A 114,076-nucleotide genomic window follows, 5' to 3' on the forward strand; every position below is an offset into this window, starting at 1 on the left:
CTTGTAAGATGACACATGTTAAACTTTGAAATTGCAGATTTCCAAAATCACTGAAGAAGGTGTAACCATCTCTCAGCCCTACTCTTTGAAGACTTTCTGGGGTTTCTCTGCTTTCGAAAATCCAACATTGGGTGCTGAAGGATCATGGTAGAGTTCTTGTTTGTTCTACATGGTTATTGAACCTCCACAGTGCTTCTGTGGTAGGAGTGTTTTATAAGTTGAGCTAGGAGGGGATGGCTTTAATCAGTCTTAGTTTGACAATTGGAAAGTTTCTTTAGATTATAAAATATTTTTGGAGCCGTCAGATGTGAAATGTATGATCTAAATTCTTTGTGATGAGACGATTATATTTATGGTCTCTAGATGGAAGGCAAACTGTCGGAAGCTTGAAACACTTGACCAAAAATGTTCACGTCCTAGGTTATTGTTGCGAAGAAAATTAGCGTTTTACAAGAATAGATTATTGTGTCAACATCTTAACGCAAACAGTATCATTTTGATGGATTAATGTTTACTGATAAAACACTGTCTATTGAACATACATTGAAAGTTCATAAGCGTGGTAATGGAACATTGTCACATGGTATGACCAATTTATGTGCTATAATTAAGTGGGCGATGGAAGTTTTACTTTAGGGTATAGTATTATAACCGATTTGCGTGTTAAATATGGATGAATCTTGGCTAAAGCATACATAAAAGCAAAAACAAAACATTACCTGGATCTAGCTTTCTGGTATGCCTGACTGAGTTGAATCTTAGACCAACAAATTAACAATCAAAATGAATTTTAGGTAAAAACACTTTATTTCCAAGAGAGTACATGTAATGTTTACAATAATTTGGATGAGTTATCCACTACCAAGGAATATTTTATATGAGATGACACACATTCTTTATTGTTATGGAAACAAAAAACAAACAAATAAATAAAATAGAAACATCAGTAACCAAGTTTTATGCAGCTAGTGCTTGTAAGCTTGGAAGTGTGGGCTCATTCTTATGCTTTTCTTGGGGGAAAATATCATGCCATGAAAGTCTTAAGCTTGGCATTTTGCACCAGAGACATATATGAGCTGAAAATGCGGGCATTTTGCACCTGCAAAAACAAAGATTAAATAGCAAACTGTAAGGATGAGAACAAAATGAAAATAAATACTCTTTTGAAGTGTACAAAGTTTGCTGTGCTCCTAGTATTTTGCTAAGACAAAGAAAGTTGAACCCCATTTTCATCAAAACTAAAACTTCTGGTTGCTGTTTCTTGCCATGGTGTAGTCATTTTCGTGTGCATATGCAAGGTTTCCTATGCAGAAGAGATGACGCTGGCGTCCCAGCCCCCCCAACAGGGTCATGACCGACGACAGCGCCATCTCTCCTGTGTAGCGAACCTCTCAATGCTTTACTCTCCTTCCATCTATGATTTGGTTTTGCTCTACGAAAGAGGTATTTTGTAGTAACCCATCATGGCTTTGAATATTCTATGTGTACTTATCCAGACTGACTCCAGCCATACATATATATATATATATATTTTCATGAAGTAAAGACTCAGCCACAAGCATATATGTCAGCCCCAATAAACCAGTACACAAAATTTACATGTTACATATATAATTCCATTCAATTATGAGGTCATTTGTGGAACGTCAGCCGTACCATATATAAGACAGGAGCTAATAGGAGACCTATGCTAGCTATTGTCTGGGGTATCTTGTCTCAGCTCGGCAAAACTCTAAAATGTTAGAGTTTTGCTATTCAAGCTGGGTTTTGTGTAGAGGTCTGTTAGAGAGAAAAGAAGAAAGATGAAGAATGCGTTTATGAATAACTGCTCTGCTTGCTCACGAAATCAGTGAGCAAGACTTTTGTATATTCTCCATGTAAGAAAATGAGCTCACATAGTAAGTACTACAAACCGTTAGCTCTGAGCTGGATTCACACAAGCATCAGTGAATCTCAGCCATCCATCTGTCTTAATTCTAGCTCTTGGCTATTTCAGACTTTACATGTTTGTAGCCTTACACTTGTCATTCTCTAGGACTAAGTGAATACACAATTAACACTCTAGGCTTAAAAGAAATCAGACTCACAACTTACAATTCTACACTCCCCTTTAAGTTTTGAGCTGATTTCACACCAAGCTTGTCTCTGAGATAGCAGAGTCGATCTTTAGCCAATGACTTTGAGAAGATATTTGCCAGCTGCTCATTTGTAGGACAGTAAATCAAGTTAATGATTCCTTCTTGCAAGGCATCCTTGATGAAGTGATACCTTTGATCAATGTGCTTAGTTTTATGGTGAAACACAGGGTTCTTTGTGATAGCAATAGCAGATGTGTTGTCACAATGTAGTGGTGTAGCTTCAGCTTGAAATTCACCAAAGTCTTCCAAAACAAATCTGAGCCAAATTGCCTGTGTAGTTGCTTCAGAAGCACTGATGTATTCTGCCTCTGCCGTAGAAAGAGCAACACAATTCTGTTTGACTGATGCCCAAGCAAAAACACCACTGCCAAAAGAGAAAGCATACCCTGAAGAGCTCTTACTGTCATCCACTGAGCCACTCTAGTCACTGTCATAGTAGCCAATTAACATTGCATTCCTTCCTTTCACATACTCCAGCCCATAATCAAGTGTCCCCTGAATATACCTGAGAACTCTTTTAGCAGACCCATAGTGCTTATTAGTAGGACAATGCATAAATCTAGCAAGTAGACTAGATGCATACATTATATCGGGTCTTGTAGCTGTGAGGTATAGCAAGCTTCCCACAATCTTCCTATATTGCTCTTCATTTGCTGGACCACTTCCATCTTCTTTGCTTAACTTCTCAGTTGTAACCAAAGGTATAGAGACAGGTTTGCATTCATGTAGGCCAAACTTGCTCAACAAAGATGCTGCATATTTCTTTTGGTGAAGAAAAATGCTAGTGTGAGTTTGAATGACTCCCATTCCTAAGAAATGATACAAGAGTCCCAAGTCTATCATTTCATATTTCACCATCATGTCTTGCTTGAACTCCTCTAACATTGACTGAGAACTCCCTGTATAAACAATGTCATTTACATAAATGGACACTATTAGGATTTCTGCTTCTCCTCTGGTTTTGGTATAGAGAGTGGCCTCACTTTGACTCTTGGTAAATCCACATTGAGCAAAGTATGTGTCAATCTCACCGTACCAAGCTCTTGGTGCCTGTTTTAGGCCACAGAGAGCTTTATGAAGCTTGTACAGCTTATCTTCACTCCCCTTGACCACAAAACCATCCGGTTGATCTATATACACCTCCTCTTCCAAGACACCATTTAGAAAAGCAGATTTGACATCTAGCTGATACAATTTCCAATTCTTTTGTGCTGCCAATGCAACTAGTGTGCTGATTGTATCAAGTCTAGCCACTGGTGCAAAGGTCTCATTGTAGTCAACACTTGATTTTTTAGCATAACCTTTGGCAACCAGCCGTGCCTTGTTCTTATGTACTGATCTATCAAGGTTTAGCTTAGTTTTGAACACCCACTTAACTCCAATTATAGGTTTATCGGCTGGTCTGTCCACCAGCTCCCATGTTGAATTCTTCTCAATCATTGACAATTCATCCTTCATTGCTTTCAAAGACTCATCTTTAGCAGCTTCATCAAATTTTTCTGGTTCCATAATGCAAAGATTGCATTGGCTAGAACATCATCCAGATTTCTACATTTTAATGGAGTGTGATCATAAGCTTGAGTATTTCTCATGCTGCTGCTTATATCACTTGTTCTTGGGGATTGAAAGTGATCATAACTTCTAGAAGGTGTCACTTGTGATGAATCATTTGGCAGATCAGGTTGTTCTTTATGATTGATCACACTTCCTTGTTTATCAGACATTTGTTTCTAATCCCAAGCTGCATTCTCATCAAACACAACATCCCTTGAGAGTAGAATCTTCTTAGCAGCAGGATCATACACTCTATAACCTTTTTCACAGATTGCATATCCCACAAAAATACCCTTGGTGCTTTTTGCATCTAACTTCTGCCTTACTTCACTTGGTATGTGTACATAACACAAAAAACCAAATATTTTGAGATGAGCCAGACCTAGTTTTCTCCCACTATATGCCTCAAATGGTGTTTTATCTCCAAGTGCTCTAGTAGGGCACCTATTTAGCAAGTAGACAGCTGTATGTACAGCTTCTGCCTACAGATAGTAAGGCAATCCTTTCTCATGAAGCATTGCTTTTGCCATTTCCACCACAGTCCTATTTTTCCTCTCCACCACTCCATTTTGTTGTGGAGTATAGGACATAGAGAGTTGTCTTTGGATCCCTTCAACCACACATAGCTTGTTGAATTCACTAGATCGATGTGAACTCTCCTCCTCTATCACTTCTCAAACACTTCACCTTAAAGCCACTTTGCAGTTCTACCATTGACTTGAATTTTCGAAAGCAATTCAGTGCATCAGATTTGTATCTGAGAAAGTAAACCCAGACCATTCTTGAAAAATCATCTATAAGGAGCATGAAGTACCTGTTTCCAGCAATGGATTCATTTTGCATAGGTCCACACAAATCCACATGAACTAGCTCAAGAGGATTGCTTGCTCTCCATGCTTGGTTCTTTGGAAACCATTCTCGATGCTGCTTCCCAAATTGACATCCATCACAAACTCCATCAACCTTTTCCATGAATGGCAGTCCATGCACCATCTCCTTCTCTTTGAGTTGACTTAGTCCTTTTAGATGTAAATGGCCCAACCTTTTGTGCCATTTCCAAGTAGAATTAGATACACTTGCCTTTAGTGCGATATGATCATTAGGTAATAGTGCCAAGGGATAACACCTATTCCTTTTCATCTCCACTTTGATTACAAGACACTCTAGTGAAGGTCCTTCAAAGATGCTGCACACCATTCCTCCAAATACTAGATAGTAACCATGTTCATCCATTTGGCCCACACTTAGTAAATTTTCTTTCAGCTCGGGAAGATACATCACTTCCTTGATATACTTTCTGCCTTTGGTAGTATCAATTGCCAATGTGCCCATTCCAGCTACATTCACAAGCTCACCATTTGGCATTTGCACCTTGCCTACCACATTTGTTCTAATATCTGTCAGCAAACTCCCATTTCCAGTCATGTGGTTGCTACACCCACTATCTATATACCATTCTCCAGTAACATTTGTGGCAGCAATGGTACTGTTGGCATAGAATAGGTTTCCAGTCACTTCCATTTGATTTCAACAGTTTGCTTTCTGCACATTCTTGCTTGCAGTACACTCCTTAGCTAAATGTCCAAATTTATCACAATTGTAACACTTAGGCTTTCCTTTGTATCTGCATTCACCAAAGTGGAATTTAGAACACACTTTACACTGTGGTTTTGAACCTTCTTGACCCACTGTTGATGATGAGTTCTGTGCAAAATTGATGCGTTGAGACTTGGAGTTTGATTCCCATGGTTTGCCTTTTGGATTCCAATTCTTCTGAGACTTAGATTGACCATATTGATAACCTCCCTTGTTCTGGCTTTTGGAATTCATAGAAAAGGAGGCAAATGCCTTCTCAACAATATCGGTATTATGCAGCTCAAATCGCTGCTCTTGACTCTTTAGAATGGCAATGACTTCCTGCAAATCTACCGTTTCCAGATTCTTTGTATTCTCAATCACCAGACAAATAGGATCATAAACCTTATTTAAGCTAATTAGAACCTTCTGAACAAGCCTTTCATTAGATAGGGATTCACCATACGTTTTCATTTGATTCATTAGCTCATTCAAACGAGTAAGATATACAGATAGAGATTCATTTTCATGCATCCTAGTATACTCAAACTCACGTCTAAGGTTTTGAAGCTTTATCGACCTGATATGGTCACCACCATGATACTCTCCATATAGCAGATTCCATGCCATTTTAGTTGAATCAGCATTAGCAATGCGAGGGAAGATCTGATCAGAGACTGAGTTCTGAATAATCCCCAGAGCTTTTGCATCCTTCATAAGAATCGCAGCCATCTTCTCATCATCTTCCTCTGTAGATGTTTCCTCAGTTGCCTTCTTCTTCTTCGATTCTGGAATCGTAATTCCTTTCTCCACCAGAGCCCACAACCCATATGACTTGAAGATGGTTATCATCTTGATTCTCCAGAACTCATAGTTCTCACTGGAGAAGATCAGAGTTCTTACTTCTGAGCCTCCAGATCCAGACATTGCTAATCTCAGATAACCACAACCAACTTGTTTCAGATATCAAATGAGCTCCAATCGATTGCCACGAGCTTGAGTGAGCACCGATTAGTTTGATTTCACATATTTGAAAAACGCCCAGATTCAATTGATCGAACCTGGCTCTGATACCATGTTAGAGTTTTGCTATTCAAGCTGGGTTTTGTGTAGAGGTCTGTTAGAGAGAAGAAGAAAGATGAAGAGTGCGTTTATGAATAACTTCTCTGCTTGCTCACGAAATCAGTGAGCAAGACTTTTGTATATTCTCTATGTAAGAAAATGAGCTCACATGGTAAGTACTACAGACCGTTAGCTCTGAGCTGGATTTACACAAGCATCAGTGAATCTCAGCCATCCATCTGTCTTAATTCTAGCTCTTGGCTATTTCAGACTTTACATGTTTGTAGCCTTACACTTGTCATTCTCTAGGACTAAGTGAATACACAATTAACACTCTAGGCTGAAAAGAAATCAGACTCACAACTTACAATTCTACATAAAATGCATCATTATCCGCCGCAGCAAATGCTGGCCCCCACAATTTGTAGTCAAATGATACAGCTTAAAGAGAGAGCAACTTGAACCACAAACACAAAAAGCAGCTAAAGCAGCAATTGATGCATAGAGTTAAAAACTCTCTCTCAATCACTTCATGAGAGAAATGCTAAGCTGGTCCATCAAGTGGACTGATAAAAAATTACAAGGCATCAACAGTTATGTAATTGGAAGCGTCCGGCTTACCAAATTCCTATTCATTTAAGGAGTGTCACTTGTTTGTTATAAATATAGGAGAATCTAAAAGTGAAGGATGCTATGCGAGCATCGACATGTCTTCTAATGATTTAAATCGTCCTCGTTGTTTAGTCAGTTGATTACCAACAAAATAGGCGGCTACAAGCATTGAGTTGCACTATTGAGTGCTCACATTATGTAGAATCCAGTTCAATGGTTTAAGAAGGAAAAGGGCACAATCATGTCTCAGCCTCTCATGCACTCACTCTTCAAGGGTACCCTTTATTCAGTGAATGGCATATGCAGGTCTCATTCGTTCATTGAATCCTCCTCAGGATCCATCCACATTGTTATATACTTTTTTTAGGTTATATTGGGAGGAAAGACAACCCACCACCACTGTGGTGGAACCCATTGGCATATTGTTATATACTTCATTTTAGGTAGGTGACTTTGCTACCAATTGTGTACGGTTCCCTCCTTTTGGTAACTGACAGGAAGGGCAAGCCCCACCACACCCAAGATAGAGAGAGAAGGGGCTAGGGATAATGTTAAGGGTTTGACCCAAAAAAGAGGAGTATAGTTTGTTGAGGACTTTTCTAAACATTCAAACTCAATGATTGAAATTAAAGGTAAATATAGCACCTTTCCTCATGACTTCATTTTGCAAATATGTATACTTGCAACTACACCTCATTTTGCAAATCAATAACGAAGCCGGAATGAACAAGATTGAAGATCTTAAATTTTTACAATCAAAGATCGGAATCGTATTAGACAATCATTAGACCCAAAAACTTACTTTGTTACGGAGTTAACCAACAATGTTGATCGAGCTTAAAAAATCTCTTGTACTACAATTCATTCTACTTTGTGAACTTGTAGAATGTTGTAGCTGCTTGGCTTTTTTTGTTGTTGCTGACTTTTCATTGCAGATCACTCATCAACTTGTTTCATTTGATGCAGACCCATGAGAAGCTTTGGACCTCTCAGGTTTAAATATCTCATTATACAAGCAATAAATAATAGAGCATCCGTGACCACTCTTTGGCCATTCTTCTGGTGCTAGCCTCCCTTACTGGTTGGCCGCAAAAATATGTACGGCAGAAGACATTCCACTACTATAATTTGTACACACAAAACATATACATATTTATCAATGTGTATCTACACTACACCTGGCTGTATCTATCATGATCATGCTGCTACTCCTAATATGTATAATTCTTTATCAACGAGATAGGTTTTAAATCTGGAAATCCTTTCAACGTTGATAAGAAAGATATCACTAAATTAAGAGTAATGAAATTATAAAATGGAATTATTATAAACTTTCATACGAGGAATGAGATCATTGCTATTTCTTTGCACTCGTATCCCTCGTATTTATGTTTGGAAATCAAGAAATTAGTACAAACTGAAACCCCTTTGAATCTAATTCCAGTTTAAACCAATACAACCAGCTAGGCTTCAATTTGATTCACAAATTCGTAGACATCCGCTTTAGAAGTTTTTGAGAAAGAAGCTAACAAAGCTAATAAGAGTACTAGTCGAAAAGGGAAGAAATTTTGAATATAAGCGATAATCAAAGGAGAAGAAATTTTAATTTTTGTACTAGCCTTTTCGGCTAACGGCCTCTGTGCCTGATCTATGAATGCAATATATCGCTAATTTTTTTATAAAAAATAATAAAAAAAAGGGAACAAGAAAAAATAATAATTTCATTTCATTTAGCATTTCCAAAATAGGAGTCTTTCATTCTCATCCTCCAGGGACCAAGATTCATTCCGCAAACGAAATGGGGCCCTTAAGACTCCGTTTGGTTCATGGAACGGATTTGAAGGGAAATCACTTCCCATGTCATTTACCAAGGGATGGGAAATGGAGATTCATTTCCCATGTTTGGTAATCCTTGGAAAGTAATCAAAAAATACCACTTTATTTTCTTTCACATGTTTGGTTTGTGTAGGAATGTAAAAAAAGTTTGTTTAATTTTCCAATTATATCCATATAAAATCAAATAAACAAAGATGACTTATTTATGGATATGCCTCATGTGCTTTTAAAATAGTCTCATATTACCACTTTTTCTTTGAAATGTCTCAATATACCACCTATACTTTCAATAAATGTCTCACGTTAGCTATTCCGTCATATTTGAGAGAAGTTTCGTTAGCTGATGAGGCCCCCACTTCTTCTCAATCTCTTAACAAGGAAGATGAAGGGTTAGTCAGGTTGAGAAAAAGGGGAATTTGGGAAAAGAAGGTTAGGTTGAGGGAATTTCAGATACTATTCCTTCTTCTCCCAAATTTGAAATCCCCAAATCAAATTCCACATTTTCTCCCAAATGTGAAATTCCCAAATCAAATTCCCTCAACCTAACCTTTTTTTTTTTGGTTGAAATTGCAATTCATTGCAAACCCCCAAAGGGGTAGAGAACAGTACAAACAAAGCCGAGCAAAAGCATCGGCCAGTAAACAAACAGGAACAAATCTAGCTAAAACTAGTACAGTATAGCATGAAGATCATGTTCCCGAGCCAAAAACTACAACGCCAAAAGCCAACAAAAAGGCATTTAGCCCACATAAAGGCATATAGCCCACAAAGAGGCATTACGTCCACATTCAGCATAAAGCCCACATTAAACATAAAATACATAAAATAAAACACAGGAAACCTAGCTGCCACAACCAAAGAGAAACTCCAAGCCGCCACCACCAGCAAAGAGAAATTCCACGACTGTAGATGGACAAATCACCAATCACCACCATGAAGAACCAAACACCCGTAGGTCAGCAAACCAAGCCAAACATCCCTCAAAACATATCCCACCCGAGATTCACTAACAGATCCAGAATTAACACAACCATTACATCTAAAAGACAGCAGCCAACAAAAAGAGAATGAGAAAACCCATTCCACAGCCAGGAAGAAAAGAACCAAGAACCTGGAAGGAGGTGGTGCAAGCACCCAAGCTAGAGCTCTACACACCTTCCAATAAATACGCGCCAAAACGCGTTCAAAATTTGCAGCTACAAACCAAGGATGAGGCCAGATCAAAGGGGATGTGAAGGAATCCAGATGAGCCATGGATTTTGGGTCGATATGGAGCAGGATCTGCAGGGTAAAGATGATGGTCATAGGGGAAATCATGCCCATGGTCTCCATCCCACCATATTGGAAAAAGGAGGAGAAGGAGAGAAGTGTGTTTCAAGGAGGAAGAAGGAGGAAGAAGGAGGGGAGGGGAGGAGGGGCAGACCACCTCCTCCCCAAGATGTAGCGCTGAAGGGGTGGGGGGTTTTTGTTTCTCTACTAGGGTTAGAGAGAGATGCGGCTCCCTCAACCTAACCTTCTTCTCCCAAATTCCCCTTTTTCTCTCAAATTCCCCACTTTCTCAACCTGACTAATCCTTTATCTCCCTTGTTAAGAAATTGAAAAGAAGTGGGGGCCATATCAGCTAACAGAACTTCTCTCAAATCTGACAGAATAGCTAACGTGAGACACTTATTAGAAGTATATGTGGTATATTGAGACATTTTAAAGAACATATGGTAATCTGAGACTATTTTGAAAGCACAGGGGGCATATCCATAAATAAGCCAAAAAAGAATGCATTTAAAGCTATATTGTAATTCTAAGCCGGAAAAAACGGAAAAAATGCACTTATTAGAACCAAGCTGGAAAAAACGGAAAAAAAACCGTGTTGACCAAAATCGGATTGAGTTGACCAGAAAGCGAACCGAACCGATTCTAGTTCCGATTTGCTGTTTTAAAAAACCGGACCGGACCGATTATTTATTAAATATATTATTTTAAAAAATTATTTAAATATGCTATATTATGATTGGTTGGTGCACCGATTCTACATTCTTTGTATAGAAAGGGCTGCACATAACCTCACCCCATTTATCCTTTTATTTCTAACCCTAACTCAGCTCTCTCCCCATCTCTCCTCCCCTTCATAATTTTCTCAGCCGCCCCTTCTCTATTATCTCTTTCTCCTCATCCTCTCTCTCTCCGACGAAGAAGGTGAAGGAGGTGATGATGGCGAGGGACACATAGACGACAACGACAATGAGAGTGAGCCCATACCTTCATCGATGATGATGACGACAACGATGAGAGGGTGAGTTCTTTCTTTTCCCCTATTTTTTTTTTTGTGGTTTTTAGTAGATTCCAAAGATTTTTCTCAAATCTGTTTTTCTGAATTTCTATTAATCAATATTGGCCATGTTGGTTGTCCATACCTTCATGACTTTCTCAACGCAGCCCAGCAAGATAAACAGTGGTTGGTCTCCATAAGATGGCAGAGAACTGGACCAACTTGGCATCTCATACACATACCCAATTGCCAAAACTGGTATTGTTCCCTAAATTGGCTCCAATTCAAGCTGACATGGACGCCCTCCCATTGCAAGTAAACCCCAACTTCTTTTTATTTTTTGTTCTGTCAGTTTGAGAAAGGTTTTTTTTTTTTTTTTTTTTTTTCATTTTCTTTTTGTATTAATTTTATAAGCGTAGTAATTGATGGGTTGTGGGGTGGGGATTTTTAGGAGCTTGTTGAGTGGGAGCACAAGAGTAAGGTTGATGGTAAAATGCACGGTTGTGGTCATGATGCTCACACCACCATGCTTGTTGGCGCTGCTAAGTTGCTTAATCAACGGAAAGACAAACTTAAGGTCAGTTAAGTTTTATGTTGTGCAGTATGAGCACAAGTTTCAAATTTTCTGTGGATTCAACAAGGAAAAACGTCACTATATTCAAAGGATTTACATCTCATATTTCACCAAATGCAACTTTTGAATTATTCTTATAAACTGGTATTTTTAAACTTTTATTAATTTATTCTTTTGTGTTTTTGGTAGAAACAGAGATCATTGGAGCTTCTGAGATGCGGCAACAAAGAAAATGGAACTGTAATTTAAAAGTTGGTTGTAATTTAGTTTGCTTCATTATAAATTTGGTTGTAATTTTAAATTTAATGTTGGATTATTTTATTATTTTATTATTTTATTATTTTATTATTTTATTATTTTTGCTAAAGAATGATTGCTTGATTCAATATGTTAAGTGGGCCAATTGTGATTTTTAAGCCCAAAAAGTTTAAAAATTCGGTTGGGCTTGAAGCTGGAAATATCCACACAAAAAGCAAAAACAAAATTGGGCTTAAAGCTAGAAATGTAAAACAAAAAAAAACAAAAAAATCGATTGGGCTTTGGAGTCGGCCTAAACCGGGAAAATCGAAAATCGAACCGAATCTAACTGCTCCGGTTTGGTTCAGGTTTGTTATTAAAATGTCATAAAAATTGGACCGGACCGGATCGATGAACAGTATCGGTTTTGGTTTTAATTTTATATGAAAATCGTGCTGAACCGGACCGTGCCCAGTCCTAATTCTAAATTGTTCATGGGGGCAATTGATCGGTTCATAATTGTATATCATTTTGTACCCTTCTAGCTTATGATTTGGTTATGTTTTTGAGTTAAACTTGTGCTTTTAATCCTTTTTGTGTTTATCTTTCAGTTCATTGAGCTTTAGGTAATAATGATGGCTTTGGATAGTAAATGATGCAATCCATGCATGTTAGGGCCTAATTTGGATGAATGGATGAAGAGCGTAAAGACAAACTCAATTTTGGCTACAGTCCCCTGCCAGCCCAGTTTCGTAGGTCATATTGCAAGCTTTGTTTCAGCAACCTACATAGCTCGGATGAGGCCACATTCTTCATGAAAGTTGTTCCAATGGGTGTGTAATATAACATATCCAAAATTCAGCCCCATTGGATAAATATGGAGTCTGTTACCTAGCAAACACAGAGCCATGCTCAGGATGGATTTTATCAGCGCGCAAAATGAGTTAGCAATTTGTTTTGGCCTTAACTTCCTCCTCCGACCTTGGATTGGCCCAAATGATATATGGCTGGAAAGAAGACATTCTGAACTTCAAGTTTGAGTACTTAAAGTCTTAATTTGCTTAAGGGAAGCCCAATTCGTAAGCCCTTGAAGTTGCTGGTCATGCTGACCTCAGGATGAGCTATTATTTCTGGTTGGAAGCTTGGTCATGGTGACATGAAGATGAGCTAGGGCTGCTGGTGGGATTTATTAGTGAAGTGCATCAACCATTTCAGATTTTATAATGGAAGTGTTGTATGCATTAGTGAAGTGCATCAACCATTTCAGATTTTATAAAACAAGTGTTGTATGCATTAGCCATACTTAAATCAGATTTTCAGCTTCCTTAGGCCTATATATAGTGAGGTTTCCCAAGCTTGTAAACACACCCCAAGGGGGGGAGCTCTCAAACACTTCTCTAGAGCTCCCTTCCCTTCTCTCCCTCAAATTCTCTTAGTTTTCCTTTCTAGTTCTCAATTCTAGCTTTCTTTAATGTTTTCTTAGTTGTAATTTATTTTTCTTGTAATGTACATTCTTTCTTAAGTATTCAAGTTTAATTAGTTTCCAAGTTTCAATTATGGTTTTTGTTCTTATTCATTATGCTTATAAGTTAATATGCTAGTTTGAATGATTGATCACCATTTAGGCTTGCATGTTAGCTATCTTGGTTTGAATTAAGAGTAGACACCATGCTTTAATTCGAATTGAACTATGAATAGGAAGAGTATGTATGGACATTCGACAACAGGGATTAGATACATGCTTGGTTGTTTAAAATGTTCTTCTATGCTTAATGGGTTCCTAATGCTTAATTTTAGGTTAGACAACAAATGATCAAATTAGGGAATTAGGAACACAAGGTTATGACCACACACCATGGCTTAATCATACATTAGCTAGAATCAATCCGTTAATCTAATTGAACTTGGGAACTTATCTACTTGAGTTAGTTATTTTCTTTCTTCCTTGTTTTATTTATTTCCTTTCTTTTTCATTTCTGTTTTGTGTAGGGAAAATGAATTGAATCATTCAATCACCAATCCTCGTGGGATCGACCTCGCACTTACATACGCTATACTACCGAACGGCTCGTGCACTTGCGAGTATCACAAGTTGAGGATGCAACTGAATCCATTTTGGTGCAGCTGTATCTACACAACAAGTTTTTGGCGCCGTTGCCGGGGATCGGTAACATTGTTTGATTCTATTTGGCTTTCCTACTTTATTATTTTTTTTTTTCTTAACTAGACAATTTCAAGTTTTAAAGTTAATGACGTTAATGGACAAGTTGTGTTTGTAGTCCAACAGAAAAGGACAATTGCCCAACAAGCAAGAGAACTGGGTTTAAGTCCCAGCTTACACAACCCATTGGTGCTTGTTGCTTTGAAGCATGGAATTGGATGTGTGTTGATTTTCCTTTTCATTTTAGTTTTTATTTCCTAATCCTTTTAATTCCATTTCAAGTTTGTGTGTTTGTTTTAGCAATTTATGATAGCTTAATAAAAATGGAGAGAGATGGCAACCTCAATCATAAGAATGGGAAGTGTGGAGCAATGGGAGAAGTCGCGACCTCCAAGTGCATCACATTCGACCTAATCGCTTCAAGGGGGAGCATTTCAATCCTTTCTCTTCTTTGAATTCTGTTTATTTTCGTAGTTGTTTTTGCCTTTTGGTCCACGAGAGTTCTTTGTTTTTCTATGCTGAATCCAACCATATAAAGAACGTAAAATTTGGACTCACGGTTGGAAAGTTATAGCCTAAAAACTGAACACAGGTCGAAGCTGAAAAACAGAGAAACGAATCTGTCCAAATGGTGATAAACGGGTGATAGAAAGTGCTGTTTGTGTTTTTCTTTGGTTTATTGGTTTGTTTCTTTTAGTACAACAATTTATGTTGTTTGTTTGAATTTGTTTAGAGTACTTAGTTCATTTTCGTTTATGGTTTGTTGTTCCATTTTATCTTAATTTGTTTTTGTTTCTTATCTTAAAAATTTTAAAAAGATTTTTCATATGAGCTGACTTATGGTAACTCCAGTGAGCACTTCCGTCAATACAGTGTCTAGGAGTTCTATAGGCGACACCTTCGGTGTCTAAGAAGTTTGGGTTTTAAGCGGGACCATTGTGACCCCTCCAACCTTCCCGGATCCCCTGGCTGTGTTTTCTGAGGCCCTTAACTGGTCATCCGTGAGTTGCTTGTATATTCGTGTGTTTTTAAATTAAGTTTATTTTTATTTTCTTTGTTTTCTTTTCTGTTGAGTCTTTGTTTTTGATTTGTTTTTGTTTTTGTTTCGTTAAGTTAGTTTATGTTTTTATTTACGTGGTTTGGTTGGTTAGTTTATTTCTGAGTGTTAAAACACATTTTTTATTTCAAACATTGCATAAAAAAAAAAAAAAAAAACAACAAAACAACAAAAACAAAAAAAAAAAAACAAAAAACAAAAAAAAAAAACAAAAAACAAAAAAAAAAGAAATATTCTTCATCTTCTTCATCATCATGGCTTGCCTCTATTTTCTCGCACTTGTAGAATCTGCAGCAGCTCCACATGGTCCTCATTTTTTCTTTGCAGTGCTTCCACGTGCTGATTGGCACAGTAGAGCCGCTTCTGCAAGTCCGCCACCATAGCCTTCAAGGAAGCTATTTCCTCGCTCATCGCGGCACACTCCCTTGTCCTCGCTAGTAGGCGCATGCCCAAATTGGTAGCGGAGACCGCGTGGAGCACAGTTAAATTGTGGGACTCCTCTACCGCTGCCTTGTCAGACCTCTGTGCCACATGCAGATGATCTGTCGGAGTGAGCTTGCTGCTAATCATGCCTCCTAGCAGCACTGCTCTGTTCGGCAGTGCCTCAGAAAAGTTCGGTATTGCCTCAGCAAAGTTTGAGGCCGTGCCGTGATGATATGAAGAGTTTGGAAAAACAGTGTTTGGAGGAGCCCTTGTCTGGGCATTCGGTGGTGCAAGTGAGAGCTCAAGGTTGAGATCATCAAGGTGAGTGCATGAGGATGCCATTTTTTTTTTTTCTGTTTCTGGATTTTTTGATGTTTTTCCTTGAGTTGCAGGAAGAAATGCTGGGTATCATCCGCTTGCAGAGGTGTGGTTTAAATAGACATATGCTGATGAGAGAGAGCCAACACCATTTCGGATTTCCCGGGCATGCTCGACCTAATCGCTTCAAGGGGGAGCACCTTTACTCTACTTTTCTTTTTTTTTTCCTCCGTGTTTTCTGGTGTTTAATGTTTTTGCCCGTTACTTTCATTTTCTAGTGCTTTGTGTTTTTGCCTTTCCCTTTCGGCTATCATCTTTGTCTTATTTTAGTTAGGGAAATGTGTTTTCTTTTCCGTTTATCGTCTTTGTTTTATTTTAGTTGGGAAGTGTGTTTTCTTTTTCTTTTTCTTTTTCTTTCTGCAACCTTACTCTTTTATTGCCGAAACAAAATAACGAAAATACAAAAACAACAAAATAAAATAAAAACAACAATAATGCAGTAGGAAATCATTTCTTCTCAGTGCTTGGTGTCTCAACCATTGGAGCTTTGAGTTTGGCCCTCTGGCTGTCCTCTTCCGGGGCTTCACGCACAGCTTCTTGGGGCTCATCACTTGAGCTCCCAAAGATCGCAATCTTAGCTTGAGCGTAACTACTCTCGCGATCTGCTTGTTTGCGTTTACCCGGTCTGTCTAGGTCTTCCAGCTGTTTTCGCATGTCGCGAGAGTACAACTCTACCATCTTTGATAGGTTTCTATTCTCGTCCCGCAATACTTCTAGCTGGTGTCGATTCACCTCCACTATCCTTGACCTCTCCCTTTTCAAACTTTTTATAGCAGTCTGACACTCCTCAACCATACTTCGCTCCGCCGCCAACTGACCTTTCAGCACCTCTACCTCATGGGACTTCGCAAGTAGGCGATGACCCAAACTTGCGACTGTTGCTGTACTCTGCACGCTCAGTGCCAGGGCATCGCTCACGACCCGGTTGTCATCCCTTGTCCCCAGCACACGTATATCTTTAGGAGTCACTAAATTTCTAGCCACTCCAATGGCAACATCGTTGTCCAGGAGTATTGAGTCAGTTACTGTCACAGGCCCCCGTGCAGAAGCAAAGTAGGGCATCCATACTGGTGCCGCTGCTTGGCCTCGTGTCTGAGTCGGTGGAGCTAGGTTGAGATCCAACGAAAATGGGTAGTTAGAGGCCATTTGATTTCTCACTCTCTTTTCTTCTTTCTTTCTTTTCTCTTTTGTGTGTTTCTGAGTTTGCGTTTTTTTTCACCCTTTCTTATAGACTTAGTCTTTGACAAACCCTAGCCATTACAGCATCTGAGCATTTTCTGAATCTCCAGCATTCCTTGAGTCCCACAACCTTCTCGCCTTCCAACCATACCCAACTCATTTATCACGACGTGTCTTTTCTGAACGAACGCGTTCAGTAAAGTCTTCGCGCCTTTCCATGAGCCCGTAATTTTTGCTTGTGGAGTCTGCGGCGCCTCTATGCGTCGACACGTGTCTCGCCCTGTCTGTTGGTCCCTTACACTGAACCGAGACATCATGACCCATGTTAAAATCCCGCTCTTTGTGTTGCTGTCACGGTTCGATAGTTTGTTTTTACAAAACTAAATAATAATAAAAAGCCGGAAATGAAAACAAATTGTGGGTCGGGTTTCACTTTAGTTTGGGTTTCAAAGTGGGTTAAATTCACCGTGGTTTGTGTTTCGAAATTGTGGGCTTTGGGCTTCAAAATTTTTTTGGGTTTCAGAATTGTGTGATTAGGGTTTACTGTTTTATTTTTTGTTTGTTTGTTTGTGTTGTAATTTTTATTTTATAATTGTTTTGTTTTTGTTTTCTTTTGTGATTTTGTGATTTTTTTTATTTGCTTTAATACCTTTCATTTGTTGTTATGACATTGTTTGTGGCTAATTTTTAAACATTGAGGACAATGCTCATTTCTAGGTTTGGGGGTATTGGAGTTTAGCAAGTAAATTTGGTTTTTCTTAAAATTAAAAAAAAAATAATTGAAAAAAAAAAAATTTATTTATTTTTTTTGCTTGTTTTTATTTTAAGTATTGTTTTGTTTTGTTTTTGTTTTGAGTCACTTTCCGAACACTTATGATGAGATAGTGATAAATGTTTGCATGACTTAAATAAAAATTGGATTTCATTTTATTTTAGTGTTTTTTTTTCTTTATTAAAAAATAAAAAAAAATTTGGCATTGTTCTAGCATGATATGTTTGAAACCTTCTTTACACTTGCCATTTGTTTCATAATTTTCCAATTAAAGGATTTGCATGACCCAAAGAATTGTATCAAGCACAAATTAGACTTATATAACCATATAATGTGAGCTTTTGAGCCTTGTGCTTCATTTCATGAGTGTTATACACATACTCTTATTTTCTTGTCATCAAAGTTGTTGTTTGATCTCATTATTCATTGATTTGGTTGAACACTTAAAAGTCATTCATTCTTATGCAATTTGATTTCATGACATTTAAAGAAATGATATTAAGGCCTTCTTTGGATCGTTTGTGCCTTTCAAGCTAACCTTATGCATGCTTAAGCATGATTTTCCATTGTTAACCATTTTGAGCCTACATGTAAACCTTTTCTTTCATTTAACCAATTATATTTCCTCGCCTTAGCCTGAAAAACAAATATTTACCTTTCTAAAGAACTCATGAGCTTTAATTGGGATGTGTTTTTCATACTAAGTTTGGGAATTTCGAAGAAAAAAAAAATTCACACAATTGGTGAAAGAAAAGAGAAAAGTTGTGATTAAGTGGTGGTTGAATGAAATTTCATTTTTGGGCCTTCAAAATAAATTGGTGGTTGTTCAGGAAAGGAGTGAATCAATGTAAATGAAGGGTATAAGGAGTTTTGATCAGGTAAAAGAAAAAAATCTAATCGTGATGATTCGAAGTCTTGTAAACAATTATTTTATGCTCTTGCATTGCGAGTTCCTTGGACTTTGTATTATCCATATCCTTCATTTCTTACTCACCTTACACCCTTGGCCCCATTACAACCCATGTTAAAGACCTAAATTGATCTTAAATGTCATGTGGTTGAATTGCATTCATTTTTCTACTTTTAAGTGTTTGACATCCTTCTTGAGATCATATTAATGCAAGTTCTTCATATTTCTATTGCGAGTTAAGTCCCTTATGGTTTAACTCTATTCTCATGTTTATAACTGAGTGTGCATTATAGCCCTCTTCTGAGTGATTCATTTGTGAGAGGACAACTTTGGTGAGATTTGAAGTTGAACTTATGCTTTGTATGATTTTTGAAATTGTGTGAAAACTAAGATTGGGGAATTTGTTGCATTTGGCTATCACACTACTACACTTTGAGCATATTGTGTTTAGAACTTTGCCGCTTTGTAAATAATGTCTAAAAATTGAGCTTTTATTGTTAAAACGTTTAAGTCATGTGCATGAGTCATTTCTCTTCAGAAAATGTTCGGAAAAATTGTTTTAAGTTCTTTGTGTTTTTGTGTTTGTTTTTGTTTTTGGTTTTGCTTAAGGACTAACAATCTTTAAGTTTTCTAATTACTTTGTTTTACAGAGTCAGTAAAACGTTTGTGGGTATCGTATCTGTTAAACCCTCAGGAGACACAACTCCTCCTACTAGGGATGCCTAGAGGTTTAAAGGCTTGTTGCATATGCTAAATGCAATCGAGTTACCTACGAAAGTGGTCTAGTTAACTTCTTGTTTTGTTTTTAACTTTGTTTTGTGTTGTTTTGCTCGAGGACTAGCAAAATCTAGGTTTGGGGGTATTTGATCGGTTCATAATTGTATATCATTTTGTACCCTTCTAGCTTATGATTTGGTTATGTTTTTGAGTTAAACTTGTGCTTTTAATCCTTTTTGTGTTTATCTTTCAGTTCATTGAGCTTTAGGTAATAATGATGGCTTTGGATAGTAAATGATGCAATCCATGCATGTTAGGGCCTAATTTGGATAAATGGATGAAGAGCGTAAAGACAAACTCAATTTTGGCTACAGTCCCCTGCCAGCCCAGTTTCGTAGGTCATATTGCAAGCTTTGTTTCAGCAACCTACATAGCTCGGATGAGGCCACATTCTTCATGAAAGTTGTTCCAATGGGTGTGTAATATAACATATCCAAAATTCAGCCCCATTGGATAAATATGGAGTCTGTTACCTAGCAAACACAGAGCCATGCTCAGGATGGATTTTATCAGCGCGCAAAATGAGTTAGAAATTTGTTTTGGCCTTAACTTCCTCCTCCGACCTTGGATTGGCCCAAATGATATATGGCTGGAAAGAAGACATTCTGAACTTCAAGTTTGAGTACTTAAAGTCTTAATTTGCTTAAGGGAAGCCCAATTCGTAAGCCCTTGAAGTTGCTGGTCATGCTGACCTCAGGATGAGCTATTATTTCTGGTTGGAAGCTTGGTCATGGTGACATGAAGATGAGCTAGGGCTGCTGGTGGGATTTATTAGTGAAGTGCATCAACCATTTCAGATTTTATAATGGAAGTGTTGTATGCATTAGTGAAGTGCATCAACCATTTCAGATTTTATAAAACAAGTGTTGTATGCATTAGCCATACTTAAATCAGATTTTCAGCTTCCTTAGGCCTATATATAGTGAGGTTTCCCAAGCTTGTAAACACACCCCAAGGGGGGGAGCTCTCAAACACTTCTCTAGAGCTCCCTTCCCTTCTCTCCCTCAAATTCTCTTAGTTTTCCTTTCTAGTTCTCAATTCTAGCTTTCTTTAATGTTTTCTTAGTTGTAATTTATTTTTCTTGTAATGTACATTCTTTCTTAAGTATTCAAGTTTAATTAGTTTCCAAGTTTCAATTATGGTTTTTGTTCTTATTCATTATGCTTATAAGTTAATATGCTAGTTTGAATGATTGATCACCATTTAGGCTTGCATGTTAGCTATCTTGGTTTGAATTAAGAGTAGACACCATGCTTTAATTCGAATTGAACTATGAATAGGAAGAGTATGTATGGACATTCGACAACAGGGATTAGATACATGCTTGGTTGTTTAAAATGTTCTTCTATGCTTAATGGGTTCCTAATGCTTAATTTTAGGTTAGACAACAAATGATCAAATTAGGGAATTAGGAACACAAGGTTATGACCACACACCATGGCTTAATCATACATTAGCTAGAATCAATCCGTTAATCTAATTGAACTTGGGAACTTATCTACTTGAGTTAGTTATTTTCTTTCTTCCTTGTTTTATTTATTTCCTTTCTTTTTCATTTCTGTTTTGTGTAGGGAAAATGAATTGAATCATTCAATCACCAATCCTCGTGGGATCGACCTCGCACTTACATACGCTATACTACCGAACGGCTCGTGCACTTGCGAGTATCACAAGTTGAGGATGCAACTGAATCCATTTTGGTGCAGCTGTATCTACACAACAGCAATATGATCATGAAAAATGTGTATTTAATATTGGCTCATTTTCCCAATCTTTCCTATGAAGAGGAAAACAAAATCCAAGGGAGAGGAGGGCTTCACTTTCCCTCATACTTTCTCATGTGCAAGGCAACAATTTTCCATGCCTGGACTTACCAAATATGGAAAAGCAATTGATTTCCTATCCCTAAGCCTTCTTTGCCATGAACCAAACGGAGCCTAAAGAGGTTGCTAAACTCATGGGTCAGAAATTAGTTTTTTTTCTTTTTCCAATAGAAATTAGTTGACATCACCAAAACCTATGGGCTTTCCCGCCAAGTTCTCATTCTACCAGAACAGAACCCATCATTCTGAATCATGGGTCGTGCCTGATGGTGAGGCTGAATTTGAGCTCAAGCCCTTTGTTTTTCTTCACCTTCTTCATTGTCTTCAACACCAACCCAGATCAAGCAACCAGGGCACTTGGCCTCTATCTTGCTAAAAAACCCAACTAGTCGCTCAGCCACCCAACAAATCCACTCTCACATTCTCACCTCTGGCTTTCTCCTCCATCACTCCATTTCAACTACCCATCTTTTCCTCTTCAACACTTTGCTTCGTTGCTATTCCTTTGGCCCTTTCCCTCGTGAAGCTTTCACTTTCTACAAACACCTCCAACATTTTTCGCTTTCCTTCGACTCCTTCACCTACTCCTTTCTTCTCCATGCCTCCATTACCTTAAAATGCAACAACCCAGGTACCCAAATCCATGCCCTCACTCACAAACTTGGTTTCCATTTCCATGTTATGTTCAAACTGCCTTGCTTAATATGTATGTTGCTTGTGGCTCTTTGCTCCTTGCTCTCCACATGTTCTACGAAATGCCCGATTGGAATTCTGTGACTTGGAATGTGATGATAACTGGTTCGGCCAAATGGGGTGAGCTTAAATTGGCTCGGTCTCTCTACTGTTGTGTCATGTTGTTTCCTTCTTTTTGGCCAGGTAGGCTAATGGAAGGATTTTTTGGTCCTTCTTCTCTTGAGATGCGTAGGCGTGCCACCACCAAGCCACTTGATGGCTTGGATGGAAAAATCGTGTGAGTGTGTTTGCGCTTCTAACTTTTAATCAAACGATTGATTGGCCAAGCAAGGAACCTCCTCTTGGCCTAGGTTCTTTTTCTTCCTTGAGGTCAAGGATGTTTGAGCTTTATATGACTAGTTTTAGGATTTTTGTGATAAGTGCAATGAATGTAAATGCAGTAAACAAAATGACAAAAATCTAAGTGCGAGAAATGTAAATGCAGTAAACGAGATGACAGAAATGTAAATGCGATAAAATAGATTAAAGCGATAAAGACTTGAATTAAATTCGAATGTAAAGACAGTTGAAATTAAATTGCAAGAAAGTAAGCTTACACTAGGAAAACGAAGAACTTGGATAATCTGAAGAACTTGAAAGATAAAATCTTAGACTATGAATTGAAAAGTACAGGATAAAAAGATAGATTTTGTGTGTTCAGTCGGAGGTCCTCCTCTTTTCTTCTGACGACCTATTTATAGAGCTTCCTTCAGCTCACTGATCAGTTCATAATTGTATATCATTTTGTACCCCTCTAGCTTATGATTTGGTTATGTTATTGAGTTAAACTTGTGCTTTTAATCCCTTTTCTGTTTATCATTCAGTTCATTGGGCCTTAGGTAGCAATGGTGGTTTTGGATAGGAAAAGATGCAAAATGGTGCAAAAACAAGCAGACTGAGTTAGCAATTTGTTTCGGCCTTAACTTCCTCCTCCCAACTTGTATTGGCCCAATTAATATGTGGTTGGAAAGAGGAGATTCTGAACTGCAATATGGACTGCTCAAATATATCAATTGATGAAGCCAAGCCCAATCTGTGGGCCCATCAAAATGCACACCATGAGTCAATTCCAGTCTATTTTCGGCAGTCAACTTGCAAGGCCCAAAACGTACACTTGTACTGCTCGATGGGAATACATTCTTCATAAAAGTTGTTCCAATGGGTGTCTATTATGACATATCCAAATTTGAGCCCCATTGGATACATATTGAAACCTCAGGCCTTCCTACACCAAGTCTGGTGCAGAAGAATCTTTTTTTCCAGCAACCAAAAGAAAACCCACATGGGTTGGCAGTAAAAGGCAGCCACAATTGAACACTTTTGAAAACCCATGTGAAGAAAGCTTGAGGTGCAGCAGCAAAAGAAGTATGGGATGGAATTGATTCCAACCACACTAACATAGACAAGATGAAGTGGGAGTTATGGATTGTATTAAAAGAGGAATGGTGGTGTTGGAATTTATCATGATGTTCCTCCCTCTTAGCCCTATAAATAGAGAAGTCTTCAAGCTTCAAAAAACACCCCCAAGGGGGGGAGCTCTCAAACACTTCTCTAGAGCTCCCCTCCCTTCTCTCCCTCAAATTCTCTTAGTTTCTCTTTCTAGTTTTCAATTGTTGTAATGAAATCTTTGTGCTGAAATTCTCCTTAAGTTTTTCTTAGTTCCACTTTACTTTTCATTGTTATGTAAATTCTTTTCTTTAGTTTCAAGTTTGATTAGTTTCCAAGTTTCAATTATGGTTTTTGTTCTTATTCATTATGTTTATAAGTTAATATGCTAGTTTGAATGATTGATCACCATTTAGGCTTGCATGTTAGCTATCTTGGTTTGAATTAAGAGTAGACACCATGCTTTAATTCGAATTGAACTATGAATAGGAAGAGTATGTATGGACATTCGACAACAGGGATTAGATACATACTTGGTTGTTTAAAATGTTCTTCTATGCTTAATGGATTCATAATGCTTAGTTTAGGTTAGACAACAGATGATCAAATTAGGGAATTTGGAATACAAGGTTAGGACCAGACACCATGGCTTAATCATACTTTAGCTAGAATCAATCCGTTAATCTAATTGAACTTGGGAACTTATCTGCTTGAGTTATTTTCTTTTCTTTCTTTCTTGTTTTATTTATTTTCTTTCTTATTTTTCTGTTTTGTGTAGGAAAACTGAGTTGGATTATTCAATCACCAATCCTTGTGGAATCAACCTCGCACTTACATATGCTATACTACCGAACGACTCGTGCACTTGTGAGTATCACAAGTTGAGGATGCAGTTGAATCCATTTTGGTACAGCTGAATCGACGCAACACTCACAGGATTTGGCCATTAAATGGCCACAACTAATTCTGTCTTGAAAATCCTTCCAATATTAATGTCTTTCGGAGCTCTACGCATGAACTGCCCCAAATGTCATTGGGATTGTGAAAACTCACCCCTTGATATAAGGTGCAATGAATCTTGGTAGGTTGACACTTAATCCTTCCTTTCTTTAAACTCCACCACTTGCAGGGAAACTTTTGCTGGAGCTCCTAAGCATACTTCTTGAGTCGGGTTACTTTGGCATTCTTAAATTGAGGAACATTTCTTACAACCGAGGATTTTTTATGCAACCAGGGATCTCTGGCTCAACTAAGGATTTTTCCTTAACACATATATATACATATGATAGCCTTTGGTTGGCCAAAATAATTCAAACCGTGGGTGGGTCTAATCATGACATATATATATATATATATATATAAAGTGAATCTAATCATGCAAATACTAAAGCAAAGCTTTAGCCCATCTTCCCGTCACTTTTTCCCCATCATATGCACATATTATATCCTTAGTTTTATATTGAAAAGGTTTGATCAAGTTGCAACTTGCAACCCTTCACCTTGTTTAGCATCTTTTCTCTTCTTTTGCAGAGAATTCCCACGCCCCTTTCATCAATTGCATCTGCTCAACTCCAACTTTTGTGCATGAGCTCCTTCATCTAACCATAGCCAATTAATCCATCAACAGGTAACCCACTTTAACATGCCAAATTCTTTATCATATGAAAATTTAGACTGAACAGGCCAATTGATGGCCTTTGAATCATTTTCAGATCTTAAGGCATTTTTTCCTCTCACATATATAGCAATGGTCTGCATATATATATATATATATATATATATATATATATATATATATATATAGATATGAATGAATTCTGCCATGCCATGCAAACATTGTCCCTTCCATAAAAGTAAATTCAAAGTACTCATTCTATTCAAAGAGCAAATTCAATCAAGTGCAAGCAAATTAGTCTGTGTGTTTCCAAATGTTGTGTAAAACCACAGTGGTCAGAGCCTACTAACTTGTGCCTTTTGCATGCTGAGTGCCGCATGGATCAAATATTTGATTATGTTGTGGCTCAAAACCAATGACAATATTATATTGTTGAAAGCATTCTTATGGGTTGTAATTAATTGATGTGAATTTTCAACCACACTCAAACATTGCCCCCTTGATTTCTTAGCTTTTAGTTGACAAAAGGGAAAAGGAATCGAAAGTCAGGAATTAGATGTTGGTCTTCATGGATTTATGCCAATCTCGGGCATGTCTTTATCTTGAATTGAGTTAGATTCTAGGGAGGCACTACCCTTCAATCTTGAAAGAACTCTTTAGCTCCTAACTTTAGGAAACCCAAGGTATTATACATACTGGTTTGCCTTCAAACATTTAATTCCCATTCAAAACTTTCGAAAGCCCGAGTAATTCTAGTGTTCTTAGCAATTTTTGTGTTTGCCATTATATGTTTTCTGATCCAGGTATTCTTGATGTTTGTAGGAGGATTATGGCGCCAGACCCAATCACATCTCATTTGGCCCAATTGAAGAAAGCCATGGATGAAAGTCAAAACCAACCCGAGGAATCATTTGCCGTCCGACACCAGGAAAACCTATTTGTTCTGGGCCCTCTTTACTTACTTCAACCGCCGGATGACGTGGTGGTGATTTGGGCTGAACAACATGAAGACCAGCCACCCTACAAAATGAAATTTGAATGGTCGAAGACTTGGGAGAGCATTCGACCTATCAAAGGTTGGCCAAATGTGCCTATTCCCAATGCCGTCACCACAGTTGGAACAAAGTCCAAGGTAAAGAAAAATAATCCGGGCGGCGATCCCAAAAGAGATTGGTATGATTGGTTCAAAGCTCTAGAGCCAAAGCTGAAAACCTTCTGGCATAAGATCGGGATTTATGACGCCTTAGTTCTATGCGCCACAGGGACTTTTCCTTGTGATCGCTCCCTCCTCATAGCAAGTTTATGCTTTTGGTCATGCTTCACCAACTGCATGAGGCTCCAGTTAGGTATGATGACTCCTACTTTACTTGATTTAGCTGCGATTGCCGGCCTTCGACCACATGGAAAGGACTATTCAGCAGTTGACCTTCCAAAATCTATTTCGAAGCTATCCTATAGTAGGACCAACAAATATTTCAACAACTGGGTCGAAACTTATTTTCGCTTTGCCAAGTCCTCATCCGGAGCTCCGAGTAATGGGGTATCTTATGAGGAACATGTGGCCTTTCTATAGATGTGGTTGTGCAAGTTCTTGACTTGTTCGAAATTTGGCCAAATTACCCAAGAAGTTCAATCTTTGGCCGAAGTTCTTGCAAATGGCGAAATAGTGGCCTTGGGTCCCATCTTCCTGGCCTATCTCTATAGAGGCCTTCACCAAATAGTGTCACCTAAACCCATGTCATGCAATGTTTCGGGCCCAATATGGCTTTTTCAATTATGGCTCCATATTTATTTTCCGGAATTGGGACCATCTGAGGTCACATTCCAGAGTGACACACTTCTAGACTTGCCAATAGCTCAACTTCCTTTACAGAAGCATCACGTCGAGGATTGCTTCGACTTCTTCTATGGATGTTCAGAAAGGTCACCTAATGATTTTTCCATCTATCTTGATTGTCGTTACCCAAGCTATTTGGCCATGGATCTTGCCACCCCAGCTACTTTGGAGAACAGAAAAGAACGGCAAGAGATCAACCGAGACCTTCCTTATGGTCTTGTGGTAGGCAAAGGAAACCAATATCATTGCGGTTGTGAGATCTATTACCCTGCCGTTGTTGGCCGCCAATTAGGTTTTATCCAGGGTGTTCCAGCTCCCCTGATTGACTCTCTCAACCATTTCTCCTTGTGGAGAGTATCTTTCAAGAAAAAGGGTGAGGTGATTTCCTTGGTGAATGATAATCGCGAGTTAGCCGCACCTTTTGTCTTTCCAACTAGGGACCCTCAATTCGGTTTTACTAATATCTTCAAGTCCTGGTGGGAGAGGATGTCATCCACCTGGTTCTCGCAACCCTTTAAAGCTGATACCGCGAGGATCTTCCGAGGTTGTCCTTGTTCATCCTCCTACAACCAGTGGAAGAAAGGTAAACTTTTAATCTTCGCTCCTTTTTTTTTTTTTTTTTTATATTGACTATAAGTCTTATCGATACTTTGTATCTTTTGCAGCTAGAGCCAGAGAGATGGGGTCGATAGCTCTTGCCGACTCCAGTTCCAATCAAGGCGAGAAGAGGGCACTATCTTCTCACAGTGGTAAGCCGATTTTTGTTGAACTTTAGCCCTTTTATTATTATTATTATTTTTTTATACCTCCTATATCTTTCAGGGGTAGCGGAAGATGGGCACCTCTCCACCCATGATATTGAGTTTCCACCAACCAACAATTGTTTGTGCCCAATAAATCACGGCCATGAACTGGTCGAAGGAGCCCCTTTCTCGGCCCTAGCACTTGCTCGTAAAACTGAAACGCAGCGTTTCGCCAAGGTGATTAGCCTTCCTGAAAACAAAGGAAAAATGCCAAGGCATGATCATCTCGGCCTTGGTTATAGGCCGAGGCCGAGGCCGAGCAAAATCACGGCCAAGGGGATTAAAGTCAAATCATCACATGATAATGGGGTCCCATGCTTCATTTAATGAAGTAGTGCCTGTTTATTGCAGCAAACCCACTGGCCACAAATAAGCATTTAATGCATGAGAGAAGGTGGGAAGCGACTGAAGTCAGGTTTTGGCGACAGAAAACAAAGTGATTAGATGTAGACATTCTCACAAGAATCCTTGCAGCTTGAGAGAATAGGTCACCAACTATCAAAGCAGTAAATGTGTCTCCACGGCCAAAAGCTCAGAACCCACGATCAGGGCGGCGGCCGAGATTCACCAGGATTTATGGGGTCACAACACCATGCTTCACGATCCCAAATGTCGATTAGACTACCCACTTGCTCTAATCAGGCTCCACCATGCAGGTTTTCAGCCTCGAGTACTCCTCCAAAAAACTCTTCCTATAAATACAAGGCTCAAGCTACATTCGAAGGGTTCAAACACCAAACCAAAGCCACCCACGGAGCAATTTATATTTTTCTTGTAATGCACTTTTTACTTGCTTTCCTAGGAGTAGTGTTAGTTTGTAAGGAAAATTCATTCACCAATATATCATACGACCCTTGATTTTCAAGGCGCCGATGCACCATCCTTGTTGTTCGCTCACTCATCCCATATATCATACGACCGTCGCTCCCTGAGCAGCACGCCGGAGCACCGCCCAAAACCCACCACCAACACCACCACTCAACGGCCTTGTAGTTCAGGCCGTGAACCTAACAGCCGAGATTAGTTCCTCTCTCGGCTACAATCGTTTGATTAGAAGACGAGTTCAAACAGGCGCACCACTTAACCATTCTATCCAAACCAACATCTCGACGCACGGTAGACCGTGCTGGCACGCCCGCGCACAACCGCACCGCACCCAAAAGCAGGAAGCCGCGTGTCAACGCATATCCCCTCGGCCCGGAACTCCAGGCCGTGAGATTTGCGCAGCAGACAACAATATTTCACTCGCTCGGCCGCGAAAAATCAGAAAGACCCGCATCCTACAGGCTTGGATGTTGAAGACTCAATAAGGTTGGTGGAACTACCCAACCAATTTCGTTCGACTACAATTGCTCAATCGGCTGTTTCCTCTTCAATTGCTCCAATGAGTTCATCCCTTACCTCGTGTTTCCTATTTAATTTTTTAGCAAGTTTCTTAACTTGTAGTTTAATATAGGATTCTCGCGCTTCCACGCTTGAGCTTGATCTCGGTGGGCTGACTACGACTTCTAGTCATGGAGTTGTGGTAAGTCTCCTTTTATTAGTTGGGCTTTTTATACTTTGCCTTATTCTTACATTCCGTGGTATTTTCAGAATGAGGTAGCTGTTGACGACATGGAAGGTGTATGCGGGGCCGCCCTAACATTTGGACACTGCACTACTGAGGCCTATCATGAGGCCACTTAGGTAACCTTGAATTTGTAATAATTTTTCTTTTTTCGATTCTTTTACAATTTCTCCTGAACCTTTCACCAAAATCCTCGGTCATTCAGGGTACAGGGCTTGGATTTGGCAACGCCCCAGCCGCTCAACCGGCTATTGAGATAGAACTTCCAGCTTCTTTGAATTCCATCTCAACCCCACAAAGAGACCCAGCTGATTATTTCATGGAGACGGGGACAAAAGGTCGACCTCCTCAAGTTAGTCTCGTCACCACTCTACTTGTCCTCGGATGATTTTGCATTCTTATGAACCACCTTTATATATATATATATTTGTTTTGCAGGCCGTCGAGGATATCTTTGCCTATTTGGATCAATGGGCTGCCTCAACTTCCAAAAATGATGTTTCAACCCGACTAGCTACCTCATCCTTAACTTTTGGGATGTTACGAGATCCTGGAGCTGAAGCTTTAGTTCGGGCCTACCTAGATCAAGATTATACTTCTTTTGCTGACGAGACTGAGCGAGCTAGACTCAAAACTTCTCTTGATAATTTGGCTGCTTCTGGCTTTTTTCCTGGTCGAATCACAACTAAAGCAATCACTCATCTCTTTGAGAAGGCAGAAAAGAAAATTGTCTGCTATTCTATCGCCCAAGCGGAACTAGAGGCAGGTCGAGCCCTGAAGCATAAGGTTTCTTCGGCCAGCGCCGTTATTATGCGGAGGGTCGAGTTGGGCCGAAAGAAGCAGCAAGAAGTTCTGAGTATTGATGGAGAGGTGGAACGATCTCGTGACAAAATTAAGCAACTCCAGGATCAAGTTGAGCAAATCCAAAAGCACATTGAGCAACTTGAGGAGACAAAGGACACTATCATTACTCAGGTTTCCGAGGATGTTCGGAATCATAGATCGCTTCAGGCTCAACTCAAACAAGATTCAGAAGTTGCTAGGTGGTTCGGGGAAGACGAGACGAGCTTGCTAGCCATCATAGCAGACGGGAACCGAGCGTGGGAGAACTTCACGGGCTCCCTCCGTGACTTTTTCCCTAATGTTTAGATTTACGTTAGGCCACTAGCTGGACCGTTTTATGCTTAGATAGACTTGTATTTATTGTCATGCCTTATTTCGCTGGTTTATGTAATTTGATGAACTCTTTGACCGTTGTTCGGCCTATCGTGTGATGACTCTATTTTGTAATGAATGTATATGATGTTTCTTGGAAAATCTTTTCATTTGTCATACACATTTTCTCGTCCTTAACATGACCATGATGGATCATGTCCCCATCATCTCCCAAGAAGTAGGGTAATATTTTTTCAAAAAACGGCCATTGATGGGTGAATCATGGAGACGACCATTCTCATAACTCAACCTATATGCTCCTTTTCCTAAAACTTGGTTGATGAGGAAAGGTCCTTCCCAGGTTGGAGACCATTTACCAAAACTACGATCTTTCGTTCCTAATGGGAGAATAGTTTTCCATATTAAATCTCCAACTCTGAAACTCTTGGCCTTAGTCTTCTTATCATACGCCCTGGCCACCTTTTCTTTTTGGGCCTTTAATTTATCCAAAGCCTCAAGTCGGACTTCGTCGAGATCATCTAGCTCTTGAGCCATCGCCTGATTATACTCATCCTTACTCCATTCAGCGTGGTGAGCCACCCTTAAAGATTTTACCGAAATCTCGAGAGGTAAGACGGCGTCATGACCGTATGTGAGTGCAAATGGCTTCGTCCTCGTGCCAAACCTTTTAGAGGTCCTGTACGCCCAAAGGGTATTGGAGAGGAGAGAAAGCCATTCTTTAGGATTTTTCTCAATCATTTTTTCCAAAATTCCTTTTATTACTTTGTTGCTGGCCTCAACTTGACCATTTGATTGAGGATTGTATGGGGTGGACTGAACCATCCTAACTCCCCAATTTTTTGCGGCTACTTTGATAGCCTCTCCCACGAAAGCCGTTTCTCAGTCAGTCATGATAAACTCTGGTAATCCGAATCGATGGATGATAGATTTCTCAATAAACTCTATCACCTCAGCTTGGGTAACTTGCTTGAGTGGTACGGCCTCTACCCATTTTGTAAAGAAGTCGGTAGCCACTAAAATGAACTTGTGACCCTTGGATGATTTTGGGTGGATCTGGCCAATCACATCCATCGCCCAACCCTTGAAAGGCCAAGCCTTCACAATAGGATTCATGGGCCTGGCCGGAACATGCTGAACTGGGCCATGCCTTTGACAAACTTGGCATCCTTTGGCGTAATCAATGCAATCCTTCAGGATGGTCGGCCAATAATACCCATGCCTCCTTAGCAACCATCTCATCTTGATGCCTGCTTGATGAGCTCCGCATATTCCTTCATGAACCTCAGTCATAACCACCATCTGATCAATCTTTCCCAGACATTTCATGAGTAAGTCGTTAGAGCCAATACGAAAAAGATCTTCATCCCTCAGCACATAGCTTATGGCCCTTTGCCGAACCTGACGGCAATGCAGACCATTTGGACATTTCAGATACTCCACGATGTCATGTCTCCAGTCGTCTGGAGTTACAGTCAATGTCGTCGCCTCCATTGGTATTCCTCTTTCAAAAATTGAGGGCAACGATCGTTTTTCAACTTTGAATAACTCCTCAGAAAGCCCTTCAGAGATCTTAATTCTAGAGGCCAATTGGGCCATTGCATTGGCCTGTTGTTTGTGCCTAGAAATCAGGCTGGGCCCCTATCACCTTCTGCGAGGAAGAGGAACATGGTGTTATTCTCCCTCATGATGACCCACTTATTATCCGCGCAGACATTTCTAACTTTGACGTTGGGCGTATCTTGGTGGACACTGGTAGCTCGGTCAGTGTGATGTTTGCTAATGCTTTCAACGAGCTCCAGGTCCCTGCTCACTTGCTCGACCAAAGCATCACACCCCTTGTGAGCTTCTCTGGTGATGTGGTCCAGCCCATTGGAGGCATCCATCTCCCTATATCTATTGGTTCAGCACCCCATTGGGCAACGATCACCACTCCCTTCCTCATCGTCGATTGCCCTACAGCTTACAACGTCATCCTTGGGCGCCCTGCCTTGGCCCACATGAAGGTTTTCATTTCCACACATATGCTGCTGCTGAAGTTCCCTACACCCCATGGCACGGGCACGGTGCGTGGAGACCAACTTGGCGCTCGAACCTTCTACGCCTCAGCAGTGAAGTCCACCAATCGCCAACATAGGGGGAGGCCCTAGCAGTAACCAAGGCCCCAGCCCCTCCTTGAGCTGGCACTGAACGACCTAAAAACCCAAGGGAGGAATTTGTCACCCAGCTGGCCGAACCGATGGAAGACCTTGAGCTAGTTACTCTCCATGACAACATCCCAGATCGGCAAGTCCGCATCGGCACCTCCGTCTCACAAGAGCTTCGCTCTGACCTTGTTGCCTTCCTCCGCCTCAACTCTGAGGTCTTCGCCTGGTCTTACAACGACATGCCTGGCATATCGCCTGACGTCATTTCTCATCGGCTAAGCATTAATCCTGCCGTCCGACCCGTTCAACAAAAGCGCCGGGCCTACGACCCGGAGAGATACGAGGCCATGAAGACGGAGGTGGACAAGTTGAGCAACATCGGCTTTATCAAAGAGGTAGACTATCCCACGTGGCTCGCCAACGTGGTCATGGTTAGGAAGCCACAGAAAGGCTAGCGCATGTGTGTAGACTACACTAACCTCAATCGAGCTTGTCCGAAGGATAGCTTCCCTCTACCTAGAATCGACCAACTCGTGGACGCCACAGCAGGCCATGCCCTTCTTAGCTTCATGGACGCCTACTCTGGGTACAACCAGATCTTCATGCACCCTGATGACCAGGCTCACACCTCCTCCATTACAGATCGTGGCCTCTGTTGTTATAAGGTAATGCCCTTCGGCCTCAAAAATGCTGGAGCCACTTATCAGCGCCTTGTGAACAGCCTCTTTTCCCCACTGATTGGCAACACCATGGAGGTTTATGTCGATGACATGCTAGTCAAAAGCCGCACTACTGACTAGCACATCCCTAACCTATCTGCCATGTTCGCCATCCTGCCATGTTCGCCAGCGGGGTATTGAAGCTAACCCTGAAAAGATTCAGGCCATTTTAGACATGATGATACCAAAGACGGTCAAGGACATCCAGAGCCTAACCGGGCGCGTCGCAACCCTCACCAAGTTTATCTCCAAGGCTACTGATCGCTGCGCCCCCTTCTTCAAAGCTCTCAAGGGCACTAAGCGTAACATCACCTGGACCCTAGAGTGTGACAAAGCTTTCAGCGAGCTCAAGGAATACATGAGCCGGCCCCTTTTGTTGTCGACCCCTGAGCCTGGAGACATCCTCACGATTTACCTATCCATCTCAGCTACATCGGTTAGCTCAGTGCTCATCATACCACAGGAAGGTGCTGAGCATCCGGTGCATTATGTTAGCAAGGCATTACAGGATGCTGAGGTTCGGTACCCAGACATCAAGAAGCTGGCTTTTGCTTTAGTAGTATCCGCCAGACGCCTGAGACCTTATTTCCAGGCACATACCATTCATGTCCTAACCAACCAACCGCTCAGACAAGTATTGCAGAAGACAGAGACTTCTGGTAGGCTGGTCAAGTGGGCCATCGAACTTGGTGAATTTGATATCCACTACAAGCCTCGCCCAGCTACCAAGGGTCAGGCGGTCACAGACTTCATCTCTGAGTTCACAGAACCCCAAGCTTTGGCCACCCCCCAGGTCATACCTGTTAAGCCCACTCGTCCCTCGAACCTAGTCCACATCGCCAGCAATGGCACCCTCGACCTTACCCAGCCCTTGTGGACATTGTACGTGGATGGCTCTTGCAATGCCCAGGGATGTGGGGCTGGCCTTGTTCTTATCTCCCCAGATAAGGTTGTCCTTGAGTACGCCCTCTGCTTTCAATTCCATGCCTCAAACAATGCGGCTGAGTATAAAGCACTCCTAGCTGGCCTTCGGCTAGCCAAGGAGATAGGCGCTAAACAAATCCAGATATTGAGTGACTCCAAGCTCGTTGTTCATCAAGTCAACCAAGACTTCACTGCCAAAGACATATCTATGACAGCATACCTTCAACATAGCCGCCACATGTTGACTACTTTTGATGCTTATCTCATCAGCCAGGTACCACGTTCAGAGAACAGCCATGCCGATGCTTTGGCCAGGCTAGCCTCGGCCTTGGACCAGGGCAGCGGCCGAAACATCCACATCGAATTCCTGGATCGCCCTAGCACACAAACCCCACTCATCTGTACCATTAATCACAGCCCTACTCGGATGGACCCTATCCTTCAATTCTTGCAAAAACAAACACTATCTACTGATCCTGCTGAAGCATGGTGTGTTCGTTATCACTCCGCTCTATACCTGATCATTAATGGCTCTCTATATAGGCGTAGCTTCAGCCTTCCCTACCTTCGGTGTCTTACTCCAGAAGAAGGTAATTATGTTCTTCGGGAGATCCATGACGGCATCTGTGGCAATCATTCAGGCGCTCGCTCGCTAGCACATAAAACCATTAGGCACGGATACTTCTGGCCCTCACTTCGCACCGATGCCCAGGCCTTCACCCAGAAGTGCGATAAGTGTCAGTGATTTGCCAACATCCCACAACTTCTAGCTGAACCATTGACAGCCAGGGTCAGCCCTTTGCCATTTGCCCAATGGGGACTTGACCTCATCGGACCTATGCCTGAGGGAAAGGGCCAGGTTAAGCTCGCATCCAAACATTCGTTTGGCAGAATATCGTATGTCACTTCAGCATCCCCCATACCATCGTCACAGACAATGGCCGGCAATTTGACAATGCAAAGTTCAAGCAATTTTGTTCCAACCTTAAGATACGTCTTTGCTTCGCCTCCCCAGCCCATCCTCAGTCCAATGGCCAGGTCGAAGCTGTGAACAAGATCATCAAGAAGACCCTGAAGACCAAGCTTGACAAAGCCAAGGGTTGCTGGCCAGAGCTACTCTCATAGGTGCTCTGGTCCTACCGCACCACCTTCCGTACCTCCACAGGAGAAACACCATTCTCTCTTTCCTTTGGTACCGAAGCCGTGGCCCTAGTGGAGATAGGCCAGCCCACATATCGAACCTCCACTTATGATGCCGAAGCCAATGACGAGCAGCTAGCGCTGAACCTCGACTTCATTGACGAGCTTCGTGACCAATCCAACATGCACAACGTCGCGTACAAATAGCGTATCGCCAAGTACTATGACTCCCGAGTCAAACCCCGTGCTTTCAAGACTGGGGACTGGGTCATGCGCAAGGTTTCCTTGGCCACCAAAAACTCTACTGAAGGTACCTTGGGCCCAACATGGGGAGGCCCCTATGATATTACCGGAGACTGCCGCCCCGGCACTTATCAGCTTCGTGATCCCAAGGGCAAGACTTTGCCTCATCCTTGGAACGCTGATCACCTCAAGTACTACTATAAGTAAACACACCTAGACCCTAGGACAGTATGTGTTCTTAGACTTTGGTCTTGAGCCTTGACTCGACCATCTTTTGTACTTTTTGCCTTTCGGCACTTATCTAATGAAATGCCCGACTCTGGCTAATTCTTATCAATCACATGATTATCATTTTGCTAGCACAACTGATATCAAATGACAACAAGTCTAATATCATAGCAAATCAACATAAACTTGCCCAAAGCAAGGCAAAATGTTCATACAAAGCAGAAACAAACATCAAAAGTTCCAAAAAATAACTAAGGTACATAGGAAAGGCAACGCCTTCAAGAATAGGTAGACGCAGCATCCGCGGTGGCCGGCTCTGACTCTGGCTCGGCAGCAGTGGCATCAATAGTCGGGCTAGGAGAAGGAGGCTCGCCACTCGTATCAAAGTTGATCTCAACTGAAGGGTTGAACCTCGCCAGCCTCTCCTCCCAACGAAGTTGCTCATCTACCAAACGGTCCATGATGTAACTCCTCAGCTCCTCTGAAGCTCGAAATGACTCGACCGCTTCGACTCAGGCAGCAGCTACCTCCTCGGCCTTCGACTGTTTCAGCTCATCCACCTCCTTGGCCAGCGCCGCCTTTTGCAACAGCAGGGTGTTCATCTCTCTGATGGGCTCCTGCACCTCCGCCATCTTACCCTTGGTCACCTCATCGAGGTCACTCTTCACCCCTTCCAGGAAGACGTTCACCAAGGGAACTTCCTATCGATGCATGGCCAAGTCCACCTCCTTCTTCTGCCGACGCAACTTGGAGAAGTCCACCTTCTCCACCCCCTCAGCAAACACATCCTCAATACCGAAGGGTAGCTTCGGCGGTGCCTGCAGATCAAAAAGAGGAAGCCTCAGCCCCGTACCCATCACACTCTGCCGAGCTTCCTCCAATGCTTTCCCAGCACGTTGGCAACTCGCACCGTCATCTCTCGAGCGCTTCTTAGCCGCCTGCGGGACGCCCCCCTTCTCCGCCTTCTTGGCTCGAGCGCTTCTCATCAATATCCACAACCACTTTCGTGCTTCCTTTTATAATACCTGCCACTGCACAATCAAAAGTCAAGTTAGTCACAACTACAAAAAGAATCAGAAGACAAACAATAAAGGTGACCTAAGTATTTACTTCCTTGCAGAAGTCCGGACTCACACAGATTCTTCTGGGTGACTAAGTTTCGGCACTCACGCTCGGTCTCTGACAACAGTGACCTCACCCTCTCAACTTCGTCTTCTTGCTCCTTGGAGATTGACCCCCACTTCACCGAACCTGTAGCAAAGGTTACATACTACTTAGCTATTTACATTTGCACAAACAAAAATGGAGAACCAAGAGTAAAACACAACAAAACAACACTTAGTCTTAAAGGATGGGGCCAAGGACCTATAGACTGGAAGTGGGTAGGAATGTGTTTGGCAACGGTCTTCCCTGGTGGACACTCCCAGTCACCATAAGTCAAGCACCACCTGTTCCTCCAAGACTTCTGAGTAGTAGGCATGTGACTGCTAAAATAACCCCTCTCTTTTGCCTTTCGACAATTGGCTTGCACCCAGCCAAAACTTCCCTATTGTTTTGAAATTGAGTACAAATACATGAATTGCTCGAATGTTGGCTCCCCCAACCCAACCAACCACCAAGCAATGTAAACCCCATGAAGAAGAATCCAAAAGTTGGGATTATATTGCCCTGGCGCATACCCCAGCTTGGCCAACATCATCTGCACCCAAGGATGAAACGGTAGTCTGAAGCCATGCTAGTACATATCCGTAAAAATCAACACGGAGCCCTCCGGGGGATATCTAACCACATCCGCTGCCGTAGGTAACCTCAAGCCTACATAGGGTGGAACACAATACTCTGTCCGAAGCTCAGCCAATTTTATTTCTGTAAGAGAATTCCGCCTCGCCAAAGGGACACCAACCCGTATGTCCACTCCCTCTAAAGCCGAAGCCACGACTACACCAACGGACCCCGATGGTGATGCCTGATTACTCGAGCCCACCTCTGGTGTATGAGGCAAGGCTAGTGCATCTCCCTATATGCAGCTGACCCAGAGTCTATGGATGGCTCACCCCTCTCACCCTCATTTACTACCATCCTACTCTCTATAAAGCCTTCTACAACACCCTCTGTCTGGGAACTCTCATCCTCATAACACACATAAAGGCTTGGCTTTGACTGGGCATTATCACTTTCGGTATCATTCCCACCAAAGGCAGGGGGGCCATGACTTTCTCTACCAGAGCTCTCAGACATCTACAACATGCAGAAACAAGGAAAAGGAACTAATGCACATGCAAGAAGGATCGAAACATACATTCAACAAGTTCATATCAAATATTCAAGGTGTTCATCAAGTTCATGCTCATATTTAAGGTGTTCTCCCTAATCTTCAACATGTTCATGCCAAAAAAGACATTTCAATTCGAAAATTCAAGGGAAAGGAGGTCTGACCTTGTTTGCCCCACCACGGAGAGCTCGCCGGAAATCTTTCTGACCACCACTCCACCACCAAGTATCTCGCCAAAAATCTCCTTTTCTCCTCCTCACTTTATAGAAATTTTTCTCAGAGGCTCAAGTATGTTCTCCTTCGCCACCCCAAGTTCCTATTTATAAAGCCTTAAGGGTACCCACGCCTTGGTTCACAAGAAAACCCTAGCACCCTTTCAACTTCCCTCTCAAATTCTTTGTACCTGCACCACAATTTGAATTTCAAATTTCAAATCGAAAAAAATATATATATGGAAAAACAAAGTGAAATTCAAATAGGCCTTGCCGAACGGCAAGGCCCGTGCAGAAACAAATGGAGGGCTCACGACCACCTCACCAAGGTCGGAGCGTGATCTCATAGACCCAGCTCCACTTCCCACAAGGAAAAGCCCAGCCCAAGGCTTCTGGATCCAACGTCACAACCCTGGCCAAATATCTGACGGCCCAGCCCATGCGCACAAGGCTGAACCTGGTCACGCCAAAACCTGCCAAAAGTTATAGAACATCTCACCATGTATTCAATAGTTTAATTCCAAAAGGGCCCTGCCGAACGGTGGGCCCTGTGGAGAAGCAAACAATGGCTCACAACAGACTCTTTATAAGGGTCAAGCAATTCGGAATGGCCTTGCCGAACGGCAAGGCCCGTGCAGAAGGGAAAGGAAGCTCTCAAAAATACCTACCCCAGCTCTTAGCCCACGAACACCCTGTGCTCACCAAGCCCTTCTTGCCGACGTTCCAAGTTCCTCAACACCGACTTCCCACCTGCCAAAGGTCTAAACGACCACACAAAAACAAATTCAAATTCCCTTCCAAACACTAAGAAACCTTGTCGAACGGCATGGTGCGTGTAGAACCAATGACGGCTCACGGAGGCATTCCTACCACTTGACAGTATGGACTCAATATGTTGCTCCACTTACACAATCTACCCTTGGCTCCGACACGTGCTCGGCCCCAGCCCACTTGCCAAACGGCACGGCCCGTGTAAAAGAGATGGAGAAGTCCAAAAATATTTCTAGCCCACTTGAGCTGATGCACCAAGGTGCCTAGGGAAACACTTGCCTAAACCCCGGTTTTGATCCTAGCCCAACAAAACTTGCCTAAACCTCTTTGCTTAGGTCTGGCCCACTCCAGCATCCTGAAATTTATCTCAGCCTCCTACCGAAGGCCTAGATGCCCAGCCCCCTAATTACTTTTCCCCTTTCTTCAAAACATTTTTATGGAGAAGAAAATTTGAAAGGACCTTGCCAAACGGCAAGGCCCATGTAGAAACAATAGAGGGGTCACAAAACATTCTCACCTTGCCTAGGCCACCTGCCGAATTTCACTAGCCCAGCTTCAAGCCGCTCCCTTGTCTAAGTCTTTCTACACGTCAAGCCCAGCTCAGAACAGTTCAGCCCCACAAGCCACGTAAGCCTCACAAATTTTCCAATGACCCAGCTTGGTTGTGCCGCTTAGTTGTGCAGAAGCCAACGGCTCTCACTTCCCACCTACACCGATATCTCCAGACTCACGGACTCACAAACCCACAAATTTGTCTCAATCCACCCTTGCCGAACAACAAGCATTGGGCAGAGGACAAAGGGCTCAAGAAATTACCCACTTCAGCCTTGCCGAAGTTCTAGTTCCAGACCCACTCGAACTGAAGCATCAGGGGGACTCGACACCCATGGCGCAAACTTATCCAAGAACTCAGATCCAGGCCAAACCACCGATTGGTATAGGCTCCCTGAAGAACAAGAAGGGCCCAGCTCTTAGCCCCAAAACGAAGGCTCCAAAAAGTTTCTTCCCAAAGGTCCAGGAGACCCAGCCCCGGATTCGATGCCAAACTCGCAACACCCCCAGGTGCCCCTCGACACCGGAACGAAGACGTGCCGAAGCTGTGAGGGTGCTGAACGGTAAGCACCGTGCTGAACCGTGAGCCTCCTCCCCGGAAAACCTCCCAACAAATCCTTCTTGGTCGAACCTTTAAGGGACCTAGACCCTCCACGAACTCTCGCACAACAAAATCACTCCCCAAACTCGAAACCTGCCGAAGGTACACTTAACCTCACAGATTTTACTTCTGCATAACCCCTGCTGAGCGGCACTCCGAATATAAAGAAGGACTGGCCCCCCTTCAAACCCTAGCCCCTACAAGTACCGAAGCCCAACCCCTTTTCTGACTTGCAGAAGCCCAAAACCAATTCCTACGAGGGGCCCCTTGCCGAAAGCCCAACCCACGAGGCCAGCTCAAAAAAAAAAAGGGGAACCTGCCAAACGGCAAGCACCATGCAGAAGGTATAAGGGGCCAAGAATTCTAGGGGTCTAAAAAAAAAATAATAATAAATTTTGACCTTGCCAAACAGCAAGATCAAGGACCTACTGAAGCTTCCAGGCCCAGCTCCCAGGAACTCTCCACAAGCCTTCAAGGCTCAGGCTAGGATCTTGCCAGAGCTTTAAAGGCCCAGCCCCAAAGCACATGCCGAAAGGGTTAGCCCACACCCAACCTTCATAAATTATCCCAGCTCCATGCCACATGGCAAGGCCTGTACTACAGCCTCAGCCACTATACGACCCTTGCTCAGCCTAGCACCTAGGCCATACTCTTGAAGCTTGACGCAACTTCTAGATTGCCAAAGTGGGGGACTAGGGAATACCCTACGGCTCCTACTAAGTTGAGAATGCTCTGTCACAATTATGCAAAATCTTACAAGTTTCCAACCCAGAAGTTACTTCTTGACCGCGAACTTGAGGGACTACTGTTTACACCATAATCAACCGAGCATATCTAGCATCAAAACGACTAACACCAAGGCAGACACGCCTTCTTCCCTGCCGAAGGAAGACACTCTTCCAAAGTGGCAGACACCTGCCGAAGTTCCTAAATGCCGAACCTAATCTCCAAGACACGTGTCGACACCACAACAACTTGCACAAAGTCCCACATCGAAACTTTGTGCAAACCTCCCATTTTCACCTCCCTATAAATAGGGAACAGTACCCAAGGTAAAAGGGTAACTAATTTCTCACTTTTACCGTTACTCTGCCAAAGTTACCACTTTTAGCTGACTTAGGCATCGGAGAGCCTTCGGCCGGCACCACACCGGTGTCCGAAGCTTAACGACTGCTTCTTCCTCTTTGTCTTCTGCAGGTCTCCCAATTACCGAAGGTCCTCACCTTCTTCCCTGCTGAAGACCTAAGTCTTTTCTATCTAAGTTGACCTCCCAAAAAGAGCATCAACAGCCAATTAATCCATCAACAAGTAACCCACTTTAACATGCCAAATTCTTTATCATATGAAAATTTAGACTGAACAGGCCAATTGATGGCCTTTGAATCATTTTCAGATCTTAAGGCATTTTTTTTCTCTCACATATATAGCAATGGTCTGCATATATATATATATATGAATGAATTCTGCCATGCCATGCAAACATTGTCCCTTCCAGAAAAGTAAATTCAAAGTACTCATTCTATTCATAGAGCAAATTCAATCAAGTGCAAGCAAATTAGTCTGTGTGTTTCCAAATGTTGTGTAAAACCACAGTGGTCAGAGCCTACTAACTTGTGCCTTTTGCATGCTGAGTGCCGCATGGATCAAATATTTGATTATGTTGTGGCTCAAAACCAATGACAATATTATATTGTTGAAAGCATTCTTATGGGTTGTAATTAATTGATGTGAATTTTCAACCACACTCAAACACCTGTACTGCTATTATTGATGCCTACTCCCGAAAGAATCAGCCCCGTGAAGCTGTTGCTTTGTTTCGAAGAATGGTTGTTGAAGATTGCGTTGAGCCTACTAAGGTTACACTTCTGGCCGTATTTCCAGCTGTTTAGGTTCTTAGGGCTCTTAAGATTTGCCAATCACTTCATGCTTACGGTTAGGGGTGGGCATCTAAAACCGAAATACCGAAACCGTACCCTAACCGAACCGTACCATACCGATTTCATACCGTTTCATTCGGTACCGATCAATATTCGGTACCGTACCGTACCGTACCAATAGAGTATGGTATGGTAGCGGTATCAAGTATTTGGTACCGATCAATACCGTACCGTACCGAATACTATTCATATATATAATTTTCTATTGAATATGTTGATGGATATTGCATATGTTGATTAGGATTTGGTTGATTTGGATATTGAATATGTTGATGGATATTGAATATGTTATATTCAATGGATATTGAATATGTTGATTAGGATTTGGTTTATTTGGATATTGAATATGTTGATGGATATTGAATATGTTGATTAGGATTTGGATATTGATAATTGAATATGTTGAATCTTTGAATTTGTAACTTAGGCATCACTTATTTTGGTAAATGAATATGTTGAATATTGAATTGGTTCATTTTTAAGTTGTGTCATTTTTGTACCGAAATGGTACCGATACCGTACCGATACCGACACGGTATGGTATGGTACGGTACCAATTTTGACAAACGATAATCCCATACCGTACCATACCGATTTAAATTTCCGGTATCGGTAGCGGTACGGGCTCAATACCGTACCATACCGTACCGTGCCCACCCCTACTTACGGTGAGAAGAGAGGATTTAATGCATCTGACATACGTGTCACCAATTCCCTTTTGGATTCTTATGCAAAATGTGGCTGCATAGAGAGTGCATTGAGATTATATGAGGAGATATCTGTTGAGAGGAAGAATTTGGTGTCATGGACATCTATAATCTCTGGGTTTGCAATGCGTAGGATGGGGAAAGAAAACGTTGAGTATTTTAATAGTATTGAGCAAGTTGGTCTCAAACCAAATCGAGTGACACTCTTGAGTATTTTCAATGCCTGTAGTCATGGAGGATTAATTGATGAGGGGCTGAACTTCTTTGGGAAGATGGTCGACAAGTATGAAATTGCACTAGATATCAAGCACTATGGGTGCTTAATAGATATGCTAGGGAGGGTGATCGGTTCATAATTGTATATCATTTTGTACCCTTCTAGCTTATGATTTGGTTATGTTTTTGAGTTAAACTTGTGCTTTTAATCCTTTTTGTGTTTATCTTTCAGTTCATTGAGCTTTAGGTAATAATGATGGCTTTAGAGAGCATAATTCATTTAATTCAAGCATGTTAAGGCCTAATTTGGATGAATGGATGAAGAGCTTAAAGACAAACTCATTTTGGCTACAGCCCCCTGCCAGTCCAGTTCCGTAGGTCATATTGCAAGCTTTGTTTCAACAACCTACATAGCTCGAATGAGGCCACATTCTTCATGAAAGTTGTTCCAATTGGTGTGTACTATAACATATCCAAAATGCAGCCCCATTGGATAAATCTGGAGTCCGTTACCTAGCAAACACAGAACCATGCTCAGGATGGATCTTATCAGCGCGGAAAATGAGTTAGCAATTTGTTTCGGCCTTAACTTCTTCCTCCGACCTTGGATTGGCCCAAATAACATATGGCTGGAAAGAAGACATTCTGAACTTCAATTGAGAGTGCTTAAAGTCCTAATTTGATTAAGAGAAGCCCAAGTTGTAAGCCCTTGAAGTTGCTGGTCATGCTGACCTCAGCATGTGCTGGTTGGATGCTTGGTCATGGTGAGCTAGGTATGAGCTATCATTTCTGGTTGGAAGCTTGGTCATGGTGACATGAAGATGAGCTAGGGCTGCTGGTGGGATCTATTGGTGAAGTGCATCACCCAATTTAGATTTTCTAATACAAGTGCATCAACCATTTCAGATTTTATAAAACAAGTGTTGTATGCATTAGCCATATTGAATTCAGATTTTCACTTCCCCTAGGCCTATAAATAGGGAAGTTGTTCGGTTCATTTTTACACATGATTTTTCATGTTATTCACCCACTATTTTGAGTTAGTTCTTGACATTTTATAGCTTTTTACTTCTTTTTTGTGTTTTAATAGGTTTTACCTTGGTTTGTATGAAAATGAGCTAAAAGTGCATTATTTGATATAAATTCTGTTTTTGTTCATTTTCGTAGGTCAATTTCGTGGCCTTGGATCAGCATGTTCCGGTCCTTGGATGAGGTGATGATCTTCATAAGACTTGTTCCAATGGATGTTAACTACAACATATCCAAATTTGAGCTCCATTGGGCAAGTGTAGCCTATCCAGCTGATCGGACAATTGACGCTGGCTCTGGATGTTTGTTTTGGCCCAGTTTTCACCCCCACTTAATAGCATTTTATTTCTACTTGTTACCACACCTTTTGGTAACAATGGATTGCATTTGAGTGGCATTTCCTGAGTCAATTGGAGCCTTGGATTATACCTTAAAACAAGGTTTCATCATTTGCAAGGGGACAATGGGCAATAGCTTTAGAGAAAGAATAAGTTTTATACTAAAAGAAAAGCTGGAAAGGAGGAGAGAGAGAAGTCAAAAGGGATTGCAATCAGATTTGGGGGAGTTTTTGCAACGGGAGAGAGGGTATTCCACCATTCTACACAATTGAGAGCAGATTTTGGAGCTTGGAGCTAGGAGAAAGCCAAGGTGCAGTCAAGAAAAGTGGAGAAGAAGACTTCCACCATTGATGATCTTGAAGCTTTCATCATTTTCTGAAAATCTGTAAACTCTTTCTAATTTCATTTTGAATTTGTGTTTGAAATGATTATGAGGAACTAAACGCCATAGCTAGGGCTTAGGTTGAAGCCCTAAACATGATTACCTTTTTGTTTTGATGCTTGAGTGTATGAATTTCTAGATATTGTTGATGAATTCCAATTCACCAAATTAATCTATCCTTGATGTATGTTCTTCTTTGATTGATCACCTTTGAAAGCATGCTTCTTGAGATTGTTGGGATTATGTGTATCCTCATGTTATCCTAAGCAATAAATGGATGAAGTAAGAATCATCCATGTGAATTGGTTTCTTGAATACCTAATGTAAACACCATGCTATTAGGATTCTTGTGATGTTCATATTCTCTTTGAACTTAATGGGTTCTCCTTGTAATTGAATCGAAGTACGAACCATACCTAGGTTCGGTTATGAGGAGGGCACAAGTATTGTAGCACGAACCATGCACTTTACGTATATTAGAGAGAATCAATGCGTCTTGAGCCACGACCCATGGTCTTGATTGTGAACATCTTCATCAACATGTTTAGAGTTCATTACTTGAGTATTCATGAACTTGGGTAGAATTGTTTAGGGTGGATTCCGAAACCCTAGTGTTTGTTACATTTTGATTTCACATCTTGATAATTCATCTCCGCCATTCTCATTTAATTTCAAAGTCCATTTACTTTCATGCAATAGAAATAGGTTACTTCAAACAAATCAAAACCCCCCCCCCCCCCCCCCAATGTGTGTGTGAGTTGCGTGTTTGGCACGTTACGTGTCTTTGTTACTAAATTCTATCTGTTTCCGTAATTGTTTTGGACTTTTGGTCCGCGTTGTGTTCTTCCATTTTCTGTGCTGAATCCAACCGTATAAAGAACGTGAATTTTGGACGTACGGTTGGAAAGTTATAGGCAAAACACTGGATAGAGGTCGAAACTGGAAAAACAGAGAAAACGACTCTGCCCAAGAACGACCGGTCGCTAGTGTCTCACGACCGGTCGCTCAGCACACAATTCTGAAGTTTCGACTCTGTACTAAAACGACCGGTCGCTTTTACCTCACGACCGGTCGCCAGACAAAAAACGACCGGTCGCTCTTAACAAACGACCGGTCGCTGGTCACTGTTCACAGCACAATTCTTTTTTGTTTTGTTTTGTTTGTTTCTTTTATATTCCTTTTTAGTTTCAAATTTTCATTTGTGCATTGTGGTGTGTTAGTTAAGTGTTCTTTTTGTACTCGAATTAGAACTTATAGACAACCGACAAGTTCTTCGTGGGATCGACCCCGTACTTATACAATCTATACTTCGATAGATTCGTGCACTTGCGGGTATTTTTAATTGGTTGTTTGCACATTAAATTGTGTCCTTTTAGGAATGCAACAGAAGTTCTCTAAGCTTGTAAACACACCCCAAGGGGGGGAGCTCTCAAACACTTCTCTAGAGCTTCATTCCCTTCTCTCCCTCAAATTCTCTTAGTTTCATTTTCTAGTTTTCAATTGTTATAATGAGATCTTTGTGCTAAAATTCTCCTTAAGTTTTTCCAAGTTCTACTTAATTTTCATTGTTATGTAAATTCTTTTCTTTAGTTTCAAGTTTGATTAGTTTCCAAGTTTCAATTATGATTTTTGTTCTTATTCATTATGCTTATAAGTTAATATGCTAGTTTGAATGATTGATCACCATTTAGGCTTGCATGTTAGCTATCTTGGTTTGAATTAAGAGTAGACACCATGCTTTAATTCGAATTGAACTATGAATAGGAAGAGTATGTATGGACATTCGACAACAGGGATTAGATACATACTTGGTTGTTTAAAATGTTCTTCTATGCTTAATGGGTTCCTAATGCTTAATTTTAGGTTAGACAACAAATGATCAAATTAGGGAATTAGGAACACAAGGTTATGACCAAACACCATGGCTTAATCATACTTTAGCTAGAATCAATCCATTAATCTAATTGAACTTGGGAACTTATCTGCTTGAGTTAGTTATTTCTTTCTTCCTTGTTTTATTTATTTCCTTTCTTTTTCATTTCTGTTTTGTGTAGGGAAACTAAATTGGATCATTCAATCACCAATCCCTGTGGAATCGACCTCGCACTTACATACGCTATACTACCAAACGGCTCGTGCACTTGCGAGTATCACAAGTTGAGGATGCAATTGAATCCATTTTGGTGCAGCTGTATCGACGCAACATGTTTTTGGCGCCGTTGCCGGGGATCGGTAACATTGTTTGATTCTATTTGGCTTTCCTACTTTATTTTTTTTTCTTAACTAGACAATTTCAAGTTTTAAAGTTAATGACGTTAATGGACAAGTTGTGTTTGTAGTCCAACAGAAAAGGACAATTGCCCAACAAGCAAGAGAACTGGGTTTAAGTCCCAGCTTACACAACCCATTGGTGCTTGTTGCTTTGAAGCATGGAATTGGACTTGTGTTGAGTTTTCCCTTTCATTTTTAGTTATTTTTTATATTTCGTAATCCTTTAATTCCGTTTCAAGTTTTTGTATGTGTTTGTTTTAGCAATGTAAATAGCTCAATAAAAATGGAGAGAGATGGCAACTTCAAAGAATGGGAAGTGTGGAGCAGTGGGAGAAGTCGCGACCTCCAAGTGCATCCATGCTCGACCTAATCGCTTCAAGGGGGAGCATTTCAATCCTTTCTTTTCTTTGAATTCTGTTTATTTTCGTAGTTGTTTTTGCCTTTTGGTCTGCTTTGAGTTCTTTGTTTTTCTATGCTGAATCCAACCATATAAAGAACGTAAAATTTGGACTTACGGTTGGAAAGTTATAGCCTAAAAACTGAACAGAGGTCGAAGCTGAAAAACATAGAAACGAATCTGTCCAAATGGTGATAAACGGGTGATAGAAAGTGCTGTTTGTTTTTTTTTTTTCTTTGGTTTCTTGGTTTGTTTCTTTTAGTACAACAATTTATGTTGTTTGTTTGAATTTTTTTACAGTACTTAGTTCATTTTTGTTTATGGTTTGTTGTTTCATTTTATCTTAATTTGTTTTTATTTCTTATCTTAAAAATTTAAATAAATAAAAAAAAAAGATTTTTCATATGAGCCGACTTATGGTAACCCCAGTGAGCACTTCCGTTAATACAGTGTCTAGGAGTTCTTTAGGCGACACCTTCGGTGTCTAAGAAGTTTGGGTTTTAAGCGGGACCATTGTGACCCCTCCAACCTTCCCGGATCCCCTGGCTGTGTTTTCTGAGGCCCTTAACTGGTCATCCGTGAGTTGCTTGTATATTTGTGTGTTTTAAAAACAATAATAATAAATATATATAAAAAAATTGAAATTTGAAATTTGGGTTTTTATTTTTCCTTGTAAATTGCAATTTGGAACTTCTTTGTTGTTTTTTTTTCTTTGTGTGGTCAGTTAGTTGTAAATAATAATAACAAAAAAAAACAAAAATTTTAAAAAATTCAATTTGGAACTTCTTGGTTTTCTTTTATGTTTTTTTTGTTTTATTAGGTTAGTTTATTTATTTACGTGGTGTGGTTAGTTAGTTTATTTCTGAGTGTTAAAAACACATTTTTATTCAAACATTGCATTCAAAAAGATAAAAAGTTTAAAACAAAAAAAAAAAAAAAAACATTCAAGTAAATTAAAAATAAAAACAACTTCTTCATCTTCATCTTCATCTTCATGGCATGCCTCTGTTTTCTCTTACTTGCAGAATCTGCAGCAGCTCCACATGGTCCTCATTTTTTCTCTGCAGTGCTTCCACGTGCTGATTGGCACAATAGAGCCGCTTCTGCAAGTCCGCCACCATAGCCTTCAAGGAAGCTATTTCCTCGCTCATCGCGGCACACTCCCGTGTTCTCGCCAGCAATCGCATGCCCAAATTGGTAGCCGAGACTGCGTGGAGTACAGTTAAATTGTGGGACTCCTCCACCGCTGCCTTGTCAGACCTCTGTGCCACATGCAGATGATCTGTCGGTGTGAGCTTGTTACCAATCATGCCTCCCAGCAGCGCTGCTCTGTTCGGCATTGCCTCAGAAAAGTTCGGTATTATCTCAGCAAAGTTTGAGGCCGTACCGTGATGATATGTGGAGTTTGGGAAGACATGGTTTGGAGGAACCCTTATCTGCGCATTCGGTGGCGCAAGGGACAATTCAAGGTTAAGATCATCAAGGTGAGTGCATGAGGATGCCATTGTTTTGTTTTTGGATTTTTTGATGTTTTTCTCTGAATTTGCAGGAAGAAATGCGGGGTGCTCTTCTACTTCACCGAGATGAGTTTAAATAGACTTATACAGACGAGGGAGCCGAAAGCACTTCGGATCTCGAGGGTGCTATCCTGTGCTCTTTTCTCTCGGATCCCTTCATTTCCGGCGCAAATTGCGAGCACGTTTTTTTTTAAAAGGGAGCATGCTTACACTTTCACTTACTTTTGCCTCCCTGTTTTCTGATGTTTGTGTTTTTGCTTTTTTCAGTTGTTATTTTATTATTTTATTTTTTTTTTCAATTGTTTTCTTCTTGTTTGTCAGGTTTCTCAAGAATTTAGTTGGAAGAAGAGACAAAATTAAAGATGCGTCTTGGACACCTGGTGCAAGAATCCCATCTCTTCTTTTAAATTCTTGTTTGAATTGCGTGTTTATTTCAGTTTTTATTTATTTATTTATTTATTTTGTTTTTATTAGGTTTTATAATTTAAAACTCATAGGATATTCTTTGAATGAGCTAAATTTTTGGTAACTCCAGTGAGCAACCGCAGTCTATACAGTGTCTAGGAGTTCTTTAGGCGGCACCTTCGGTGTCTAAGAAGTTCGGGTTTTAAGCGGGACCATTGTGACCCCTCCAACCTTCCCGGAACCCCTGGCTGTGTTTTCTGAGGCCCTTAACTGGTCATCCTTAAGTTTTTCTCTTAAAAGAAGAAGCAGCTATTTGTGTGTTTACTTAACTAATAAAAATTTCATGTTTGGGTTTTCGTGTTTTTATTTGATTGTCATTCTTTAAATTTAGGGTCAATCGTCTCTTTGAGATAGCATAACATTTTTATATATATAAAAAAAAAAAAAAAAAACTTTAAAAATAAATAAATAAATAAAAACTGAAATCATTTCTTCTTGGCGCTCGGTGTCTCGACCATAGGAGCTTTTAGTTTGGCCGTCTGGATGTCCACTTCTGGGTCTTCACGCACAGCCTCTTGGGGCTCATCACTTGAGCTCCCAAAGATCGCAATCTTAGCTTGCGCGTAACTACTCTCGTGATCTGCTTTCTTGCGTTTACCCGGTCGGTCTAGGTCCTCCAGCTGCTTTCGCATGTCGCGAGAATACAACTCTACCATCTTTGATAGGTTTTTATTCTCGTCCCGCAATACTTCTAGCTGGTGTCGATTCACCTCCACTATCCTTGACCTTTCCCTTTTCAAGCTTTTTATAGCACTCTGACAATCTTCAACCATACTTCGCTCCGCCGCCAACTGAGCTTTGAGCACCTCCACCTCATGGGACTTCGCAAGTAGGCGATGACCCAAACTTGCGACACATGCTGTACTCTGCACGCTCAGTGCCAGGGCATCACTCGTGACCCGGTTGTCATCCCTTGTCCCGAACACACGTATATCTTTGGGAGTCACTAAATTTCTGCCAACTCCAATAGCAACATCGTTGTCTAGGAGTATTGAGTCATTGACAGACACAGGCCCCCGGGAGGAGCCAAAGTAGGGCATCCATACTGGTGCCGCTGCTTGGCCCAATGTCTGAGTCGGTGGAGCTAGGTTGAGATCCAACGAAAATGGGTAGGAAGAGGCCATTTGATTTCTGATTTTTTTTTTTTTCTTCTTTTCTCTTTTGTGTTTCTGAGTTTGTGGTTTTGTTTTTATCCCCATCTTTTTCCTTCTTATATACATAGTCTTTGACAAACCCTAGCCATTGCAGCGTCTAAGCATTTCTGAATCTCCAGCATTCCTCGAGTCCCACAACCTTCTCGCTTTCCAACCATACCCAACTCATTTATCACGACATGTCTTTTCTGAACGGACGCGTTCAGTAAAGCCTTCGCGCCTTTCCATGAGCCCGTAATTTCTGCTTGTGAAATCTGCGGCGCTTCTATCTGTCAACACGTGTCTCGCTCAGTCTGCCCATGACTATCCATGAGACGACATCAGGGACCACATTCCCTCTTTTTAGAAATCCCGCTTTGCGCTCATAATTCACGTTTTATCTTTTTAAGAAAAAATTAAAATTAAAACGTGTGGCCTTTGAATTTCATTGTGGGTCGGGTTTTCACCATTGTTTTGGTTTCAAAGTGAGTTAACTTTCTTTGGGGTTGGGCTTTCAAACGTTTGGGTTTTAGTTTGCGTAAGACTGTCTGTTTAGGGCTTACTGTTTTGAGTGTTTTACTGTTTCGTTATTTATTTATTTGTTTGTTTGTTTGTTTTGTAATTTTTATTTTTATTTATTTTATTTTATTTTATTTGTGTATTTTAATTCAAGTGTGTTTTGTGATTTATATTTACTTTAGTACCTTTCATTTCTTGTTATGACATTGTTTGTGGCTAATTTTTAAACATTGAGGACAATGTTCATTTCTAGGTTTGGGGGTATTGGAGTTTAGCAAGTAAACTTGGTTTTTCTTAAAATTTTAAAAAAAAATTAAATTAAATTAAATTTCTTTCTTGTTTTGAATCTTGTTTTGTTTAGTCACTTTCCGAACACATTTGATGAGATTGTGATAAATGTTGCATGACTTAAATAAAAAATTGAATTTTATTTATTATTTATTTTTTTCCTTGTAAATTTTTATAATTAATTAATTAATTAATTTGGCATCATTCTAGCATGATATGCTTGAAACCTTCTTTACACTTGCCATTTGTTTCATAATTTTCCAATTAAAGGATTTGCATGATCTAAAGAATTGTATGAAGCATAAATTAGACTTATATAACCAACCATATAAAGTGAGCTTTTGAGCCTTGTGCTTCATTTCATGAGTGTTATACACATACTCTTAATTTCTTGTCATCTAAGTTGTTGTTTGATCTCATTATTCATTGATTTGGTTGAACACTTAAAAGTCATTCATTCTTATGCAATTTGACTTCACGACATTTAAGAAGTGATATTAAGGCCCTCTTTGGATCGTTTCTGCCTTTCAAGCTAACCTTATGCATGCTTAAGCATGATTTTCCATTGTTTACCATTTTGAGCCTACATGTAAACCTTTTCTTTCATTTTACCAATTATATTTCCTCGCCTTAGCCCGAAAAACAAATATTTACCTTTCTAAGGAATTCATGAGCTCTAATTCGGATGTGTTTTTCAAGCTAAGTTTGGGAAGGGATATTACATCCAAAAAAAAAATAATTAAAAAAAAAAAAAAAATTCACACAATTGGTGAAAGAAAAGAGAAAGTTGTGATTAAGTGCCGGTTGTTTGAAAATTCATTTTTGGGCCTTCAAAATAAATTGGTGGTTGTTCAGGAAAGGAGTGAATCAATGTAAATAAAGGTATAAGGAGTTTTGATCATGTAAAAGAAAAATAAATTCTCATTGTGATGATTCGAAGTCTTGTAAACAATTGTTTTATGCTCTTATATTTTGAGTTCCTTGGACTTTGTTTTATCCATACCTTTCATTTCTTACTCACCTTACACCCTTGGCCCCATTACAACCTATGTTAAAGACCTAAATTGATCTTAAATGTCATGTGGTTGAATTGCATTCATTTTTCTACTTTTAAGTGTTTGGCATCCTTCTTGAGATCATATTAATGCAAGTTCTTCATCTTTCTATTTCGAGTTAAGTCTTTATGGTTTAACTCTAATCTCATGTTTATAACTGAGTGTTGCATTATAGCCCTCTTCCGAGTGATTCATTTGTGAGAGGACAACTTTGGTGAGATTTGAAGTTGAACTTGTGCTTTGTATGATTTTTGAAATTGTGTGAAAACTAAGATTGGGGAATTTGTTGCATTTGGCTATCACACTACCACACTTTGAGCATATTATGTTTTTAACTTTGCCGCTTTGTGAATAATGTTTAAAAATTGAGCTTTTATTGTTAAAACTTTTGAGTCATGTGCATGAGTCATTTCTCTTCAGAAAATGTTCGGAAAGATTGTTTTGAGTTCTTTTTATTTTTGTAATTTTGTTTTGTTTTGTTTTGTTTTTTTTGTTTTGTTTTTGTTATTGTAATTATTTTTTTTTGTTTTTGTTTTTTATTTTGCTTAAGGACTAACAATCTTTTAAGTTTTCTAATTACCTTGTTTTACAGAGTCAGTAAAACGTTTGTGGGTATCGTATCTGTTAAACCCTCAGGAGACACAACTCCTCCTACTAGGGATGCCTAGAGGTTTAAAGGCTTGTTGCATATGCTCAATGCAATCGAGTTACCTACGAAAGTGGTCTAGTTAACTTCTTGTTTGTTTTTATCTTCGTTTTCCTTTTGTTTTGCTTGAGGACTAGCAAAATCTAGGTTTGGGGGTATTTGATCGGTTCATAATTGTATATCATTTTGTACCCTTCTAGCTTATGATTTGGTTATGTTTTTGAGTTAAACTTGTGCTTTTAATCCTTTTTGTGTTTATCTTTCAGTTCATTGAGCTTTAGGTAATAATGATGGCTTTAGAGAGCATAATTCATGCAATTCAAGCATGTTAAGGCCTAATTTGGATGAATGGATGAAGAGCTTAAAGACAAACTCATTTTGGCTACAGCCCCCTGCCAGTCCAGTTCCGTAGGTCATATTGCAAGCTTTGTTTCAACAACCTACATAGCTCTAATGAGGCCACATTCTTCATGAAAGTTGTTCCAATTGGTGTGTACTATAACATATCCAAAATGCAGCCCCTAGGGCTGTGCAGGATCCAAACCAATCCACTAAAACCGACCAATCCAATCCAATCCAATCCAATTTTCATTGGTTTCGACAACATTAATGGATTGGATTGGATTAGAAAAATAGAAATCCAATTGGATTGGATCGGATGGCGGATCAAGAATTGAAAATCCAACCTAAACCGAACCAATCCAATATACACATTAATATACTTTCATATTGTATAATATTTACATTTCATCTTGTTTCTCACTAATATATTAATCTTACTTTCGAAAAAATCAAAACGTTAACATATTAAATATAATATTATATTAATTTATATTAAAAATTAATATATTAATGTCATATCTTTCATCATATTGAATTTTGAATTGAATTTTGAATTAAATGTTATGAAAGATTATGAAGTTTTTTTTATCATAATTATTTTTTCATACAAACCGATCATCCAATCCAATCCAATCCAATGTACATTGGATCGGATTGGATTGGATCCTGACATCCAAACACATTGGATTGGATTGTAAAATTTATAATCCAATAGAAGATTGGATTGGATTGGATTGGTAAAAAACCATTGGTTTCGAACCGATGCTCACCCCTAGCAGCCCCATTGGATAAATCTGGAGTCCGTTACCTAGCAAACACAGAACCATGCTCAGGATGGATCTTATCAGCGCGGAAAATGAGTTAGCAATTTGTTTCGGCCTTAACTTCTTCCTCCGACCTTGGATTGGCCCAAATAACATATGGCTGGAAAGAAGACATTCTGAACTTCAATTGAGAGTGCTTAAAGTCCTAATTTGATTAAGAGAAGCCCAAGTTGTAAGCCCTTGAAGTTGCTGGTCATGCTGACCTCAGCATGTGCTGGTTGGATGCTTGGTCATGGTGAGCTAGGTATGAGCTATCATTTCTGGTTGGAAGCTTGGTCATGGTGACATGAAGATGAGCTAGGGCTGCTGGTGGGATCTATTGGTGAAGTGCATCACCCAATTTAGATTTTCTAATACAAGTGCATCAACCATTTCAGATTTTATAAAACAAGTGTTGTATGCATTAGCCATATTGAATTCAGATTTTCACTTCCCCTAGGCCTATAAATAGGGAAGTTCTCTAAGCTTGTAAACACACCCCAAGGGGGGGAGCTCTCAAACACTTCTCTAGAGCTTCATTCCCTTCTCTCCCTCAAATTCTCTTAGTTTCATTTTCTAGTTTTCAATTGTTATAATGAGATCTTTGTGCTAAAATTCTCCTTAAGTTTTTCCAAGTTCTACTTAATTTTCATTGTTATGTAAATTCTTTTCTTTAGTTTCAAGTTTGATTAGTTTCCAAGTTTCAATTATGATTTTTGTTCTTATTCATTATGCTTATAAGTTAATATGCTAGTTTGAATGATTGATCACCATTTAGGCTTGCATGTTAGCTATCTTGGTTTGAATTAAGAGTAGACACCATGCTTTAATTCGAATTGAACTATGAATAGGAAGAGTATGTATGGACATTCGACAACAGGGATTAGATACATACTTGGTTGTTTAAAATGTTCTTCTATGCTTAATGGGTTCCTAATGCTTAATTTTAGGTTAGACAACAAATGATCAAATTAGGGAATTAGGAACACAAGGTTATGACCAAACACCATGGCTTAATCATACTTTAGCTAGAATCAATCCATTAATTTAATTGAACTTGGGAACTTATCTGCTTGAGTTAGTTATTTCTTTCTTCCTTGTTTTATTTATTTCCTTTCTTTTTCATTTCTGTTTTGTGTAGGGAAACTAAATTGGATCATTCAATCACCAATCCCTGTGGAATCGACCTCGCACTTACATACGCTATACTACCGAACGGCTCGTGCACTTGCGAATATCACAAGTTGAGGATGCAATTGAATCCATTTTGGTGCAGCTGTATCGACGCAACAGAGGGCAGGGAGATTAGAAGAAGTAGAAAATATGGCTTTGGAGATTCCTTCCAATATCGTTAATGTTGTGATCTGGAGGACCCTGTTGGGTGCTTGTAGCTTTCATGGTAATGTGGAAATGGGTGAGAGGGTGACAAAGAAGATATTGGAGATGGAGAGAGGATATGGAGGGGACTACATGCTTATGTCCAACATCTTTGCTGGGGTTGGAAGGTTGATGTAGTACAGCCTGTAGGTGCTAGATTAAGCACTCAAACAATAGAACATAGAAGAATATAAGAGATTGATGAGACGAAAATATAGATCGAAAAGACGAAAGAAAGGGCAAAACAATAGAACAAGAAGAATATCGGAGGTTGAGGAGACGAAAATATAGATCGAAGGGACGACAGAAAGGACTGAAATCAGAGAACCGAGAAGGAAGAACAGAAATCACATAGTTTTAAGCAGTGGCGGATCCAGGATTTTCAGTCCAAGGGGTCACAGTGTAAAAGTGTCGAAATTTTTTTTATTAAAAAAAAACACTAATAAGCATAAAGATTGTACATTTATTCAATTCTCTAAAAATTAGGATATGAGTACTACGAAAATTAAAATAATATATTTATTAATTTTTATAAATTATTATTGTAGTAATATAGTAGTTAAATATAGCACTGGGTATAGACTAAAAGGTTAAAAATGTTTTATTAATAAACATTTGGGCCAGACTTTTCAAAAGACCTACAAGTTATTAACAAAAATTTGGGCCAGACTTATACATGGCCCAGACCTTTTTAAAAAACCTACAACTAGTGAAACGGTGAGTTTCAACTAAAATGAGGCATAAGCTAGGGCAAATCACCAACACCATTTTCACGACTTCATCTTCTTCGCTGCCTCTGCAACCTAAAAAAAATTCAAGTTGTGGTGCTGCTAGAGCAGAGCATATGCGTCTGGAAGAAGTTTAGAGAGCAGCGCAAGACAAGCTGATAGGATGCCAAGGGTGTTTTAGTCTTTTGTAATCAAGCTAACCTACTATATTAGGAGGTTAAGGTCGAACGGGGTCTAACATTGGTATCAGCCAGTGGTCCTACGCTTCCCTTCTCTTGTACGTTTTCTCGAGCCGCCATGGACACCGATACGTTAACTCCGGCCATGGAGGCCTCCTTCGATAGAATTGATGCAATCCTGGCTCAAATCTTGAACCGTTTTCAGGAGACCATCGATGCTTTAGATCACCGGATTTCTTTGAGTCTCACGACCCGTTCATTGTGGCCACCAGTTCTCGATCGCGGTGATTCTTTCTTGCCTGGTGATGATCGCAAGTTTTCTTGGGATCTCAAGCCCCATTCGTTGTGCTCAGAGGTTCTTGATCCCTGTGACTCTTTGACTCTTTGTTGCCAAGCACCGACGTTGCTGACTTTCCCGATGGTCCCAAGTTCCAGACTTTTCCAATGGCCATCGTTGGGTCAACGAATGTTGTCTCGGTGTTCCAGAGTACCAACCCGCCTCAAGTCCATGCCTTTTCATCTCTGGTAAGCGAACAAGTTGAAGATTCGCTGGTCAGGGCAGTGGGTCTTGCTAGGACTCCACAGTCTGCTATTGGCGTGAGTTGTTCCGACTATCCCATGTTCCATGCTTGCAATTTGGTTTCTGCGTCTCATGTTTCCGATAATGATTTAGTGCACACTGCGACTTCCAAGGCCCAGTTTGTTGAGACAAAGAAGGTTGTTTCAGATTTCGTCCCCAAGAATGGTGACCCCTCTGTGTTCTATGAAGTGGGTCTTGTTGGGATTCAACCGTTCTTGCAAGAGCCGACGCCCATTCATGCCAGGGACTTTTGTTCTGCTGCAAAAACACCGCTGAAGTCCATTCCTGATGTGGATCTCTTTTCTAATGCATCAAAGGAAGATCCACCTGTTAGCAAAATTTGCAATTTGGTTTCTCTTTCAAGAAAGACCAAATCTTGTGAGTTGGTTTCTGGATTTATTGTTTCTGATGATGATGCCATGACAAGTGAGACTTCAATTCACTGAAGGAAGTTGAACACATTGCTCTGCAGTGTGGTATGGTAGCCTCTGAAAGTGGGGAGTTGCATTTCTTGAAGGACCTTGCATCAATTGTTGGTGTTCGTGCTCCATATGTGACACAAGATTTCAGTGGCAGACATGCACTCCACCTGTTTGATGTAATGCACAACTCACATGGGCTTTGCAATGGTGGCAATATTGTTGCTCTTGCGTTGGGCTACCACATGGCAATTCGTGACAAAGGCGGAGGCCGCAGAATTTTTGAAGTTGCCAATGAATTTGCGGGTTTTGATCTTGGGGAAAAGTTGGTGGGTAACCCAACCATGTACTTGGGTGAAATTCTGAATTTCCAAGTCATGATAATGCATCACTCAAGTGGGTTGTGCAATGGTGGTAGTGCCATTGATCTTGAGCTGGCTTATCATATGAGAATTCGAGACAAGGGTGGAGGTTCCATAAGGCAAACACAAAAGTGGATATTTCTCATGCCAACCAGCTACATGCATTGGTGCACTTCTGAATTTCCAAGTAATGCCAAAGAAGTTGTTCACTTGGCAGTTTCCATTCCCAATTCTTCAAAGGGTGCAGCTTCTAACTCACATAATATGGATGAATATGGCAGTATATCGTCGCATACTTTTGAACTTGACAGCATATCTTGGCATTAGGTGGCAATTGTTTGAGTATTTTTGTCCCATGCTAAGGGGTTTTTATTTTGGCGGTCATTGTGGTTTTTGCCTCTTCTTAGTTCAAGGCCACATGTACTACAACCAACATCAGCAAGAGTTTTTGCCTCTTCTTAGTTCAAGGCCACATGTACTACAACCAACATCAGCAAGTTCTTTGGCCAACCATTTTGCAGCAGCTGCTCTTGCACATGATTTTTTCATTTCCATCCTTGAGGACAAGGATTGTTTTTGTGGGGAGGGTAATGATAGGATGCCAAGGGTGTTTTAGTCTTTTGTAATCAAGCTAACCTACTATATTAGCAGGTTAGTTAGCATTAGTTGGGATGTTGAATTGTATTGTGTTTTGAGTAATAGAAATAGTATATTCTCTTTGTACATTTGGGTTAAGGTCGAACGGGGTCTAACACAAGCCCACAGGGGACTTTCATCGAGCACCTTGCACACAAAGGGTCGCTCAGATAACGGCCAAGGGGTCGCCGGTGGAGTCCATGGCCAGATTTCCGGCATCCCAAGGGGTCGTGTGACCCCTCTTGTCCCAACGTGCGTCCGCCACTGGTTTTAAGAGAAGGTTTACTCAATATCCAAATCTGAATTTTAAAGAATTACATGGGGGTATTTATAGCAAACTAAAACCTGGACATAATAGGATAAAAATCTCTTGCTTAAACATAAATCATAACCCAAATAAAATAGGAAACTTAAAACTAGAAATCTGGAAAAGTACAAATCCTACTAGAATTTGGAAAACTAGAGAATCTAAGGAACTAGCAAATACATTAGAAAACTAATAAATTTAGGTCCTATGCGTCCTGCATCAAAGGTGCAGTGATGCCGAGAGAATGAGAAGCTTGCTGGATGAGAGGAATGCCTTCAAACTTCCAGGGCATAGTTTGGTCTAACTGGTGCTGAAGATGGGCAACTATGGTTGAGAGAGATTATGAATGTTGCCGGTGATTGCTAGATAATCTCAAGTTTGAGAAAACAAGGCCAATATCTGAAAAACAAGTTATTAATGCATTTGAGCGTTTGGGAATTTATCATCAAGTTGAGAAGTGGTGTGACAGCCTCAGATAATCGTTTTCTTCGGTTTTGTTTATTCCCCTACTTTACAAGATTGAAACCAGTCATATTCAGGTTTGTCTTCACCACTTCCACCTCCTAAGTCATCTTCTTGTCTTCTTATGTTTAACAGGAGCTACGGTTGGTAAGAGAGTGTTATGTTTCAACTGCAGAACAAAAAATCCGACGATGAATAGTAGTAGGGCATGTTTCTGTATATAGTGCATTCCATCAATACTAAATCAGTATAAAAATCTTAAATTTATTGGTAATCCAAGCACCTGCCAAGCTTGGGATGAAAATAACAATTGGAAGTGATTTACCAAGTACTAGAACTGCTACAGTGTCTTCAATTATAGGACTAAGGAATGGCAGCCAACATCAACTCTTGATGAAGATGGACTTATGCATCAATTACGAGCTACTCTCATCCTTCAGCCTGTAAGTTGCTCTTCACTTATGAACATATTTCATTTAAAACTCTTCTTGATGGTTTCGGAAATATCAGTAGTCCAAAAACACGGAAATTTCTATGAATTTATAGGGAAATTATCGATATCGATAATATGGGTGAGACCAGTTTATACTGAAAATATAATATTAATGAAATATACACATATTATAACATAGGTGAATTAGTAATACAATGTGATGGTGTTCCCGTCATCTAAAGACCTCAAAACAAGTTGCTTTCTTATCTCTTAAAGAAAAAAAATCTTTTATTTCGATCCATCCAAGCAGTCTCGGGTCTGTTTGGCCCCAGACTGTTAAATTGAGTTGTTTTTTCTTATTCTACAGTTAGGAATATTTTGTTAAAAAAAAGTTATGATTCAATGAGAATTGAGAACCAATATGAAATATATTGACTTTTTTATATATTATCCATAGGTTTGTTAAAGGATTACATGATTATGTGTAGAATCAAATGATTGTCCAAAAAGTACAGAAACATTCATTATCTGGATTCTTGTTTTGTCATAATGGTATAAAAGTAATGCAGGAAACACCAATACAAACCCAAATTTTTTTAGAACCCATCATTTCTAGACCACTTTATATATACCACAGTATTTACATCGGTGAAATTTGAACTGCCACAGGCACAACTGAGGAACTTGATTGAAACCAAGAAGAATAACTGTAATTCAATCAATCCTCTTTTTATTTTTCTTTCTGTAGGAATGATTACTTAATTACTGTTGATTTTGTATGCATAAGTACATGCTCAAGATGATGAACATCATTTATAGGTATTATGTCATTTGCTGATCTGATAATGAGAATGCCTTGGCCACCAATGCTTCTCAAAGTTTAGGAACAATAATTTGTAGGAAACCATCCCTGCACCAGTAAAACCTATCAGAATCAGTTTCTTGTGCATAAAGTCAAAAAAAAAAAACATTAGAATAACTACTATATGAATTTACAGTCAGTTGAAGACACCATGATCTGCATGCTAAAATCATGCCAATATACAAGAAAGCTTCTCGAGGCCATTGATTTGGAAAACATAAAATGCAACAAAAATGTATTGCAGATCCTCAAATGTATTGAACATTTGAAATCATATAAATCTGGAGGGGGGAGTTTAGATGCATGAGTGGGGGCAGTGTTTGATTGTCATATGTAATATCCGAATCTAATGGTCGTGTTTTCTCTTGAGAGCCGTTAAAACACCTAAAACGCCTGTATATTCCAAAATCCATGACTAGTGTATGAAGTACTAATCCCTTAAAAGCCAGAAAAAACATACGTAGCAATTTAGATGAATGTGGTCACAACATGGAAATATAAGCATAATATTTCGACATTTGATATCTATCGACAGAAGACATACCGAAAGTAAGTTCTTAAAGGCTCCCCAAGGCAGAGAGTTCAATTAGAACTTTCCATATTGAACTACTGGTTGACATATCACTAGCATGTAAGAGGAGGTGCCTCTTGGAGTATGAAATATTGCTGATGCAATACAAAAGTCTACTTGTCTCGAACAGCATTTTATGATTTTTCGAGTAAGCCTAAACTTGTTGTTACAAATCTAATTTAATAGACCAGACTACAGAAAAAGTGTTCCGTTGAGGGATAACCAGTGCAGCGCATCGGGAAGCAGAAGCATAAAATAAAGAAGGAAATCAAGGAATATTGTTGAATGAAATTCTGACTTACAAAAAATCAGCAGAGACACTGTCCTTGTTCACATTAGGAGGAAGCGGCCACACAACCTCATAAGGCCCTTGTGAAATCTCTCTTTTATGGTATGTAGGAACAGAATCATTTGAACAACCAGCCACTTTCCAGAACCAGGTGGAGCGTTTACCTTTTACAGTCAACCTGCCACAAATTGGCACTGAGATCAGGTACAATATTCAATTCAAACTTCTAGTGATATTATTGTTCATGGAGGATATTAATAATTAAAGGCATATCTTACTTTTGATCATCGATCTCCACTCTAATATCTTTGATATTGACACCTGGAATTTCAACTGTTATAACATAGTTGCATTCTGATTCTGCAATATCCATTCTCGGGGACCACTCAATTCCTGCGCCAAAATCACGAACAAAAAGTTCAAAAAGGCTTCTCTAATTCTTGCTTCTTTTGAAGATATAACTCTCCCCACTCCCCTAAAATTCACACCAAAGATATTGCAAGACTGGTTCTTTACAAGCCTTCATACACTGATAAGTGCAAAAATATCTAATGCTTTAAAAAAGATTCTTCCTAGTCTTAGAATCATATTCAATATCAAGACTTGTTCTTTGATATTTGCATGTTGTTACAGGGTTGTATTAGTGAATTGATCAGTACATCACAAGTTCATTTATTCGGACATCAAACTACTAACCATTTGGTTCCGAAGAGTGTACTTTCTTCTTGGAATATAGATGTTTCTCTCCACTTACTGTTCTGCTTGGTCTGGCAAACTTAGGCTCGGGAGCAGTTAATATGCTACCTGGAGCCAGGTTTTGGATCATTTCTGTAGTTGGTAAGTTTGGTGCTATCTTCGTAGGTTGAGAGAACAATGGAGCTTCAGAAGTATTGTAAAAGCTCTCATTTGCAGTAACCTGCCAAAATGTTTTAAAATCAAAGACTGCAACACTGAATCATTGCGCATATGTAATCGAGTGTAGCAAAATACAAGCACCTCTTTAATCGAAGCCTGCCTCATGAACCTAGCTTGAGAAGCAGATGCATGCCGCGCAAAATACATTTTATTGTCCCGCCTAGCCACAGAGTTTAAACTACTGCTGCAGTTCTGAGACAAAGAAGACAAGTGGACTGATTATTCAAGCCAACTGAAATTTGCGGGAGAAAACAAAAGGAAATGAACTTGTCAGGAAAAAAAAAAAAACATTGTTCTAGTAAGGGAAACCGAAAAGGAACATGACACACATAATAAAATGTTACCAAATGGTGGCTACATACATACTTGAGCATTTGGAAATCCAGATTGATTCTAAACTCTAGGTCTTCCTTCCAAACACAATTCCCTTACACCCTCCTTTTGCCTAGTTGTCCACTAGGTACTGTGAGTACTTATGAAAATCAGCTTTGTGATAAAACCACACATTTCTTATATATGATGTTTGATTTCAAATGGTAAATAGAATTTTTGTAATGTTTCTCTTGCTTAATTATGAAATTCATGTTCATCTGAATTTACCCATTGATTTGCTTTACTTTAGAATTTAGATTGAGAATAAAATACTATACATAAAAAAGAATACTATTCAAACAGTAAGTGTCATAACTAATTTATAAATTTCCCACCAAAAAGGGAACTAACTTCTAAATTTATATACGTACAACGGTACAAGAAACGAGAAATGCCCATAAACCCAAATCATGAAAAGGCAATTGGTGGAATTAGTTCCTACCGTTTTCTTAGAATTTCCCAGGAACCAAACAGAGGGTTGGCAAAGAAAAGTGGATAACTTACCATGGGGAGTACGTGAGTTGCAGATACATCATCAATGGGTGCAAAGTGGGCAGCAATCGTGCTGATTCTGCGCCTTGCAGTTTGAGCCTCCATTTTTGTAGCCTCCACTCTTGAACTTTGCTAAACTTTGTGGTGAATAAATTTGGCCGAGTAGATTAATGAATATCAAGTGACTGAGTGAGTTGAAGTGAGATATTCTTGGAGGAAGGGATAATAGGTGGGGTCCTTTAACAAAGATTCATAAGATGCCACGTGGCTGAAGATGCAAAAAAATATCATATTCTCAGAATTTTTTATTATTATTATTATTATTTTTTATGCATGATCAGAAACAAACTAGAAGAGATTTGTCATTTCATAGGACAAAGGAGGAATTTGATATGACTCCTTCCCGGTATGTGCTAGGGTTTTCATTTTTATCTTTCCCGGTATGTGCTAGGGTTTTCATTTTTATCTTTGTAATTTCGATGTGATCACTAATATTATGTAATTTCGATTTCACAAAAATAATTTATTTTCTAAGGATTTTACATACTGAAAAGTTTTTTTAAAAAAGATATACGAAAACTTGGTCTAGTTATGTACAACGTAGTGAGGCACTCCTTCGACACTTGGGTCAGGGGCTGAGGCGATGATTGCTGAATGGCAAGGTTGTCCTTCTTGAGGCTTTGGGTCAATCTTTTCTTATCATGATATTATTGTTCAAATTGAAATTAAAGGGACTAAATTTGTGTCATTTGAGCGTATTTCATTTAAAATTTAGGGTAATGATTTTCCCACTCCCATTTTGATCACTTACACTCCTTTTTCAGTTATAAAATGGAGTGTAAGTATACAAAATTGGAGTGGGGAAATCACCACTCAAAATTTAAAATACATAAGATTGAAACAAATGTCATTTGAGCTCCAATTAGTCAAACAATATATGTAGAATATTTTCATATTATATTTCAATTTCCGAAAGGAGGTATTTATAATACAATGTTACAAACCCTAGTACGGTTATACTAGGAAATAAGATAAAGTCCTAATTACATAATATCTATACAAAAGGAAATAAATAGAATCCTAATAGACTATGAAGTAAATCTCCTAATTACACTAGGATCTTGCTAACACTCCCTCTCAAGTTGGAGCAAAGACGTCACGCATGCCCAACTTGTCAAGCAAGTTGAGGAAGATATTGGTAGAAACGGAACATTGGCTGACTAATACTCAGAACTTATGAACGGGAAGGAAACAATCTCCGCATCCAACTTCTCTTTAATGAAATTTCGATCAACCTCCATATGCTTTGTATGGTAATGTTGCATAGGGTTATGGGCAATCGCAATTGCAGCCTTATTGTCACAATATAAATCCATGGGTTTCTGTGGCCCAAAACCAAGATCTCGCAACAATATCCTCAACCATAGTAACTCACACATGCTTTGAGCCATCCCACAATACTCGGCCTCAGCACTAGATCGAGACAACACATTTTGTTTCTTACTTCTCCAAGTAACAATATTACCAGCAACAAACGTGAAATACCCAAACGTAGAACACCTATTAGTGACTGAACCAGCCCAATTAGCATCTATATACCCTTCCACATATGTATGACCATACTTGGAAAATATTAACCCCTTGCTAGGAGTTACTTTCAAATATCTTAAAATACACGTCACAAACCCCATATGATCTTCACTAGGCTAATGCATAAACTGACTCACTATACTCACTACATATGCAATGTTAGGACTTGTATAATCTAAATAAATCAATTTCCCCACAAGCCATTGATAACACTTTTTATCAATAGGGACTTAATTAGGATATAACCCCATCTTATGATTTTGCTCACTAGGGGTATCAATTGGTTTACAATCCAACATTCCAGTTTCTGCAAGTAAAACCAAAAAATATTTCCTTTGGGACAGAAAGATACCATGCTTAGATCTGGAAACTTCAATCCCAAGAATGTATTTCAAATCACCTAATGATTTCATCTCAAACTTGAATGCTAGATACTTCTGAAGATTTTGCATTTCTACCTTATCATCTCCAGTCAAAATCATATCATCAACATAAGTGATTAAAGCTGTCAATTTACCTTTATGACGCTTCAGAAACAAAGTATGATCCGAGTTACTCTGTACATACCCAAACTTCCTCATAGATGCTGCAAACCACCCAAACCATGCTTTTGGAGACTGCTTTAATCCATACAAAGATTTCTGTAGTTTACACACAACACCCTTCTTGGAGGTCACAAGGATACTAGGAGGAGGATTAATGTATATTTCTTCCTTGAGGTCACCATGTAGGAATGCATTCTTGACATCAAACTGCAACAGGGGCCAGTCATGATTAGTAGCTAAGGACAAAAGTACGTGCACAATATTGAACTTTGTTACTGGAACAAAGGTCTCCATGTAATCCACTCCATAGGTCTGAGTATAGCCCTTTACTACCAATCTTGTCTTGTAACGATCAATGGAACCGTCAGCCTTATGCTTCAAAGTAAACACTCATCTGCACCCAACAGCTTTTTTTTTCCTTCCAGTAAAGGAACTAACTCCCAAGTGGCATTCTTGTCCAAGGCTTCCATCTCAACATTCATTACATCTACCCATTTCGGATCAGATAAGGCATGCTGCAGCTTAGTTTGCACACAGACACTAAATAATTGACACAAATATGATGCATATAACTTAGATAAACAATGAGTTGACACATAATGGCTGATAGGATATTTGGACTTTGGATGTATATCAGGAGAATATTGTACTTTAGGCTTCCCGTGAGTAGTTTGTGGGGGTAATTGATAAGTAGACACATCATCAGAAAGTACCTCACTATTATCATGAGTTGATTGGGGCAATGGCAGGGCAGATGGGGGTCTTGCATCGATCTCATCTACACAAGAGTCATAAGAATCATTGTCATGTTCTTCAAAAGTAGCAATGTTTCCGTCGAAAATATCAAGCGGCGACCGATCGTTTCCAAGTAGTGGGTATCATCTTCAGTTACAGGCTAGGCAACCAATCGTGACCATCTTGGCGACCAGTCATTTCTAAGCCGTGGGTATCATCATCTTCTCCAGACCTGGGTGACCGGTCGCTAGTAGATGTGCGACCGATCGTTTTCCGCCCGTGAGTAATTCCTTCACATACATCCTCAAGTCCAAGATCTTCCACTCCAAGACTCTTCAATTCACTCCTTCTCTCCCCCCCCTGAATTGGAGAGGAGAGAGAAACATACTACGATACTTCTTCATGAAAAGTTGTGTCCAAAGTAACATGCACCTTTTGGGTAGGAGGGTGATAGCATTTATAACCCTTTTGAGCAATAGAATAGCCAAGGAAGACACAGCGTAGGGCACATGGATCAAGTTTACTGCGTTGATGGGAGTTTACATGAACATAGGCAACACATCCAAACACCTTCAGGGTCAACTTAGAGACAGAGACTGGAGAAGTATGAACACACAATGATAGAGACCGGAGACTTGAAATCAAGAACTTGACTAGGAGTACGGTTAATCAAATAAGCCGCAGCCAAAACAGCATGATTCAAAAGATGATGAGGAACAGACATATCCAACATAAGAGAGTGGGCAACTTCCAGTAACTGACGATTCTTGCATTCAGAAACACCATTTTGCTGAGGAGTGAATGGAGTAGTAGTTTGGTGAATAATACCTTGATCATGGAAGAAACAGGTCAAGGTATTATTCACATATTCACCTCCATTATCAGTTCAAAACATTTTGACTGAAGCATGAAACTAAGTAGATACCATGGCATAAAAAGTAGGAAGAATAGAAGCAACATCATGTTTATTCTTTATCAAATACATCCATGTTAAGCGAGTGCAGTCATCAATAAACGTAACAAACCAACGGAAACCATTAGAAGTCACACGAGCAAGGCCCCATATATCCGAATGTACTAACTCATAAGGCAATGCAACTTTATTATTACTTAAGGGAAAAACAGTACGGTGACTCTTGGCCATTACACAAGTCTCACATTTGAAGCTAGACTCATCACACGAATTAAATAATGAAGGAAACAAATGTTTAAGATAACCAAATGACGATGCCATAGCCAAAGTTGTTTGTCTTTGACATGCCACTCTGAACTTTATTAGCGACACAATCACGAAATGCTGCAGCCGGTAATGCTAAGTAATACAACCCCCATATCCATTTACCATGCCCAATCTTCTCGTGAGTCTTGAGATCCTAGAAAAAAAACAATGGGTAGAATAGAAAGTAGCAAACGAGTTAAGTGTATCAAGTAAACGACCAACGGATAATAAGTTGCAATGAATATTTTGAACCAAGAGTGCATGGGACAAGGGTAAAGAAGGGGTGAGGTGAATGGTACCTTCATCGGTAACGGAGGAAGGTAAACCATTAGCACTAGTAATATAGAAGTCACGAGGGTAACGAGACAACTTATCAAACAGATTAATATCAAAAGTCATATAATCAGAAGCACCAGTGTCAATTATCCAAGTATTAGAACTCATACCTAGCATGGTATCAGAAGCACACAGATTTGCAGATGGGGCCGGAGGATTGTCCTCGTCTTGGGTCATAGTGTAAGCGGCCTTGGGGCCATACATATAAGCTTTGTAGTTGGTAAACCAATTAGGGTAACCATGCTCTTTAAAATACTTCTCAGAAGAATGATCACCATAGTAATGACGACACTTACGAGGGCCTTCAAGAGAACTAGGAGTATATGTTGTGTAGATACAGCTCCACCAAAATGGATTTAGCTGCATCCTCAACTTGTGATACTCGCAAGTGCACGAACCGTTGGTAGTATAGCATATGTAAGTGCGAGGTCGATTCCACAGGGATTGGTGATTGAATGATCCAATTTAGTTTCCCTACACAAAATAGAAACAAAAACAAAGAACATAAAACAAGGAAGAAAGAAATAAGTAACTCAAGCAAATAAGTTCCCAAGTTCAATTTAGATTAATGGATTGATTCTAGCTAAAGTATGATTAAGCCATGGTGTGTGGTCATAACCTTGTGTTCCTAATTCCCTAATTTGATCATTTGTTGTCTAACCTAAAATTAAGCATTAGGAACCCATTAAGCATAGAAGAACATTTTAAACAACCAAGTATGTATCTAATCCCTGTTGTCGAATGTCCATACATACTCTTCCTATTCATAGTTCAATTCGAATTAAAGCATGGTGTATACTCTTAATTCAAACCAAGATAGCTAACATGCAAGCCTAAATGGTGATCAATCATTCAAACTAGCATATTAACTTATAAGCATAATGAATAAGAACAAAAACCATAATTGAAACTTGGAAACTAATTCAACTTGAAAACTTAAGAAAAGAATTTACATAACAAAGAAAAATAAATTACAACTAAGAAAACATTAAGGAAACTAAGAGAACTTTGAGGAAGAAAGGAAGTGTTTGAGAACTTTGAGGAGGGAGAAGAAAGTGTTTGGGAACTTTAGAGAATTTTGGAAGAACATGTGTTTTGAGAGCTTTGTGGATTTTGGAAGAGAGTGTTTAGGAACTTTGAGAATTTGGAAGAGAGTGGTTGAGAACTTGGAGGATGTTTGTGAACTTGGAGAATTTGAGAACTTAGGGAAGGAAGAGAAATGTGTTTGTGAAGTGTTTGAGACATGGAGACTTTTGGAAGAGAAGGGAAGTAGAGAGATGTTTGAGAACTTTGAGGATTTTGGAAGAACATGTGTTTGAAAGCTTTAGAGAATTAGAAGAAGAGAAAGGAAAAGTGTTTGATATTTAGTACAAAGAAAATTTAATAGAATGATCTTATTACAACAATTGAGAACTACAAAGGGAAACTAAGAGAATTTGAGGGAGAGAAGGGAAGGGAGCTCTAGAGAAGTGCTTGAGAGCTCCCCCCCTTTGGGGTGTTCTTACAAGCTTAGAGAACTTCCCTATTTATAGGCCTAGGGGAAGTGAAAATCAGAATTCAATAAGACTAATGCATACAACACTTGAATTATAAAATCTGAAATGGTTGATGCACTTGTATTAGAAAATCTGAAATGGGTGATGCACTTGTATTAGAAAATCTTGAATTGGTTGATGCACTTCACCACTAAATCCCACCAGCAGCCCTAGCTCATCTTCATGTCACCATGACCAAGCTTCCAACCAGAAATGATAGCTCATACCTAGCTCACCATGACCAAGCATCCAACCAGCACATGCTGAGGTCAGCATGACCAGCAACTTCAAGGGCTTACAACTTGGGCTTCTCTTAATCAAATTAGGACTTTAAGCACTCTAAATTGAAGTTCAGAATGTCTTCTTTCCAGCCATATGTTATTTGGGCCAATCCAAGGTCGGAGGAAGAAGTTAAGGCCGAAACAAATTGCTAACTCATTTTCCGCGCTGATAAGATCCATCCTGAGCATGGTTCTGTGTTTGCTAGGTAACGGACTCCAGATTTATCCAATGGGGCTGAATTTTGGATATGTTATAGTACACACCAATTGGAGCAACGTTCATGAAGAATTTGGCCTCATCCGAGCTATGTAGGTTGCTGAAACAAAGCTTGCAATATGACCTACGGAACTGGACTGGCAGGGGGCTGTAGCCATAATGAATTTGTCTTTAAGCTCTTCATCAATTCATCCAAATTAGGCCTTAACATGCTTGAATTGCATGAATTATGTTCTCCAAAGCCATCATTGTTACCTAAAGCTCAATTAACTGAAAGATAAACACAAAAAGGATTAAAAGCACAAGTTTAACTCAAAAACATAACCAAATCATAAGCTAGAAGGGTAAGAAATAATATACAATTATGAACCGATCAAATACCCCCAAACCTAGATTTTGCTAGTCCTCGAGCAAAACAACACAAAACAAAGTTAAAAACAAAACTAGAAGTTAACTAAACCACTTTCGTAGGTAACTCGATTGCATTTAGCATATGCAACAAGCCTTTAAACCTCTAGGCATCCCTAGTAGGAGGAGTTGTGTCTCCTGAGGGTTTAACAGATACGATACCCACAAACGTTTTACTGACTCTGTAAAACAAAGTAATTAGAAAACTTAAAGATTGTTAGTCCTTAAGCAAAACCAAAAACAAAAACAAACACAAAAACACAAAGAACTTAAAACAATTTTTCCGAACATTTTCTGAAGAGAAATGACTCATGCACATGACTTAAACGTTTTAACAATAAAAGCTCAATTTTTAGACATTATTTACAAAGCGGCAAAGTTCTAAACACAATATGCTCAAAGTGTAGTAGTGTGATAGCCAAATGAAACAAATTCCCCAATCTTAGTTTTCACACAATTTCAAAAATCATACAAAGCATAAGTTCAACTTCAAATCTCACCAAAGTTGTCCTCTCACAAATGAATCACTCAGAAGAGGGCTATAATGCACACTCAGTTATAAACATGAGAATAGAGGTAAACCATAAGGGACTTAACTCGCAATAGAAATATGAAGAACTTGCATTAATATGATCTCAAGAAGGATGTCAAACACTTAAAAGTAGAAAAATGAATGCAATTCAACCACATGACATTTAAGATCAATTTAGGTCTTTAACATGGGTTGTAATGGGGCCAAGGGTGTAAGGTGAGTAAGAAATGAAGGATATGGATAATACAAAGTCCAAGGAACTCGCAATGCAAGAGCATAAAATAATTGTTTACAAAACTTCGAATCATCACGATTAGATTTTTTTCTTTTACCTGATCAAAACTCCTTATACCCTTCATTTACATTGATTCACTCCTTTCCTGAACAACCACCAATTTATTTTGAAGGCCCAAAAATGAAATTTCATTCAACCACCACTTAATCACAACTTTTCTCTTTTCTTTCACCAATTGTGTGATTTTTTTTTTTCTTCGAAATTCCCAAACTTAGTATGAAAAACACATCCCAATTAAAGCTCATGAGTTCTTTAGAAAGGTAAATATTTGTTTTTCAGGCTAAGGCGAGGAAATATAATTGGTTAAATGAAAGAAAAGGTTTACATGTAGGCTCAAAATGGTTAACAATGGAAAATCATGCTTAAGCATGCATAAGGTTAGCTTGAAAGGCACAAACGATCCAAAGAGGGCCTTAATATCACTTCTTAAATGTCGTGAAGTCAAATTGCATAAGAATGAATGACTTTTAAGTGTTCAACCAAATCAATAAATAATGAGATCAAACAACAACTTTGATGACAAGAAAATAAGAGTATGTATATAACACTCATGAATTGAAGTACAAGGCTCAAAAGCTCACTTTATATGGTTATATAAGTCTAATTTGTGCTTGATACAATTCTTTGGGTCATGCAAATCCTTTAATTGGAAAATTATGAAACAAATGGCAAGTGTAAAGAAGGTTTCAAACATATCATGCTAGAACAATGCCAAATTTTTTTTTTATTTTTTAATAAAGAAAAAAAAACACTAAAATAAAATGAAATCCAATTTTTATTTAAGTCATGCAAACATTTATCACTATCTCATCATAAGTGTTCGGAAAGTGACTCAAAACAAAAACAAAACAAAACAATACTTAAAATAAAAACAAGCAAAAAAATAAATAATTTTTTTTTTCAATTATTATTTTTTTTAATTTTAAGAAAAACCAAATTTACTTGCTAAACTCCAATACCCCCAAACCTAGAAATGAACATTGTCCTCAATGTTTAAAAATTAGCCACAACCAATGTCATAACAACAAATGAAGGGTATTAAAGCAAATAAAAATCACAAAACATACAAAAATAAAATAAAACAATTACAAAATAAAAATTACAAAACAAACAATCAAATAAAATAAAATAAAATAAATAAATAAAAAAACACGAAACAGTAAAACACTCAAAACAGTAAGCCCTAACAGATAGTCTTACACAAACTGAAACCCAAACAATTGAAAGCCCAACCCAAAATGAAATTAACCCAACAACGGTAAAACCCGACCCAACATGAAATCTGAAGCCCACACGTTTAAATTTAATTTTTTTCTTAAAAAGATAAAACGTGAATTATGAGCGCAAAGCGGGATTTCTAAAAAGAGGGAATGTGGTCCCTGATGTCGTTTCATGGATAGTCACGGGCAGAAAGCAGGAGCCACGTGTCGACGCATAGAGGCGCCGCAGATCCACAAGCGAAAATTACGGGCTCATGGAAAGGCGCGACAACTTTGCTGAACGCGTCCGTTCAGACAAAGCAAGTCGTGACAAATGTGTTGGAAACGGTTGGAAAGTGAGAAGGTTGTGGGACTCGAGGAACGCTGGATATTCAAAAAACGCTTAGACGCTGCAACGGCTAGGGTTTGTTTGTCAAAGACTACATCTATAAGAAGGAAAAAGAAGGGAAAAAAAAAAAAAAACAAAAAACACACAAACTCAGAAACACAAAAGAGAAAAGAAGCAAGAAAAAGAAAAAAAAAGTGAGAAATCAAATGGCTTCTTCCTACCCCTTTTCGTTAGATCTCAACCTAGCTCCACCGACTCAGACACGAGGCCAAGCAGTAGCACCAGTATGGATGCCCTACTTTGCCTCCGCACGGGGGCCTGTGACTGTCAATGACTCAATACTCCTGGACAACGATGTTGCCATTGGAGTTTGCAGAAATTTAGTGACTCCCAAAGATATACGTGTGTTCGGGACAAGGGATGACAACCGGGTCACGAGTGATGCCCTGGCACTGAGCGTGCAGAGTACAGCATGTGTCGCAAGTTTGGGTCATCGCCTACTTGCGAAGTCCCATGAGGTAGAGGTGCTTAAAGCTCAGTTGGCGGCGGAGCGAAGTTTGGTTGAAGACTGTCAGAGTGCTATAAAAAGCTTGAAAAGGGAGAGGTCAAGGATTGTGGAGGTGAATCGACACCAGCTAGAAGTATTGCGAGACGAGAATAAAAATCTATCAAAGATGGTAGAGTTGTACTCTCGCGACATGAGAAAGCAACTGGAGGACCTAGACCGACCGGGTAAACGCAAGCAAGCGGATCGCGAGAGTAGTTACGCTCAAGCTAAGATTGCGATCTTTGGGAGCTCAAGTGATGAGCCCCAAGAGGCTGTGCGTGAAGCCCCGGAAGAGGACAGCCAGAGGGCCAAACTCAAAGCTCCTATGGTCGAGACACCGAGCGCCAAGAAGAAATGATTTCAGTTTTTATTTATTATTTAATTTTAAAGTGTATGTGTGTTTTTTTTTTTTCTTTAATTGGGAAATAAAAACGTTAGCTATCTCAAAGAAACGATTGACCCTAAATGTAAAGAACGACAATCAAACAAAAACACGAAGACCCAAACAAGATTTTTTTTTATTTTTATTTTTTATTTTTAGTTAAGTAAATACACAAATAACTGCTTCTTCTTTTAAGAGAAAAACTTAAGGATGACCAGTTAAGGGCCTCAGAAAACACAGCCAGGGGTTCCGGGAAGGTTGGAGGGGTCACAATGGTCCCGCTTAAAACCCTAACTTCTTAGACACCGAAGGTGTCGCCTTAAAGAACTCCTAGACACTGTATAGACTGCGGTTGCTCACTGGAGTTACCAAAAATTTAGCTCCTTCAAAGAATATCCTATGAGTTTTAAATTATACTACCTAATTAAATAAAAAACAAAATAAATAAATAAATAAATAAACTGAAATAAACACGCAATTCAAACAAGAATTTAAAAGAAGAGTTGGGATTCTTGCACCAGGTGTCCAAGACGCATCTTTAATTTTGTCTCTTCTTCCAACTACATTATTAAGAAACCTGTCAAACAAGAAGAAAATAATTGAAAATAAAATAAAATAAAATAAAATAAAATAAAAACTGAAAAAACAAAAACACAAACATCAGAAAACAGGGAGGCAAAAGTAAGTGAAAGTGTAGACATGCTCCCTTTTAAAAAAAAACGTGCTCGCAATTTGCGCCAGAAATGAAGGGATCCGAGAGAAAAGAGCACAGGATAGCACCCTCGAGATCCGAAGTGCTTTCGGCTCCCTCATCTGCATAAGTCTATTTAAACTCATCTCGGTGAAGTAGAAGAGCACCCCGCATTTCTTCCTGCAAATTTAGAGAAAACATCAAAAAATCCAAAAACAAAACAATGGCATCCTCATGCACTCACCTTGATGATCTTAGCCTTGAACTGTCCCTTGCACCACCGAATGCGCAGATAAGGGCTCCTCAAAACCATGTCTTCCCAAACTCCACATATCATCACGGTACGGCCTCAAACTTTGCTGAGGTAATACCGAACTTTTCTGAGGCAATGCCGAACAGAGCAGCGCTGCTTGGAGGCATGATTGGCTGCAAGCTCACACCGACAGATCATCTGCATGTGGCACAGAGGTCTGACAAAGCAGCGGTGGAGGAGTCCAATAATTTAACTGTTCTCCATGCGGTCTCGGCTACCAATTTGGGTATGCGATTGCTGGCGAGAACACGGGAGTGTGCCGCGATGAGCGAGGAAATAACTTCCTTGAAGGCTATGGTGGCGGACTTGCAGAAGCGGCTCTACTGTGCCAATCAGCACGTGGAAGCACTGCAGAGAAAAAATGAGGACCATGTGGAGCTGCTGCAGATTCTGCAAGTAAGAGACAATAGAGGCATGCCATGAAGATGAAGATGAAGATGAAGAAGTTGTTTTTATTTTTAATTTACTTGAATGTTTTTTTTTTTTTTTTTTTTTTTTGTTTTACTTTTTTTTTTCTTTGTTTGTAATGTTTGAAATGAAATAAAAATGTGTTTTTAACACTCAGAAATAAACTAACTAACCACACCACGTAAATAAATAAACTAACCTAACAAAACAAAAAAAAGAACATAAAAGAAAACAAAGAACTTCCAAATTGATTTTTTTTTAATTTATTATTATTTACAACTAACTGACCACACAAAGAAAAAAAAAACAACAAAGAAGTTCCAAATTGCAATTTACAAGGAAAATTAAATAAAAACTCAAATTTCAATTTTTTTTTAAAACTTTTTAATTTTTTAATTTTTAAATTTTTGTTTTGTTTTGTTTTTTTTTTTTTTGAAAAAAAACACACAAATATACAAGCAACTCATGGATGACCAGTTAAGGGCCTCAGAAAACACAGCCAGGGGATCCGGGAAGGTTGGAGGGGTCACAAAGGTCCCACTTAAAACCCAAACTTCTTAGACACCGAAGGTGTCGCCTAAAGAACTCCTAGACACTGTATTGACGGAGACGCTCACTGGAGTTACCACGAGTCAGCTAATATAAAAAATCTTTTTTAATTTTTTTTTAATAAAAGAAATAGAAAATTAAAATTACTGAAGTAATAACAAAACAACTAAAGAGAAAGGATTGGAATACTCCCCCTTGAAGCGATTAGGTCGAGCATGATGCATTTGGAGGTCGCGACTTCTCCCACTGCTCCACACTCCCCATTCTTATGATTGAGGTTGCCATCTCTCTCCATTTTTATTAAGCTATCATAAATTGCTAAAACGAACACAAAAAACTTGAAACAGAATTAAAGGATTACGAAATATAAAAAAAAAAACTAAAAATGAAAAGGAAAAATCAACACATGTCCAATTCCATGCTTCAAAGCAACAAGCACCAATGGGTTGTGTAAGCTGGGACTTAAACCCAGTTCTCTTGCTTGTTGGGCAATTGTCCTTTTCTGTTGGACTACAAACACAACTTGTCCATTAATGTCATTAACTTTAAAACTTGAAATTGTCCAGTTAAGAAAAAAAAAAATAAAGTAGGAAAGCCAAATAGAATCAAACAATGTTACCGATCCCCGGCAACGGCGCCAAAAACTTGTTGTGTAGATACAGCTCCACCAAAATGGATTTAGCTGCATCCTCAACTTGTGATACTCGCAAGTGCACGAACCGTTGGTAGTATAGCATATGTAAGTGCGAGGTCGATTCCACAGGGATTGGTGATTGAATGATCCAATTTAGTTTCCCTACACAAAATAGAAACAAAAACAAAGAACATAAAACAAGGAAGAAAGAAATAAGTAACTCAAGCAAATAAGTTCCCAAGTTCAATTTAGATTAATGGATTGATTCTAGCTAAAGTATGATTAAGCCATGGTGTGTGGTCATAACCTTGTGTTCCTAATTCCCTAATTTGATCATTTGTTGTCTAACCTAAAATTAAGCATTAGGAACCCATTAAGCATAGAAGAACATTTTAAACAACCAAGTATGTATCTAATCCCTGTTGTCGAATGTCCATACATACTCTTCCTATTCATAGTTCAATTCGAATTAAAGCATGGTGTATACTCTTAATTCAAACCAAGATAGCTAACATGCAAGCCTAAATGGTGATCAATCATTCAAACTAGCATATTAACTTATAAGCATAATGAATAAGAACAAAAACCATAATTGAAACTTGGAAACTAATTCAACTTGAAAACTTAAGAAAAGAATTTACATAACAAAGAAAAATAAATTACAACTAAGAAAACATTAAGGAAACTAAGAGAACTTTGAGGAAGAAAGGAAGTGTTTGAGAACTTTGAGGAGGGAGAAGAAAGTGTTTGGGAACTTTAGAGAATTAGAAGAAGAGAAAGGAAAAGTGTTTGATATTTAGTACAAAGAAAATTTAATAGAATGATCTTATTACAACAATTGAGAACTACAAAGGGAAACTAAGAGAATTTGAGGGAGAGAAGGGAAGGGAGCTCTAGAGAAGTGCTTGAGAGCTCCCCCCCTTTGGGGTGTTCTTACAAGCTTAGAGAACTTCCCTATTTATAGGCCTAGGGGAAGTGAAAATCAGAATTCAATAAGACTAATGCATACAACACTTGAATTATAAAATCTGAAATGGTTGATGCACTTGTATTAGAAAATCTGAAATGGGTGATGCACTTGTATTAGAAAATCTTGAATTGGTTGATGCACTTCACCACTAAATCCCACCAGCAGCCCTAGCTCATCTTCATGTCACCATGACCAAGCTTCCAACCAGAAATGATAGCTCATACCTAGCTCACCATGACCAAGCATCCAACCAGCACATGCTGAGGTCAGCATGACCAGCAACTTCAAGGGCTTACAACTTGGGCTTCTCTTAATCAAATTAGGACTTTAAGCACTCTAAATTGAAGTTCAGAATGTCTTCTTTCCAGCCATATGTTATTTGGGCCAATCCAAGGTCGGAGGAAGAAGTTAAGGCCGAAACAAATTGCTAACTCATTTTCCGCGCTGATAAGATCCATCCTGAGCATGGTTCTGTGTTTGCTAGGTAACGGACTCCAGATTTATCCAATGGGGCTGAATTTTGGATATGTTATAGTACACACCAATTGGAGCAACGTTCATGAAGAATTTGGCCTCATCCGAGCTATGTAGGTTGCTGAAACAAAGCTTGCAATATGACCTACGGAACTGGACTGGCAGGGGGCTGTAGCCATAATGAATTTGTCTTTAAGCTCTTCATCAATTCATCCAAATTAGGCCTTAACATGCTTGAATTGCATGAATTATGTTCTCCAAAGCCATCATTGTTACCTAAAGCTCAATTAACTGAAAGATAAACACAAAAAGGATTAAAAGCACAAGTTTAACTCAAAAACATAACCAAATCATAAGCTAGAAGGGTAAGAAATAATATACAATTATGAACCGATCAGTATACCCAGAAGGGCGAGACCCTGAAGAAGCAAAGAACTGTTGAGACAATGGGTGACCTGTCATTTCTTGACGGGGGACCGATCGGTTATGAGTAGGATAGGGCCATCGCACCTTGTCCGAGCATAGCAGATTAACAGGTGTCTTCCTCCATGACCATGGTGTTGGCTTCTAAAGGAAGCGGGACAGGACTGAGAGCAAGGATTCGGCTACGAACACCATCATATGGCGGATCAAGTCCTCCAAGAAAATCATAAACTCAATCGGCTTCAATTTCTTTCTAATGACGAGCCACATCAGCAGCACAACTAAAGTTATTCGGACGGAGACAATCAATCTCCTACCAGATAGCATGGAGTTTTTCATAAAATACTTTCACATAGTCACCATTATGACATGTAAGTATGGATTGCCATCGGAGTTGAAACAACCGAGAACTATTCTGAGTTTTGAAAATAAAAAAATATGTTTTAAAAGTTTAATGACATGTTGTGTTTTAAGTCATTAGATTGGCTGAGCGGTTTAGATTTACCGAAATGCGGGTAAATGCACAGAAGCTAAATGCAGAGGCTCAGAATCCTAGACTTAAGTATCAAGCTTGTGGCAAGATATTAGATTTGGCTTAGACTTCGGTTTCAATTATGAATACTAAATGAAATACTTTCAAATCACATAAATTTAGTCCATTTAGTTTCAATTTGGACAATAATATCGTAATTGGAGTAATCGAAAAAAATATAAAATCCTTAGAAAAATATATATTTTTGAGTAATCGAAATTACATAATATTGGTCAAGATTGTCCTTAAATTGCAAGTATATTAGTGATCAAATTGAAATCACAATAAAGAGGAAAATGACAAGGCCCTTGCGCATATGGGGGCCAAATTCGTCCTTTCCCCTATCCAATGAAAAATCTTCTTGATTGGCTTGGCTTTGTGTTGGTGGATGACTTGCTGGGGTTGTCCAAACCTCATATGATTAGTGTTGTTTAGTTTCTTTGGTTGTTGGGGGTTCTTACCCCCCTTTGTTCAACAACAAAAAAAAAAAACACTTCTTGTTTGGGTCTGATTATGCATAAATAAAAAAATCGGAGAGTACGATAGTTTTGCAACTTCTGCCACGTGGCATCTAATGAATCTTTGTTAGATGACCCCACCTATTATCCCTTCCTCCAAGACGCTCACTCAGTCACTTGAGAATCCTCAACCACAGCCAAACAACAATTCTATTTTAGTTTCTAATTTTAGTTTCCAATTGGTCAGTATAAAAGCAATCTTACCAACTTATTTTTTGTTTTTTTTTTTTGTGAGCACCAACTTTCTTTTTTGGTAGCATTAATCTTTCCCATTCTAGATTGGAAATAATAGGAAATTTTTTTCTTCTAGGTGGTGGCTATATACCCAAACAAATTCCCAAAAACATTAGCAATTTGAAACGTGATTCCCAAAATCATTATGGTGTCCAGCAAACAAACCAATTCAATCAAAATGACTAGCAGGTCTTGTTAGAAACTGAATAATCCAAACATCAGATAACATATAGTATTGGTCCATAGGAATTTAAAAGCCATCGTCAAGGCATGGCCTTCACCTTTGCTATTGGAATGTTTAAATTGAGGCAAAAGGGAATTTAGGGTTTGGGGATGCCGCGGCAGAAGGAATTTTGGTTATGATACCGAAGTTTCCAACTCGCGGAATGCAAAGTATGTATTTATATAATAGAAAAGTTGATATAGATCCAAATTTCCATTGAGAAGTTGGGTTTAATCCTCGCATTTTGTGACTTTGATACAAGTCCTTTGATTTTTGTGCCACATGGGATTACATTCCTTTTGAAATATTTTATGATGTAATCTTTTTATTTTTATTTTTTTTTAAATCATTTTTTATTCCAATGTTGTAATTTATGCCTTGAATCGGGTAATAGTAATTTATATGATAATAATTAACCATTTATGACGTTTGTCATTGAATAGAAAAAGAAAATATTGCAAACAAATCCCAAATCGAGTTCTTTCATCCTTGAAAAAATTGAAGACATTTTGCGGAGATACTGGTAGCCAAATGGTCGTGGCTGCACTAAGAACCACACCGTTGGGCTGACTCGAATCCATGCTCTTATGGATGGTAACTCACACTCCAACCTCATTCATCCCAGAAAAGGTGGTCCATCAATGGCCGTTGGATGTGCTAATGCTTGCATGTTCAAGTGTTTTTAGGGAAGCAAATACAGTAGCACATCGTTTAGCACATGAGTTATAGGTAACAATTTTTATTTTTGTTCATTCTATAGTAGAGGTATATTACATACTCTTGTGGATATATTATCCTATGGTGTAGGTATATTGTTCTATTGCCTATTGCATAGGTATAATATATGTTTTTCATATTTTCGACGATGTATAATAGCATTTTATGTAACTTTTTTTTTTTATAGGTAACATACGTTTTTTATTTGTCTATTTTTGTATCTAACTTATATGTTGTCTTCTAATTTATGTTCCTAACTTATAGGTTGTCTTTTAATTTATGTTCCTGACTTATGGGTAACACGATTTATCACTAAGTTTTTTCCATTGCTAATAATAACACAACTTACCTGTATATTAGGTACATAATTTCATGTGGGTTTTTACTTTCATTAATTAAATTGTATTTTATCCATATATTAGGTAAATATTATCAAGGAAATAATTCAAAATTTAAAATCTGAAATTCATTTATGAGGAAATAATGCATTAAATTTAGATTTTCAATGTGTTTTCCTTATTTACCTGATTGGGTAAAATCGGCATAACAAAAAAAATAATAAAAGTCAAAGGACCTACATCTAAAACCAAAAACGCGTGGACTAAACCCAATGACAGCTAATCGTTTTGGACCTAGATCTAAGAATCCCTTTATATAATGACCTAATTAATCTTGCCTGAAATAGGAAAGTAATCCTAAACCTAAAGTTGCAAATAATTACGTTTTGCAGACAGAAGAAATCATTGGGTGATGTATGCAGTGCCAGTGAGGCTCAAAAGATATGGTGAAGGGATTGTGGAGCTTGTGTTATGACAAGTTTGATAACACTCTCGCTGAATGGTTGGTCAAATTACACAAGGAGAACCAAATTCGTGATCGTGAAAAGTTCAACGCCAAAGTTGCAAATAATTGCCTTTTTATTGAGTCCTCTTGAAACGGTGAAATATATTGGTGGTATTTAACAGGTTCCAAGGTAGAGGAGCCGTTTTTGCTTAAAATACTTGATATCGAGGACGTGGACACTATTTTCAGAACACACTGGCTTGGTTTTTTTTGATATGATTCATCTTATCAACTAGATTGGATGTGGATCGTGATCATAGCTTATATTTAGACTACTACAACTAGATAACATCAATTTGTACAAGATATTTTAATAAGTTTTTAAAAATAAAGCTGTATTGCTAGCAATCAAAATATATATAATTTTTTGTTTAATGACTCACTAATGTAGTGGTTTGGAACAAATGTTCTTCTCAGTAAAGGTTCTGGGTTCGAGTCCTAGCATATCCTTGTAGTGTGTGTGAGTTTAGTATGTTATTATCCGTATCAATAGTAAAGGTCCTAAATATATAATGTACTTCATGATTGCCATCAACAATGTCGCTTAGTTTCTCAGTGCACCATGTCAACCACACTTTATCACTGTCAAAAGAATCTTGCGCGAATTTTTCTATTTAAACCTCACACTTCTCTTTGTTCATTCCATATTTTAAGTTCACCCCATATTCTAAATTCACCCCAACTTCTAATTCAAAATTTCAAAATTTCTAATAAAACCCCACTATCTTCCGAAACTACCCCTAAATACACACCCAGCAGAAGAAAAAAAAAAAAAAAAAAAACCTCATCAACCTCACACCTCACACCCCACAACCCACAACCCACACCCCGCTATCTTGCCCCTCACCACTCTCGTGCACTTTATCCAAACTCTTGCGTTGCGTACATGTTAGTCTTTTATGTGTTTAACAGCTTCCTAAAGACAGACCAACCATTTCATCCATGATTTTGATGTTAGGTGATGAGTGCCCCTTGCCTCAACCCAAAAAACCAAGTTTCTCTGGTGGAAAATATTCGTCTGAAGCAGATTCTTCTTCAAGTAAGAACTTTAACATCTTCAAGTAAGAAGAAAACATCTTCAAACTATGACTCTACCATAACATTGCCTTAGGCTCAATGAGATGCAATTAATTGTAAATCTTGCACCATGTAATTTAATCAAGGTATTATTCATAGCTATGTTGGTGTGCAATTTTCCCATGGAAATAGTCGAATTATATAAAAATTGCAATAGTAAAACTTAATATGGTGTAGATGAGTTATTGGTTTTTCTAAAACTTAATATGAAGAGTGGTGGGGTGTGTGTCTATGTACTAAGGGTTAAGTATTAAGTTGGATGATCTTTTTTGTCTTTTTACACAAAAATAAAACTTAAGCTTAATGATTTAAGTATTGGGGTGAGCAAAGAAAAGTGTGGGGTTTAAATAGAAAAACTCATCTTGTGCTACCTCAAAGGCTCTCTTGATCATGGCATTCTCATTTGTTTTTCTCCTTCCTCGCTCATCATTTGTGCCTTCTCTGACGCAGATTGGGCTGGCTGCCCTGATACTCGTCCCTCCACCACCGGCTACCTCATCTTTCTGGGTTCCACTCTCATCTCATGGTACTCCAAAAAGCAACCCACTGTTACCCGCTCAAGCGCTGAATAAGAATATCGTTCTCTAGCCCATGCATGTGCCGAAACAGTTTGGGTTAGTTATCTCCTTCATGAACTTCGCTGCCCGGTTACTTTTCCCTCTCTCCTCTATTGTGACAACATCAGTACTACCTACCTTGCTGCCCATCCCATTCACCATGCTCGCACCCGTCACATTGAATTAGATTACTACTTTGTCCGTGAGAAAGTCTCTCTTGGCAGCCACTGTGTTCCTTTTGTTTCATCTCCTAATGAGGTCGTAGACCTCCTCACCAAGGGTCTCCACAAACAACGACAGAGCCAAGAATTTTATCAAGGAGGGTCAACTTCAAATAGCTTTATAATTACATTAAACCTAGTTTTTATAAGAAAATATATTTAAGAATTCATTATAATGATTAAATTTCAATATCACAAATTTAATATCTTAGTAAGTATAACCCAAATTCTAGCAACCTAAAAATATTAAAAGAGTATCAAAAGTTGATTTTAGATAGAATGAGAAAATCAAATAAAATCCGTGACACACACATATAAATGACATATGAAGACATGCAAACAAATATAGATCATATTCATGTTCATTGTAGATAATTTACATTTGCGAGAAGGGTCAACATTAAGTATAACTGTAAAACAACTTGGATAACATAGATAAATATAAGGTTTTAAAAATATTGAGAAGGGTCAAGTGACCCTTATGGGCCTTAATTGGCTCTGCCAATGTCCATTAGGGCCGCCATCTCTAACTTGCTGACAAACTTGTCCGTCACCGACAGTCTAGTTTGAGGGGGAGTGTCAAGCAATCTCCTCAAGTCAACACTTAGCCATTACGCCTCTCCTTAATTCAAGGATTCTACCTTCCAGTTTTTTTATTTATATTATTACTAATTTAGTTTCCCTGTATATCTAATTTGTTTCCAGGTACATCTCATATAGGATTTCCTATTCCTGTTCAACTCTTGTATTACTTTTACAATCAATCAAACATACAAAGTTTACATATAGGTTAGGCTAGTTCGTCAGGACAGTGAGCCCTTCCCCTTGCCCCCAAGTTCGAATCCCCTTTCCCATAGATAAAATTAATTTAGAGTAATTTAGATTATCGTTTATATCAAAATAACCAAAACAAATTCAAACAATACAAAACAAAGAAAGAAAAAGAAAACTCAAACCAAGATCCTATCTTTAATAGGATTGGCTTGTGATGGATTGTAATTGGAGTGGATAAGATATGCTAAAAAAAAATTGTTGGGTTGTGATGGAGGAACACCCACAATCCTCACTAACTCATTTGCTCTTAATTTGTAGCTATAATTAAACCAGATAATGTAGTAATAAGTAAAAAGAAAAAAAGAAAACAAAAAAGGTGTGGTGTGTGTGGAGAAGTATAAAGAGTAAGACTGAAGACCATTTCTCCTCCACTTGTCTTCTCTCACTTTGAAAGTTGAATGAAAGGCCATGGCAGTCAACGCTGGTTTGCTTTACAGGCATATACACTAGTTCTCCCTGTAATAATAAAATACCAATATTTTCTCCCATTTTTGTCTCCTTTGTTGTCTATACGACCGTTCAAACTTCCAAGCCCGTGCCTTCGGAGACTTTCAAACCCAACAAATAGACACACTTCGCATATATATATATATATAAATGAAACAAACCCCACGCATCGACTCAATATATTTCAAACGCGATGCTTTAGAATGCTACAAAATTCAAAGAAAGTGATCCTTTTCCAACTCTCTCTCCTTCTTCTCTCTTGCTTTCTCTCCAAGTTGCGCGTCTAGATTGGGTTTGAAAGTCAAAACTTCTGCACAAACAGAGCCAAAAGTTCCTTCGTCCTTCTCACAATCTCTAGCTGCTTTCCTGTGTTTGCATAATTCAATCATATAATTCACAACCCACTTGCTGGATTGGGCTAAATCTTTCATTTTCTTTGTTTCTTTGATTTTTGGTTTCATTTGAGACAATCCCAGTTTTGGGTTTAGCAGAGGAGAAGCTCTCTTTGATTGGCTTGGAGTTTTGTTGGGTTTTAAATTCCCCCAAAAGCAGATTTGGATGCCAGTTTTGGTTTAAATGAATTTTTGAGATTTCAAACTACATACTCATATTGATAAATTGTGAAAAAGAAAATCCAGCTTTCAGATTCTTTGGAGTTGATGCTCTCAGGGTCTACTAGCTATTAGTTGATTGAGTTTGAGGTGATTTCATAACTTTGTCAATCTTGGATTGTAGATACTGCCTTCCAAGGTTTTTGGGTTTTGAAATTCAGGTTCAAAGAGGTCAGCTTTTCACTAACTTCAGCTAGATTGAAGTTGAGGATATTTGATCCAATTGCCAAACCATATTGAATCTGTGGTTTAAAGTTTGTGGGACTTGTGAATTATGGAGGGCACTCAAGGTGGTTCTAATGCACCAGCGCCTTTTCTTACAAAAACATATGACTTGGTGGATGACCCCTCATCCAACCACGTTGTGTCTTGGAGTGAAACTGGTTGTAGTTTCGTGGTTTGGGATCCCACAGAGTTCGCCAAAGAAATGCTTCCCATGTATTTCAAACACAACAACTTTTCAAGCTTCGTGAGGCAGCTGAATACATATGTGAGTTCTTTAGTGTTTCTTTACTTTTGGAGCTTATTGATTTATTTTCAATTTTCTGTCTTCGTGTCTTGTTTTTGTTTTTATTTCCTTGGGAAATTATCCATTTAGATATAACATGTCATTTTCTTTTGTGCTTGATTTTTGGTGTCATGGGTTAAACTCAAACAAATGATAAGTAGTCGCATTACAAACTTCAGAAATGATTAGTATTTCTGCAGATTAAGTGTTTTGTTTGAACTTTCTTGTAAAGTTTTGTGCTTGTACACGCTTTATTGCTTTCCAAGTTCCAACTAGGAATGTTTATTTTGCTTCGTAAATCAATCTGTTTATCTAGTCTGTTGGAGCATTTCTGACTAAACTCCATTAGCAGTTGCAAGCATGCTAGTGTTGTTTTGGTTTGTTTATAACCAAAATTTCTGGATGCTTGTAGTTGTTTGTCTGTTAGAACTAATCTTGATTAGCAGGTGGTCCTAAGAACTTGGTGGGGTTCATAGAATCAAAATGGAAAAGCGTTTAGTTTATGAGAAGACTGGAATATGGTCGCTACCATTAGCCCCTCTAGCTCTTAGCCACGAAAACTTTTTCAATATATGCCAAACAGGCAAAAAATTCTTAGATTGAGAACAAGAGTATATGGGGTCTGAACTGTGAAGCTGACAAATGAACAAACCTCATCTTGGAGAAAGGCTCTTTGAATATGATGGAGAATTCCATAAACACTTCATTTGATTGGCAATCGCAAAGCAGTGGTTTTTTATTCGGTACCATTTGGATCAACTGTGATAGTTCATGGCTCTTATTATTGAGGATGCTGTTCAGCCTGAAAAGGACATGATTTGAAACTGGATCGATGTGGTTATTTAAAAGGCTTGTATAGCAGTGTTTATTTAGCTTGAAGTGCTGAGAGACATTGAGTAGGTTGGTTTGCAGTTGGCATACATGGTTGGGCCTCACTGGAAAGGCTTTCAAGACATGCTATGGGGCTGGATTTCTGAGGTAGTTATAGATTAGGTATCTTTGTGGTTTATAGGTCCTTCTGTTTCCTATGTTGTGTTACTATTAAAAATTCAGGGGCACTGTCTGTATTTTAGAGTCGTATGGTCACTGCTGCTAAGAGGAGTTCAATAATTGGGGTTATTGCCCTGGTTTGCTGAGATTTGTTGGAGGGATTTTCAGGGTGATGGAGAAAGTATACTTAAGCTATAGAAAGATTATATGTTCTTTCCCATCCAAAAAGGGAGGTGGGCTGAAGTCAAAGAGTTTGTTGAAATTAGTTTTCCTATAGTACCTGAATTTTTCCCTTCAATTCCCAAAACCTGAATTAGATTCTGTCTGAACTTACCTTTGTTTTCTATTTAATTAAAGGGAAAAGGGTTTTAGTTGCAATTGATTAGGCTAATGCTAGTGTGAGAGCTTATCCAGGGAGAATTTAAACAATTAAGCAATTTTCGAAGCTTAAAATAGTTTATAATGGTCTTAACCTGTGTGCTTGATTTTATATAAAAGCCAGCCGTCTAGTATTGTCTAATCTAGCACCATCGGTTCATTTTTTTGTTTTTCTATGTTTGCACCTGCCTTTTGTTTTTCGGTTATTAATGTGTGTAATTATTGTTCTTAATTGTTGAAAGTTTGTGTTCTGTATGAGCAGGGGTTTAGGAAGATTGATCCTGAACAGTGGGAGTTTGCAAATGAGGAATTCTTAAGAGGAGGAAGACATCTGCTGAAGAATATTCACCGCCGCAAGCCAATTCATAGTCATTCCACGCAGAATCATGAGTATTCTTCAGTTCCTTTAAGTGAGACAGAAAGAGAAGAATATGAGAAGAAAATCAATAGACTGAATCATGAGAAAAGCTTGCTTGAGTTAGAGCTACAAAGGCATCAAAGAGAGAATCAAGAGTTTGACTATCAAATACAGATATTACAAGAACAACTGCAGAAAATGGAACATCAGCAGAAACAGTATACCTCCTTCTTGGCTGAACTACTGCAGAAACCAGGATTAGCTTCTATACTTATGCAAAAATCAGATATCCATAACAAAAAGAGAAGATTGTTGAAATCTAGCCAGTTTCCTGATGACTTCAAGATGGAAATTTTGAATTTGAATACGCAGAACGAAAACCTGGGTACAATTTCAACTCCCGTAATTAAGTTGGACCAGCTTGAGATGATGGAGTCTTCCTTAAACTTTTGGGAAGATTTTCTACATGGGATCGGGGAAGCAATGCCTGAAGAAGTAAATGATATTGGCTCGTTATCTCAGGCCTCTCCCATCATTGTTACAGAAATACAAGACCCTGGCATGAATAGCAGGCCTTGCTCGCCTAGATCACATTTATCTTCGCCAAATTCAATGAATGTTTCATCCCCAGAGGTGATTGGGTCTGCAAATTTTCTTGACATCCTTGCTATAACATCAACTTGCCACAATGTTGATTTCAGGCCAAAATCTTCAGGGATTGATATGAACTCTAAGCCTGATAGTGCTCCTGCGACTGAGGCCTTGAAAGAAAGGGTACAGGAAATGAAAAATGCCATGCCTGCTGCGGCGAATGATATGTTTTGGGAACAGTGCCTTACAGAGACCCCTGGTTTAGATGATGCGCAGGAAGTACAGTCTGAAAGAGGGGATAGTGATGGCAGAGTGAGCGATACCAATCCAGCTATTCAGAAAAAGCTTTGGTGGAACACAGATGTAGATAACTTCACAAACCAAATAGGGCGCCTCACTCATGCTAGTTGACCGGTGAACACTTGCGTTTCAATGTTCAGATTTATACTATATAAACTTTAAGTTGGAATTACTTAGTCCTGTATTTTCTAGATATTCCAATTTTTCTTTAGCTCATTCTTGTGGTGCATATTTGATTCTTTCTGATATAGCTTGGACTTAGAGATACAATAAGCTAGAGACACAAACTTCTTCACTATTGTATGTAAATGATATCAGGTTTCCAGGAGTTTTTATTGCTGATATATATACCTTTCCTTCTTTTATAATTTGAATGTAACTTCACTATAGTGCTACATTTAACTTATTTAGACCTGGCTAGCTTGGAATTAGTTTCCATTGACAATTTATGAGGAATCAGGAGGCTTTCCTTAGGCTATGGTTCCGATGAAAAAAAACGATAATTTTTCCATGTATATATGTCGTTCAATATGGTCATGTTTGATTTAGAATATTTTTCCTTGTATATATGGTTCAACATAGTCATGTTTAACTTAGAAATTTAGAAGGTTCTTCACTGCATAAGGTTGGTGAGGGTTCTGTGCAGTGCACCATCAAAAGGTAGATGCTCATGACATGCATGCTTACCATGATAAGAACAAAATGAGAGTAGAGTAGATAGCTCTTCTAATGGAACATGTGAGGTTAATCACAACAGAATGAAAGTAGTGTTGAAAATATTAACTAATTATACTCGTAATAATCAAATAAATTTATTATAAAAAAAAAAACATACAAAGTGATACATCGTAATACTAGTAATAACCATCTCCTCTCATACCATAGTGGAAACAATCCAATTTGCCCACAACGGTTCCATCCGCAAAGTGCATCAAGGGAGTATATGGAATTTGGACGTCACCCCGGAAAGTCTAAAGCAGACACAGACATGGATCCGTACAAACACAAGAACAAAGCATCAGTTCCTATACTCTCAATCTCATCCCATTGCCATTGGGATCCTCCATCATGCCCAGAAGCACACCACATCTTATGATCCAGCTCAAAAGATTATGAAGATTCTGAAATGGACCTATCGAGAAGCAATAGATCTCCCCGTGACGATTCGACAAGGTAAGGATAAGCGAGTGCACATGGTCTTGTAGCTTCAGTACGAATAATAGTTGCAGGGTCACTGTTAACATAAATTGAGATAAGCTCACCATTCTCAGTAACAGCAAGAAACTGGCCTTTATGATAAATTACATCCATTAATAACGTTATCGTCCTCGTATCTATCGTCCTCGTATCCATTAATAACGTTATCGTCCGCGTATCAACGCTTCAAAATCATTAGAAAACAAACAAGGGTCGGCCGACAATACAAACCTTTTTTATTTGGAAAGACCATGAATGACTATCCACCCGTTCTTCTTTGACTGCAGCTGGCAGGGGAATGGTACGCCTGGTAAAAGGGTTAAATAAGGTAACGACCAAGTCTTCAGTATCCTTACAAGTCAACTTGGTTTTATGGTTTATGTGAAGATTTTACTGAAGGGTTTTTTTATTTTCCCTTAAAGAAGCGGCCTAGGCTTTTGGTTATCACCTTCAAAAGAAAAAAAAAAAACACAAAACTATTTTCCTTCACCAGACAGTCAAAGAGTTTATCTATTTTAGTCGAAACTGTTCCTAACCAAACTTGATTTGCCTTACCAAGTCTTAAATCTAAATACTCAACTAACCAAGCAAACAATGCATTGTATCTGACAGTCTTTGGCCCACTGGTTAAAAGATAAGTGGTTGAAAAAAAAAACTAAAAAAAAACAAAAATAATATCCATGCAGAGAACTTCCTTGGTTTCACATGATTAAATTTGAGCATCGTCACATGCTTTAACTTATTCCTGTTTTTATATTTATTTATCATAAATTAGTATATTGATATTAAAAAGCTTGTAAGAATTTCATGTCCAGCAAATATTATTGTGTGTGGCCTGCCCTCTAGTAGAATGCTTTGGATCCCTTGATTGTGTGACTCATATTATTTGAAATCCCTTCAACTGCAATGACTTCAAATTATTTCTAAGACTGCAGTCCGTAGTGACAAGAAATTGTTTGTAGGAAATGGCTTGGAGGTAATATCATATGTAACAGATTATAATCTCCAAATCTTATAACAAGTAAAGGATTTCGAGCCCCTGGATGGATTTGCAATATTGATTAAAATTTGAAATTCTTCTGTAATTCTCCTATCATTTTTCTTTCTTTGGACCCACAACATAACAATACCATAGCTTGGGCTTAGTAGAACCTACCACTTTTATGTTGAAGAATATGAGTCCTACATCGAAAACTTTACTAAATAAAATACAAAATATAATGAATGGTTCCACTCCAAGGCCTTTTGTGATGAAACCTCACACCTATTGGCAGGGACGAGCCAATGATTTCAAACTTGACTGAGCTAAATTTACCTTACATATAAACATACTAAGTAGATAGAAAACTCGACAGTACGATGTAATTTCATTGATAATATGAAATTATAAAGTTAAAGTATAACCTATTGAATAAGCAAGAACACCCAAATCAATTACAAATCCTATTTGATAATTCATAACTCATAAACTGAAACTAATAAGCTCCAATTGTAAATCCTTAATTGATAAATAAATCACAAGTCTAAATTGCAAATCTCTAATTGATACTTCATAAACTGATAAGCTTTCCTTTTCTCCGTTTTATTCTCCACGTGCAGTGCAAGGGATTCCTTGGGAGGGTAGGTTATTTAATTGGCTGGGTTATAATTTCTTTTTGGGTTGGAAAAAAAATGCCACCTTGGCTATAGCCTAGGTTAGCCATGCTTATGGTATGTCCCTACCTACTGGGCTTTGTAGGTGGTTAAGTTTGAGACAATATTGACGTTGCTAGTAGTGGGCCGATGGCCCGTCTCTCTGAAATTTAACATGGTATCATAATGAGGTTATTGTCTGGGCCTGAATTACTAGGCCCTTACCCTTACCCCTTACCCAACATGTAGTATTCACATGTTGGGTTGAATGTTTACCCTTACCCCTTACCCAATACATGGTATTCACGTGTTGGGCTTGAATGATTGACTCCGATGTGGTGATCCCACGTGAGAGGGCGTGTTGAAGAATATGAGCCCCCCATTAGAAACTTTACTGAATAAAATAAAAAATATAATGAATGGTTCCACTACTAATATCACATAGGCATTTTGTGATAAATCCCCACACATACTGGGCTTTATATGTGGTTAAGTTGGGACAATATCGTTGTTGCTAGTAGTGGGCCGTTGGCTCGTCTCTTTGCAGGCTTCTGTGCACATTTTTAAGTATCTTCATTAGCAATTTGAACATCAATGCCACTAAACCCAATCCAACTCTGCGCTTCAACACTACCCATCTCCCCGAAAGAGGAGAGTTGGATACAGGTTCATGAAAATATAGTTCCGTCTTCACAAAATTCACATCCATAGTAACCAAAAAACTGTTTAGTGGGAGGATGATAGCAACGATACCCTTTTGATGATGAGAGTAGCCAATGAAAATGCACCGCAAAGAAACTAGGTCAAGTTTATCTTGTTGATTTTTGTGGAGATGCACAAACGCCACACAATAACAACATTATCCCAATAACTACAAGAAACACATCTGCCAATAAGAAAAGCATGCGTCGTCTCCAGGATGTGGTGGTTTTTCCTTTCAATAACTCCATTCTGTTGTGGTGTATGGGGACACAAAGTCTCACGAAGGGTGCCATGCTCCATAAGATAAGTCTGCAAACTATGGTTGACTTACTCACCACCATTGTCAGATCTCATAATCTTAATTTTAGTACAAAACTGATTCTACACCATCTTATGAAAGTTTTGGAACATGCAGAAATTTCACCCTTTGTTCTCATTAAATAGAGCCAGGTCAAGCGAGCATGCGAGTATAGTCATCGGTAAAGGTAACAAACCATTTGAGGCCAGTAAAAGTAGTAATGGGAGAAGGGCCTCATACATCGGAATGGATTAATTCAAAAGGAAAACCACTTTTATTGGAACTCAAAGGAAAAGTAACTCTATGACTCTTGACTAAAATGCAAGTATTACACTGAAAATCCTCATCACTAAAACCATAAAATAAAGACAACATTAGATGCCGCAACCCAAAAGAGGGAAGACCCAATCTAGAATGCCATAACCAAATACGCCTTCTTTTGTCGTCAACAAAGCCCTTGGTAAAATTCGTCCGGCCTTGGCTGATGTCGCTATCTCTCCTCCTTTGTGAGGATATCCTGAAGAAGGAAGAAACATGGATACATTAGTACCAAATAGTTAAGTTGTTCCGTTACCTGCTCGACGGACAATAAATTATTAGAGAGAGAAGACACAAGTAAGCAATGGTGTAAGGAGAACGATAGAGTCAGTTCTATTATGCCAACCCCTATGACTGAACTAGAAACACTATTTGCATTGGCCACACTGCTTAAATGGGGTGTGGTATGATATTTAAAATCTCCTTGATCAAAATGTCATATGATCTATGGCCCCTGAATCAATGATCCATCCATAATCGGTATGTAAACCAGAAAATTGAAATGTTTGACCTGCATTACTTTAGGAACTCAAACTAGAAGGCATACTTTCTTGAGTAAGATTAGATGGCAGGAGGGAATGATGTGGCTGAACGGTTGTAGCAAAATTAGGCCGTGCATAACAGGTCCGGCTGAAGGAGGTAGAGTTATTGCCAGGAGTAGCAGGTGCAGCACTTGCATGAGGGCCACCAGCTGGCGAAACAGTGTCTGTTAGTGCAACATTTCAAACTCTGTCTTGATGCTTCTTCCGTTTTTTCAAAGCGTCCCACCAATCAAGATACCTATTGAGTTTGAAGCACTTATCTCTGTTATGTTTGGTACTATTGTAGTGAGTGCAATGAAAAGGATTGGAGTCTAAGGTCTAGGAAGATTTCTAGGGCTTAGAGTATTAATACCATGTAGTAAAATTGGCAACAATCAATTTGATACCAATCAGTGCAACGGAAGCTTCACGATGAATATTAACAACTGGTACTACAGTGGTATTTGGATTGATAGCAAAGTCACCCATATGGTATGGAGACAAGGTCACAAGATGAACAACGTATGGGTATATGTAGGCACGACAACCTTGTAGCACAAGTTGTAGGTAGGCAAGGGTAAATGAAGGCACGACAACCTTGTAGCATGGGTTGTAGGTTAACACGGGTAGGTATGCGACACTTGCACAAAACATTTTCCGTAGGGAAACCATAGGATCTCCACTCTAATACCATGTAGAAATTAATATTTGGGTAATTTCTGAAAATATCTATTTTATTCTCCAAAAGGAGGTATTTATAGTACAATGGTGTAAACCCTAATAGAGTAAAACAAGGAATGTAAATAGTCCTAATCACAAGAGATATTTCTAATTATAAGATATATGTACAAAAGGGATAGAAATAAAATAGGAAATAATGTATGGGATCGTGAAGCCAAGTTTTTGCCCAATCTGTCTTGAGAAAAGATCTCCAGAAATGCGAGGGCAAAGTTTCTTTTAGTTTTGTCAAGAGACCAAATTTCTAATTTCTAGATGTCTCGCCAACATAAGATACGCGCCAACACAACCTTATATCTTTCACCACACCCAAAGTCCTAAAATGATTCAAAAGCATATGGATTGCGTCCATATATATTTATCTGTAAAGATGAACCTACATATCATCTTTGTGAAACCAATTAAAATTGACTAATACATCACGAAAGCTCCAAGTATTTTTCTGTGGATTGAGGACCTATTCTTAGGTATACTGATCAAAGTAAATTCCAGCATGTATAAATAGCAAGTTGTTAAGTTTGGTAAATTAAATGGGATTTTTTTTCCTTATTATGTAAGAAGAAACTAATATTGCACATCATTATTCAATGTAAGGATCAATGTGAATATGAGCTATATGAGAAGTGTTCGGGCTTAGGGTTTAGGGTTCTAAAAATCAATTCTCTCAATCTTAATATGAGCAAGACACAACCACTCTCAACCACCCATATAATTAATGTGGATTCATATGAACTATCTTATCATCAATTCTAAATGTGGTTACAAATATGGTACTGAAATTGTGTACGTTTAGCGTTTCCCATATCATAAATTAGCTAGACCAAATGATGCATGCATGTATGCAAAGAGTTTGTCAGATAATCATGAGAACTTTATTCCTCTCTTGCGAAAACCAAGTTTCTAAGTTCCAAGTTTTATTTTTCCTCTTCATTTTCTCCTTTCTTGTTTCAGACGGATATAAGTCCAGTGTAAAGGTGTCAATTTATGAAAATCATCAATCCCAACCCGAGCCCATAGGGGCCTAATTACCTCGTCCCGGTCTGCCCAACGATAGAGGTCGTGCCATCTGGGCCTTATTTAAGCGGGCCATGTGATAAACACATAATTATTACAATTTCTATCCCTAATATATATTTGTTAGTACTTTGTTTCAATGAATTTTGAACCAATTAGAATGTTACATTGCATTTTACAAATCCATTTGCACTTCATTGAAATAAAGGCTAATTCAGTTGAATTTTCTATTAGGTAGCTCTCTCTTTGCAAGCAGCCCAAGGAGAGAAAAGAAATGAAGCCCAAACTCCAGTCCATTTTCGGAGGCCAACTTGCAAGCCCTAAAACGCACGTTTTTACTGCTCAGATGGGAATACAGTCTTCATGAAAGTTGGTCCAATGGGTGTCGATTATAACATATCCAAATTTGAGCTCTATTGGATACATATTAAAACCTGTGGCCTTCCTACACCAAGCCTGGTTCAAGAAGAATTCCTTTTTCCAGCAACCTAAAGGAATGATTGCAGCCAACCAAAAAGATAGCAGTCAGCAACTTTGGACAGCAACCATGTGTGCAGCAGCAAAGTCACATGATTTACCACAGCAAAAGAAGTATAAAGCATGTTGTTGGCTGACACAAGATATGAAATTCAAATGCCAATATGCCTACAAGTAATGAGCAGAGAAACATAAAGAAAAGAAAGAGGGATGGCACCCATGCCAAAGAAGAAACAATGAAGAGATTGGCTACGATTTTGCATTGAAAGGGATAAGAATTTCAGATTTTAATATTTCCCTAGTGATTGTTGTTGTTGAGATTTAAGGCTATCAATAGGAAGCTCTACAAGCCTTCAAACACAACCAAGCTCCACAACTCTTGAGCTTTCTCTCTTCCCTCCATCTTTCTAAGTTTGAATTTCTGTTTTTAGTTTTATTTTATTATGGGGAACTAACTCCCTAGCCTAGCTAGGAAGAAAGCTTTTAATATAAATGTGTAATTTTTATTAGTTTGATCCAAACTTAAGCTTTAATGTGAATTTGTAGTTTTTGTTCAAATGGAATTTGTAGTTTTCTTTGTAATTAATTTATGAATGTTTGATAATCTATTTCATGGGTTCAACCATGTTTTTCCCATTGTGTAGTAAAAACTTTCATCCTTTTAAAAGAGAAGAGAATTACTAAAGATTAATAGAATTTTGATGAATATTATTTTTTGATAGTTTGTTGCCAATGGTACAAGTTATGCTTAGAATAATTCTAAAGGAAATTAAAAAGAGCTTTAATTATTTTGAACAACTACATTGGAAAATATTTTGTGGATCAAATTATTAAGAGTTGCATGCTTATGTTAAAAGTGGAAACTCAATGCCTTAGTGTTTTAATCAATTGAATTTTCTTGAAATCAAATCTTGCATAAATCTACTTTTCAATCATAATCGTTCTTTTTCACCTCTGTTATCTTTACACCGCTCTCTGTGGATACGACACTCGGACTTCCGAGCTACACTACTATATGACACATTCCCTTGGGTTTTGCAAAGTGGTATTAACACCATGCTCGTGCCGTAGTCGAGTCGGCCCGATTCGTTTGACACTTCTAGTCCACTGTGAACTTTAAAAAAGGTGTGGCAAGTTTGGGAACTTTACAGTAGTAGACGTTAGTCTCTTGAAGTTCAACTGAAGCTGAGTATCGTGCATTAGCCAATATTGCAGCTGAGGTAGTTTGAATTTGTTAACTTCTTGCTGAATTCCATGTCTATCTACCATAATCTCTTTTCTTATACTGTGCGTTGGCCTTAAGATCTAACCCTGCCTATCACTCTCACATAAAACATCTGGACATCGACTTCCATTTTGTCAGGGAATGAGTCCAACGTAAATTTTTTTCTTATTCAATATCTTCCTACTGAAGATCAAATTGCTAATATCTTAACTAAAGGTCTTCATGGTCTAGTCTTCAACGAACATTACAACAATCTCATATTAGGATCCTACTTTGCGATTGAGGGGGGATGTTTACCTATTGATTAGAATGATGGAATACCACTAGCTAGTGGTTAATTGAATAGATGTGTTCACACATGAGATTGTTAGAATTGTTAGAACAATCATATGTATTATAGTTAGCTAGCTGTTAATAGATGTAGTTGGTTAGCATAGTTACTTAGTTAGTAAGCTACTGCTACTAAGTATATAAATTGTGTTGTAATAGTTTGAAAGTTAATCAGAAAATTCTCTTATTCATTCTTTACAAATTTCTCTAAATTCTTATTTATTCTCTCTTCTTTTTCTTCTTCATCTTCCTCTCTATAATCATGTCCTCATATACTGTTAACAATAATAATCAATCTCTGATGCCATGCTTAACAGAATAGTGGGGAGACTTGCCTTTCAAAGTTGATGACTCAGAGGACATGATTGTCCACAACTCCCTCACCGACGCTCTTAGTTTCGGTTCATTACCTGATCACAGCTTGTACGAATATGTCAAGCCTGAGCCCGTCCTCTACGATCCCTTTGATCACCATCATGCACTCCCAAACTTTTTCACCCAATTCCATCAACACCATTATCTCAATAATGTTCCCCTCATCATGCCCTTTGATCATGATGGTCAGAAGCACATGCAAGTTCAAGTACAAGATGTTGATGTAGCTGATCAAAATAAGGCACCAAAGTCTGGGGTGGCGAGAGGGAGACATTATAGAGGGGCGAGGCAGAGGCCATGGGGAGAGTTCGTGGTTGAGAAACGGGACTCGGCTAAGAATGGAGCTAGAGTTTTGGCTCAAGACCTACGAGACCTCCGAGGAAGCAGCTCTCTCTTATGACCGAACCACCTACCGCATGCGTGGCTTCCACATCGGATTGGCTTGAATGAGCCACCTCCTATCCGATTGGCTTGATCACTGGCGGATTCTTCTCTTTTTGGCTGGGTAGAGCTTCTCCTAAGGTAATAAAATACTATAAAAATTGGTTTTTTTAAAGCTTCTTACATATAGGTCCATTTTAATCAAGATGTAAAAAGGTGTCAAAAAGGCCGTGTCGGGCCAACTCAGTCCATTTAATAAACGGGTCATTTCGGGCCTGTCCATTTGTGAAAATCATCAATTCCAGCCCGAATCCACAGCCTTAGCTCATATGGGCTCTGGTTGTGCTCATGTCGTGCCTGTGACTGGATTGGAAACATCATTTACATTGGCCACACTCCTTATTGGTTGTGGTATGATATTTAAAATTTCCTTGATCAAAGTTCATATGATTCGTGGCCCTTGAATCAATAATCCATCCATAATCGGTATGTAAGCTAGAAGAGTTAAATATTTGACCCGCATTACCTTGGGAACTCAAACCAGAAGGCATACTTTCCTGAGTAGGATTAGATGACAGGAGGGAATGATGTGGCTCAACAGTTGCAGCAAAACTAAGTGGTGCATAAAGGGTCCGGCTGGTAGTGCTGCCTAGAGCACCGGGTGCGGCACTTGCAGAAGGGCCACCAGCCAGCGAAATAGTTTTGGTTAGTGCAGCATGTCCAACTTTGTCTTTTTGCTTCTTCCATTGTTTCAAAGCGTCCCACCAATTAGGATACCCATTGAGTTTGAAGCACTTATCTGTGTTATGTTTGGTACTGTTGCAGTGAGTGCAATGGAAAGGAACGGGGTCTGAGAAGATTTCCACGACTTAAGGTATTAATACCATGTAGTAAAATTGGCACCATTCAATTTGATACCAATTAGTGCAACAGAAGCTTCACGGTGAACAGTAACAACTGGTACTACAGTGGCATTTGGATTGATAGCAAAGTCACCCATATGGTATGGAGACAAGGTCACAAGATGAACAACGTATGGGTATATGTAGGTACGACAACCTTGTAGCACAAATTGTAGGTAGGCAAGGGTAAATGAAGGCATGACAACCTTGTAGCATGGGTTGTAGGTTAACACGGGTAAGTGTGCGACACATGCACAAAACATTTTCCATAGGGAAACCGTAGGATCTCCACTCTAATACCATTTAGAAATGAATATTTGCGTAATTTCTGAAAATATCTATTTCATTCTCCAAAAGGAGGTATTTATAATAGAGTAAAACAAGGAATGTAAATAGTCCTAATCACAAGAGATATTCCTAATTATAAGATATATGTACAAGAGGGATAGAAATAAAATAGGAAAATAATGTATGGGATCGTGAAGCCAAGTTTTTGCCCAATCTGTCTTGAGAAAAGATCTCCAGAAATGTGCGGGCAAAGTTTCTTTCAGTTTTGTCAAGAGACCAAATTTTCAGATGTCTCGCCAACATAAGATATGCGCCAACACAACCTTATATATCTTTCACCACACCCAAAGTCCTAAAATGATTCAAAAGCATATGGATTGCGTCCATATATTTATCTTTAAAGATGAACCAATATATCATCTTTGTGAAACCAAATTAAAATTGACCAATGCATTACGAAAGCTCCAAGTATTTTCCTGTGGACTGAGGACCTATTCTTAGGTATACTGATCAAAGTAAATTCCAGTATGTATAAATAGCAAGTTGTTAAGTTTGGTAAATTAAATGGGATTGTTTTTCGTTATTATGTAAGAAGAAACTAATATTGCACATCATTATTCAATGTAAGGATCAATGTGAATATGAGCTATATGAGAAGTGTTCGGGCTTAGGGTTTAGGGTTCTAAAAATTAATTCTCTCAATCTTAATATGAGCAAGACACAACCACTCTCAACCACCCATATAATTAATGTGGATTCATATGAACTATCTTATCATCAATTCTGGTTACAAATATGGTACTGAAATTGTGTACGTTTAGCGTTTCCCATATCATAAATTAGCTAGACCAAATGATGCACGCATGTATGCAAAGAGTTTGTCTGATAATCATGAGAACTTTATTCCTCTCTTGCAAAAACCAAGTTTCTAAGTTCCAAGTTTTATTTGTCCTCTTCATTTTCTCCTTTCTTGTTTCAGACGGATATAAGTCCAGTGTAAAGGTGTCAATTTATGAAAATCATCAATCCCAACCCGAGCCCATAGGGGCCTAATTACCTCGTCCTGGTCTGCCCAATGATAGAGGTCGTGCCATCTGGGCATTATTTAAGCGGGCCATGCTCGTGCTGTAGTCAAGTCGGCCCGATTCGTTTGACACTTCTAGTCCACTGTGAACTTTAAAAAAGGTGAGGCAAGTTTGGGAACTTTACAGTAGTAGACGTTAGTCTCTTGAAGTTCAACTGAAGCTGAGTATCGTGCATTAGCCAATATTCCAACTGAGGTAGTTTGGATTTGTCAACTTCTTGCTGATTTCCATATTTATCTACCATAATATCCTTTCTTATACTGTGCGTTGGCCTTAAGATCTAACCCTACCTATCCCTCTCACATAAAACATCTGGACATCGATTTCCATTTTGTTAGGGAATGAGTCCAACATAACTTTTTTCTTATTCAATATCTTCCTACTGAAGACCAAATTGCTAATATCTTAACTAAAGGTCTTCATGGTCTAGTCTTCAACGAACATTACAACAATCTCATATTAGGATCCTACTTTGCGATTGAGGGGGGATGTTTACCTATTGATTAGAATGATGGAATACCACGAGCCAGTGGTTAATTGAATAGATGTGTTCACACATGAGATTGTTAGAATTGTTAGAACAATCATATGTATTATAGTTAGCCAGTTGTTAGTAGATGTAGTTGGTTAGCATAGTTACTTAGTTAGTAAGCTACTGCTACTAAGTATATAAACTGTGTTGTAATAGTTGGAAAGTAAATCAGAAAATTCTCTTATTCATTCTCTACAATTTCTCTAAATTCTTATTTATTCTCTCTTCTTCTTCTTCATCTTCCTCTCTATAATCATGTCCTCATATACTGTTAACAATAATAATCAATCTCTGATGCCATGCTTAACAGAATAGTGGGGAGACTTGCCTTTCAAAGTTGATGACTCAGAGGACATGATTGTCCACAACTCCCTCACCGATGCTATTAGTTTCGGGTGGTTACCTGATCACAACTTTTACGAATATGTCAAGCCCGAGCCCGTCCTCTACGATCCCTTTGATCACCATCATGCGCTTCCAAATTTTTTCACCCAATTCCATCAACACCATTATCTCAATAATGTTCCCCTCATCATGCCCTTTGATCATGATGATCAGAAGCACATGCAAGTTCAAGTACAAGATGTTGATGCAGCTGATCAAAATAAGGCACCAAAGTCTGGGGTGGCGAGAGGGAGAAATTATAGAGGGGCGAGGCAGAGGCCATGGGGAGAGTTCGTGGTTGAGAAACGAGACTCGGCTAAGAACGGAGCTAGAGTTTTGGCTCGAGACCTACGAGACCTTTGAGGAAGCAGCTCTCGCTTATGACCGAGCCACCTACTGCATGCGTGGCTTCCACATCGGATTGGCTTGAATGAGCTGCCGCCTATCTGATTGGCTTGATCACTAGCGGATTCTCCTCCTTTTGGTTGGGTAGAGCTGCTCCTAAGGTAATAAAATATTATAAAAATTATTTTATTATTTTATTTTTTTTAAAGCTTCTTACATATAGGTCCATTTTAATCAAGATGTAAAAAGGTGTCAAAAAGGACCGTGTCGGGCCGGCTCGGTCCATTTAATAAACGGGTCGTTTCGGGCCCGTCCATTTGTGAAAATCATCAATTCTGGCCCGAATCCACAGCCTTAGCCCATATGGGCTCTGGTTGTGCTCATGTCGTGCCTGTGACTGGACTGGAAACATCCTTTACATTGGCCACACTCCTTATGGGTTATGGTATGATATTTAAAATTTCCTTTATCAAAGTTCATATGATTTGTGGACCTTGAATCAATAATCCATCCATAATCGGTATGTAAGCTAGAAGAGTTAAATATTTGACCCGCATTACCTTGGGATCTCAAACCTGAAGGCATACTTTCCTGAGTAGGATTAGATGACAGCAGGGGATGTAGCTCAATAGTTGCAGCAAAACCAAGTGGTGCATAAAGGGTCCGGCTAGTAGTGCTGCCTAGAGCACCAGGTGCGGCACTTGCAGAAGGTCCACCAGCCAGCGGAACAGTTTTGGTTAGTGCAGCATGTCCAACTTTGTCTTTTTGCTTCTTCCGTTGTTTCAAAGCATCCCCCCAATTAGGATACCCATTGAGTTTGAAGCACTTATCTATGTTATGTTTGGTACTGTTGCAGTGAGTGCAATGGTTTCACATCACTTTTTGTTGTTATAAGTTTGCTTTGCATCCAATATCATCATACATACATGTTCATTGATGATGATCTGGATCATGTTACTATAGTTATGTGGGATATAAACTCCAATATTTGATAAAAACCCTCAAGATCCAAACAAATAATTCTCGCAGATAGTTGATTTATAAAAAAATCTAATGTTTCGATTATTTCTATTCTTAACTTGCTCCTATTATAAAACATGTTTTGTGATTACACCAAATTTTATTTTTTTCTTCCTAAAGTTGGGTCAAAATGACGTTGGCAAATTGCACCAAACTTAACATAATGTAATGTTATCGTATAATTAAAGAAAGCCTAAAGTCCTTGACCTACCATATTCAATTCAATTCAATTCCATTCAATTGGTGAAGGACGGCAGGCCACCCGATAAAGCAAAATCGTACCAAAAAGAAAAAAACCAAGCTGATAATTACATAATTAACTAATTTATTTGTTTTTAATACTTATAATTAACGCTTTTGACAAATTAAGGCAAGCACCACCAGCTACACCAGAAACATCATATCATTGGGCAACAACAACAACAGACAAAATCACCGAAAACCAAAAAACACAGCATTTTCATGAGCCCTCTTGACTTTGTACCTACGAAAACCAAATACAAATCGCAAATAAAATAAATTAAAATCACCAAACAAATCCCAGATTGGATCTCTCTCCTCATTCTCAGCTATAGATCTCTCTCTCTCTCTGAGCCTATTGTCTCTTTGTGCTCAATTTGAGGTCAGCTTAATGCTCTTTAGCAATCTCTCGTATTCAGTTTCTAACTTTGACATTTCATATCAAATCTGTATGTGCGCATATATCTATATACGTACGTATTCCTGTGTATCTGATAGAATGAAACCAAATATTTTGGGTTTTGAGTGTCTGGGTTTTTCTTATGATCTGGGCTGCCTTGTGTGCGTGTGTGTGTTTTTATATGTATCTATTTATCATTCGTGTTTTGATCTGAACGTTTAAAAGGAACAGACACCAACATTGGTTTTTGGGTTTGGATTCTGTAATGCTGTACGGCAATTCTTTCATTGGGTTTAACGCTCTGTTTGGTTGCCTAGAAATTGTTTAAGCAATTAACAATTTTCTTGGAAAGACTTAGAAGAGCTCAGCTTAACTAAATCATTTATATAAAGAGTAGTTGATTGTTTTCCTTCAAAAAAAATTTTCCCGATAAGTTGGGTCTTGTTGATTCCAGTTTAGCTTATATTGGACATTTTAAGGTTTTCTTGATGGAAATTTTGAATCTGAATAGGAACTGTTGGAATCTCCAATCAATGCCAGTATAGTGGAGCGCCTGTTTTTGAGTTCTGAACCTGTTTCTTTGTATTATTGCTGAAAATTGTAGAAGGGCTACTTAGGAGTGAGTTTAGGCCAAGAAACCCATGCTCAGAATGTTTTCTGTGTACTAGATCATGTAGTTCATCCAAGTTGAACAATGCTGTTGTCTGATTTGACTAGAACCAAACATATTCAGAGGCCATTGGGTAGATTGGTTTGTGTTTAGGGTATAAATGGCTCTAATTTAGAGTTTAATAGGAGATGGTAGAGAGTGATTTGGACACAGAAAAGGTTGAGTGCACGGAAGCCAACTACGCTCAGAGTGGAAGCCAAGAATCAGGTCTTCGCAGGGAGCCCTCATTCTCTCGCTGGTGCGATGAAGATGGGACAGTGCATTTTGATCGTCAATTAGAAAACACGGATGCGAGTGTAGAAGAAGATTCTGACTTTGAATTGCCCATGCTTCAAAAGGGTGAGCTAGAAAACAACATTTTGGATAGGGACCGAAACCATAATACTAAATCTCAGAAGAGAAATATGCGGTTGAACGGTGGTGATACCTTGGATGATGATTCTACTCACGTAGGTGGGACTGGAAATGAGGAGTATTTGCCCTTTGATATCGAGAATAGCTCTGAAGGGGAGGTACATGCTATAGATAGTTTTATGCATAGCCATAAAGCATTACAGCCCAATTCGAAGAACCCTATTTCTGTTTCCAATGTGCTGAAAATGTTGTTCTTCGTACTAATGTGGTACACTTTCAGCCTGTTTTTGACCTTGTAAGTTCTCTCTACTTGATCAATCATCATATGTATATATTTTGTGAAATATTCAAGTTACTTAATGATGCTAAATTATTTTCTTCTCCGTTTTTTATTGTTTCTGGTTTGTTTAGGTATAACAAAAGTCTGTTAGGTGATGATTTGGGGAAGTTCCCTGCTCCATTATTGATGAATACCGTTCATTTCTCAATGCAAGCTGTTTTTTCGAAGGGAATCACATGGTATTGGTCTAATAGATTCCAAACTGGTGGTTCTATGTCATGGAGAGATTACTTTGTGAAAGGTAAACTCATCATCCTTTTGCTTTGTTATACGAATTTGGTAATTGCGAAGTGAGTTGAGTTCTTTAAACATTTTTCCAAATAACCTAGTGCTTACAGCTTAAGTTTCAAATGCCGGTTGTTTTACAGTTTCTATTTTCTTTTTGTTTGTTAGGATATATGTTTTTTCTATTTTAAATTAAGTTTTAAATAAGAACAATTATTGTGAAAATGTTTCTTTTTCTCCCTCTTCTTTCCAAGATTCAAGTGATATTTGGTTATGAAAAATATATAATCTATACCATACCATCTTCAACCATCATAGTTGTGGAATTTGTAAAGATTGAGATGCTGTTGGAGTTTATACACCTATGTTTCTGAATGGGTAGGAGCATTGTGTTTAAAGCTAGTTTTTAAAGCAATTTTGATTGAACTTGTGCCAATCCACATTGTGCACTAAGTTTTATTCATATCCGAAGGAGCAAAAGATTTAGATTTGTAAAGTTTTAGGGGAACTGTATTGGTCGACCTAGGTCATGAAGCTGGAGCTATTGTTGGTTCTCTCATAATCTGTGAAGCAACGTCATGAAGACAAGAATGACACAACATAGGTCAGCACGTTGAAAATAGTTGAGCAGAAGACAGTACATACACATGATCCAGGACACTGGAATTTGATAACTAATTATATTTCGTACTTATAATTGTTTGTATAGGTTCCTATCTTTGATGCCTGATATTAATGTTAAATCAGAATACATTCTGTGGCATTTGATTTATTGTATAGCCTCTCTTGGATGCCTGATGTTAATGTTCTTTACAAAATATGCTTCCCTTCTTATAATTTGTTGTCATATACTTAATACTTCGCTGTTACTTAGTAAATTAACTTTTCTATCAACTAATGCTACAGATGGACTTTGCCTTTCACAGTTGTACCCACGGCTCTTGGAACAGCAATGGATGTTAATCTAAGCAACGCATCCCTTGTTTTTATATCTGTCACATTTGCCACAATGGTTGGTTACTTTCTCTGCATATTCACATCCTAACATTTTTCATTCTTTATCAGTCAACTACTTACTGACTTCCTTTTACTTTTGTAGTGTAAATCCGCCGCTCCTATATTTCTTCTTCTATTTGCTTTCGCTTTCAGGTGAATTTCTTGCCAGTAGAGTTCTGTGACCTGTTTCCCTAATCATGGTGCATAGATATCTTTACCGAATGCTATCCAATCTTTGCTATTACTCCTATATCTGTAATCCAGTCTTCTTGTAACTCTATTTGTGTACAAGTGTTTCTTCTCCCCATTTCTTATAGTTCTAAAATGTCTTCTGGGTTAAAATTAGCGTACAAATTAACTATAACTTTATCATACATTTCAGTGTCTAGTCACCCTGTATCATTGTGCTTACATTTGGTTAACGTCATTTTCATTTTCTCTCTGATTGTGCCCTTTTTGTTCTTCCGTGCAATGCAAATCTTCTGCTTGGAAGATTGGAGGCACCAAGCGTTAGACTTTCGGGAATCATATTAATTATCTCCATTGGAATACTATTAACAGGTATTAAGCTTTGGTTTATAATCGTTTATTTCATTATGCTCTGATTTTGTTTCATATGTGTATATTTTTTCGATTCTCATATTGAAAGATTCTTTCCCTTCCTTCCCCCTTCTTTCCTTCCTCTCTCTTGTTTTTCTTTTTATAGTTTAGTAATTGTACATATATCTGTTTCATTCTCTCTCGTCAATCTTTCATTTTCTTTTTTCTTTTAGATATCATGGGAATGCAGTAATGCTCCCAAAATATGTGCCTAAGACTTAGGATATCTTGCCTGCTCGAAAGGAACTTGAACTGGACATTTTGTACCTCTAATCTTCATGAACTTATCTTTAGGCTTTTCTGTCATCTCTTTGTTGAAGTAACTCTATCCATCTGGTTTTTCCCTTCTTCATTATAATGTCTGCCATTATTGATGGAAATAGCAAAGGGCCTTGACAAGTTCCATATCCTAAGACCACTTTACATTCACATACAGTGAACTTATGGGCATTTTTTAAAATTCATTGTTTTTTTAGTTTAGCAGATTGTTTGCTAATGCTTAAACATATAGTTTTTTGTGATTAAAAGATCTCAACTGAAACCTCAATTCAAGTCCTTACCATTGTTGTTGCCTGTTATGCTACTAGTCCTCGTGGTTATTGCTTTTCTAAATTTTTTTTTTGGAGTGGAACTTTTAAGCGTTTATGATATTTCCAATGTTAATGTTTCCATATCTTCCCATTTTGGATTTTCTGCAGTTTCAAAGGAGACTGAATTTGACCTTTGGGGATTCATTTTTGTCATGCTTGCTGCTGTTATGTCCGGCTTCCGCTGGTGCATGACTCAAATTCTTTTGCAGGTGTGCTTTCTGTGTACTTCTGGTTTTTTTTGTTTTTTTTTCAATTTTTGGTTTTTATAACTACATAGTCTTATGTATCTTTATTGGTTACTTTGTTATGCATTACGCTCGTGAATGGTTTCCCAAAATCGAAATAAAGAAAGAAGCTTATGGTAAGTGCTATATGCTGTAATTGCAATCTCACTTTTGGAATGTTTGAATAGTAAATTTCACATATTTGTCTTCGAAAGAGTTCTTGCACTATGTATATCAGTTGCCACTATGATAACATCATTATATGTTATGTAAACATGTCAATGTGGTCAGTTCCTGCTAGAGTTACAGCTTCTTATTCAAGTAATTTGTCGTTTTTGGCGAGTGCATGAATTTTTCCTTTTTTTTTAAAAACTTAAACAAATAGTTTAACTTGTAAATTCTATACTACAAGATTTCATTAGATTTTTCATATTCTATGCTATGATATTTTATGAGATTTTTTGTATTAATTTTTTTTTTCCCCAAACAAGTGCAATTGGTTAATACTTATAAGTCCTCAAGTATTTCAGTGGTATCATGATTATGTCCTAAAAATATGTGATTTATGGTTTCATGTTTATTTTCTTACGTGAAGATATGTAATTATATTCACTGTCTGTACTTTTTCGTATTTGTGGGATTATTACTGGTATCATAATACAAGAAGTACTGGTTGAGTTTTTCGTCTATAATGTAATTATCGAACATGTTACTTTTTAGCGTTAGTCATCTTAGACTCCAATAAGATGGCTCAGGTGGAGCCAGTGTACAAACTCAAACAGTTATAGTCGATTTAAATTGTGGGAGGCAAGGCAACTCAAATAGATAATTCATGGATTTTTTTCAACTACATTAAAGCTCATAAAAGTTATGACTTATACTTCGTGTGAACAAATTCCACCTTAGCTTCCAATGAAGTCACACCCAACTGAACAAAACCAAATTTAGAGATTGGCATCGGTGACTGTATTTATACAAGGGTTTGGCACTGGGACTACGATTGTCAGCAAATATGTGACCTTCGCAACTTTTTTTAGAAGAACCATATTTTATTTAAAAAATCATAATAAAGTACAATAAAAGTGACCAAGGAGTACATATTAGAAAAGGGATTATCCAATGTGTACTCCTTTTTCTAATGTGAAGAACAAGGAGTACTTACGAGAAAAGAAGTACACATTGGACACAACTACAAAAGGTTCAACAAAGAAATTATCATATCACTACCTTTTGCAACTTAGAGATGCAATTCATTACCTGCCTTGAAACATTATCCCATATCTGGATACATGTGATTTCGTGGAACCATCAGAGGCCTTGGTACATTTTTGACTTGATTAGTAAATATGAATCATGAAATTGATGCTGAAATATGCATGGGATTAAGGGGAATGGACAAATGGTAACATTCTCTTGTCCTTTCGTTTTCCAGACGCTAAAAGATTAGGTGGTAATCAACTCGTTTCCATCATTTGGGTTGTCTGAAGCATGTTACTGGTGAAGTTATAGCTATGCATCGAGTCCAGTTCAATGCAGTTTACACCTGGCTAATTTCTTCATGTCAATTTCATGATGACTAAAATATGAAATTTGATGCCGTAGAAAAGTTATGGTATATAGATGTATATATGAACAATTTTTTCTGAATCAGGATAGTTTCTAACAATCTTATATTTTCAAATATTAGTATATAGATGCTGTAAGTTTGCATAACTTACTCTTACAATAATTCTGTTCAATTGTTCTAGGTTTAAAAAATCCGCTTACTTTGATGAGCTATGTGACCCCAGTGATGGCAGTAGTGACTGCCCTTCTCTCTCTTGTATTTGATCCGTGGGATGAACTTAGGAGAAACAATTACTTCAATAATCCAGCGCATATCAGTCGAAGTTGCTTGCTGATGCTGTTTGGTGGAACCCTTGCCTTTTTTATGGTAGGAGAATAGGCAAACTTTTTCTTGTTGCATATCGATTTCTTTCTTACTATTGCATGTTTTATGATTGCTATTGACTTTAAATTAGAGTATTAGGTGAGGGCTGTTGACTTTAAACTACAAGACTAGTTTACTGCAAGTTTTGATTTTGTTTTAAATACCTTAAGTATGCGTGTGCGTGTGTGTATATTTGTTCTCTCAGCTATGCATAGGAGGTGAGATACATTCAATTTATCTCGGCTATTCATATATGATCGAATGGTTGAAAAACAGGTTCTCATTTAAGGATCTTATGAGATTATAGTTATATACGTGCATACATACACATATATATATGCATTTATAAGGAACAATCTTGATTTAAACTGACTAAGATGCCCTTTTGCTGCAGGTATTAACAGAATTCATTCTTGTCTCAGTAACCAGTGCTGTCACAGTAACAATAGCAGGTGTTGTTAAGGAGGCTCTCACCATATTGGTATGTTCGGTTCTTTATGGTTGTCCGTTCTTTTAAATTTTGGGTTGTCTTACCTTCTAGACCTACTTGTTCTCAGCTGTACAATCTCATAGCTATTAACTGTTTGTTTCTTTAAGAATTACATGAGAATAAATAATGACTCACGAGTGCTATTAAATAGAATCATTTAACTGTCCATTGATTTCACTCACGTGAATGCTAGTGCTAGAAGTAGGAATTGATCATGAAGTAGCATCTTGTTTCAATATGTGGCATGCTATGTGCCTATTTATTTTAAAAGTTTTGTTGGTTACCTTATTTGTCAAAGCCAAACAAGATAGATTACATTAGAAATGCACTTTCCTGCAGCTACTGGTCTATCTGCTGCCTGAAAAATTTTGGCTTGTAAAACAATATTGAAACGTCTACTTATGAGTGTTTGTACTCTGGTAATGCCCAAAAGGGCTACATTGGCAGTAGTACACCCATATTCACTTAGAGAAAGAAATCATTTTCTGTTTAATTTAATTTAATTTTTCTCTTCTTTTCTGTTCAAAATGTTTCCACGGAACATGTAGTTCTACATCTTTCAATTGGCCTTGTGAAGATATGGTTCTACAATTTTGACATTTGAGGAACTAAATGTTTTAATCAACTGAAAGAGTAAGGGACAATGGTTTTTAACAAATTATTTAGACTAATTTTAGATTTAGGTGGAGAGTGTTTTGTCCAGTTCTTTTTCTGTAGAAGGTGACATGCTGTCCATCCCTGCAAGGATTTCTGCTAGTGCCTGGCTGGTTACAGTTTTATGTGTCCGTGCATGTGAATTTGGTTGTAGTTCCAACTGTCTGTATGCCTGCACAGTGTATGTCAGAGGAAGAACTATATTTATGTATCACTATGGTCCTTTTCACCTCAAATGAGCCTTTTACAGTTGATTGTCTGGCCCATCCTTATCAAGTGGCAGAAAATAAAAGACTTCCTCTTAACACTGATTGCATGATGAGAGAAATGGCTAATCTGGATTTGCTGATCTTTGGTGCATTAATACAATATCTTAATGTTTATAAATCTATATCTTAGATTTCATAAATTATTTGAGGAATTGCATAAACAAGTTGCAGACTTGCGTCACTGCCTGAATTAATTCGTACTTAAGCGGATAAGCTTTGCTATCTATGCCCAAACTCTAGTTCATGATTTGCTAGCTCTAAGCTCTTGTGAGAATTTGCACCAAAACAATTTGGTTACACACGTCAGATTTTGCTTCTATGCTATGTAAATGTTCTAGTTTGAGCCTCTGTTTCTATTTTGAGCTCTGATTTTAGCTTTCTATGGATTTTAATGTATAAACGTTGAAAATTTATGCTAATCATATGGCATTCTTGTCTTTTTGATGCTCATCAGGTTTCTGTACTCGTCAATATATATCCATCGCTGAGGCTCTTGAATTATGTATTGATTTCTAATCCTATGATTTTGCATACTCAGGTTGCAGTTATTTACTTCCATGATGAATTTACCCGATTGAAAGGAGCTGGGCTCTTCATAATTATGCTTGGTGTCAGTTTATTCAACTGGTACAAGTAAGTCCTCGTTTGGTTGGGGGGAATCATTTGCATTTTGCTTATGCTGTAGTATGTTTAATAGTGAAACATTCCTTTGAAAATTGTTATAATCCATTAATTTACACTTTGTTTAAATACAAATGAGAGTGAGTAAGAAAATAGGCAGGAAGGCCAGAAAATTATGATGGAGGAATTTTTGTTCGCCAGTTTTTTAGTTGGAGAGAAGGATAAGATGGGAAGAGTGTTGGGAAGTAGTTTTCTGTGGAAGTAGTAGGATGAAACTATACAGAACTTGCAAATACGCAAGCATTGCTCTTGAATATTTACTGTACCACATGTATCTCTATTTTAATCAGTTGTATTTTATTTTACAGATACGAAAAGATAAAGAAGGGTCAAACAAGTGAAGATGATATGGAGGAATCAGTCACGACAAATGTTGCTGCAAAATATGTTATTCTTGAGGAGATGGATGAGCAAGATGATGGCAGATGAAAGCTTTAGTAAGTCCGTGCATCTCAATTTGAAGGAACCCAATAGTTGTAAATTCTCGATATTGAGCTAGTACACAATTCACTTATCAACTTCATTAAATACACAAAATATGGTTTTGGTTTAAAAATTTACACCAAATGTATGTTAATTACACTAAATTTTACACGTAATATTGTCACTCCTTTTATCTGTATGAATCTACCTCATCAATGCTCATGCATTTTTATTTTTATTATTTATTATTTATTTCTTTATATATTTGTTTTAGATGCAGCCATTTGTATTTCTGGTCATAAATTTTCTTAAATGATAGGGCTGAAGTTCTCCTAAGAGCAAAGTGGGGTTGCTACCAGGAACGGGGCCTTAGTTTTTTTTAATATATACCAATTTATATCCAAAAACTGTACAGTTTCCTCTTCTGACGGTTGGTATCAGTCATATTCTTATTTGTGGCTGGGTCTCAATGTCAGTGATTCAGTCAATTGCTTGGTAAAATGTTATGGTGATTCTGGATCAAAATACTGGTCTCTATTAACTGCTACGCTTTGTTGAATTCTCATGCAATCATTTGTATATTAGGCTATTTTGCCAATTTAACTTGACATTACATCAGGTAAATTTTTGCAGGAAAAGTTCACTGTCATGCATCTCGGTGAAGCTTTTAGCAAGAAGCACATTTGCTTGTCTCAATTTTCAGCATCTGTTCGTGTTCCTACTTCTTCAAGCTTTGCCCTTTGCAGAGTTCGCCCTAAATCAATACGAGTCGAGATTTTGCAGCTACGCACCAAGAATCAGAAGAGAAGCTAAATCTTAGCTCTTAGTATATACCGAGTGTCATTTGTTAGGATGTTGGCGCATGGATGTCAATAATGCTTCAGTTTTTTCTTATTATTTTTTAAAATACTTTGTTGAGATAGAGGGGGTGGTGTTTGCACCTGCAAGCTACCCAGAGTTTTGTAATTTCCATCATGCTTGATGGATTGTCCTTGCCCTTGATGTATATTATAAATTGGGCTTCCTTTTTTTCCCCCTTATTTTTCTTTGTATCAGAATAAAAATGATTTCTCAAAAGAATATGAAATTATGATTTATGACCTATTTGGTGGTTGTATTTAGGTATGTGCAGAAGCTGAGACTGCATTTGGTTTTCTGCGGGCAGTTTTCTTCATGGATTACAACGACGGTGGTTTGGGTGTGCGCATATTAGATTAGCGTGGATTTCTATCTGACACCCATAATCTGTTTTTGGACACCGACGTCTGCTGGACAAACCCATCTTCAAATTTTGAACTTTTACAAAGTTCTATGAGTAAATATATTGTAAGTATATCTGAATCTGTTTGCACCATAGTTGAACAATCTTCAACCGAAAATCGATTAAAGTGGCATCTGGCAAAGCTCTCAACATGTATGAGTTCTTTCTGAAACCTGTTATCTCTACAGAAATTTGAGATGAAAATCTGTGAGGAAATTTGTAATCTTTGGAAAGGATTGTCCTTGATAATGACTATGAGGTGTCTTTAAATTGACTAGAAATCAAACTCTGAGTCGACATGCATTGCTTGAAATCTAACCTTGACTAAAATCTCAAGTGAACCCATTGAATTTATTTTGGCAATTTATTTTTTGATACGAGCAAGAACATGAACACTATAAACTACTTGCATACCATAATGAAGTTTGCGCTCGGATCAGGTGAGAGCACCTATGTGAGAACCTTATATGAGAATCAATTGCAGTCGTTGAAATGCATCTAAACGGTTTAGGAGAAAAAACAAGCTTATGGTGCAAACGAGTAGGCTACAGTTTCCCCTTTGCCCATATGTCAAGTTGCCTGTTTTGAAAAAAACACGCCTTTGTTCTTCCTAACAATCGCGCTTTTCTTCTCAATGAATTTATGAATGAACCCTAATCGTAACAACCAAAATACCTACCAGACATAAATTTGTGTTGTACTCTTCTCTTGTCGCAAAAACTCCCTGGTCTACTCTTTCTCTTTCACTTCCTCTTCTGTTGTCGTAGAACCTCCTTCATCTACTCTTTAACGTCTGAATCGGTACGTTTTTCTCGAATTCCCTCTCTCTCTCTCTCTCTTTCATATTAAAGTTTGCATGTTATATATTGCATTCACTTAATGTTTAAATTTTGTTTAGGATTTTAGGGCTCTGATTTTTTGGGTAAGAGTACTCTGTCTCTGTAGTAGTTGTGTTTGCAAAAGTATAAATTGGCTTCAGTTGCTTTTTTGTGTTGTGTTTTCTAGTTTCTAGTGATTTGTTGAAGCATAGTAACTCTTTTTTAAAGTTTTGCTTTGGTTTAAATATTCTTTTAATTTTCCAAAAGTTAGGTTGTATTTTTTTTGCAATTTTTTGTGTTAATTTGTTTAAGTGTAGATTCATAGCTGTTGCTTCTTCCTTTTTTTTTTTTTTTTTTTTTTTTTTTTTTGCATTCTGCGTGTTTGTTGTCTTTTCTTAAAATTCCAGGAACCTTCATCTGTTCCTCATTGTAATCATGCTTTGCCCATCTAGTGGTGTGAGTGTAGGGCGTAATTTTAGTGATTTAATGGGGCTTGGAAAACAAATAATAAGTACCATTAGAAGTAGAACACAGAAGAAAAAATTGAATCTTAAACCAAATGAGTTCGCAAATTCCTTTGGTCATACCTCTGAACTCGACTTCTGCACTGGATAAGGCGACCACCTTCTGTTTCTTGCTTCTCCATGTAACCAATTACCTCGCACAAATGTGAAGTAACTGGATGTGGATTTCCTATCTGTTATACTTCCTGCTCAATCTGCATTTGTGTAACCATCAATATTCAGATGACCATGTTTTGAGAACATAAGTCCTTTTCCGGGTGCAGACTTCAAATATCTAAGTATCTGAATAACTGCATTCATGTGGTCTTCACTTGGAGAATGCATAAATTGACTGATGACGCTCACCACATAAGCAATGCCTGGCCTAGTATGAGACAAGCAGATCAATCTTCCCATTAACCTTTGGTATCTTTCTTTGTTAGTTGGAACTTGATCTAGGTATTCTCCAAGATGATGATTATGAACAATAGAAGTGTCTACAGGTTTGCAATCTAGCATTCCTGTGTTTGTCAAACAGTCCATGACATATTTCCTTTGAGAGAGAAATATGCCTCGTTATGATCAGGCCACCTCAATCCCCAAGAAATATTTTAGTCCACCTAGATTCTTCATCTCAAATTCAGTAGCCAAATAGTCTTGTAGCTGAGATATTTCATGTTTATCATTCCCAGTAATAATCATGTCGTCAACATAGATTATTAAAGCTGTTACCTTCCCTTTCTAATGTTTCAAGAACAAAGTATGATCTGAGTTACTCTGTCTGAAAC

At 38.5% G+C, this 114,076-nt stretch overlaps 6 protein-coding genes and 4 pseudogenes across 10 annotated transcripts in view; 7 read left to right on the top strand and 3 right to left on the bottom strand.

Annotated features, from left to right (window-relative positions):
• Positions 1-394, top strand: part of LOC110757935 (proteasome subunit beta type-4) — a 7,945-nt gene extending 7,551 nt beyond the window's left edge. For all 3 annotated transcript variants that reach the window (XM_088250839.1, XM_021959684.2, XM_021959683.2), the window contains exon 7: positions 38-394. In XM_088250839.1, coding sequence (XP_088106965.1) covers positions 38-151 — 114 coding nt within the window. In that variant the 3' untranslated portion in view covers positions 152-394. The remainder of the gene's footprint in view (positions 1-37) is intronic.
• Positions 395-5,219: 4,825 nt separating this feature from the next.
• Positions 5,220-6,194, bottom strand: LOC110757942 (uncharacterized). The gene has a single exon (XM_088250534.1). It carries the CDS (start codon positions 6,192-6,194, stop codon positions 5,220-5,222), a length of 975 nt encoding a protein of 324 aa, XP_088106660.1.
• A 4,685-nt stretch (positions 6,195-10,879) lies between these two features.
• Positions 10,880-11,931, top strand: LOC110757946 (IAA-amino acid hydrolase ILR1-like 3). 2 transcript variants are annotated; one of them, XR_015834315.1, is made up of 4 exons: positions 10,880-11,067; positions 11,211-11,358; positions 11,495-11,620; positions 11,813-11,930. XR_015834315.1 is itself a non-coding variant. In XM_021959693.2 (4 exons), exons 2-4 carry the CDS (start codon positions 11,245-11,247, stop codon positions 11,864-11,866), a joined length of 300 nt encoding a protein of 99 aa, XP_021815385.2. In that variant the 5' UTR covers positions 10,880-11,067; positions 11,211-11,244; the 3' UTR covers positions 11,867-11,931. The 2 variants fall into 2 exon arrangements, 1 of the variants encoding a protein (XP_021815385.2); XM_021959693.2 differs by having other exon boundaries at positions 11,807-11,931.
• A 9,599-nt stretch (positions 11,932-21,530) lies between these two features.
• LOC110757929 (pentatricopeptide repeat-containing protein At1g09220, mitochondrial-like) lies at positions 21,531-59,274 on the top strand (annotated as a pseudogene).
• On the bottom strand, positions 36,127-36,834 carry LOC148295593 (uncharacterized; annotated as a pseudogene).
• A 1,089-nt stretch (positions 59,275-60,363) lies between the features above and the next one.
• ACD32.1 (alpha-crystallin domain 32.1) lies at positions 60,364-63,462 on the bottom strand. The gene is made up of 6 exons (XM_021959685.2): positions 63,298-63,462; positions 62,503-62,613; positions 62,203-62,422; positions 61,785-61,899; positions 61,520-61,684; positions 60,364-60,694 (listed from the first exon to the last, which is right to left on the bottom strand). The coding sequence occupies exons 1-6, from the start codon at positions 63,388-63,390 to the stop codon at positions 60,658-60,660; spliced, it is 741 nt and encodes a 246-aa protein (XP_021815377.1). The 5' UTR covers positions 63,391-63,462; the 3' UTR covers positions 60,364-60,657.
• Positions 63,463-84,274: 20,812 nt separating this feature from the next.
• LOC110757938 (heat stress transcription factor A-4c-like) lies at positions 84,275-88,224 on the top strand. The gene is made up of 2 exons (XM_021959686.2): positions 84,275-85,221; positions 86,870-88,224. The coding sequence occupies exons 1-2, from the start codon at positions 85,006-85,008 to the stop codon at positions 87,965-87,967; spliced, it is 1,314 nt and encodes a 437-aa protein (XP_021815378.1). The 5' UTR covers positions 84,275-85,005; the 3' UTR covers positions 87,968-88,224.
• Positions 88,225-96,570: 8,346 nt separating this feature from the next.
• Positions 96,571-97,158, top strand: LOC110757928 (ethylene-responsive transcription factor 2-like; annotated as a pseudogene).
• Positions 97,159-100,126: 2,968 nt separating this feature from the next.
• On the top strand, positions 100,127-100,705 carry LOC110757927 (ethylene-responsive transcription factor 1-like; annotated as a pseudogene).
• A 1,287-nt stretch (positions 100,706-101,992) lies between these two features.
• On the top strand, positions 101,993-111,810 carry LOC110757931 (Nucleotide/sugar transporter family protein). 2 transcript variants are annotated; one of them, XM_021959679.2, is made up of 13 exons: positions 101,993-102,242; positions 102,772-103,579; positions 103,696-103,865; positions 104,776-104,861; positions 104,949-104,998; positions 105,339-105,406; positions 106,144-106,244; positions 106,384-106,396; positions 108,008-108,192; positions 108,584-108,670; positions 110,141-110,235; positions 110,592-110,720; positions 111,326-111,810. In XM_021959679.2, the coding sequence occupies exons 2-12, from the start codon at positions 103,059-103,061 to the stop codon at positions 110,710-110,712; spliced, it is 1,497 nt and encodes a 498-aa protein (XP_021815371.1). In that variant the 5' UTR covers positions 101,993-102,242; positions 102,772-103,058; the 3' UTR covers positions 110,713-110,720; positions 111,326-111,810. The 2 variants fall into 2 exon arrangements, with proteins under 2 accessions (XP_021815371.1, XP_021815370.1); XM_021959678.2 differs by having other exon boundaries at positions 101,994-102,242; positions 111,340-111,810.
• Positions 111,811-114,076: the final 2,266 nt, after the last annotated feature.

The sequence above is a fragment of the Prunus avium genome, chromosome 3, assembly GCF_965620075.1.
Source record: "Prunus avium chromosome 3, drPruAviu1.hap1.1, whole genome shotgun sequence".
Lineage (NCBI taxonomy): Eukaryota > Viridiplantae > Streptophyta > Magnoliopsida > Rosales > Rosaceae > Prunus > Prunus avium.

What these genes read in the sequence shown, in the direction of transcription:
- LOC110757938 (XM_021959686.2), top strand. Translation starts at nt 85,006, where the DNA reads ATGGAGGGCACTCAAGGTGGTTCTAATGCACCAGCGCCTTTTCTTACA. An exon ending in TGAGGCAGCTGAATACATAT is followed by an intron (nt 85,222 to 86,869) that starts GTGAGTTCTTTA and finishes CTGTATGAGCAG; the next exon opens with GGGTTTAGGAAGATTGATCC.
- ACD32.1 (XM_021959685.2), bottom strand. Translation starts at nt 63,390, where the DNA reads ATGGAGGCTCAAACTGCAAGGCGCAGAATCAGCACGATTGCTGCCCAC. An exon ending in GTGGAGATCGATGATCAAAA is followed by an intron (nt 61,685 to 61,784) that starts GTAAGATATGCC and finishes AATTTGTGGCAG; the next exon opens with GTTGACTGTAAAAGGTAAAC. An exon ending in AGTGTCTCTGCTGATTTTTT is followed by an intron (nt 60,695 to 61,519) that starts GTAAGTCAGAAT and finishes TTACTGGTGCAG; the next exon opens with GGATGGTTTCCTACAAATTA.
- LOC110757931 (XM_021959679.2), top strand. Translation starts at nt 103,059, where the DNA reads ATGGTAGAGAGTGATTTGGACACAGAAAAGGTTGAGTGCACGGAAGCC. An exon ending in CTATTTGCTTTCGCTTTCAG is followed by an intron (nt 104,999 to 105,338) that starts GTGAATTTCTTG and finishes TCTGCTTGGAAG; the next exon opens with ATTGGAGGCACCAAGCGTTA. An exon ending in AGGAGGCTCTCACCATATTG is followed by an intron (nt 108,671 to 110,140) that starts GTATGTTCGGTT and finishes TTGCATACTCAG; the next exon opens with GTTGCAGTTATTTACTTCCA.
- LOC110757942 (XM_088250534.1), bottom strand. Translation starts at nt 6,194, where the DNA reads ATGTCTGGATCTGGAGGCTCAGAAGTAAGAACTCTGATCTTCTCCAGT.
- LOC110757946 (XM_021959693.2), top strand. Translation starts at nt 11,245, where the DNA reads ATGGCAGAGAACTGGACCAACTTGGCATCTCATACACATACCCAATTG. An exon ending in TGGACGCCCTCCCATTGCAA is followed by an intron (nt 11,359 to 11,494) that starts GTAAACCCCAAC and finishes GGGGATTTTTAG; the next exon opens with GAGCTTGTTGAGTGGGAGCA. An exon ending in AACGGAAAGACAAACTTAAG is followed by an intron (nt 11,621 to 11,806) that starts GTCAGTTAAGTT and finishes TGTTTTTGGTAG; the next exon opens with AAACAGAGATCATTGGAGCT.